The sequence below is a fragment of the Erpetoichthys calabaricus genome, chromosome 9 (genome assembly GCF_900747795.2).
Source record: "Erpetoichthys calabaricus chromosome 9, fErpCal1.3, whole genome shotgun sequence".
Taxonomy (NCBI): Eukaryota; Metazoa; Chordata; class Cladistia; order Polypteriformes; family Polypteridae; genus Erpetoichthys; species Erpetoichthys calabaricus.
In genome coordinates this window covers 174,953,378-175,071,231 of record NC_041402.2, presented here as the reverse complement: position 1 = coordinate 175,071,231, position 117,854 = coordinate 174,953,378, and the positions used below count along the sequence as shown (strand labels likewise).

At 42.1% G+C, this 117,854-nt stretch overlaps 6 protein-coding genes and 1 long non-coding RNA gene across 8 annotated transcripts; all 7 read left to right on the top strand.

Moving 5' to 3' along the window:
- The first annotated feature begins 5,822 nt into the window (after positions 1 to 5,822).
- On the top strand, positions 5,823 to 7,078 carry LOC114657684 (signal peptide, CUB and EGF-like domain-containing protein 1). Its single transcript, XM_028809559.2, has 3 exons — positions 5,823 to 5,961; positions 6,044 to 6,196; positions 6,840 to 7,078. The coding sequence occupies exons 1-3, from the start codon at positions 5,823 to 5,825 to the stop codon at positions 7,076 to 7,078; spliced, it is 531 nt and encodes a 176-aa protein (XP_028665392.2).
- Positions 7,079 to 22,196: 15,118 nt separating this feature from the next.
- On the top strand, positions 22,197 to 32,906 carry LOC114657269 (signal peptide, CUB and EGF-like domain-containing protein 1). The gene is made up of 9 exons (XM_051932249.1): positions 22,197 to 22,402; positions 25,082 to 25,188; positions 25,267 to 25,420; positions 25,571 to 25,670; positions 27,888 to 28,054; positions 28,231 to 28,464; positions 32,188 to 32,375; positions 32,455 to 32,542; positions 32,752 to 32,906. The coding sequence occupies exons 5-9, from the start codon at positions 28,009 to 28,011 to the stop codon at positions 32,904 to 32,906; spliced, it is 711 nt and encodes a 236-aa protein (XP_051788209.1). The 5' UTR covers positions 22,197 to 22,402; positions 25,082 to 25,188; positions 25,267 to 25,420; positions 25,571 to 25,670; positions 27,888 to 28,008.
- Positions 32,907 to 37,912: 5,006 nt separating this feature from the next.
- On the top strand, positions 37,913 to 40,811 carry LOC114657683 (sushi, von Willebrand factor type A, EGF and pentraxin domain-containing protein 1-like). Its single transcript, XM_051932248.1, has 4 exons — positions 37,913 to 37,952; positions 38,073 to 38,222; positions 38,398 to 38,604; positions 40,040 to 40,811. Exons 1-4 carry the CDS (start codon positions 37,913 to 37,915, stop codon positions 40,351 to 40,353), a joined length of 711 nt encoding a protein of 236 aa, XP_051788208.1. The 3' UTR covers positions 40,354 to 40,811.
- A 1,701-nt stretch (positions 40,812 to 42,512) lies between these two features.
- Positions 42,513 to 59,541, top strand: LOC114643426 (platelet endothelial aggregation receptor 1-like). Its single transcript, XM_051932247.1, has 9 exons — positions 42,513 to 42,758; positions 42,844 to 43,671; positions 44,413 to 44,559; positions 53,150 to 53,314; positions 53,777 to 53,928; positions 55,623 to 55,791; positions 58,109 to 58,217; positions 58,832 to 58,965; positions 59,393 to 59,541. The coding sequence occupies exons 2-9, from the start codon at positions 43,416 to 43,418 to the stop codon at positions 59,539 to 59,541; spliced, it is 1,281 nt and encodes a 426-aa protein (XP_051788207.1). The 5' UTR covers positions 42,513 to 42,758; positions 42,844 to 43,415.
- Positions 59,542 to 59,820: 279 nt separating this feature from the next.
- Positions 59,821 to 83,194, top strand: LOC127529153 (platelet endothelial aggregation receptor 1-like). Of its 2 annotated transcripts, XM_051931911.1 has the most exons (10): positions 59,821 to 60,081; positions 64,358 to 64,582; positions 69,945 to 70,071; positions 74,111 to 74,310; positions 74,489 to 74,701; positions 76,776 to 76,921; positions 78,224 to 78,351; positions 82,293 to 82,440; positions 82,525 to 82,657; positions 82,745 to 83,194. In XM_051931911.1, exons 2-10 carry the CDS (start codon positions 64,444 to 64,446, stop codon positions 82,924 to 82,926), a joined length of 1,416 nt encoding a protein of 471 aa, XP_051787871.1. In that variant the 5' UTR covers positions 59,821 to 60,081; positions 64,358 to 64,443; the 3' UTR covers positions 82,927 to 83,194. The 2 variants fall into 2 exon arrangements, with proteins under 2 accessions (XP_051787871.1, XP_051787870.1); XM_051931910.1 differs by lacking the exon at positions 59,821 to 60,081 and having other exon boundaries at positions 64,087 to 64,582.
- A 3,505-nt stretch (positions 83,195 to 86,699) lies between these two features.
- Positions 86,700 to 88,516, top strand: LOC127529158 (uncharacterized). The gene is made up of 3 exons (XR_007935842.1): positions 86,700 to 87,216; positions 87,465 to 87,670; positions 88,301 to 88,516. It is a non-coding gene; the product is annotated as an uncharacterized LOC127529158 (long non-coding RNA).
- A 1,532-nt stretch (positions 88,517 to 90,048) lies between these two features.
- On the top strand, positions 90,049 to 101,427 carry LOC127529232 (uncharacterized). Its single transcript, XM_051932246.1, has 3 exons — positions 90,049 to 90,420; positions 92,281 to 92,422; positions 101,243 to 101,427. Exons 1-3 carry the CDS (start codon positions 90,049 to 90,051, stop codon positions 101,425 to 101,427), a joined length of 699 nt encoding a protein of 232 aa, XP_051788206.1.
- Positions 101,428 to 117,854: the final 16,427 nt, after the last annotated feature.

The following is a 117,854-nucleotide window of genomic DNA, read 5'->3' as shown; positions in this document are numbered from 1 at the left end:
TATCAGCCATTTGCGGATTTTCCGAGTTTGCAGAGAGACCTCAGATCTTTGCCAGTGCATTCAACCTTCTATTTAGTCTGTAGGGTTAATGAATTAATCCTTCAAAGTTTTGACTGCAGTTTTGATTGATATTTAGGCTCTAACGTCAAATAGTATATACTAGATGTTCTGACTGACATTTGTTATTGACTACATCTTATCTTCTGGTCCTTAAACAAATGAACTGCCTTCTGTGTCTGTGGTATAATAGATGGGGACTACAGTAGAATAGAGAGATGGAGGTCTTGTTTAGACAAGTGGTGGACCTCTTCTGGCAAGGAGTAAAGAGTGCAGACTGGACCTCAGTAAAGAGATGGACGTCACCGCCTCTGCAGACCTCACAAAATGGGTGACATGCCTCAAAGTATATATTGCAAAGCTGTATATTGGGCCTTAGATGGCAAGGCAGCTCAAGTTAGACTAGTAGTGTGGACATCAGAGCCATAGAAAGGGTAACAGAATTACATGGACCTCAGAAAGTACAATAAGTGGCACACCTCATATGGCAAATGCTAAGTAAATACAGTGGCATCAACAGGTTGTAGCATCCCCAAAACTCCACCCCCATCCTCCCCCCCCCCCCCCCCCCCACCTATAGTGTGTGCGGAGGATGTTACCAGATTTATGTAGCAAGAAGGCTGCTACGCTTTTAAAATGAAGGGCGGATAAAATCAGGCCAACACCTAAGCACTACCGAATTTCCACCCTGCCATCCGAATATTAACAACACCCAGGAAAAAGCCCCTTAAGATTAAATACACCAAACACACAAATATATAAAATGATCCTTATTTGCTATTATAACTATTTACAAATACAAAAAATACCAAACACATCCCACAAAAAAACCCCCACATGACGATGATTACAGTCTTGAAAAAAAAACTCCCTACTGTAAATGATGGAGGTGATTCTGGAAATGGAAACTAGGGTTAAATGATGGAAAGAAGTGCGGAACACTCCTATTTATTAAACTGAATATGGATAGTGAAATTCTGTCCTACCAACGGAGTCCAGAAGAATAGTCTTCAGAGGTGCGCCTCTTATCCAAGAGCATCGAAGGACTGGATTGGGAGGAAAAGAACCCACCACCATCCTTACATCTGGTGGCCAAGCACCATCCTTCTCCACTACGAATGTCCGGTAACTGAAAATGTTTAGGAGCTGCTGCAGATGATGTTGAATAGAAAACGGTCCACTCGAAAAGTCCCGCCACATTCTTCTCTTCCAGTTTTATTGGTAAAGTGCATACAAACCACAAACTACAAATCCCACAAGCCCCTCTGCATCAGTGCAAACCTGTTTAAAGACACCGACCCCAATTTAGAAACAGAAATCGGTGCCCCCAGTGTTGTCATTCACATTTAACAAACACTCAACAGGACATACAGTACTTACACAGAAACAAAGATAGATAAATAGATAGATAGATACTTTATTAATGCCAATGGGAAATTCACATTCTCCAGCAGCAGCATACTGATACAATAAATAATATTAAATTAAAGAATGATAATAATGCAGGTGAAAAACAGACAATAACTTTGTATAATGTTAAATGTTAATGTTTCCCCCCCCGGTTGGAATTGAAGAGTCGCATAGTTTGGGGGAGGAACGATCTCCTCAGTCTGTCAGTGGAGCAGGACAGTGACAGCAGACAAAAACCTCCTATGTGGCCCCACTACAAGGTAAGTGGCTTGGTTCACATGCTGTAGAGTTAATTAAGACATCAGTGAGAAGGTGGTACAGCCTGCACCAGTAAGAATAAAAAATGTCACAGTGACATGGACCGCCTCAGTATTTAGGTGTCAAGCCTCACATGGCACAGAGCAAGTAAACACAGTGACATTGGCATCATTGAGTAAGTGACAAGCCTAATGTGGCACAGTGGAAGTAAAAACAGTGGCTTGAACTTCAGTTTGTTTGCGGTATGCTTCTTATGATTTGCTGGAAGTAAATACAGTGGCATCCACATCATTATGTGGGCAGCACCCCTCACATGGCACTAACTAAGTGAAAACAGTGGCCTGGATCTTAATAGGGATGTGGCAGAATTCTCATCATGCAACCAACAACAACATTTATTTCTATAGCATACCAAAGTGATAGTTACAAGAAAAGAAAAACATATTAAGTTAGGTAAGAATTAAAATGAATAAATAACAAAAATAAATCCATACAAGCTTACATAACATGGATACATAATTAGTAGAAAAGTAGTGTCCTCAGATACAGTATCATATTATAAGTCTCTACAAATCAGTCTGATGGGAAGGTCAGAGGACTGGCAGGACAGAAGAAGCAAACAAACAAACAAACAATCAAAAAATACTCCAATTAAGCTCAGGCTGACTTGGGCCTACTCATGAAAATGTCCAAAAATAATCAGAACACCTCACAAGGGAAGGGGTAACCGTCAACCCCTGGCTTGTAAAAAAAGGGCGAACAAAAAAAATCTTTATATAAGAAAAGTTTATTTCGTAACTGTAATTAAAAAACTCAAATGACCAAAAAGAGGCAAAAAGCAGTTGTAAGCAATTCAGTCCCAAATACACCAAAAACCAGAGCAGAAGAAAATAGAACAATAACAAGAGTATCAAACTTACAACATCTTCGCCTGAGTGCATTCAAATGAACCACGTGGGACCACATTACCCATAAGCCCTTCTAAGGCTGGGATGGTCCCTCCGCAGAGATAAACAGGTGGCTCCACCTCTTGGGGAACCACTCACAAAATACAGGAGACATATGAGAACAGCAAAACACACCCTGATACTAAACAATAACTAAACAATATATAGGTAATCAAATACTGTAATAAATGAACAGAACAATATTACATAAAACAATGGAAAATAATAAAAGATCATGAAAAAAAAGCACAAAAGACAGAAAAAAGAAAATTAAATATAAGCCGAGAGGATTCCTAGCTTAACTATATAACAAGGAGTTGTTCACCAGAAGATATTTACATTCTGCGGTGGGTTGGCACCCTGCCCAGGATTGGTTCCTGCCTTGTGCCCTGTGTTGGCTGGGATTGGCTCCAGCAGACCCCCGTGACCCTGTGTTCGGATTCAGCGGGTTGAAAAATGGATGGATGGAAGATATTTACATTTTAGATAATATGAAAGACTTTTAAAAACAAAAGCAATCCTTAATGCTAAGCGACATGGGGTCCAGCTCTGAAAGTGTTGTGCTAGTGACGTCATGGCCATGACTTAATAACGGGAGCTCATGTCCTATCAACCAGTCTCCAAAATGCCAACATATCACTACAACACAATATAATAAGCAAACAAAAGCCAATACTGTGCCAGAGAAAATATGTACAGCAAATACCACTATCAGAAAACTCTCTGGACTAAGTAGCGTTCAAAAGAACACCTCCTAGAATCCAAGGAAAAAAGTCCTAGCACAAGAAACACATTTCTAAAGTTTCCTGACTTGTTGCAAAATGACCTTTCATTGTCTTTGTTGTTTCAGGCACACGTTATGCCACGGAGTATCCATGCCCCCGAGGGTACTACAATCCTGAAGCTATGACCCAGAGCCTTGACAGCTGTCTGCCATGTCCACCGGGCTACTACTGTGAGAAAGAGAGGCTGACTGCCGTGTCTGGAAAGTGCAAAGAAGGTTAGGAGCACAAGAGAACAGCAGGACTCCATGCAGAGCAGGTCCAGGCCAAGATATGAATTGAGGGCTCAGGCACCAGCAACACAGTGCTATGGAGAGAACAAGAAATAAATCAAAGTTAAAAAATAATCTTTGCAATTTGGAATAATTGTGATGATAGGCAACTTCAATCAAAATGAAAAACAAACATTCATTTAAGCTTTTAATTAAAAAAAATAGGATGGCAGAATCTCTCCTGGCAGCATAGGATAAAGAGCAGGGTGAAGTCAAGCCCCGCTCACTAGATTCTAAAAAAAACACGTTTGTTGAGAACCCATTGGAGGCCATGAGGAGAACATGAAGACCCTACACATATTGTGATCAGGCCAGAGATAAGTGATCAGTGATCTTTATTGTCACATACACCGTGAAAATATTGGTGCCACAGTTTGCACTGGGGTGTATGTCGCAGGGAATAATATACAATTAATAAGGCAATAAGATGATGATGCATAAATAAATACCCTAAATAAGAGTAGCAGAAGAATGACATAACGTACATAGTGCAAAACAGAACTGTGCAGACATGCAGACTGTATTAAACAGTAGTGACAAAAAACATGTGTGCAGATGGCAGTCCACAGTGTAACAGCAGAATTAAATGTAAACCAGCAGGTGGGTACAGTGCAGGGCAAGTAAAACCAGGTTAGTGAGAGATCAGTGATCTTATGGGCTTGGAGAAGTAGCTGTCCCTGAAGTGGGTAGAATGTGTGGTGGGACTCCAGTAACAGAAGTGTAAACAGAAGGTGAGTTTAGATTGCCTTCATCGGAGATGATGAATTCAACTCTCCTTGGACATCTGGTAGAATAGACAGTATGAATCTGTTGAAGGTCAGAAGCTGTACAGATAGTCCATTGTAGGACTTTGTGATCCTGGTAAGTCACGTTACCAAACCACATTGTGATGCATCCGGTCAGGATACTTCAATAGGGCAGTGGCAGAAGTTCACTAGAATGTTGTTTCCCATCCTAAAGCTCTTTAGCTTCCTCAAGAAAAAGAGCGTTTGCCACACCTTTTTGAGAATGCAGGGTGTGTTGATAAACCACAAAAAGGAAATCGGTGATCTGGATACCCAGGAACTTGAAGCTGCTAACTATATGAACAGGCAGAAGGGAAGTAATCATAGGGTCAACATAATGCAGCAGGCATAATAAAAATTAGCATTTAAATTTAAACAATAAAATTATTTAAAAATATAAAATTGATACACATAGTTCTGGTAAATGTGAACTTCGAATGTAAACCAAAAACCCACATGTAGAAATCCAGATGTGTTCACACTATTTGTGTTTAAATTTTGTGAAATTAGCCAAAGTGATCAATTAGGAATTAAGGGCAAAAATGTTGTCTATTGTGAGCAGACCATGGTTTTCATTTCGTCTGTCTGTCTGTCTGTCTGTCTGTCTGTCTGTCTGTCTGTCTGTCTGTCTGTCTGTCTGTCTGTCTGTCTCCTTCCTTCCTTCTATCCTATTGGATTTCATTTCTGCAGGCTGGTTCTGCGTGTCAGCTGCGTGGAACGCCCAGCCCTTTGACCTGGACAATTACACCAATGCTAACTGCCTGTGCCCTGCCACTGCCACCGGGGGAAAGTGTCAGGAGGGCTACTACTGTCCAGAAGGCAGTTCAGAACCCATCGCCTGTCCCCCCGGAGCTTACTGCAATGGGTCAGGTATGTACACCAAGGTCAGTCAGTGGGTGTATGACGGAAGTTTTCTTGGCTACTGAGCGCAAAGCTGGCACCAGGAGATACACGTTTCTGTGTTGAAATGAATGCATTGTGTGTGACCCATAGGGCTGGCCAAGCCAAGTGGACCCTGTGCTGCTGGCTACTATTGCTTAGGTCGAGCTGCTCATCCTAAGCCCACAAACCACATTACAGGAAACATCTGCTCAGCTGGAACCTACTGTGGTAAGTTTATTCCTCCTACTAGATCGACAGTGAAGTTGGCAGTGTTTGCCCAACTGCTGAACAACAACAGAAACTCCTCTGCTTGTATCTGAGCTGGTGTTCAGCATTGAATGACAAAAATGGAACCTCTCCAAATGTACACATACATTTAGCGGCTCATATTCCATTATCTTCACCTTCTTGTCTGTAGGTTCTGGCTCCATGGAACCAATTCTATGTCCAGCTGGAACCTTTTCCAACGTGCGGGGTTTAACAGCTGTCAATGAATGCCAAGCTTGCCCTGCAGGTTTCTACTGTGTGGTGGCAGGCCTAGTCATGCCCAGTGGTCCATGCCATGCAGGTATGTCAGAAATCCTGGGCTTGGCTCATTTGATGAGATTCTGTCCATCACTCACACACTTCTTCTCCTTTCATCATTTCAGGGTACTACTGCCCACCTGGCCAGCAGCTAAGTACAGCTTATATCTGCCCGACTGGACATTACTGCCCAGAGAAGAGTCCAAAGCCACTCATCTGTGCGTCAGGATCTTATCAACCACTACAGGCTCAGGCTTCATGCACACCGTGTGATGCAGGTAACCGAGGGGGCCATCTAAGACATAACTTACTGTGTGGATCTGTCTGGCCATGTCTGACTGAATGAACAATTTCCCCGGGTGGTCCTCTGGCTGGTTCAGTCTCTGATGGCTTATCAAATGGCTAACTTCAGACGCATCCATTTCCACTCATTTTGGTCCCTAATTTAAGACCCCACTTAATGACTTTAGCCCCTCTTCACAAATCGGTTTCTGTCATTCACCATAGCCTGAAGTGGTGTCTGTCTTCACCACCATCATGTACCTCTCTATGTGACACATTCAAACTCCCAGGCCACTATCAGCTGATGCCACCCCTGCAGAGAGTCATTTGATATGTAGGGACTCTCAGACCTCCCTGGATCTGTCATGGTGTCCCAGTTTTCTTTACGGACCCACCCCACCATGACTTGGGCCTGTCTTGGTTCAAACTCTTCACAGCTAATGTGAGTTGCCCACTCCTTCACACCTCAGTTTGACCCTGCAGATCCCCCTGACTGAAATGAGCTCTTCCTTTCTTGACTGACTGATTTCCTAGCCCTGGCATGGAGTTCAGATGCACTACTACTCACAAGTCCTAACATTCCAGGTTTTAAATCCAAGGGGTACATTTTTTGTTTTAAATCTTGATTGTCTTTTTTAGGTTACTACTGTGACAACAGGCAAGGCCCAGTCAGTGATATCACCTTGTACCCATGCCCTCGGGGATACTTTTGTTTAGCAGGAACTCAGTTTGCCACCCAATTTGGATGTCCTCTGGGGACGTTCAGTCCTCAGAAAGGGTTGCAGGATTCAAGTGGCTGCCTCCCCTGTGCTGCCGGAATGTTCTGCTCAGAAGTGGGTCTAGCGGCACCTACAGGTGAGGAGGATTTTGAGTCCTAGGGTACATCCTGCACTGTTTTAAAGCACGCTCGCTCTCTGAGTGTGGCTCTCCTGCATTCACACCTCTGTCTCACAGGTTTCCCTGTGGGATTACCTCCTCCTTTTTTCTTTTTTAATTCCAGGCAACTGCTGGACAGGATTCTGGTGCAAAAAAGGATCTCAGACAGCAAACCCTGAAGAAGGCCCATCAGGTGGACCCTGCCTTCCAGGGCACTACTGCCCAGCAGGTGAGTAGTGTGTCCATATCACAGAAGTACACTAGAGATGTGGGACAATTCATAAAGTAGTGCCATTCACATGGGTAAAATTGGGCATCAATAAGGTGCTTTAAGAAAGAGGAAAATGTATGAGCTAAGCAGTGAGGTATAGTGATTTAGAAAAAAATCACTAATTTGGGACACTCTGGGGGTCCCAGATATATTTGGAGTCTCGTGGGACAAACTGGGGGTTAGAGGCTGAAGTGGGAGGTGACAAGGAGACAAACTATGTGTCTAGTCTGACTTGGAAGCATCTTCAGGGTCACGTTTGTTTTTATAATGTTATAGAGGTGGGCAGCATTGGAATGCTGTGGGTAGTACTGCAGCATCACAGCTCCACAATTCAGGATTCAAATCTGAGCCCACTTTGAATGTTCTCCCTGTGTTCCTTGACATGTCACAAAGCCAATAGCATTCAGCATTCCTATTATACAATAAGTTAGTTCCTATCCAAGTTCTTGCCTTTTTATATGATTTTATTAAATTACTTTGCTTTAACCAAGATTAGTGGCCAAATGGAGAATTTCAGTTGCTGTTTGACTTTCATAGATTAATATTGATGGTGATTTTATGCTAATATTGCTCGTTTTGTATTTTTACTTTTCTACTGGTAAATTTTGGGTACTGCTCTATTAGGTATACTTCTAAAATTGTTAGTCACAGTACCTCCACCATGAACTCACATCAATGGATGCCATTTTTCCATCTCTTCGTTTGGAATCTGCTGTCCCTGAACAGGGGCGGCCTTAGGCATGTGCAAACTGTGCACCTGCACAGGGCCGCCAAATCCCAGGGGCCGCCACACCAATATATATTGAATATAAAACAGAAAGAGAAAATAACTACACAGCTGACTGCAATGTGGCCGAAAAACATTGTGTTTCTTGTTAATTAGTATGCTGTATTTACTAATGTCGCTAGAGTTGGAGCAGTAAGCTATATGTAGTATTATAATGTTCTGCCATAATGAGAATATCATGGGCCGCCACTTGGTTTTCAAGTTACGGACACGCGCATATAGAAGCGAAACTAGTTCAAGTGGGCGAGTCGTCTTACAAGTTAGTAAGATACCGTGTATAACATACCATATTGACATTGGCGGGCGAAAGGGATTGGCCACCGATTCTTTCTCTGCCCAGGGCCACCACGAGCCTAGAGCTGCCCCTGCCCTGAAAGTTGTTGAGTCACAACAAGCCTGTTTGACATTCATTTTTAACTACAAGATATTGTAAAGTGCTGTTAAAAGTCAGACATTTAACATAGTCTACTGACAAATGTATAGTAATGGCATTCTGTTATCACTGTTATTATTGAATATGACTCATTGTTATAAAAATAGTTCCTGAGCAAAATGTGAAAACCCCCATGACCCTCTAGTTGGGATATAGCGGGTTGGATTATGGATGGATGGATGGATGGATGGATGGATGGAAATGTGAAAATGTGAAAACTGACTCTTTGATAAAGCATTAAATTCTCCAACTTTCATATCAATTATCTTAGTCACTGATCGCACCTGAGTGTTACACCATATGTACAGTTTCTAACTCTGTTATCATATAAACCACAATACAGTAAAGCTGAATTTTTATGGTTGCAAAGAGTCTGTAATGATTTTTAAACACACACTGCTCGCGCTAACACCCAGACATCATCTTGGTCATTCATAGTACACCTTGTTGATGTTATGTTCCAGCCAGGGCATTTTCTCTGAATCAAGGATGTCATTGGTTTAATTATTCTTTATGTAATTTTAAACTATCCTTCATATTATGTTATTAACTCTGTTTTTGTTTGGTCTAAGTTATATATATGAATTATTTTATATTTTGTGTTATATTAAGACTATATACAGACTATACAGTCAACTGATGTTTTCAAACGGAATCTAAAAACTCATCTTTTCTGACAGACATTTTGTTAAAGTATAAATAGATTTTCTTGTTTTATTATTTTATTTTTACTCTGTAGCACTTTGAGATTGCTAAAATATAAAGCGCATTATAAATAAAATTTATTATTATTATTATTATTATTGTGTTTTTTGTATCTGCCCTGCCTCCTTTATATGGAGCCCATGGGGGCAGGGTCACCCAATGACACAGCTGAGGTGACTGTCCCAGCTCTATAAAAGGCAAAGCTAATGATCAGGTAGCAGCTTCATGTGACTGAATTTGTTGTGACCACAGGGCACACTGCTAGAACTGGGACAAGACAGTGATGGTGGCAAAACTGAAACCTCCACAGAGAGACTTTTCAATGCAGCCTTTTCGTTTCTTTTTTGGCTTTTCAGGGACACCCTATCCTCTGCCTTGCCCAGATGGCACCATGTCTAACAGCACAGGTCTGAAAAGCTCAGAGGAATGTCTTCCCTGTCCAGGTGGATCTTTTTGTGGCAGATCAGGCCTCACCAGTCCATCGGGTCCTTGTTTTCCAGGGCATGTACTCTCAGACTTCTATTGGTTTTCTTTGTGGGTGTTTTCATTTAAGCGGTAGATCCATCATAAAGCAGAAGTTCCATAAAAATGCTTTACACTTCTTTAAAGATTTGCTATTTTGGTTTCTGATGATCTCTCATTGTCTTCTGGTATCAAAGATGGCTGCAATGTAGGGACGTTTTCATGATGACTGACGCCATATGCTTGCATGCATGAACATTGCACAGGCTATTTTCCCTGTTGAAGAAGACATGTGGATAAAGTAAATTCATCAGCTCTCCTGATGTATACAGGAAAAGCCTCATTTGTCATGAAGTTCGTTGCAATTTGTATGTGTTTGCCTGTGTACTTTGACTGTTTTAGGGATACCTTTAATCCTTTAATGCTGCACCTTATTCACTTTTTCTAACATTTTGGTATTTATGTTATACTCAGTTGGAGGTACTTGGTTTATGGAGGCACTCGTTTATGGTCAAGTAGTAAATGGAGCAAGTCCTTGTGGAAAGTTCCATTGAGCTTAATTTTAGGGTCACTCTGGGAAGCAGCCCAGACACAGACAGGCTGGCACCGATGGTTCAGTCACCAACATACGTTTATTCATTTTTCACTATTTACAATTACAACGCACACAACCCAGTGCCCCTGCACCAATCACCCTCAAGTCCAGGCCTTGCCAATGCCTCTCTCTCTTCTGACTGCCTCCATTCCTCTCCACCGAGCTCTGTCCTCTTCCACCCGACTCCAGCTATCGAATGGAGAGGGGCGGCCCCTTTTATGTTCACCCGGACGTGCTCCAGGTGCCTCCCGATGAACTTCCGCTGGCACTTCCTGGTGTGGCGGAAGTGCCGGCTGAGCACCCGGAAGCACTCCGGGTGTCCCTGGTGTTCCTTCCGCCAGCACCTCCAAGTGTGGTGAAAGTGTTGACGTCCAGAGCTCCTCAGGCATTCGGGTGTTCCCTAGCAGTTCAGAGAAGGCGTGATCCCTCTTCCGGTCCTTCCGGGCGTCCCGGCTGGATACCGCCCCCTTCCGCTCGCCACATGACTCACACCCATTTCTTAGTACAACCCAGCTAAGAGTATGAAGAAGCATGAGGGCCTTGAAATAGGTATAATACTTAAGCTGCCAAAAGGCCTCCAAACCGCTCAGGATATGATCTTTTCCTGTTGTGGTTCCCGATTTTTTTGTTTCATGTTGCATGAAAACTCACAGAGAATAGCAGATGCTCTTTAGGCAAAATATGCTTTACAATTTATGTGGATATCCCTTAGTCTTTTATTTTTCAATATGCATTGTTATGGGGGATTTGAAGACTAAGGAACAATAATTTTTCATTTTGAATTATTTTTAAGTAATCATGTTCTTCTGTAGCACAGTGAGTTGCGGTTGCTAAACTATGTCACCTGAACATCATGTCATGTGACATCACTAGCACGTTGCATTGGGCTGTTTGTTGAGGGTTTTGCATTCACTTTAAACATTTGCTGTTCTGTTATGTGCTGTTTTTGAAAGTCCAGTTAATGAATTCATTTTTGACTTTATTTTAAGTCTAATGTTTTGGCACTGGTTACATTTTATTTCTCTGTTTCTTGAATTACTGTTCTATTACTTGACTTGCATTTTAGCTTTTTAACTTCCTGGGTGAGGACTTTTGGTTGCCATTTTGACTATAATACATCTCTCAGTTCTAATCTCTCCTATGCAGTCAGCACCCTCTTTTTGCTTTGCAGGGCTCTCTTTAATAGCTGCAACTATGACAGTGCTTTGTTGTGGTAGGGTCCTAAGGAGACCTGAGTCTCACTCTTAATATTGTTTATTATCCAGACCATAAGAGAAAGCCTCAAATCCTATACACTTACCACACTGTCAGTGTGTGCCGCAGTGGGGTGTAGTGGTTAAGGCTTTGGACCTCAAACCCTGAGGATGTGGGTTCAAATCCTGCTACTGTGACCATGAGACAGTCACTTGATCCAATTAGAAAACCAAAGGAAATGAAACCAATTGTGTCATCAACAGAGGTGGGTAGAGTAGCCAAAAATTGTACTTATGTAAGAGTAGCGTTACTTCAAAATAATATTACTCAAGTAGAAGTAAAAAGTAGTAAGAGTAAAAAAGTATTTGGTGAAAAGACTACTCAAGTTCTAAGTAACTGTTTGATCATAATAAATGATTTATTTTTTGGAAATGTTGTAATAAGACAGAAAAATATAAAATAATGTGCAAATTCTGCTATTTCCAAATAATAAAATAAAAAATGAGTAAAAATAAATAACATCTTTACAAAATAAAGATTCAAAAAAAGCATAAAGTTCCAAATCTCAGTTTTTCACAACAAAGCTTTTGAAACCAATACCTACAGTAGGTAACATGTATGTTTGAACAGTGCAAACTACTTACAGTGACAAGATATGCTGTACATTGACAGTTTCAAATCCATAAAGCCGTGTCACTCTCCGTAAGCGCAATGAGGTAGTTGGAGTGAGTCACACCTGCACGTGCGGGTGCGATCGTTCTCAATTGCTTCATTGGCTTTCTGTGGCGTGTGATTAAGGCCCACAGAGACAGACGGGAGTGTATATATACGGGTCGGCACAAAAAAAGAAGGGGGAATCAAAGAAAAGGAGAAAAGAGAAGAGTCTGTAGGGGACCGGCATCATCACCCACATGCCTTCCAAATAGCACAGCTGATAGAAAATAACATTAGAACAAGGCAGCTTGCGGACGTACATCAAGTTTCACTTTAGCTTGACTGTCTGTGTCTGCTCATGTTTGGTTAAAACCTGCTTGTTCTTCACTCAGTGAAGTGATGGTTAATCTTCAGCAGGAGTTGGCTCTCATTTTTCATGTATTCTTTCTTTACCTGTCCACTGTCTGTGAGGAGTTTGTGCTGCTATGCCGCCATAGTTTGTGTGTGGTCATGTGACTGCATGGCTACTTCTGATTTGTGAAACGGAGCCATGTGATTATTGTTGCTACATCTGATTGGTGAAACAGAGCCTTGTGATTATTGTTGCTACGTCTGATTGGTGAAACAGCCATGCAGTAGATTCTCTCTGGCAAAAATATAGCGTATATAATGGGAAAAAAAGTAACGATTCGAGTGTTGCCCAATGTAGTGGAGCAAGAGTAGCGTTTCTAATTCACAAATGTACTCAAGTAAAAGTAAAAAGTATGGTACAGTAAAACTACTCTTAGAAGTACAAATTTTTTAAAAAGTTACTCAAGTAAATGTAACGGAGTAAATGTAACTCGTTACTACCCACCTCTGGTCATAAATCTTGTACAACGTAAGTTGCCTTGGATAAAGGTAATCATCTAAATATGTAAATGTAGTTCAACACTTACCCCTTCTTTTTGCAGGCAATTCAATAGAGTACCAGAACAGACAGGAGAACAAGTTACACATTTATACTTTATTATAGATAGTAAGCTTTAATCTTAAAATATAATATATCTAGTGCCCTAAACCAATCCAAATAGACTTTGGCTTTGCAAAGCATACGACCTGATGGTGCTAGATGAGCCGTTTCAGGTGGAGCATAAACGTATTGTAGTTACACTTGATTCTCTTTGGTCAGCTCATCTTTGATCATTCAGATCCTATTATGTGATATTATCTACTGTTAAATTCTGCTCTGTACTTGTAACATTTTTATTTTACTATTATATTGTATTGAGGATTACTTGCGTCCTCTTCTGTGTATTGTGTTGTATTGACCCCCTTCTCTTTGACACCCACTGCACGTCCAACTTACCTGGAAAGGGGTCTCTCTTTGAACTTCCTTTCTCAAGGTTTCTTCAATTGTTCCCAAAAAGGGTTTTTTTTTTGGGAGTTTTTCCTTGTCTTCTTAGAGAGTCAAGGCTGGGGGGCTGTCAAGAGGCAGGGCCTGTTAAAGCCCATTGCGGCACTTCTTGTATGATTTTTGGGCTATACAAAAATAAATTGTATTGTATTGTATTTCTCTTCAGATCATCATCTGGACTGTTCTCTTTAGGTCCTTATCTAGTCTGTCCTCTTCTTAACCTGCTCATCATCTGACTTTTTATACAACTTTCTTCTTTAGTGGCATGTTCCACTCACATTTGCTGGAATCATAAACCTAAAACCTGTCTCTCCTCCTCCAAAATGTCTTCCTGGAGGAGGAAGCAGTATTTCAAGGTTATAGCAAAACTGTTTTCAGGTGGACCAGTGAATGCCTTTCCAGTCCCAGTGCTCTTCTTATCAAAAATCACATTCCTAAAAGTCTGGTTGTTTAGTGAGAATAATTAGAGTGGCCTACTTCTGTGTTTCTTGCAATTTGAAATTATATTACAGAAACATTTGCAGTATATTGTTAGACATTAATAATAAAAAATATTATTAATCTTTATTTATATTATTAACCTCTATACTAGATAATTTATTCACTGTTACACAAATCCAAAAAAAGCCATATCTAATTTGAACTCTTTTCTCTAACATTTTGATAGTGTTGGTTTTCCTCATTTCAGGTTTTACTGCACTCGTAACTCTCAAACTCCTACACCAATGGATGAGCACACTGGTGGCCCTTGTCCTGCTGGCCATTTCTGTCCCCTGGGCAGCAGTAAGCCAGTTAGCTGTCCTCCAGGTACCTATACATCTGAGAGACAAGCTTCTGAGTGCCAGATGTGTCCTGCTGGGAGATACTGCATTGACGGGATGAGGCCTTTGTGGTGTCCAAAAGGTTTGAAAACGTCTTAATCTTGACAGTTAGTTGTTGAGGCCTGAATGAATGACAAGAATTGTGGGAGTTCATATTAGTGGTGTTGGATTCTCCTGAAACAACACACAATTGCAATGAACCAGTGACAGAAAGCTGCCTTACGCAATGAAATTGACTATAAAGTCTTGATCTTGTTTTAATGGAAAATCAAGTGCCATTATGGCATCTTGAAATAATGTATTTACCTTCCGTCATTAACCAAAGGCAGCCAAACTAACAGATTACATATCTCTGCCGGCCAGGGGTTCAGGTATAGTAAGTTTCTATTCAAATGTTCCTCCTGTAACCAAAGGCAGGGTTAAAGACTAAAAATGATCATCTGTATGCCCCTATTAAAAGATATCTTCTTGGCACATTTTTCATTATATTGCTGACCTATCAAGGCACCCCCCGATATCCCCCAATAACGACAGACAACCCTCCTGGATTACTTTTTAATAGCTTTACCAACACTTACATTTTCATCTCATCTGCAGCTAGCAAAAATACAGTCATATGAAAAAGTTTGGGAACCCCTCTTAATTCTTTGGATTTTTGTTTATCATTGGCTGAGCTTTCAAAGTAGCAACTTCCTTTTAATATATGACATGCCTTATGGCACTGTCGGGCAACTGGTGCGCCGCGCCGTGGAAGTTTGTAGGGGCATCGCGAAAACTTTTGTAAAATATTTAAAATTGCTAGTGTTTTTGAACTTTTGGTTGATTAAAAAGATAATGTTTAAAAAAATTATGTTGGAAAAACAGATAACGGTTAATCAGATTGTTGAATAAACGAATGTATTTATTTTGAATGCAAGTTAAAATTTTCGCTGTTCACCATTCATCATAATATCAACACCAGCGGTGTCAAAAACACATCTCGTGAGACTTAAAAAGTCTCGTTGTTAGAAGATCTCGCTCACTGTATGGATATGGAAATGAAGTCTAAGAAACGCGAGAGACTTCAAATGATCGACAAGGAAATGTGCGTCTGTCTTTCGAAAATTGATCCTCGCATCAATCTCATATGTGCTGAAAAACAATCTCAACGTTCACATTAATTAAATTTAAGATTTATCCTTTGATTCCTTTATTAATAAAATGTCTTTCAAACTTGTAAAATTAACTGTTTTTATTGGTGATTGTCCATAGATTGTGTCGTAACAACTTTATTTATGGGCAGTCCCTCAGGTGCGCCGCAAAAGAAAATTATTGGGCTTAGTGCGCCGCAACTCGAAAAAGGTTGCCTTTGAATGCCTTATGGACACAGTAGTATTTCAGCAGTGACATTAAGTTTATTGGATTAATAGAAAATATGCAATATGCATCATAACAAAATTAGACAGGTGCATAAATTTGGGCCCCCCAACAGAGATATTCCATCAATACTTAGTTGAGCCTCCTTTTACAAATATAACAGCCCCTAGACGCCTCCTATAGCCTTGTTGCTGCATTGTATGCATTGTACTTCCAGATGAACATTCATTGGTGGTCTGCTCTCATGCACACAGAGCCCACCCCTAAAGGTTGGGAAGAGTTGTGAAGAAGTTGGACCGAGTCACTAAGTATGTCACATTAGGTGACAGGCCTTTACAGGAGCACATGGCCAACTGCCTTTGACTCTCTAAGATCATGTAAATGAAGGTCATGACTGTAAATTGCAGTAAAGCTCATCAAATGTGCCATGGTCTTTAGAGGCAATTTTGCTGAACTGCATGTAAAATGAAACTCTTTTGCTTCACTCATCGCTAGTTAGTGTAGAAAAGTAAATTGGAAGAAGGGAGAATAAATTTTATATTTGATTCAAGGAGAAATTTTCAATTAAAATAACAATTGCAAATGTAATCCAGGTAGCAAATATGACCCCAGTGTTCAAAAATGGACACAGATTTGATCCTGGTAATTACAGATGAATAAGTCTGTAGCAGATAAGGCTTTTGTCCACCTCTTGAACCCTCGGGTACCACTCGCAACACCAGGTAAAAGTACTATTATTCTTTATCTTACAATAATAACGTGCACCAAGCACTCTACACTCCTCACTACACATATACTCGATTCTCCAAATACAATACTCTCTCCTCCTCGCCCAGACACTTCGCCACCCTACCTCCCAGCTCAGCTCAATGTCTGGGCTTTCCCACAGTCCTTTTATACACCCTGACTCGGAGGTGTTCCTGCCCAACAGTCCACAGTTCCTTATTCCTTCCGGGTCAGGGTAAACAGTCCTTTTCTTCACCCCGGGAGCACGTCGTTTCTTCCTGTCATGTGACCATGACGTACTCCCGGGTTATAGGGCCCACGAGCCCCCCTACAGCGACTCCCGGTGGCACCCAAGGTATCCAGCAGGGCTGTGTGTAGAAACTACAAAGTCCATGAGGCCCTGCTGGAACTCGGGGCACGTTCGTGCTGTCCGGAGAGCTCCTCCTGGAGGCCTGGGGGTGGCAGCCGGAATCTGCGGCCGGCCATCCATCACAAGTCTTACTTCTGTGCCATGCAAACATTATGAAAACTACTTTATAATAAGAAATCATTTATGAATTAATTAAAATAAAATACTATATAGCAGGCAACATGGGTTGTTGAGAGGAAGATCTTGCCAAACCAGTCTTTTAGATTTTTTTGAACAGGCACCTGCAATAATTGACAAAAGCAAACAATACAACATAATTGACTGTGCCTTTCAAAAAGCCTTTGACTCAGTCCCACACCTAACTAGCAGCTGTAGGCATCAGAGGAAACCTACAAAACTGGATGTCAAGGTGGTTAACCAGCAGGAGACAAAGAGTATAGATAAGAGGAGAATGCAGTGTAGTCATCAGTTGAGTCCCTCAGGGGTCTGTCTGTGGACTGTTACTTTTCCTGATTTATATTATTTACACTGATTCTGGTATACGTAGTAAGCTTGTCAAATTTTCAGATAACACTAAAATTGGAGGGATGACAGACACTGTGGTGGCAGCAAAAAAAGAATTCAAAAAGACAAGCTTCGGAACTCGGGGAACACTTGAAAGATGCAGTATAATGTAGAAAAGTGCAAAGTACTTCATTTGGGCAAAAGGAACATGACGTATAAATGCAAGGTGAGAGACACTGTCACACAGCTAGCATCCTCTGAATAGGATTTAGGGGTTTATGTTGACATAACATTTTCATTGACTAAGCAATGCACAGAAGCAATTAAAAAGGCAAATAAAATGTTAGGTTATATCATACAAAACTGTTGAATTTAAGTCAAGGGGTGTTATGCTCAAGCTACATAATGCACTAGTAAGACCACATCTGGAGTCCTGTGTGCAGTTCTGGTCATCACGCTACAAGAAAGACATAGCAGCACTTGAAGCTGTGCAGAGGAGAGCAACCAGGAATATCTCAGGACTTAAGGACATGTCCTACTATGACAGACTTAGAGAGTTATGGTGATTGTCCATAGATTGTGTTGTCACGACGTTATTTATGGGCAGTCCCTCAGGTGCGCCGCAAAAGAAAATTTTTGGACTTAGTGCGCCGCAACTCGAAAAAGGTTGCCTTTCATAGTATAGTATAGTTTCGAGCAGTGGAGACTAAGTAAGGACCTCATCCAGGTCTTTAGAATTCTCAAAGGCATTGGTAAAGAGGACTGAAGCCAGGAAACACTTCTTCATGGAGAGGTGTATGTGGTGAAGCGGGTCCACAGCTCATGTCAAGAAGGCCACTTTTTAAATAAATAATCGCCGCCTTCGCGGCTTAGAAAGGGGGCATAGTAGTGCAGCGGATCAGTTCCTGGGGAATTAGTGACGCGAGCGATCCTCTCTTAAGTGCACAGATGGGGATTCGTCCGCATCCGTAATTGTTCTTGGGAGCTAATTGCCACATCTAATCCATGTCCCCGTGATAAATAGAAGAGCGAGGCGGCTAGGAGAAAAAAGAAAAGGAAAAAAGAAACAGAGGTTGCAGGAGAAGAAGGCAGGAAGCAGGGAGAGAAAACCCGGTGGAGGAGAGAGAAGCAGCTGGACAGTGAGCCCTCATGGGGTGTTTTGGCCGGCACCCCGGGAGCAGTTGATAGTGGTCACTCCCGCTGAGCATTTTGAGGAGCGGGAGTGACCGGAAGAAGGATGGCCAAGAAGGCAGCGGGAGTTGGGACTTGGGACGTGAAAGCCCCAGCGTGAGCGCCCTGGTCGCTGGGGAGCCCAAGTCGCAGTTTAGTGAAGCCTATAGGAACCAGGGATCGATGAGGCGAATGGAGCAGCAGGAGAAGGTCAGCTGCAGGTAGGGTGGCTCACCTGGCGCATAGCCTGGACGGGAGAAGCAGGGGAGTCACCAGTAGAAAGGCACTGGACTTTGTTTTAAAGGGACAGCTTCCAGCCATTGTTTTAACCTCGTTGTTTTTTTAAAGATTTTTTTTCTAATGGATTTTAACCTCTACAGATTCACCTCTGTTTTATTGGATTATTTACGTAAAGATGTGAAGCACTGCACTATTTATTTGAACACTGTTTTGTTGGTTTTGTTTTAATAAAAGCACTTTGCATGTTTGCACCATCCCCTTGCTTAGTTGTGCCTCACTGCCCAGCTCATTGGTGACATTACCGACGGTGTTGGGTTCAAGGGCTCCCAGAAGCTGAATGGGAGCATGGAGCGAATCTGCATCGTCACAGTTTAGGAATGCAGAACAAACTATGGAGTCATGTAGTTGCAGCAGAATCCTCAACAAACATTAAGAGGTAGCTAAATGAGATACTAGGACATCTTAGCTATTAGCTAAACAAACAAGCCTGATAGACTGAATGGTCTGTTCTTGTTAGTCAAATTTCTTATGTTCTTAAGTTGAAATTTTTGTTTTCCCATATAAATTGTGAGACCACTCCTTCTAGTAAGTTAATGTTAAAATAAAAGCCGTTTGTCTGCCGCGCCTTCAGCAGCACCCAGAGATCAGCTACAAGGTCATCAACACAGAGCCCACCACTCTTCTGTGCTCCAGTAACAGGGACATCTCCCCGACACTCAATCTAGTTGCGTTTTCCTCAGTTAAGGCATCGGGCACAAAGTGACTTGCTTACCTGGAGTTACCTCCTAACTTTGATACTCCATTATGCTCGACAAGCTGTGAGTGTCAACTTGTGGATGGTTGATCCAGAGGAAAAGGAAGATTTAGATGAGCCATCATGAAATAGTATAGAAATAAAAAAAAATAATTAAGATTTGCAGATGCCAGGCACAAAAGTTATCCAAAGTCACTGTATTATCGTAGTATTTCCCTCTACTTACCCTTTACCTGTTTTCTCAAGGGTAAATGTTTTCATCAAGTTCGTTATCGGGTTGGTCTACTGTTGCACTTTAAAATGAACACACACACAAACCCTAACCACAACAGTGCCCCATGAATGACACACACACGCTGATTAACCCTTAGCACTTTAAATCACACATCAGCCTGTCACTCGGCACTTCAAAAGACTTACTTATTATCGGCACAAACAACATACAATGTTTTAGTGATATCTCAGACCTAAATATTACTTTTGGTCTACAAGAATACATTTAAACATACAAAGACTCAGCACTCTTGACTATATGCCATTTATCAGTCAAGAATAACTTCTTTTTATCGTACTGTCCCTTCTATTGAGTGGCGCCCTCACTCTCAGCCTTATAAACCTCGCAGCACAGAAATAATGGCAAAAAATCTGGCTACACCGGGTGCTCAAAGAAATCTAACTTATTACTTCAATTACTCTAGACAATAAGACAAAGCATAGAAAGTTAAAAGCAGCATGGTATTTATTACGAGAATAATAATAATATCACTGGAACAAAGAATAATAGAAAATAGGTACTGACAGGAAAGTCTGAATATATATAGTCTTTAGGAAAAGCTTATGAAAAAGTTACAGATGACAAGGATGAATGTCCCAGGGCGGCGTTTGATTTAGCAATCGATGTTCATGATGCCTTTCTGACGACCAGTGACGTCTTCGTCTGTTCCTCTTCTTCTAATGCTGTTTCTTTCTTCTTCTCCTCCTCTGCTTTCCAAACCAAGGCATATTTATTATAAAGTTTCATGCCATGGTTTCACAGCACATGAATGTTCCATGCACCTGATTGGCTGGCTGTCAATATGATTGATGAATTTTGCTCAAATTCTTTCCCAGATAATAAAGTTCTTTGATATTGCCTCAGTTTCCCTTTCCCAGGCCATAAACCCCAAATGTTCTCCCAGATGTCCATCCATAAAGTAATCAATAGATAGATAGATAGATAGATAGATAGATAGATAGATAGATAGATAGATAGATACTTTATTAATCCCAATGGGAAATTCATATAGCCTGAGGTGTCAGTTTAGCATCCTTTCCCGGGCTGTAAAATAATTGAGCCATCAGAACGTCTTCCTTTCAATGTTGGAAACAGCTGTTTTAAAAGTGAGGTGTAAGAAAACCTGCTTTGATTTGTCTTAATTGTAGTTCATCTGTTGTTTTATTTGACCAAAATGTAATGGAAAATTAAACGAAAATGTACAGATTTTATACACCATAACAGTCACTAAACAAAAACAAAACTCAAATAACAAACAAATCTGACAAAACACAATAAACGTGAGCACTGGGCACTTGACCAACAGATTTCATAAGGACAAATTGCACAGTGTTAAAGCAAATGACTCTTTTCACCTTTTTATTTCCTTTGCCTAGTCCATCATGTGACTATAGCATGATAAGTTGCTAGGCAACAGATGGGCGGGGCCAGATGAAAACTACATGTGAATGGTTGGGCCGGTGGTGGAGTCTGAACTCCATACTGAGCTAAGAGGTTTTTTGACTCTCACATTCCACCTCTTCTCTCCATTTTTCTGCCCACTCCATTGAACCCTTTACTGTTACTCCCTCTTACATCCTTCACAGTAAAGTTTGGAGAAAATCAAGGGGACTGAATACTTTCTACTTGTAATCCATTATAGACATGTCCATTTTAAGGGTCTCCCCACACCTTCTCAGCAGTTTGCAATTTTTAAACATGAGCTCCTTCCTTCACATAGTCCTGCCCATCTCTTGCCATTGCATGGCAACACCTTCCGTGGAACTATGTGACGAAAGTCATGAGATCTAAAAAGGGGGCACCTATATTTAGTGTTTTGTTCTACTGGTGTGTCATATTGCCTTTGTGAAAGGCATTATAATTATCCATCAATCCATTTCCTAAACCACTTATCCAGAGCAGGGTTGCAGGGAAGCTGAAGCTTATCCCAGCAAGAATCAACTGTAAGCCATCATATTACAATTCAAGTCATGTTTAATTATAGGCACCAAATTCATTTTGAAATACATGAAATATTAATAACCCTAACAGTGAGTATGCAACACCACTGGTAAGTACTCCACTCTGCCTTTTCCAAATCTCACAATAGAAGAAAGTGACTTCTAGCAAGCTCTCCAAAGCTCTTCTTTCTTCCTCTGCATGTGTTCACTTTCCATAATTCTTTTTTTTTTTTATTTGAGGAGGGTGTTGTACTCTTTGGTCACTTATGTATTAACATTCCTCCAACAAATGTGGTCACTGCTGGCCAGAAGAGTAAACTGGCCGGCCCTGCCTGCTGCTTAGAAGATTTCAGCCCTTTCTCCTCTTACTTCCCCTCTTTGTTAAATGGACTGGAGCTCAGCTTTGTATGAAATCCTTTCTAAGAGCTAAATGTTTTATTTTATCATCTTGCCAGGATTTTACTGCCCACCAGGAACTGGATTTGACTGGAAACCCTGTTTGGTGGGGACATACAGTCCTGAACCTGGGCTGTCAGAAGGTTCACAGTGTCGCAAGTGTGATAGGGGAAAGTACTGCGCCCTGTGGAATGCCTCTCGGGTCACTGGAGAATGTAGCCAGGGGTTCTACTGCATACTGGGATCCACTACCCCTCACCCTGACCGAGATGTCCCAGGTAGTAACAAAACTCTTTAGTTGGTAGTTTAAAACTGCAAATGGCAAAATTAAAGACTTGTGATCTTGTACCCCACCTAGTCCACAGGAGACTACCCAGTATTGACTGAGAACTTCATTCAGTAATGAAATCGGTAATCCTTTAGAATGAATGGCTTTAGGAGCAATAAAGCATCAGTTATTTACTTACTGTTATGAAAGAACAACAAAGACATTGTTAAGGACCTGGACATACTGTATTGGCAAGTCTAGTCAAGTTTAATGTCAGGTGTACTCAGCATAAGGAAATTCTTACTTGCATGTCTCCTCAGAACAACCGACAGAAATACAACACAAAAAATAAGTGAATAAAAATGATAAACAGCGTGCAACATATCAGCCACAACATTAAAACCACCTGCCTAATATTGTGTAGGTCACCAAAGCAGCTGTGACCCATTAAGGCATGGACTTCACAAGACCTCTGAAGGTGTTCTGTGGTATCTGGCACCAAGACGTTATCAGCAGATCTTTTGAGTCCTGTAAGTTGCGAGGTGGGGCCTCCATGAATCGGATTTGTTTTTCCAGCCGTCTCCCATACATGCTTGACTGGACTCAGATCTAAGGAATTTAAGGCTGAGGCAACACCTTGCACTGTGTGGCATGTCTCAATTATTCCATCAGGGAATACTGTTGCCATGAAGGGGTCTGTAACAATCTTTAGGTAGGGGGTACACATCAAAGTAACCTCCAGATGAATGCCAGGACCCAAGGTTTCCCATCAGAACATTGCCTAGGGGGGCGTGATGTAACAAAAATGGGGGCGCAAATGTTGCCATATGTGGCATAATTTCGCTATTCGTAGGGAAATTTTAAACTTGTAGCGGTGTATTGGCAGCAAAAAATATAGGAATAAATTTTATTAGGGTTTCAAAAAAACGTTAGGGGGGCGCGATTAAAACTGTTATGAAAACTCGGGTCGCAAATACTTAAAGGTTCAGAAACGCTGGCCTAGAGCATCATACTGTCTCTGCTAGCTTGCCTTCTCCCTATAACATTCTGCTGCCATCTCTTCCCAAGATAAATGACGACACACACACCCGGCTGTCCACATGAACTAAAAGAAAGCTTGTTTCATCAGACCAAGCCACCTTCTTCCATTGCTTCATGGTCCAGTTCTGATGCTCATGAACCCACTGTAGGTGCTTTTAGTGGTGGACAGGGGTCAGCAAGGGTGTTCTGACTGGTCTACAGCCCCATTATCTGTGACACACTGCTTGATATGAAACTTTTCACTCATGGCCAGCTCCAAGTGTTTCAGTGATTTGTGTGCTACAGTAGCTCTCCTGTGGCATTGGATCACATGGGCTTGCCTTCGCTTGTCACATAGCAGTGACTGACTAACTGATTCACTAGAGGTGACCATTAGTTAGTCTAAAGTGTGGTCATCTGTGCTTTCTAAGACTCATAAAAACCAAGCTAAGCATAGGCCTAATTTCTACTGACATTGTAATAAATGACACAATGACTGTCATGGCGGCTTTGTAAACCTTGGTACAGATTTATTTACCCAACACTGGCTGACTAACAGAATCCAGGAATCCTCTAGGGTTGTGTTTCCCTACCTTTTTTCTGTGGTGGCACACTTTTTGTAAACAAAAGCATCCCAAGGCACACCATTATTCTACTAACTACAGAAGCATTGAATCTCATAGATGTGCTCAACTGACGGAAAGGACGGGACTACCAGAGAAGCCAATAAAAAAGCAGCTCTGAGATCAGCGTTCACAGATACAACACTTTCTAAGCACTTTAGTGGCATCTCCCCGCTGCTTCATCCCTCTCTGCTTCAGAGGCAACATGTATGCCCACTATCCACCGGCCCTATGAGACTTGCTGGCGACCACATGCCCAGGCAGATGAATTGTACCAGTCAAAGAGCTCAAAGTGCTGTGTCTGCAACATAGCGATCGTGGAGCTGCTTTTATGCCAGCTTCTCCAGGTAGTCCTGTCCTACTCAGACAGGTCTTGCCTATATAGCTTCTCCCTCTCAGATTCAGACCCAGGTGCACTACACTATTATTTCCACTGCATACCTTGATAGCTGTCATGGTGTACCACTGTGCCGCAGCACACTGGTTGTAAAATGCTGCTATAGGGTTACGTCACTGGCAGCTTATTAAGACCAAACAAAGCACTGCTTCAGTTCTAGTTCTGTCCTAACAGATCTAATAGTTGTCTTCAAGTTGATCCTCATTCTGAATTGTCTTTGGTTTTTTTAAATGTCTTAAGACCAAACTTGCTGCTGGTTAAGGTCGTGATACATGACACTAACTGACTAATACTGTATGTTGGTGGCGCTTTCCCTACCTACTCGTTTACCCTAACATTTTCATCAAATGTTTCTTCCCTAATAGCCTGAGCCTCTCATCCACACTGAGACAACAACCTACTCCAAAGTTTCTCATGTCATGAGGACAAAGCCTCTCTGCATTCATTAATAAGAGCCTTCCGCCTCACTAAACCAGATTAGTATGGCAAGCCGAGGGCTTACTCAATAAGTCACGTGCTGCCCTTTCTGAATATTCCTGAGCAGGGAGCCCACTTTGGTGTTTCCCGAAGTGCACTGCATTTACCTCAGCAAGCCTGGATGTCTCAAAGAAAAAGGCACTCTACAAAACATAGGTTTGTTCTGTTTTAGGGGAGGCTGGACCCTGTCCTGCTGGTCACTTCTGTCCACCAGGCACTGCAACTCCAATCCCTTGTCCGCTGGGGACATTCAATGGCAATTTAAGGAGTATTTCCAAGGTGGGAAGATTTCATCCATTCACGATATTACTAGATGTAAGCAAACCCCTATGGATGACTAAATGTCTCTTTTTGCAGGACGCTTGCTCCCTTTGCCTGCCTGGTTACTTTTGTGATTCAGTTGGCCTGTCCATTCCAACAGGGAAATGCCAGGAAGGATTCTTCTGCTCCTCAGGAGCAATAGCTCCCAATAGTCAAAACACAGATGAACGAGGTGGGCTGTGTCCGAAAGGTGAGTAAAAGTCAATAGTTTTAGGGGGATGAATGGGGAAAGCTGCAGCATCCATCTCCCTGAGTGCACCTCTCATTTTCAGGAGCTGACGTGACCGTGTGCTCTCAGTTATGAGACCTTGTCAAGACTCTGTGTTTCTTTCCTGCACAGGTCACTTCTGCCCACAGGGCACATCAGTCCCCCAACCATGTCCAGAGGGAACCAGCAGTACACAGAAAGGTCTAGCAAGATGCACAGCATGTGACAAAGGGTACCTCATTTAAATCTCTAAACATCACTGGAACGTGATCAGTTATTAAATATGAGGGTGGTCTGCCCTACTGGCACTTAGTCTAGAATTGACTCTGGCAGCCTGCAGCTAGAATTAGTAGGTTCAGATAAAGGATGGATGGCATATAAGTCCTCGTTTTAGACATTTTACACTTTGAGTTTAGGGGGATGCCACAGGGGATCATCCTTGTCTGCATATTGATTTGCCAAAATTTTACACCAGATGCCCTTCCTGACGTAGCCCTCCCCATTTATCCGGGCTTGGGACCAGCAGGAAGAAACACACTGGTTCCAATTGAAAAAACAAAGGCAATGTAACAAATTGTATCTCAGATGTGGTAAGGCATCTTAGATAAAAGTGTCAGCCAAAATATTGAATTAACATTATACATTTTATTTATATAGCACCTTTGCCATGTTCAAAACGCTAAGTATACACGAACACACCTAAAGATGATAATGAAAAATCTAAATAACTGAAGTAAAAGTTTAAAAACAAAAAAAATTTGAAAAAATTAACAGTTAAAAATTAATTTTTAGGGAATTTATTCATAAAGTTGGAGACTTTATTTCTAATTCCCTACCATCGGGTCCTGTTCAGCCTATATACATCGGACTTCCAATACAACTCGGAGCCCTGCCACGTGCAAAAGTTCGCTGACTGAACTGCTATCGTGGGCTGCATCAGGTGTGGGCAGGAGAAGGAGTACAGGAACCTCATCAAGGACTTTGTTAAATGGTGCGACTCAAACCACCTACACCTGAACACCAGCAAAACCAAGGAGCTGGTGGTGGATTTTAGGAGGCCCAGACCCCTCCTGGACCCCGTGATCATCAGAGGCGACTGTGTGCAGATGGTGCAGACCTATAAATACCTGGGAGTGCAGCTGGATGATAAATTAGACTGGACTGCCAATACTGATGCTCTGTGCAAGAAAGGACAGAGCCGACTATACTTCCTTAGAAGGCTGGTGTCCTTCAACATCTGCAATAAGATGCTGCAGATGTTCTATAAGACGGTTGTGGCGAGCGCCCTCTTCAATGCGGTGGTGTGCTGGGGAGGCAGCATAAAGAACAGGGACGCCTCACGCCTGGACAAACTGGTGAGGAAGGCAGGCTCTATTGTAGGCACGGAGCTGGACAGTTTACCCGGGGGGGTAAACGTTAACATCATACAAAGTTATTGTTTGTCTGTATACCTGCATTGTTATCACTCTTTAATTTAATATTTTCTTTATCAGTATGCTGCTGCTGGAGTATGTGAATTTCCCCTTCGGATTAATAAAGTATCTATCTATCTATCTATCTATCTATCTATCTATCTATCTATCTATCTATCTATCTATCTATCTATCTATCTATCTATCTATCTATCTATCTATCTATCTATATATATATATATATATATATATATATAGGGAAATGGCCATGACATCATGAAGATGCTACTTCCTGTCAAGAAATAAAAGGTATTCCTGCAATAACATCATGAAGTCTAGAAGGCTCCATAACTGCCTCTGGAGTGGCGGTGCAAAGATTAACCAGAAGAAGATCATGAGGAGAAATATCATCTATGGGAAGAAACCTCAATAGGTGCTTTTCATAAGCCAACATGGCTTACCACCAACAAAACCCTGTCAAATATGGAGATCAAAATGTCCTTACATGGGATTGCTTATTGTACTCTGGTCATTACCAAGCTGAGAGCATTGAGGTAATCATGAATTCTGAGAAATAGCAATGAATTCTTGAAGGCCATTAGTTTGGGATTTTAAAGTGGATTTTTCAACACGATACTGTGACCTTCATGTGAGGCGTAAAAACTGAGATCCTGACTCTTGGTGGTCATAAAAGATCCCTTGGCATTTTTTGGAAAGATCAGGGTGTCCCCCAACGTCCTGGATAAGTTACTCGCCATGGCTTGTTCATTCTGGCCCCCTAATCATCTCCAGTCCTTCATTAGCTAACTATCTTTCTCACTCCTTCACCACTTAATAACTAAAGTGTGCTGAGTGGATTGGTGCAAGAATAGCTACCTGTCACATCATCCAGGTGGAAATTGCACATTGATGGTGGTTGAAGGAGCACTCCATGATCTATGTAAAGCGCTTTGAGGTTCAGATGAAATCTCCAATGATAACCACCTTGAATGGCTCACCAACTCTCGGGACTGACTGCGTTTTATTTTTTTAAACAGGTATTTCTGCCCCCAGAACACCTCACATTATGAAGATAAAGAGTGCCTGGCAGGCCACTATTGTCCTACAGGGACTAAATTTGGGAGTGAGTTCCCATGTCCCATAGGCACCTACAACCCGATGCGCAGGAGAAGCAGTGTGCAGGAGTGCCTCTCGTGTGACCCAGGTGAGTAGAATTCTCTTTACCCATTCAGAGAGAAGAACTTTGACTTTCTGGGTGCAGCGTCCTTCTAGTGTGGTCAAATGGAGCTAACTTGGTACCACCTGACATACGTCTCATGAGTTGGAGTGACGATGAACAATTACTGATGTCCATTTTTCATCTTCTTTTTTTTCTTGTAGGGTTCTACTGTGCCACACCAGGGTCATCGGAGGCCACTGGCTACTGCTCCGCCGGGTACTACTGCCTGGGAGGAGCTGTGATGCCCTTTCCTACTGATGACATTACTGGAAATGAGTGTCCCCGAGGTCATTATTGCCCAGAGGGCTCCAGGATTCCACGCCTGTGTCACCCTGGCCACTATAGCAACAAAACCAAAAACACAGCTCAGTCTGACTGTCTCCCATGTCCCTCAGGTCTGTGGCCAACAAAGGAACGCTCCTCTGGGGAGAGTGGTGGGTGTTGGTGTTGTCCAGTGGAGTCTGTGGCTGGGGGGAGTTTAAGAAACTTTTTTATAAACTGACCATAGGTGGCACATTGGTAGATTACACAACAGTTCTTTATAGGAAATTAATACATGACTGATCAAGGCGGAGACGTCCATCAACTCAAGGAATGCATTTCTGAAGGTGCCATGTGCTCCTGATTTGTAACTTTTGCATTTTGAATTCAAAGAGGGCATAACTGATTATTGAATTATCAATAATTTGAACCCATCCTCAATGAGGCCCTGTGCAGAAAAGGTAGTAGAAGTTCACCCCATAATTCAGCTATCCAGAAGTGGCAGGCAGTGTGATATAGTGGTTAAGGCTGGGGGCTTCAGATCTCGCTACTGACACTGTGTGACCCTGAACAAGTCATTTCACCTGCCTGTGATCCAATTAGAAAATCAAAAGAAATGGAACCAACTGCATCTTAAATGTTGTAAGCCCCTTCGATCAACAATAACAACAACAAAATTTATTTATATGGCACATTTTCATACAAATGATGGAGCTCAAAGTGCTTTACAGGATGAAGAAAGAGAAAAAAGACAAAATATAAAAATAAAATTAGGCAATAAAAATTAGCATAGAATAAAAGTAAGGTCCAATGGCCAGGGAGGACAGAAAAAAACAAAAACAAAATTCCATGTGGCTGGAGAAAAAAAAAACAAAATCTGCTGGGGTTCCGAGGCCACGAGACCACCCAGCCCCTTCTAGGCATTCTACCTAACATCAATGATCTCAATCAGTCCTCATGGTTTTCAGGTTTCACATGGACGAATTTGAATGCCTTCAATCCAACAATATAGGGACAGCACGGTCTTCCGCTGTGGCATCCGAAAGAAGATCATCTTCTTCCATATCTTTCTGTCCTCTCCATTTTGTTCTGTTACACCCATCACCTGCATGTCCTCTCTCAGCACATCCATAAACCTTCTCTTAGGCCTTCCTCTTTTCCTCTTCCCTAGCAGCTCTATTCTTAGCATCCTTCTCCCAATGTACTCAGCATCTCTCCTCTGCACATGTCCAAACCAGCGCAATCTCACCTCTCTGACTTTGTCTCCCAACCGTCCAACCTGAGCTGACTCTCTAATGTCCTCATTTCTAATCCTGTCCATCCTCATCACACCCAATGCAAATCTTAACATCTTTAACTCTGCCACCTCCAACTCTGTCTCCTGCTTTCTGGTCAGTGCCACCGTCTCCAACCCATATAACACAGCTGGTCTCACTACTGTCCTGTAGACCTTCCCTTTCACTCTTGCTGATACTCGTCTGTTACAAATCACTCCTGACACTCTTCTCCACCCATTCCACCCTGCCTGCACTCTCTTTTTCACCTCTCTTCCACAATCCCCATTACTCTGTACTGTTGATCCCTAGTATTTAAACTCATCCACCGTTACCAGCTCTACTCCCTCATCCTCACCATTCCACTGACCTCCCTCTCATTTACACACATGTATTCTGTCTTGTTCCTACTGACCTTCATTCCTCTCCTCTCTAGAGCATATCTACACCTCTCCAGGGTCTCCTCAACCTGCTCCCTACTATCACTACAGATCACAATGTCATCAGCAAACATCATAGTCCACAGGGACTCCTGTCTAATCTCGTCTGTCAACCTGTCCATCACCATTGCAAATAAGAAAGGGCTAAGAGCCGATCCCTGATGTAATCCAATAGGGACAGCATGGTGCTTAAATAAAATATAAAAATACTAGCTGATTACCCAGTGGCTTCGCTCACTGAGTGCAAGGGAAAAAAAAATGTAGTGTATAAGTTATTAAACAGTAAAACTTTAACATTTTAAGAAGTAACGATACATTGAGCACTACTGGAGTGGTTTCTGGTAAACTACATTTTAAAGGTGGTATAACACAACAGGTAAGTAGTACTAACAGCAGCTAAAATGTTTTTGGATCATCTGTCGGTAGTAGATCCCTTTTGAAAGGCAATACACGACCGCTGTGGTATAGCAATTACATTTTCTATGTGATCGTCCAAATTTCTGCCTGACAACCTTGCACTATGTGCCTGTGATTTAAGAGAAAAATAATTCTGATAAATGTGGATGCTGCCCTTCCGTGCTTAATGGGCAGAAGGTCTAAACAATTCCCAAGTCCAACACTTTACATGAAGAGGTCTGTACATCTTCTTAGATGTAAACTCTCCATCTTCTTAAAATAATCGATCACAAAAGCAGCCTTGAATGTTGCAGGGTTTTAGTGACTCGAACTCACCTTAAGGGACAGTAAGTAGTCATGCAGGGCAATTTACAAACAGAGTCCTGCTTCAATGGCGCCGATTACACTCATTCGCAAAGATTTCCACTCTCCCAGGAGCCGATGGGGCACTTGAAGTGTCACAAACAGTGCGAGAAGAAAGGACGCTGCCCGAAACTGCGAAGCTCTCGACTCGGCGGAGCAGCCCGACATTCCACACCCCCCAGGGTCCACTTTGTTCTCACGACCCCTCGCCGCTGAAGGCGGTCTCGTCTTCACATTGTTTACAGCTCGGCGCAGTTAAAAAGTAGAAAGACGCAAAGCTGTTTTCCTCATCTCTTCTACTATCAAGTAATTTCCATATCGCGTGGTCATACGTAATTTCCGTTTCAAATGCGAAAAGAATTTTATATATATAGATGATAATAATATTATTAATATAATAATCATAATAGCAATATGATAAAGGTGTCAGCCAATAAAGTAAATAATAATAAATACTCATAATAATAATAGATAGATAGATAGATAGATACTTTATTAATCCCAATGGGAAATTCACATTCTTCAGCAGCAGCATACTGATACAATAAATAATATTAAATTAAAGAATGATAATAATGCAGGTGAAAAACAGACAATAACTATGTATAATGTTAAATATTAACGTTTACCCCCCCTGGTGGAATTAAAGAGTCGCATAGTTTGGGGGAGGAACGATCTCCTCAATCTGTCTGTGGAGCAGGACAGTGACAGCAGTCTGTCGCTGAAGCTGCTCTTCTGTCTGGAGATGACATTATTTAGTGGATGCAGTGGATTCTCCATAATTGATAGGAGCCTGCTGAGCGCCCTTCGCTCTGCCACAGATGTTAAACTGTCCAGCTCCATGCCAACAATAGAGCCTGCCTTCCTCACCAGTTTGTCCAGGCGTGAGGCGTCTTTCCTCTTAATGCTGCCTCCCCAGCACACCACTGCGTAGAAGAGGGCGCTCGCCACAACTGTTTGATAGAACATCTGCAGCATCTTATTGCAGATGTTGAAGGAAGCCAGCCTTCTAAGGAAGTATAACCGGCTTTGTCCTTTCTTGCACAGTGCATCAGTATTGGCAGTCCAGTCTAATTTATCAATACCAATCCACTGGGGAATCCCCCCTCTACAACAAGCCATAGTGCTCAACAAGCATGCTCACTGCAAGAGTCAAAGCTTAAAAGCCATCAGCAGTTGCAGTTCACTGACTGACCTCTTAGGCGCAGTATTGACAAAGATTCTCAGGGTGACTTCTGGGCTTTGACTTGTATATTAGTATCATTACCTGACAATTGGCAGAATAAAACTAGAGTGATTTGTGGATGACTGGTGCTATATTTGCCCTCTATGTTCTTCCCCTTTTCCTGGTACAGCTAACTGGATAAATCTTCCTTTCTTACAGGCTTTGCTTGCGCTGCTCCTGGTCTAACTAGCCCTTCTCACACCTGTGAAGCTGGTTTCTTTTGCCCACTTGGCCAGGAGTCTAGCAGGCCAGATGTGTTCCTTTGCCCAATGGGGCATATGTGCTCAGAGGGAAGTGCAGTGCCAGTAGCTTGCCCTCAGGGGGCCTACCAAGATCAACGAGGACAGGTGAGAAGATGACAGTCTGCTCACGGGTTAAGGGCTATAATGACCACCATCATGTGCTTATCTGTTTTTGTACCGACAGGAAAACTGCAAGCTTTGCCCATCTGGATTCTACTGCACAGGTGGCATGCCAGCACTTCAGTGTCCTAAAGGTCATTACTGCCCCCCAGGTGTGTGAGACTCAGAAGTTATGTGTATGGCAGATATATTGAATCAGCTGGAGTTTGGAGGAGGTGGTAATTCACCATACAGAAGTGACAGGCCTGGCACATGCACGTTGCTACTGCTATGCTCCCCACTTTCCTTACTACCAGCTTGATGTGTGAATTAGTGTTTTCTTCATGATAGACTGGCTGGCATTTTGTGTGAATTGTTGTAGGTACCAAGTCAGCCGTGCAATTTCCTTGTCCTCCTGGCACCTTCAGCAATAGGACTCAGCTCTCCGACCCTGCGGAGTGTGCACCCTGCGCCCCTGGGAAATACTGCAGTTCGGCAGGCTTGGCTGAGCCCACAGGAGACTGCATACCAGGGTGAGCACTTGTAGTGTACTTTTAATGCCAGTGCTGCTATGATTTGGAGTCAGGACCAGAGCAAATGAGGGGTGAGGTCCCCATTGTGGAACATGACCCGGACACAGACAGGCGGACACCGTAGGTACAAAACCCAACACACGTTTATTCATAATTTACATAAATAAACAGCACACAACCCAGTGCCCCAGCACCAATCACCCACAAGTCCAGGCCTTTCCAATGCCTCTCTCTCTCTCCTCCGAGCTCCGTCCTCTTCTACCCGACTCCAGCCATCGAATGGAGGAAGGCAGCCCCTTTTATCTTCACCCGGACGTGCTCCAGGTGGCTCACAATGATCTTCTGCCAGCACTCCCTGGTGTGGTGGAAGTGCCAGCTGTGCACCCGGAAGCACTCCGGGTGTCCCTGGTCTTCTTCCCCCCAACACTTCCAAGTGCTGAGGACCTTGGCTCTCCTGGCATCTGGGCGCCCCCTGGTGGTGACCACGGGCCCCTATAGGGTTGAGCTTCTAAGCTCTGTTCCCATGGTCCCCAAAGCCACCAGGATGGTCGCCCCTTCGTGGTCTGGAGGAGGCGTAATCCCTCATCCTGTCCTTCCGGGCGTCCCAGCTGGGTACCACCCCCAGCCGCTTGCCACACCAGATAGCATAAATCCTAACTCTGCGGGCCTTATTTGGCCTACAAAAGTAGTCAGAGCTGTAAAAATTCTTGAATTGTCCTAAAATCTGAAAGTGCCTCTCAAGGTTAAGAAAAAAAAATGAAAAAAAACCTTTGGCTTGAGAAAACAACCCTCAAAATAATCTTCAGCAATCTAAAGAAATCTAACAAAAATGGTCTAAGATCAAAAAAGAGGCAAAAGGAGTTGCCTGAAAGTCAGTCCAATAAGAAATTAATTCCTTTATTCTAAACTAGCCGTCCCCCGCGACTCCGCCCGCATAGTAGTGAAACGGGACATCCATCCATCCATCCATTATCCAACCCGCTGAATCCGAACACAGGGTCACAGGGGTCTGCTGGAGCCAATCCCAGCCAACACAGGGCACAAGGCAGGAACCAATCCCGGGCAGGGTGCCAACCCACCGCAGAGTGAAACGGGACAAACTTTAAAAATCAATATAAAACAAAAAGGTATCGCTAGCAAAGCGGAGGCAAGTTACACTCCAGAGGTAGGCCGACCCCCCACTCCTGACGTCACACTTCACCCTCCCCTTGGCCCGCAGCCTTTGTCTCAGATTAGATAGATAGATAGATAGATAGATAGATAGATAGATAGATAGATAGATAGATAGATAGATAGATAGATACTTTATTAATCCCAAGGGGAAATTCACAAGTATCACTCCAGCAAGTGAAGAGAGAAGTCACAAAATCAACTGGAATGTTCAAGCAAATTCTAGAAAAAAGGCCGATCTAAATCCGTTAAGTAGTTCTCTCATTCGCTAAGGCTGACGTATGAGTGAGAAGGGCCCCGCCCCCCTGTCCTCAGCCCGCAGTCTCTGTCTCGGATTCGCGCAAATCAATCGGTACCTTAAGTGAACTATGATACTTAGCGCGATGAGAGAAGTTGCAAAATCATCCGGAATGTTCAAGCAAATTATAATGCGCCAGTCCTGAGCTCTCCACTGCATTGGCTTAAATAGCTGGAAGGGAGCAGCGATGTCAGGTGGCCCCACCTCTTGGGGTACCACCCACAAAACATAAGCATCATAGGAGAACACTATATAACGCAGCGGTCCTCAAACTGTGGGACGTGCACCCCCTGGGGGGGGGGGGGGCGCTGAAGCTGTACAAGGGGGGCGTCGAATAAATGAACGACATCAAATTTTGAAAGACATCAAAATGAATTTTTTACATTTTTATTTCAAACTTAAATTTGCAAGCATATAATCACAACGAATGCATTATAACTAAAATTAAAATAAAACATTTCTAAGGCATAGATCTAATGACTAATATGTGTCTGCCTTAAAGTTCAAGCGTATCGGTATCTGTCGCGAACATTCGGGTAACAGTAGATCAGGTGATAATGCGGCGCGACTGCACCACATTGGCAGCGTAGCCAATATTGACAAATTGAGTTAAGTAATTTACTGCGTATTGGGTTATTTTCATGATACAACTAACAGCGGTATAATATTTGTCGGACGAAAATACGTTCGTCTCGCGCAGATTGACTTCATCGGTGTCCTCGTTTATGAGATTTTTAAAAATTAAAACATATTTAATCGTTTCTTTACATAAAAAAATAATTAAGTAAGAATAAATAATTTATTCTTTGTTTTTGGGATTAGAATTACTAACAAAAGCCACACAAGGCATTTTAACAGTTATTAAAGCACTTTTAAAAATAATAAATTGCAAATATTTCATTGAAGTTAGCCGAACACATGCAAATCTTATGGAAGTAAAAATGATAAGATACCACGACACAGCACGAGTATCATACCTTTGTTAGTTGTATCATGGGTTATTCTCATCTATTTTATATTTTGCAGGGGCTGCAGAATTATTGCAGGTAGGAAAGGGGGGGCGCGAAATACAAAGTTTGAGAACCGCTGACCTAACGCTTTGAAACAAATTTAAGTCAGTATAATAATCCCAAAGAGCCATACCAAGTGCTAGAACGTGTTCACTGGACACCACCTGTCTGGGGTAATTTAAAGCATGGATGCTGACTCACTAGGCAGAGTTTCTATGCTTCTAGGTGGAGACATTAAGGGTTTGCCAGTTTTCACTTTGAACGTATGCCCAGCTGACAGAACAGCACAACCTGCACTCACCATTATCAGGGGTGTGGTGTGCCAATGGGCTCACCCTATAGTCCTGTGGTTTTCAGTACAGTTGGCTTCAATATTGTTTTCATTTTAAATATCATTGGGCTGCTCTGGCACAGCCCTATCTTGGCACCAGTATGTAGCTGAACTTGCTTGAGTGCCAACTTTTGTTAGGCAGATTTCACTCCCTTCCGTCCTTGTCCTTCCACAGATATGTTTGTTTCCTGGGTTCACTTACCACTCACCCGCTGGATGGACTCAGTGGGAGAAAGTGTGCGGCTGGCTTCTACTGTCTGAAGGGTGCCCATCGTATGATGCCTTGCCCAGCGGGAACATTTGGCCCTCAGGAAGGTGAGGCTGTGTCCAGCTTTTAGAACAAGTCTTTTGGTCCTCTACCCTCTGTACTCTGGTACTTATGTCAGACAACCTTCTATACCATATGGGTTATCACTCCCTACATTTTGTCCCCATGTGGATTCCCATTTACTTATCTTATGAACTTCTTTGTGTCCCATGTAGGTAAGTTACCACATCCTAATCTTATGGACACACTTTAGTGCCATCTGAATTTACCCTCCATTAGCTGGTACACTTGGTCCCATGTGGGTTGCCTTGCACCATCTCCCACACCAACCTCTTTTATCTGGGAGTACTACCCACCAGCTGTGAAAGGACGTCACATACAGGGAGAAAACATTTTAAGTCTACTAAATGTCCCACAAAAGTGGGCCAGGCCCTTACCCTACGGTGCCAGACTCCAACTTCTACCTACAGGCTTTGGCCTACACAGGCTCAAAATGGTGAGCTGGCTTCAAACGTTTAAATTATCACAAATATTTCAAAAATATGCAAACAAATGCCCTTAAAGGGAGAGGGTGGTCATTAAACCTTTGATTTGTTGAGACATCCCAAAAAAGCAACATATTTATAAATTTAAAAGTTTATTAAAAAAATAAATAATAATAAAATATGCTAAACAGCACATGGGAAACAAAGATTTTTGCATAAAAAGCAATCCAAAGCAAACAAGTCGCAAACGAATTATAAACTAATTCAAATAACAGAAGAGAAACATCCACAAAATTAAAAATATTAAAGAAAAGTGATACTCACAAATGAACTTCTGCCTCACTCAAAGACAAGTGTAGGGAAGCCATCTCAGCCGCCAGAATATAAAGGTGGAGGGCGGTCTCTCAGGTGAGACATCATGGTGGCCCCGCCTCTTGTGGCCCCACCCACAGAACACAAGGCACGCATACAGTAAAAAGTTATGACACGGTATGTAAATACTAAACATTAAACAAACATGGCAGAAATGACATGAAAATGTGAAAAATAATTCAAATTAACACAAACAACTATAAATCAGAAAATGCACATAATCCTGGTTTAAACACAACACCCATCCACTTGATTCACCCACTTCAGTTTCCTGTCATCCACTCGTGCCAGCCCCATTTACACCAACTTAAAGAATCCCACGGGTTTCTGCTCACCACCCAATCCCACTCTATCACTGGTGTCTCACACTAACATCACTTACAGCAGCTTCGGTCTTTATGTCACCCACTCTTCTACTCCACTGTCTCCTTAATGTCCTTTGTGTATCATTCTTACTTTTGTGGTAGCCTGGCATTAGCTTTACTTACCAAGCATGTCCTTCTAGGTGCTGTGTCTGTTGCTGACTGCTTGATATGCCTTCCTGGCCATTACTGTCCACGCCTGTCCAAGTATTTTTCTCTTAGCTCCTCAGGAATCAGTGCGGCAGCAGGCACTCTCAACGCTACAGGTAATCTTTGGTTTTGAGATTCTACAACATGGTGGGTAGAGGAGCGTGAGTGGGCAAATACAACTCGGTCACCTCAGATGCCCTTTTATTGAGTGTCCCTTAATCCATGTCTATGTCCCAACATGTCAATGTTGTTCGTTTTTCATTTAGTTTTCATCCGGCTTTCTGATCTCTACAGATTTTGATGTCTTTGAGTCCTAAGTACCCTACTTATTTTTGTATGTTGTTTATTGGACTGTGGAAACAGCTTGTGACAACCATGTTACATCTTCACTCTGCAGTGTAGGCTGAGATTTGTCTCACACAAAGAGCATTGCTTGAGAACTCGTTAACATTCTCTGTATCATAATCGGGCAAGATGTTCACGGGTGGCACACTGGCTAGGATTACAGTCTTATTTTTTCAGGATTCTGGGTTCAATTCAGGTTTTTGGCCTTTGGACTTGTCTATGTATTCCTCCAATACGCCAAGTGACTGCTTGGAGCCCAGTGACTAGCAGGAACCCCTAGTCCACACAGTGAAAATAGATGACAGTCCTAAAATGGGCACAAGGGATTAGGGAAGCACACTTTCCATGCAGTCTTAATGAACAGCTGTTACTCTTTCAGCTTCCTCGCAGACCTCCAGTCCATCATGTGAAGAAGCAGATGAGCACACCTGTACCACAGTTAGTGTGTTCCCACTTCCCTGTCCGGTTGGTACATATCGCCCAGAAAGTGGGGCAATCGATGAAACTGACTGCACACCCTGTCCAGCTGGTAGGTTGTTGCCCACTTTATCTCTCTTCTTCACCCTCCTCGATTTACTCACTGATTGCTCAGGTGCTGCTCTTCTTTGCTTGTTGTTGAGCTCTTCAGAGTGCAGAAGGCAGGTGCCATGGCTTGTTTCCTGGTGTCTATAACATCTCCTTCTTGCTTTGTGCTATCTGCTCAGGGTTTTATCAGGATCTTCAGGGGCAGAGTGGGTGTAAAAGCTGTCCACCTGGATTTTTCTGTGGTATTCAGACCCTGGCACCTGTGGGAGCTGTAAAGCCTCAGCTTTGCCTGTTTGGTTACTTCTGCCCTGGTAAGACAGAGTTCAGCACCAAGTACCCCTGCCCCAAGGGAACACTCGGCCAGCACCAAGGACTGACCTCTGCAGGTAAAGTACTGTGTGATCTCAGGCACACTTAAGTCATTAAAAGATGGCTTGGTGGAAGGCACTGAGGCCTAAAGGGAACATGGAGTCTCATGAAAGATTTGACCTTCATCTACCTTTTGACAGGTAATTAAGAGGCATCACCCTCTTCCTATGAAGTCAGTAGATGGATTGGGAGAGCATAGGGGTCATGAGGTCATGATATCTATGTAAAGGACAAAGGTCCAAGTCTTTAGAGTCCTGGTGCTTCCTGCCTTGCTATATAATTGCGAGACATGGACGCTATCCAGTGCCTTGAGATGAAGACTGGACTCCTTCTGTACTGTGTCTCTTCTGAGAATCCTTAGCACCACTGGTTTGACTTTGTGTCCAACGAGAGGTTTCTCATAGTGTCCCGAATGAGGCACATCACCTCCATTGTGAGGGAGTGTCAATTATGGCACTATGGCCACGTGGCGCGATTCCCCAAGGGTGATCATTGCTGAAGACCTGAGTGGCTGGACAAGGCCAAGGGGATGCCCATGTAGCACCTGGCTGTGGCAGATAGAGGGTCATTTCCAGAGGGTGGGACTGGACCACATGTCTTCCTGGGGGTGGTGCCAACCTGGATCCCGAGCTGTTTCATCTTGTGGTGGGTGCGGCAACGCATTGTACCAGTGCATACTCCCTGACCTGATCTAACCTGATCTGTTCCTGCTTAGAAAAGTCTACAAAGGTTTTGTCAATTTACCAAGCAGAGTAAGAATTTTTGGAAGGTACCAAGACCCATAAAATTCAAACCTTAACATAGAAAACCATATGGGATGACCAACACCATGGAAGTCCATTTTGAAGTCCATCTAATTTTTCCAGCAACAAAAGACATCATACTGGGTAGAAAAGCAGCCCCAGCTTTTGTCAATTTATTAAGCAAAATTCAAATTTTTGGAAGGTGCTAAGATCTGTACAGAAACTCAAGTGGGATGGACAATGCCATGGAAGACTTGAAGTGTATCTAGTGTTTACCAAGTGCTGAAAGGCATCATCCTGGGTAAAAACAGCCTAACTACTATTGTCCTTTAAGGTCACAAAAAATATAGGTAGAAGATGCTGGAGCCTAACAGAACACCCGTCATGAAAGACTTGACGTCCATCTTGTTTCTACCAAAACTGGGGGATATGTTTAAGCGCAAAGTCTACAAATGTTTTGTTTAATTATTATTGTTTAATTATTTTTTTAAATTTATTTTCTGAAGGAAGGACTGGTAGAAAATCAAAAATGAATTTATGGAAGACCAGACACCATGTAGTCTTTAATAAAAAAAACCATAGACATCATCATGGGTTGCTATTGTCCATTGGGTCACCACTGCAATGGATGCCAAAAGAAATCCAGCTTTACTGTTTTCCCTCTCTTAATATTTCTACAGAGTTCTCAGTTTACTTTTCTTTTCCACAGCGGGATGCTCACCGTGCCCAGCTGGTCACTTCTGTGCCTCTGAAGGGCTGATTCAGCCTAGTGGAGTTTGCTCACTCGGTTTTGTCTGCTGGATGGGAGCCCAGGAGCCGAGGCCCAGTGATAACATCACAGGTGCTGTCTGCACGAGGGGAAGCTACTGCCAGGATGGGCTCATCAAAGGTGAGTTCTGGAGACGATTAAGAGTTAGCATCCAACGGCTTCAAGTGAACTGGTGGATACCTTGCCAGGCCACTTTACAGGTGGGTGTTTTGCTATTACAGGGGTGTGCTATGCCGGTTACTACTGCGACGTAGGATCTAGCCGGCCTGACCAGGGTATCTGCCCAGCTGGGTTTTACTGCCCCAGTGGGACTGAATCTCCCATCCCTTGTGACATAAGCACTTATAGCCCAACTTCAGGAAGCACACAGAAGGAAGGACTGCAGACTGTGCCCAAAGGGGCATTTTTGTCAAGGTTGGCATTGCAGACTCCAGAGTGCTACAAACGGTTGTTTTCTTCATACCTGTGAAATAACGTGACTGTTGTCCCTTCTTAGCTCCTGGACGTACCAATCCAGATGGCCTCTGCTCAGCGGGGTTTTACTGCCCTCCAGGTCAGACCTCACCAAAGCCCGTTGCTCACCGCTGTCCTCCTGGACATTACTGTCCAGCCGGTTCTGCATCCCCAAAGACTTGTGAGAGGGGGACATTCCAGCATGAAGCAGAGCAGGAATTCTGCACCACCTGTCTGGAGGGTTACTACTGTCAACCGTCTAATGGTAAGATGGCTTCTCTCGGGAATTTAAAGCTGATGGTTTGTTTTATTGTGGAAAGATTTCCTAACTTTGTTATTTAGACCCACAAATACGTTCGTCATTCCAACTCGTGTTCTCTAATCCTGTCCTGGAAGGAAGTACGGCCTGCAGCCGCAATACACTTGCACATGGGACTAATGGATCTCATGCAAACCCGACTGCTCTAGTGCCCTTCACTTCTTCTATCAAAGGGCATCTCCTCTTTATTCATTTAGCCCCCAGGTGGCAGCAGAGATCAATTATTAAATGAAATAAACTTTTATTCGGTCAGTATAGTCTTTCCCATTCTTAAATAGTCTTAAAGTGTCAGAGGAAGCAAATAAAAAGGTAATGGATGTGGTAAATCGCTATACGACCTGGCGATTTGAAGAGCTGCTATAGACCAGCGTTTCTCAACCTTTAAGTATTTGCGACCCGAGTTTTCATAACAGTTTTAATTGCGCCCCCCTAACGTTTTTTTGAAAGGAGCCCACTAATACCAATTTGTTCTTTTTTAATTAATGATATATCATAGATGCATATTTTATTATACCTATTTAACTTTTATCGACATTTATCTAACTCTATATTTATTTTTCTAGTATCAGAATGTAGTTTAAGTTCATTTGTTTTGGTTACTATAGATATATTTTTCATATGTTCGATTCTTGTTTTCTTTTTTTCACATCTTCGCGCCCCCCTTTTTGTTACTTCACGCACCCCTAGGCGGGCCCACCCCACAGATTGAGAACCACTGCCACAGATGATGCTGGCCGACACACCCAATGTGTGTGGTGTTAAAAGTCTCTGAAGTTTGCATTGTTGTGTCCTCTTGGTTCTTTACCCTTCTCCTCCCTGGTGCATTTCCCCCTAGCGGCTGCTCCGAGTGCATTGCATTTCGATTCAGGACCACGCGTTAATCGTGACAAACCTGAAGGCAATCAGATGACCAATCAGCCTCAGAAGGTGGGGCAAGGGGTGTCAACAGTTGAACAGTTTGTGTGGCGCACAAAGGGCCATGAACAGAGAGGACAGAGCAGAACTCCAGCTTGTGGTTAGCTGTGTAACGTTTCACAAAGAGTTGGGGTTACTGTGTGACCTTCAGTGTGTTTTGAAATACTGAAATTAAAATCTTTAAGATTGGTATTATTCCAGGTTCTTAATTATTTAGGTTATTTTGTGTTTAAACGAATATTAATAACTGGAAAGGGAACTTATTTCAGGTGCTTTTCATGTTTCACGGAGTAATACGAGGGTTAATTTGAAAATTACGTGGTAACTGCAATGGATAGCAGCGGACGCAATACAACACGTTCGCAATGGCTTATGGGTGGTTCAAACACGCACAATGCAGCGCTCTGCTGTTAGTCCAGGTGAAGCCGAGGTCAAATGAACATGGACGCTCCACTGTGGGGGTTGCACCATTGTTGCACAATGCGCCATGGTGAGATTTCTTGGGGCCGAAGGGGGACAACCCACTGAAATTCACTATAACTGACTCTGAAGTAAGTAAAAAATGTAAAATGCACAGACTTTCATCTCTGTTTACTAAGACCCCAAATGCACCTGAGTGTGAACATTTACTGGCTTGTAGAGATTTTTGGAAAGCCAGGATTGAAGGTGGGCACTGTCTGCAGGCTGATCTTTCCTTTTATTATGACTCTAAAACTTTGTCTTTTCTACAAAAACCTGCCCTTGTTATTATGATTTATTAGTTTGTTTTTGGCTGAAGTGCAGTTTTTACCTACTAAGCCTTTCTCCTTTTCTCTTCTATAGACTCTGGAGTGGTGCACCCCATACTGTGCCCTGCTGGCTACTTCTGCCCCCCTGGCACAGGCCTGGCAAATGATTGGCCTTGCCCAAGGGGGACCATCAACTCTCAAATGGGGAGAGTGAGCATCTCAGACTGCCAGCTTTGTCCTGCAGGTGAGCTCAGTGGGTGTTACAAACTGACCTGCTGAACCCACCCCACCAATACCCTAAACTGACCTATGCCCCCGTCTCCATGCAGGGATGTACTGTTCAGCTCCAGGCTTGTCTGCCCCATCAGGTCCCTGCCAGGCTGGCTTCTACTGTACGGCCGGTGCCATCAGCCCAAATTCGACTCAGTACAGGGTAACACTGAATTTACATTCTGACACACCACTTATGATTTGGGTGGTCTTCTTCAATGTCACCTTACTGTATTTTTTTTCCAGGTTAAATCTGAAGCTGGGGCCATCCTGGGTAGTTACATGTGCCCTGAGGGTCACTATTGCCCCTTGGGATCCAGCCACCCCGTTCCTTGTCCCTCTGGATCCCTCTCCAGCTCTCAGGGCCTGCAGGAGGTGTCCGAATGTTTGCAGTGTCCACCGGGGCACTACTGTGACCGACTTGGCCTGACTGATTTACGAGAGGCAGGACTTTGCAGCGCTGGGTACCACTCCTATCCCTCACATTCTGTCTGCTTGAGAGTAGAAGAAGCACCTAATGCAGCCAATTAAACATAACAAGCACAGCGAAACTCCATAACAGAAAGTCTAAATGTGCACATGCGAGTGTGTGGGGAAGCGTTAGACAGAACACTCCCAGCATGGCATCTGAATGCCCACTCGTTTTCATTCTGCCTTTATCCACAGATTTGTCTGCATTGGTGGAAGTGAGAGTGACCGTCCTATTGATGGCCTTAAAGGTTATCTGTGTCCCAAAGGATTCTATTGTCCTGCTGGATCTGCCATTGAAGTGCCCTGTGAACCTGGTACCTACAGTCCGATGCCAGGGGCTAGCTTCTGTCTTCCGTGCCCCCCTGGCACCATGTGTAACACTCCTGGCACGAAAGAACCCATCATTTGCTCCGCAGGTGAGGATTTAATTTTGGGATTAGTACTTTGGAGCTCAGACCTCCAAACCAGGAATCTTATATTGGCATGTGCATTCTTTGACTAGACTAGTGTTGCAAAAAGGTGGCATGGTCCTCAGCGTGAGTTACCTCTGGTGAAGGTGTTAGAGGTATGGTGACAAACAGTGACATTGCCTGAGTGTATGTGCTAGAGGAGAATTGGAGATTGTGTCTCATTGTACTTTGCTCAGACATTCTGAGAAGTGAAGCAAAATGACCCCCTTTATTGGTTAACTAAAAAGATTACACTATGCAAGCTTTCAAGGCAACTCAGACCCCTTCTTCGGGCAAGATGTCTCCAAAGCTTGCATAATGACACCAATAACAGGTGTCATTTTGCTTAACTTCTCATTACATCCAAATAACTAACACGGTACAACACTCTAGTACTCAGACATTCTGAAATAAGTAAGGCAGACTAGAAAGGAAGCTGACAATTGTAAATGAACTAGGCTCATTGCAGTGAGCACTGGCAACCACTAGAGGCTGCTATGACCTAAGAAACAGCACCAAAGCCCCATTTGCTCATGGTGGCTGTAATGCAGGCTTACAAAAGCCCCATCAGCTACTGGAAGCTGTCCCATCACCTTCCTTGGCCTTCTACAAGCCACAGATCGTGCCAGTCTCTTGTCACCAGCTGGCACACTCAGACAGCATGGATAATGGATTTGTAAATCTGAATGCATTTGCTTCCCATTGTAGGTCACTATTGTCCAGTGCAGACAGCTTATCCATTACCATGTCCAGCAGGCACAATGAACATGATGGAGGGTGCCCTGTCGGCCACAGCATGCGTGGCATGCCCAGCTGGATCATTCTGCAGAGGGGAGGCTAATGATCAACCAGATGGTAAGGCTAACGGTCTATCTGTCTAGCTGATGTACTGAACAGAATAACTGTGGAAGGCACTGAATATCTGTCTGACTTGTATGACAGCCTGTCTATCTATTTAATATATAATGCCTTTTGTATGTGTCTAACATGTAGTGACTTTCATATCTCTTCTTGTAAAATGACTTTTCTTTCTTTCTCTATGTACTAGCCAATCCGCAGCGTAGAATACGCCGCATAATTATTTATTGATGGGTGAACACTTCCTGAAAGACACAGTTGACCAAATGGGGGGTGGGTTTGAGGATACGACTGTGAGCGACTGAAACGATGAAACTCTGGAGAGAGCAACATACAATTGTCCGTGACTGAAAACTGGTTTTGGCAGATACAGGCATATCTTTTTGAAAGTTTGGCCCTGTGCCTTATTAATTGTCATCGCAAAGGCCAATCTAACAGGAAATTGCCTGCATGTAAAAGTAAAAGGCAAATTTGAATCTGATGGGGTCAGGGATATCTCGGAAGTGAATGGTGATAGTAGCTGGAAGCATTTGGGACATTGCCACAATTTCTGCCTCGCCACCATAAACTCCGGAAGTAGTCATGTAGTCAGCGTATTGTTGAGCAGACTGTGTGACTATGCTTCCGTGACTAAGAACAACGCTCTGTCGTGCGTATCCCATAGTCTTAGAGTTGGCGGGCGGGGCTTTGTGAGTTGGTGGGCGTGGCTCTGTATTGCGTGCGTCTTGCTTGCCATGGACTTAGTGAATTATATATATAGATTATATAGTGCCTTTTAAAAACTATCTATCTATCTATCTATCTATCTATCTATCTATCTATCTATCTATCTATCTATCTATCTATCTATCTATCTATCTATCTATCTATCTTTATCTGTTATATAGTGCCTTTCATATCTATCTATCTATCTATCTATCTATCTATCTATCTATCTATCTATCTATCTATCTATCTATCTATCTATCTATCTATCTATCTTTATCTGTTATATAGTGCCTTTCATATCTATCTATCTATCTATCTATCTATCTATCTATCTATCTATCTATCTATCTATCTATCTATCTATCTATCTATATCTGTTATATGGTGCCTTTCATATCTATCTATCTATCTATCTATCTATCTATCTATCTATCTATCTATCTATCTATCTATCTATCTATCTATCTATCTATCTATCTATCTTTATCTGTTATATAGTGCCTTTCATTATCTATCTATCTATCTATCTATCTATCTATCTATCTATCTATCTATCTATCTATCTATCTATCTATCTATCTATCTATCTATCTTTATCTGTTATATAGTGCCTTTCATATCTATCTATCTATCTATCTATCTATCTATCTATCTATCTATCTATCTATCTATCTATCTATCTATCTATCTATCTATCTATCTATCTATCTATCTATCTATCTTTATCTGTTATATAGTGCCTTTCATATCTATCTATCTATCTATCTATCTATCTATCTATCTATCTATCTATCTATCTATCTATCTATCTATCTATATCTGTTATATGGTGCCTTTCATATCTATCTATCTATCTATCTATCTATCTATCTATCTATCTATCTATCTATCTATCTATCTATCTATATCTGTTATATGGTGCCTTTCATATCTATCTATCTATCTATCTATCTATCTATCTATCTATCTATCTATCTATCTATCTATCTATCTATCTATCTATCTATCTATCTATCTATCTATCTTTATCTGTTATATAGTGCCTTTCATATCTATCTATCTATCTATCTATCTATCTATCTATCTATCTATCTATCTATCTATCTATCTATCTATCTATCTATCTATCTATCTTTATCTGTTATATAGTGCCTTTCATATCTATCTATCTATCTATCTATCTATCTATCTATCTATCTATCTATCTATCTATCTATCTATCTATCTATCTATCTTTATCTGTTATATAGTGCCTTTCATATCTATCTATCTATCTATCTATCTATCTATCTATCTATCTATCTATCTATCTATCTATCTATCTATCTATCTATCTATCTATCTATCTATCTATATCTGTTATATGGTGCCTTTCATATCTATCTATCTATCTATCTATCTATCTATCTATCTATCTATCTATCTATCTATCTATCTATCTATCTATCTTTATCTGTTATATAGTGCCTTTCATATCTATCTATCTATCTATCTATCTATCTATCTATCTATCTATCTATCTATCTATCTATCTATCTATCTATCTATCTATATCTGTTATATGGTGCCTTTCATATATCTATCTATCTATCTATCTATCTATCTATCTATCTATCTATCTATCTATCTATCTATCTATCTATCTATCTATCTATCTATCTATCTTTATCTGTTATATAGTGCCTTTCATATCTATCTATCTATCTATCTATCTATCTATCTATCTATCTATCTATCTATCTATCTATCTATCTATCTATCTATCTATCTTTATCTGTTATATAGTGCCTTTCATATCTATCTATCTATCTATCTATCTATCTATCTATCTATCTATCTATCTATCTATCTATCTATCTATCTATCTATCTATCTATCTATCTATCTATCTTTATCTGTTATATAGTGCCTTTCATATCTATCTATCTATCTATCTATCTATCTATCTATCTATCTATCTATCTATCTATCTATCTATCTATATCTGTTATATGGTGCCTTTCATATCTATCTATCTATCTATCTATCTATCTATCTATCTATCTATCTATCTATCTATCTATCTATCTATCTATCTATCTATATCTGTTATATGGTGCCTTTCATATCTATCTATCTATCTATCTATCTATCTATCTATCTATCTATCTATCTTTATCTGTTATATAGTGCCTTTCATATCTATCTATCTATCTATCTATCTATCTATCTATCTATCTATCTATCTATCTATCTATCTATCTATCTATCTTTATCTGTTATATAGTGCCTTTCATATCTATCTATCTATCTATCTATCTATCTATCTATCTATCTATCTATCTATCTATCTATCTATCTATCTATCTATCTATCTATCTATCTATATCTGTTATATGGTGCCTTTCATATCTATCTATCTATCTATCTATCTATCTATCTATCTATCTATCTATCTATCTATCTATCTATCTATCTATCTATCTATCTTTATCTGTTATATAGTGCCTTTCATATCTATCTATCTATCTATCTATCTATCTATCTATCTATCTATCTATCTATCTATCTATCTTTATCTGTTATATAGTGCCTTTCATATCTATCTATCTATCTATCTATCTATCTATCTATCTATCTATCTATCTATCTATCTATCTATCTATCTATCTATCTATATCTGTTATATGGTGCCTTTCATATCTATCTATCTATCTATCTATCTATCTATCTATCTATCTATCTATCTATCTATCTATCTATCTATCTTTATCTGTTATATAGTGCCTTTCATATCTATCTATCTATCTATCTATCTATCTATCTATCTATCTATCTATCTATCTATCTATCTATCTATCTATCTATCTATCTTTATCTGTTATATAGTGCCTTTCATATCTATCTATCTATCTATCTATCTATCTATCTATCTATCTATCTATCTATCTATCTATCTATCTATCTATCTATCTATCTATCTATCTATATCTGTTATATGGTGCCTTTCATATCTATCTATCTATCTATCTATCTATCTATCTATCTATCTATCTATCTATCTATCTATCTATCTATCTATCTATCTATATCTGTTATATGGTGCCTTTCATATCTATCTATCTATCTATCTATCTATCTATCTATCTATCTATCTATCTATCTATCTATCTATCTATCTATCTATCTATCTATCTATCTATATCTGTTATATGGTGCCTTTCATATCTATCTATCTATCTATCTATCTATCTATCTATCTATCTATCTATCTATCTATCTATCTATCTATCTATCTATCTATCTATCTATCTATCTTTATCTGTTATATAGTGCCTTTCATATCTATCTATCTATCTATCTATCTATCTATCTATCTATCTATCTATCTATCTATCTATCTATCTATCTATCTATCTATCTATCTATCTATCTATCTTTATCTGTTATATAGTGCCTTTCATATCTATCTATCTATCTATCTATCTATCTATCTATCTATCTATCTATCTATCTATCTATCTATCTATATCTGTTATATGGTGCCTTTCATATCTATCTATCTATCTATCTATCTATCTATCTATCTATCTATCTATCTATCTATCTATCTATCTTTATCTGTTATATAGTGCCTTTCATATCTATCTATCTATCTATCTATCTATCTATCTATCTATCTATCTATCTATCTATCTATCTATCTATCTATCTATCTATCTTTATCTGTTATATAGTGCCTTTCATATCTATCTATCTATCTATCTATCTATCTATCTATCTATCTATCTATCTATCTATCTATCTATCTATCTATCTATATCTGTTATATGGTGCCTTTCATATCTATCTATCTATCTATCTATCTATCTATCTATCTATCTATCTATCTATCTATCTATCTATCTATCTATCTATCTATATCTGTTATATGGTGCCTTTCATATCTATCTATCTATCTATCTATCTATCTATCTATCTATCTATCTATCTATCTATCTATCTATCTATCTATCTATCTTTATCTGTTATATAGTGCCTTTCATATCTATCTATCTATCTATCTATCTATCTATCTATCTATCTATCTATCTATCTATCTATCTATCTATCTATCTATCTATCTATCTATCTTTATCTGTTATATAGTGCCTTTCATATCTATCTATCTATCTATCTATCTATCTATCTATCTATCTATCTATCTATCTATCTATCTATCTATCTATCTATCTATCTATCTATCTTTATCTGTTATATAGTGCCTTTCATATCTATCTATCTATCTATCTATCTATCTATCTATCTATCTATCTATCTATCTATCTATCTATCTATCTATCTATCTATCTATCTATATCTGTTATATGGTGCCTTTCATATCTATCTATCTATCTATCTATCTATCTATCTATCTATCTATCTATCTATCTATCTATCTATCTATCTATCTATCTATCTATCTATCTATTTATATCTGTTATATGGTGCCTTTCATATCTATCTATCTATCTATCTATCTATCTATCTATCTATCTATCTATCTATCTATCTATCTATCTATCTATCTTTATCTGTTATATAGTGCCTTTCATATCTATCTATCTATCTATCTATCTATCTATCTATCTATCTATCTATCTATCTATCTATCTATCTATCTATCTATCTATCTATCTATCTATCTTTATCTGTTATATAGTGCCTTTCATATCTATCTATCTATCTATCTATCTATCTATCTATCTATCTATCTATCTATCTATCTATCTATCTATCTATATCTGTTATATGGTGCCTTTCATATCTATCTATCTATCTATCTATCTATCTATCTATCTATCTATCTATCTATCTATCTATCTATCTATCTATCTATCTATCTATCTATCTTTATCTGTTATATAGTGCCTTTCATATCTATCTATCTATCTATCTATCTATCTATCTATCTATCTATCTATCTATCTATCTATCTATCTATCTTTATCTGTTATATAGTGCCTTTCATATCTATCTATCTATCTATCTATCTATCTATCTATCTATCTATCTATCTATCTATCTATCTATCTATCTATCTATCTATCTATCTATCTATCTATATCTGTTATATGGTGCCTTTCATATCTATCTATCTATCTATCTATCTATCTATCTATCTATCTATCTATCTATCTATCTATCTATCTATCTATCTATCTATCTATCTATCTATCTTTATCTGTTATATAGTGCCTTTCATATCTATCTATCTATCTATCTATCTATCTATCTATCTATCTATCTATCTATCTATCTATCTATCTATCTATCTATCTATCTTTCTTTATCTGTTATATAGTGCCTTTCATATCTATCTATCTATCTATCTATCTATCTATCTATCTATCTATCTATCTATCTATCTATCTATCTATCTATCTATCTATCTATCTATCTATATCTGTTATATGGTGCCTTTCATATCTATCTATCTATCTATCTATCTATCTATCTATCTATCTATCTATCTATCTATCTATCTATCTATCTATCTTTATCTGTTATATAGTGCCTTTCATATCTATCTATCTATCTATCTATCTATCTATCTATCTATCTATCTATCTATCTATCTATCTATCTATCTTTATCTGTTATATAGTGCCTTTCATATCTATCTATCTATCTATCTATCTATCTATCTATCTATCTATCTATCTATCTATCTATCTATCTATCTATCTATCTTTATCTGTTATATAGTGCCTTTCATATCTATCTATCTATCTATCTATCTATCTATCTATCTATCTATCTATCTATCTATCTATCTATCTATCTATCTATCTATCTATCTATCTATCTATATCTGTTATATGGTGCCTTTCATATCTATCTATCTATCTATCTATCTATCTATCTATCTATCTATCTATCTATCTATCTATCTATCTATCTATCTATCTATCTATCTTTATCTGTTATATAGTGCCTTTCATATCTATCTATCTATCTATCTATCTATCTATCTATCTATCTATCTATCTATCTATCTATCTATCTATCTATCTATCTATCTATCTATCTATCTATCTATCTATCTATCTTTATCTGTTATATAGTGCCTTTCATATCTATCTATCTATCTATCTATCTATCTATCTATCTATCTATCTATCTATCTATCTATCTATCTATCTATCTATCTATCTATCTATCTATCTATCTATCTATCTATCTATATCTGTTATATGGTGCCTTTCATATCTATCTCTCTATCTATCTATCTATCTATCTATCTATCTATCTATCTATCTATCTATCTATCTATCTATCTATCTATCTATCTATCTATCTATCTATCTATCTATCTATCTATCTATCTTTATCTGTTATATAGTGCCTTTCATATCTATCTATCTATCTATCTATCTATCTATCTATCTATCTATCTATCTATCTATCTATCTATCTATCTATCTATCTATCTATCTATCTATCTATATCTGTTATATGGTGCCTTTCATATCTATCTATCTATCTATCTATCTATCTATCTATCTATCTATCTATCTATCTATCTATCTATCTATCTATCTATCTATCTATCTATATCTGTTATATGGTGCCTTTCATATCTATCTATCTATCTATCTATCTATCTATCTATCTATCTATCTATCTATCTATCTATCTATCTATCTATCTATCTATCTATATCTGTTATATGGTGCCTTTCATATCTATCTATCTATCTATCTATCTATCTATCTATCTATCTATCTATCTATCTATCTATCTATCTATCTATCTATCTATCTATCTATCTTTATCTGTTATATAGTGCCTTTCATATCTATCTATCTATCTATCTATCTATCTATCTATCTATCTATCTATCTATCTATCTATCTATCTATCTATCTATCTATCTTTATCTGTTATATAGTGCCTTTCATATCTATCTATCTATCTATCTATCTATCTATCTATCTATCTATCTATCTATCTATCTATCTATCTATCTATCTATCTATCTATCTATATCTGTTATATGGTGCCTTTCATATCTATCTATCTATCTATCTATCTATCTATCTATCTATCTATCTATCTATCTATCTATCTATCTATCTATCTATCTATCTATCTTTATCTGTTATATAGTGCCTTTCATATCTATCTATCTATCTATCTATCTATCTATCTATCTATCTATCTATCTATCTATCTATCTATCTATCTATCTATCTATCTATCTATCTATCTTTATCTGTTATATAGTGCCTTTCATATCTATCTATCTATCTATCTATCTATCTATCTATCTATCTATCTATCTATCTATCTATCTATCTATCTATCTATCTATCTATCTATCTATCTATCTATCTATATCTGTTATATGGTGCCTTTCATATCTATCTATCTATCTATCTATCTATCTATCTATCTATCTATCTATCTATCTATCTATCTATCTATCTATCTATCTATCTATCTATCTATCATATAATTTCTGTATTATATTGACCCTTCATTATCTACCTATTGCTGTTTAATGTGCCCTCCTCTTAAAGCTAGTCATGCCAGTTTTTATATTTTCATCCCCTGTGATGAAGGTGAATTTGACAACATTTAGTTGAGGGTGAGAAATCTTTATTTTATGACAATAGGGGGCCTGTGTGTTTATCAGTGGTTGTTCTGACTCAATGCTTAATTCACATATCAGAGCAAAGACTGTGAGTGGCTTCATAATTTGGATGCAGCTCCTCTTGGTGTCCCCTAATTTTTGTATCCAGATCCTTCAAATGTGTAGCTCTTTGAAAATGTTGAACTTTTGCTGGTATCAGATTCATATTTTCCAAGAAGAGGACACCACTCTAAAAATCGTTGTTTTGCTCTCTGATCCCAGGTCCCTGTCTTCAAGGATATTTTTGCCAGGGAGGAGCGACTGATGCTGTTCCTTTGGTCAGTGAGATGTTCCCTAGGAATGGCTTTTGTCCATCAGGTCACTACTGTCCAGAGGGGGCACTCACCCCAATGCCGTGCCCCCTGGGAAGTATCCGAAACAACACCGGTAAGATTGAATACAATGCAAGCACCCTAATCGGGGAGGGGGGGGTATGGGGGGGGGGGGGGGGGGGGGTGTGTGTGTGTGTGGCGTCAAACATTTAATCAACCAGTGTTCATTTTAAAGCACCTTTCACTGAGCAGACCATCACAAATGCTTTACAGTCTGAGTAAAAATTGAATTCATGTTAAGTAGATAAAAATCAATTATTAAAATTCAAATTATGGCTTATATGTAGGAGGCTTTTACAAGAGACTGTACAATTATGTTTTGCCATGAGGGAAAATGTCATCTGAAACCAACAGCCAGGCTGGCATGTACCAGGGTTCTTCCTTTTTGATCCTGCAAGCTCATTAAATCCCCCCCACCCAATTCATGTTGAATTCTGGAGCCAGCAGGTGGTGCTATGACCAAGTGACCCCCATTCGCCCACCCTGTCACTCTGAGCGGTTGTTTTCTTTACACTAGGTGGCACCTCATTGGAGAGCTGTTTGCCCTGCCCGGCAGGCCATTATTGTGCCAGTGAAGGTCTCCAGATGCCAAGTGGTTCCTGTCTTCCAGGCTTCTATTGTCCAGCGGGTTTTTCTGCTCTGAGCCCTAATGCCTTCTTATGCCCTAAGGTGAGCACACTCAGACAGCATGGATAATAGATTTGTAATTCTGAATGCATTTGCTTCCCATTGTAGGTCACTATTGTCCAGTGCAGACAGCTTATCCGTTACCATGTCTGGCAGGCACAATGAACACGACGGAGGGTGCCCTATCGATCACGTCTCGAGTCAGCTGCCAGTTATCCATTCTGTCTGGCATTCCTTCTATCAGTTCAGTTTTGTGATGGGGGAGAAAGTAGGAACTGTATGTGATAAAAGTGAAAGATCTGTTTTCAACAGGAGGCACTACACCCCAGATCTGTGCACCGTGTTTCAGAAGACAGCTCTCCCAAAGCGTTACTGGGTTATCTGTCCCTTCTGTTTATTAAGAGGTTCCCACCAGAGGGGGGCTATGTTCCTTCTAAGCTGAGCACCTGTGAGGCCGCGCACCTTTTTTCCGGGTGCCGTGCAGTGGTTTTGAATTGCCACACAGGCGCTCACCGCTCCTCCCACGCAGTACTTTGTAAGTGCCAGGCAGCTACGACTCTTGAAACTGCAAAGGGGAAACTCCCCCCTCCGCCATTTGTCATTTGTGTGTTGGTGAGTCCCAATGACAAGCGCATTACTTGGACAGCCGGTCACCCTTGCTCTTCAAACCTTCAACTATATTCCTAACCAGCTTAGCTAGAGTTTTGCGTAATATCTAGGTGCACCAGCACAGGTGCCATTCCATCCCAGGGCAAACACACACTACTCATACACTTACACACATTTGGGCCAATATAGCATTGCTATTTCACCTAACGTGCATGTCTTGGACTGTGGGAGGATCATGCAGGGGACACCTGTCCTGCCACAATTGGTAATACCTCACCACACTTGTGTAGTCTGACGATTGTCAGGCCAAAAGGTGCCCTAATACAGGGCACCCTGTTCCCCACTGTATTGGGAGAGTGAACTGGGGCTGTTGCATTAACAACCGGGGCCACTAGGGGGAGGTCTAGTGTGTTACAGAAAACATAACTGACCTCCCTGGCTGGTGCTTAAAAGCCACTGCTGCCCAAACCATCGATGGCAGACTCAGAGTCCGGTGACGTGCTGGACAGGGGGTCCAGTGTGAGGAAAGTGATGAAGGTGTTCTCGAGGAGAGGCTAATTGAGCTGGGTCACTCCTCTAGGCACCGTACCCAACAGACAGGGTGCAGGGCCCATCCTGTCTGGTTTGGTGGGGGCAGCTGGGCTTTCGTTTTCCTCTTTTTGTATTTAAGACTTTATTCCTTGCATTTTACTTTCTTGTTTTGCTTATCATTGTTAATAAAATAAAATTCTTTTAAAAAAACAAAGGCAAACAACCAAATGAAAAAATGTAACAGCAAAAGCAGAAGAAAGTAAAAATAAATATATATTTATTTCCTTTGGCTTTCTTGTTGGTATTATAGGTGTTTAGTGACTCAATAGCACCCCCTATCTCCCACACTAAATTGCACCTTTCACAATTTTAGACAATATTGTACAAATATCAGGGGCAATGGTCTACAGGAGCAGTTGTATTGAATCTTTCTTTCTTTCTTTCTTTCTTTCTTTCTTTCTTTCTTTCTTTCTTTCTTTCTTTCTTTCTTTCTTTCTCATTCCCAGTGTCAGCCTACTGCATTATCTGTGCCATCTACTCCAAGGCACCACATTCCCAATTTAACTTGCATGCTACTTGACCTCTTTCCTTCTCAGGGCCATCATTGTCCACCTGGATCAGCAAGCCCACTGCCCTGCCCTGCTGGAGAGTACCAGCCTAACCGGGGCTCAGAGGTGTGTGTCCCCTGCCAACCCGGATACTACTGTGAGGAGACAATCGCTGGAGATCCTCAACCCTGCCCACCACACACTTACTGCCCACCCGGTAAGCCAGTTCATTTGTTCTTCACTCCAAAAGGCTGTGTGGTATAGTAGGTAAGGCTTTGGACATGTGGGATGAAATCCCACTGCTGACACCATGTCACCTTGACCAAATGGAAAAACAATGGAAAAACAAAATAAATGTAACCGATTGTATCTCAAATGTTGTAAGTCACCTTGGATAAAGACATCAGGGGAAAAATGATAATAATAAAAGTACAGCAGATGAAAGCCTGCAAGGTCCCGTGGACACGTCAGAAGAATAGTAATCTGGCAAGCAGGGGGTACCTTTTAGTCTCTTCTTAGCCTTTTTTCATTTAAAGTGGACTTGGGGGGTCTTTTAGTGCCTGCTCAGCCTTTTTTTGGGGGGTTATGACAAATACATGGAACACTCCTGCTTCATGGATCTGTGCACCATCAGTAGAGTAAGTTAGATTATCCCAGCAATACCATTCTTTACAGACAGGTGGCGCCTGCATAATAAGATTGTAGTATTAGTGGGATTTAAGGATGAGTATAGGGGCTACCCAGTAGTGTTTAAATGTAGCCTAACAGCTTGGGCTCTACTTTCTGCATCTCCATGGGGTGCAGTGGTGTGGCATTTATTTTGCATACTTTTAGCCAAATGTACACTATATGAAAAAGTTTGGGAACCCCTCTTAATTCTTTGGATTTTTGTTTATCATTGGCTGAGCTTTCAAAGTAGCAACTTCCTTTTAATATATGACATGCCTTATGGAAACAGTAGTATTTCAGCAGTGACATTAAGTTTATTGGATTAAAAGAAAATATGCAATATGCATCATAATAAAATTAGGCAGGTGCATAAATTTGGGCACCCCAACAGGGATATGACATCAATACTTAGCTGAGCCTCCTTTACAAATATAACAGCCTCTAGACGCCTCCTATAGCCTTTTATTGAGTGTCTGGATTCTGGATGGAGGTATTTTTGACCATTCTTCATACAAAATCTCTCCAGTTCAGTTCAATTTGATGGACAGCCTTCTTCAAATCATCCCATAGATTTTCGATGATATTCAAGTCAGGGGACTGTGACGGCCATTCCAGAACATTGTACTTCTCCCTCTGCATGAATGCCTTTGTAGATTTCGAACTGTGTTTTGGGTCATTGTCTTGTTGGAATATCCAACCCCTGTGTAACTTCAACTTTGTGACTGATGCTTGAACATTATCCTGAAGAATTTGTTGATATTGGGTTGAATTCATCCAACCCTCGACTTTAACAAGGGCCCCAGTCCTTGAACTAGCCACACAGCCCCACAGCATGATGGAACCTCCGCCAAATTTGACAGTAGGTAGCAGGTGTTTATCTTGGAATGCGGTGTTCTTCTTCCGCCATGCAAAGCGCTTTTTGTTATGACCAAATAACTCAATTTGTGTCTCATCAGTCCAAAGCACTTTGTTACAAAATGAATCTGGCTTGTCTAAATGAGCATTTGCATACAACAAGTGACTCTGTTTATGGAGTGAGTGCAGAGAGGGCTTCTTTCTCATCACCCTGCCATACAGATGTTCTTTGTGCAAATTGTGCTGAATTGTAGAATGATGTACAGATACACCATCTGCAGCAAGATGTTCTTGCAGGTCTTTGGAGGTGATCTGTGGATTGTCTGTAACCATTCTCACAATCTTGTTCATATGCTGCTCCTGTATTTTTCTTGGCCTGCCAGACCTGCTGGGTTTAACAGCAACTGTGCCTGTGGCCTTCCATTTCCTGATGACATTCCTTACAGTTGAAACTGACAGTTTAAACCTCTGAGATAGCTTTGTGTAGCCTTCCCCTAAACCATGAGACTCAACAATCTTTGTTTTCAGATCTTTGGAGAGCTGCTTTGAGGATCCCATGCTGTCCCTCTTTAGAGGAGAGTCAAAGGGAAGCCCAACTTGTAATTGACCACCTTAAATATCTTTATATTTCATGACTGGACACACCTGTCTATGAAGTTCAAGACTTAACGAGCTCATCCAACCAATTTGGTGTTGTAAGTAATCAGCATTGAGCAGTGACAGGCATTCAAATCAGCACAATGACAAGGGGACCCACATTTGTGCACAGCCAGTTTTTCACATTTGATTTAATTTCATACAACTAAATACTGCTTCACTAAAAATTTTTGATCGGAAAACACCGCAGTACTCAGATGTTCAAATGAATGACATACCACTGTTGTCTTTTTTGTTGAAAGTAAATTATTATGCAGGCTGAGAGGGGTTCCCAGACTTTTTCATATAACTAAAAGTTCAGCAGCTTACAGAAGGCCATGTGCCACACTGACTGTTTGCCTACCTGTGTACAGCCACTAAAGTCCCTCAGCTCTGCCACAATGGCACCTTCACTCCTGCCCACACGTCAGGTCTGCAAGAGCCGAACGATTGCCTGCCGTGTCCTCCAGGGAAGTTCTGCAGGTGAGAAGCTTTGCTCTTTCTTCTCTTTTATTGTTTTTGTTTTTTTCAGGGAAATGCACATTACATGCACATGTGTTGTTGTCACCCGTGGTCAACGGCACAGAAGGTCTGGCCCAATGGAATGTGCTCTGTTATAGAAATATGCTGTCCAGCAAAAACAATGCCTACAGGATATCGAGGGCAGAATTTCAGTTATGTGCCGTGTGAAAGGACTCGAGATTTGGGGGCAGCGACCGGTGTACTTGAAATGGGCTGTCAGAATGAGAAGTTGGGTTTGAAGTCTTTACAGAAAACTGGTAGGCTGATAAAAACATGGTGGTTTTAAAGCCGGGCAGGGGAAATGACGTCATCCGGGCAAGAGCTGGAAGAGATGTCATCGGGCCCAGGCAGAGTTTCCTGCATTCGATCTGGAGAGGAGAAAGAGAAAGGATCAGTGCACTCTGCCATCCCCTGGTCCGGTGTGGAATTATCCATTTTTGAACCCTTTAGCTGCCTCCCATGTGCACATGTGTGACAGCAGTCAATGACGTACATGCTGTGGGGGACCAAGGCAGGGCTTTGGGTGGGAGTGCAGCTCTTGACTTGTTTTCATGTCTTTTTTCTTTTCTATTCAGACGAGGACAGATACAAGGGAGCTGCGCCGCCGGCTTTTTCTGTCTGTCCGGGAGCTATGAGTTTACTCCACATGGCCCTTCTGTGGCCGCAGCCTGCCCACCTGGAGTCATCTGTGCGGGCCTCTGTCCTGCAGGTACCTATCTCTGCAGGGGCCCGACTGACGGTCAGTTCTCTTGTCCATTGTGATCCCAGCGTATGAAGAATATCAGGGTGTGTGGAGAATATATTCCAGCTCCCATTCCTTTACAGTGGCAAGGCTGATGGAAGCACATGGTGCCCACATCCTAAATTTGGTTAACTGGTGACTCCTAGTGATTGTGCTAGCATCTCATCCAGGGTTGGTTTGTGCCATGTGCCCAATGCTCCAGCTCCTAGGCGCCTTGAAAAATAAGGCAGATTCAGAAAATGGTTGGAGGAATGAATGGACAAATTAGTTTGGCTGGCCAGAGGGGACATTCAGCTGCCCGATGCTTTGCCATATGGCCTCCTGGGTTTTCATCTCCTGTGTTTTGTTTGCTGTTGTTCCACACTTGAAATGTCTTCCCTTTTCTCCTCCTCAGGATTCTACTGTCCTGAGGGAACTGATGAGCCACTGGCATGTCCCCCCAACACTCTTCGCTCTTTGCCCGGTGCCAGACACAAGGCTGACTGCCTTCCCTGCCCTTCCGGCTACTGGTGCCATCAAGGCAAGTGTGGAGACATTCTTTAGCACCGTTCGTATCTGACCTTATGTGCCCACATAGAAATGCCAGACAGAGAACACTGATGGAGGATCGTTCCCTCCATCTCTCATATTGGTTGTTGTCATCTTTCAGCAAGCTAAAAAGGTGCTCTGGCATTTTAGGGTAAAAAGTAGGGTGAAAATAACAAAAGGTCACTAAGACTCCTTAAGGATTTTTTCAATTGCTTTATGACTGGATGCTGTGACTGTTTTAAAATATGGGCAAACCTGAAGGGTAAGGGTCATTTGAGATATCATACCCCTCATCATGTTTATAACCAGCACTGGTCACTTACTCTTTAACACTCTCATGAATTACTGAATTTACTCTTCTTTGTTCTTTTACAGGAGACCCTGAGCTTTACCTGTGCCCGCCTGGACACTATTGTGATGGCTTGAATGAGACAAATCCTCAGTGGCCAGCCAGTCCTCAAGAATGCCCACTTCACACCTACCGCTCTGAGCCGGGCGCTGAAAGCAAGGGAGCCTGCAGACCCTGTCCTCCTGGATTCTACTGCAATACCACAGGTCACTGGGTGCGCTCTGGGGACAGTTAGGGTCGGCAGCGCTGTGGTGAACGCTCAACCCATGTCATCCTAAAGGGCTTTCAGTTCAGTTTGGCTTTACATTACATTTGTTTAAAGCAGCGTTTCTCAAACTTTGAGTATTTGCGACCCGAGTTTTCATAACAGTTTTAATCACACCCCCCTAACGTTTTTTTAAAGGTGCCCACTAATACCAATTTGTTCTTTTTTAATTAATGATATATCATAGATGCATATTTTATTATACCTACTTAACTTTTATCGACATTTATCTAACTCTATATTTATTTTTCTAGTATCAGAATGTAGTTTAAGTTAATTAGTTTTGGTTTCAATACATGTATTTTTCATATTTTCGATTCTTGTTTTCTTTTTTTCACATCTTTGCGCCCCCCTTTTTGTTACTTCATGCCCCCCTAGGGGGGCCCGCCCCACAGTTTGAGAACCCCTGGTTTAAAGTAATGCATAGGTGCCCTGTCTTTACACCTGCGGTTCGTTTTATACACACTGCTTGTCAAGAACAGAGATGGGAATGAGGACTGGGATTGGGAATTCTCGTGTGCATGATGTCAGCCTGATATTAGGGTCTACATCTTACAGTGCCAATGAAATGCATTGGTCAAGACACATAAATAGATAGACAGGAAAGGCACTATAGGATAGATAGATAGATAGATAGATATGAAAGGCACTATATGATAGATAGATAGATAGATAGATAGATAGATAGATAGATAGATAGATAGATAGATAGATAGATAGATAGATAGATAGATAGATATGAAAGGCACTATATAATAGATAGAGAGATAGGTAGATACATATGAAAGGCACTATATAATAGATAGCTAGATATGAAAGGCACTATATAATAAATAGATAGATAGATAGATAGATAGATATGAAAGGCACTACTGTATATAATAGATAGATAGATAGATAGATAGATAGATAGATAGATAGATATGAAAGGCACTATATGATAGATAGATAGATAGATATGAAAGGCACTATATAATAGATAGAGAGATAGGTAGATACATATGAAAGGCACTATATAATAGATAGATAGATATGAAAGGCACTATATAATAAATAGATAGATAGATAGATAGATAGATATGAAAGGCACTACTGTATATAATAGATAGATAGATAGATAGATAGATAGATAGATAGATAGATAGATAGATAGATAGATAGATAGATATGAAAGGGACTATATAATAGATAGATAGATAGATAGATAGATAGATAGATAGATAGATAGATAGATAGATTTGAAAGGCACTACATAATAGATAGATAGATAGATAGATAGATAGATAGATAGATAGATAGATAGATAGATAGATTTGAAAGGCACTATATAATAGATAGATAAATAGATATGAAAGGCACTATATAATAGATAGAGAGATAGGTAGATAGATATGAAAGGCACTATATAATAGATAGAAAGATAGGTAGATGGATATGAAAGGCACTGTATAATAGATAGATAGATAGATAGATATGAAAGGCACTATATAATAGATAGATAGATAGATAGATATGAAAGGCACTATATAATAGATAGATAGATAGATAGATAGATATGAAAGGCACTATATAATAAATAGATAGATAGATAGGTAGATAGATATGAAAGGCACTATATAATAGATAGATAGATAGATATGAAAGGGACTATATAATAGATAGATAGATAGATAGATATGAAAGGCACTACATAATAGATAGATAGATAGATAGATTTGAAAGGCACTACATAATAGATAGATAGATAGATAGATTTGAAAGGCACTATATAATAGATAGATAAATAGATTTGAAAGGCACTATATAATAGATAGATAGATATGAAAGGCACTATATAATAGATAGATAGATTTGAAAGGCACTACATAGATAGATAGATACATATGAAAGGCACTATATAATAGGTAGATAGATCGTGTGGACACTAGATGGCACTGCCGCTCCTCAAACCCAACAGACAGACAAGTTAAAAGCCCCAGGACTTGTTTGATTCTTTGTTTAAATTCTTCACAGTGCTCTTCATCAGCACAGCCACACATAACTAAGAAGCACTGCCCACAATTATTCTTTCTCTCTCTCTCTTTTCTCCTCCACATCTCCCAGCAAGCTTTGTCCACCTTAGTTCCGACCCATCGACTGGGTTTAAGGAGGTCCTTTTTATATGATCCAACCCTGAAGTATTTCTGTTTTTTCGCCCACATGACCTGCCAGCACTTTTGGGTCAGGTGGATACCTTATGTCCCATGGTTTGTTCACAGAACCCCCTGGCAGCACCCACAGCACCCAACTGGGCTGAGATACAGAACTCCAAGTCCCATGGTGTCCTGCGGGAATCCAGGGCACCACTGCAAATCAGGGGAGCTGCCCTCTAGTGTCTTGGGGAGCAGTGCCCTAAAGAAGCTGCTTTTTCCAATCCTTCCATATCGTGGGCATCCTGGTGGGTTTGAGTTGCCATCTCTTACAATAGATAGATATGATAACTAATTCTGTGACTTCCACCAATGATGGTTTAAGGGTGTCATAATAATAAATGAATTCTTATCTGATCAGATATTTTGTTTTATATTTTTAATTATTTTAGACCATTTGGCAGAGATCTATTTTTACTTTGACATCAAAGAGTCTATTGCTCTGTGTGAAAAACCTAAATGACTGATCACCAAATACCTGGTTGGAGAAGCCTGTCATGCATATTATGACTGAAATTTAGGGTCATCTCTTACATTTCTGGAAAGGGGCAGCACCCTGGCATACTGTACAAGGCCAAGTTTGAAATTTACAGGGAACAATAACTCTGTCTGAATATACTGGGTGGGAGAAGGCTGGCATGTACAGTGCCACTCAGTAAAATAAAATCATCTGTCATATATGTGGATTGTGGCTGGAGCCTGGTGCATTGCACAAAGTTTGACAATTTGCATCTGGATAAGGGTGCCCTGAGATCAGGGATGGAGAACACAGAATGGAAACCAGCCTGCTGCTCCTGAAGCACACGCTCACCCAACCATGTAATATCATAGGCACACCAGAAGGAGGCAGAATGCACAAAACTAAAATCCAACCCTTAAGTGTTTTGTAGTGGTATTCTTTGGCGCCCTCTTGTGTTTCACCAGTTACACATTCTGAATGGGTAGACGGGCTGGGTGTTCGGGTGAACAATGGGCTCATCATTGGCACAATTATCTTAATGGAGAAATTGCCATTGAATTAGCTGCAGGTGAACATTAAGGAAATTGAATGAAATGTCAAACGTGCTCGTGAAAACAAAGGCTACAGCTGAATCATGAAGTTAAAATGTACTCTCCCGGCGTGCTGTCTTCTTCTTTTCTTTTCAGCTCAGTCTCACTTAGCTAGGATTCTTTCATGGCATAGATTCTCAAGTTCAGATTGTTAATTAAATAATTGTAATGTTTGCATTAGCTGTAAGGCGGCAGGGTAGCACAGTGGTTAGCCCTACTGCTGCTTCACAGTTCCTGGGTTCAAATCCTGCGTCCATATGGAGTTAGCATGTTCTCCCCTTGGTACTCCAGTTTTGTTCTAACATCCACAAAGATGTGTGATTCCAAATTGGCCTCGGTGTGAGTGTGTATGTGTGCGTGAGAGAGTGGGCCTTACATGTTATAAACGTGGCATCACAAATAGCAGAGTACTAAGGCTTCAAAGCACACAGGCCAGATGAGTAATGGAGGACCACAAACTCTACTAGCAGCCTTTGGCCTGCCCAGGCCCCATAAATTGAGAACAGGCTTTTAAATGTCTAAAATGTATCAAAAATGAACTTAAAGGAAATATTAAAGCATAGCAAAAATTAAGACAATATCAAATAAGTCTGATCCTGAGTGAATCCGATCTGCCTTTGGTTCCGAGATGTGGGGTTTGAATCCTGATCTGGTCTTCTGTCTGTGTGGGGTCTGCATGTTCTCCCTGTGTCTGGGGGATGTTTTGCTTTCAGGTTAGCTTGAGTGGGTCTTGTGATGACAGCATACCAGGACCGTTGGTGAAGGCAGTCAGAGCCATTGATAGCTTTTAAGGTCAAACAGAGATCAGCTCTGGAGCTAAGAGGAATCTAAAATAACAATCTGAAAAGCAAGCCAGTCTTAGCTCAAGTTACGACTCTGCTGCAGCTTTTGAATCAAAGAGCCAGTCCATCAGTCTGAGAGCGAAACACCGCAGTAGTCCAATTAAGTCACTCAGTATGTCTGTTGTCTTCTCTGCAGGCATCACTGATTACCTCCACCATCCCTGCCCACCAGGGTTCTGGTGTAGTGGATCCGGAAGTCCCATTCTGTGTCCACCAGGTACCATGAGGCCTGCACCAGGAGGAGCCACCGAAAGTGACTGCACCCCTTGTGCTGCTGGATTTTATTGTCCGGATCCAACCGGAACTGGCCAGCCAAACCTATATGGGTTGCCCTGCCAAGCTTCCAAAGAGTGCCCACCAGGTAAGGGAATTGGTCATTCTGAGAGCTTGCATTTTGGAGAGCAATTGGATAATGATTTGGGGTTCGCTGACTAGCTAGCGGTCAGCATCTCATCAGATTAAAATACAGTAATCCCTCCTCCATCGCAGGGGTTGCGTTCCAGAGCCACCCGCGAAATAAGAAAATCCGCGAAGTAGAAACCATATGTTCATATGGTTATTTTTATATATTTTAAGCCCTTATAAACTCTCCCACACTATTATAAACTTTTCACGCACAATTATACAGCATAAACCCTTTGTATTCTCTTAGATATTAGGTAAGATTCGTTGAAATTATGTATGTAAACACAGTTTACATACAGTAAAACCTAAATATTATTTTAAAGATATCGAGCGTCTCCGATATCACATATGTTACAGCCATTACGACAGACAGGCCACCAGCAATAAATATGTACAATGCAAGAAAAATTGTATACAGTAAAATGTGTGTACAGTGACACTAAACTATGTACATGTAATAAGTACTGTACATAAATAATTAATTATGGTTACTCACCAACAATGATACGACGACTTGTCCGATAACGATGAGTTTAATTTTACTGCACAACAAAGGATAGCGTTACAGCTCTTCTAAAGGAGCCTCTTCAGGCGACTGTTTAGCACTACCGTTGTTCTTCTTCCATCACTCTTCAATCCAAATCCCTAAAGCAGATTCCATCCAGTCTACTGCCTTAAAACGTCCACTTGCAACTCATTTTGCGCCCTGGTTAAAAGACACTGCGGCCGTAGATCTTATATGCTTTTCCTCCTTTTTAAATAAAAAGAATCGTGGACTCATTTATGCTGTAATGGTGTCCTGCAGTGGTGTAGCTGTTTCCTTCCTTCAACATATCCAAAACTTTTACCTTTTCTGCAATCATTTGCATCTTCTGTTGGCGCTTGTGCACGTTAATGCAAAATGAGTAAGATTAGACTTCCTGGTTAATGCAGCACTCTGTCGCTGAGCCAATCAGCAGCACACAGGAACTTAACCGCGTGCTCTGATTGGGTAGCTTCTCAGCCATCCGCCAATAGCGTCCCTTGTTTCAATTCAAATGCGTCCCTTGTTTGAATTCAAATGGGCAAATCAACTGAGGAAGCACACGTACTGTAGACCGCAGACATCCGCGAAGCAGTAAAAAATCCGCTATATATATTCACATATGCTTACATTTAAAATCCGCGATGGAGTGAAGCCGCGAAAGACGAAGCGCGATATAGCGAGGGATCACTGTACTACTTTATGTTGAGAGTAGAACATCAGAACAATTGTTAGACTGAATGAAGTTCCATTTGTCTAAAATAAAATCAAGCTGAGTTTTTAAAGTTCTTAAAGTCCTAATGTCCATCACACTACTCAGTCAGTTAATACATGTGTCCGAGGTTCTTTGTGTGAAGGAAACATTCTAACATCTGTGCCAAATCTGCCCTTCAACCATGTCTCCATGTTCAGTGACACTTGAGATGAGCACCTCTTAGTGTACACCACACAGGTCCTGATAACCACCCTAAAGATCTCCTAATACCATGGAGCAGTGGTCCCCAACCTTTTTGACAGCAAGGACCACTTTATTAGATGCAAATTTTTCCACGGACCGGTCGGGGGGGGGGGGGGGGGGGGGGGCAGTTTTATACACAATTTACATAACATTTCTATTATTATTAAGCAGTTCGCATACGTTTGCAACCCGAGATTTTTCTTCTTTTTTTGCATATAACAAAGACATATGATTTGCATTTGCCATTCCAACAGATTGCACATCACAAACATTAACACTGCTATCTTTTTCTCGCGTCTGCCATTTCTATAGGAGGGTGACAATGAGTTAAATTCCAATGGATGTTTTTCAAATGTTGACAAGCAATAAACAAAAGGTATCACTGAAAACCACAGAAAACAAAAACATCAAAAAAAAAAAACAGTACGAGGAAAGTTCGAAGAAAGAATTTTTTTTACAATGTTTCTGTTTGGGGATCGTTGTGCAAACGTGCACATCTGAGCTGCGACCACAGATCTAACTGCTCTGTGGATGATTCGTTCAAGCATTTCAAGGTCACTTCGTTGTAATGAAAGCATCTGCTGAATGTACTTCGTAGTAACGTGATTTCTATAGACTCGTGTCATATGGGGAAACTGTCGGGACCATAAAAATACTTTGTTGTAATACTCTCTCCTCTCTCTGCGCCACTGCAAAGCCCCGTCCGCCAAGCGTTCTGAAAAGTCTGAGTGAGTCTCCATTGCCGGCAGTTCTCTCGCGGCCTGGCTGTCAGACGGCTGCGGCCCGGTAGTGGGTCGCGGACCGGTGGTTGGGGACCCCTGCCATAGAGCACAGTGACCACTTGGCACTGCCATGATTGAGATTATCAAGATCACGATTTCATGGCTCATACAATTCTTCCATTGGGGTAATAAAGTCAACCTAACCCTAACCTAACCTAACCTGATCCTTTAACCAGATCAAATAACAATAAAGAGAGACATTTAAACCCTAATTAAATCCAGCAATTCCAGTAATACCAATGCAGAATTTCAGTTGGTGAATTCAGCATTCCACTCTATACACCAAAGTCCATGTAATTGTTCTTGTGGGTACCCTTCCACTATCAGAAAATTATAAAAAGTTCAAAATTGTCATCTACATATTTATTGAATATATTATTTTATATTATATACCCTGGCTCAGTGGTAACACTGCTGCCTCACAACAAAGAGACCCGATTTACAACCTGGATTCTAACTGCACTGATTTTGAAAGTCCTCCTCCCTGTGTGCGCAGGGGTTTCCTCTCACAGTCCAAAGACAGACAAGTGAGCTGGATTGGAGATGCTAAATTGTGCCATAGTGTTATGAGTGCGTGTTCACCTTGTGGGGGGCTGGCGCCCTGTTCCTGAGATTGTTCCTGCCTTGTGCCCATTGCTTACAAAGAAGATGGAGCTCATCACTGCTTCTTTGCTCAAGAAATCCATTAAAATGGTTCACAGGGGGTACTCCTCTCACATCCACAAAGATGGGCAGGTTGGGTTAACAGGCAGTTTCAAACTGACCCCTGAGTGAGTGCGGGTTTGTGGGGTGAGTGGGCCCTGTGATGGCCCACTCTCAGTGCTCTCAGTGCTTCCAGGATAGGCTGTACACCTTCTGGATCCCTAAACTGGGTGTGAAAATAGTTTAAGGATTCTCTAGAAACAGCTGCCCCACCACCCCATCCAGTGAAGTGGTGCACACATCAAAGCTGTGTTCAGTCTTTCACCCAAATACTACCAGGACAAACAATGGCTCCCACAATTCCTAGACTGGAGGGACATGCTAGAAGATGGATGGAGTGATGGATGGATGGAGTAGGTTCTATCCAAGACTAGTTTCTGCCTTTTTTGCATGTGATGATTAAGTATATTCTATAATAGTTGGACATAATAATAATTTAATTTATTTAATTAAGTTGTGTTCTTTTGTAAAGACTAGGGTGCTTCACCCACTCCGTGCTTCACTTGCCAACCCCCCTGCCTGCACCACGTGCCAGTAACTTCACGTCTCTGCCACTCGCATATGTAGATTTCATTTTCACCCAACAACCAATCCTTTAATTCTCGTGGATACGCCTCTTCATTGGGAAGAAACACAACTTTTCCCTGATGGCAACACGAATAAGATGATCTACAAGTCTACGACTTAAAGTTTAAAGCCAATCAATACCTACATACTTTTGTCACATCGCCTACCTGTATGTCCATATATTCGATTTCTTTTCACTTTTACCTTTTCATCAATATTGCACTGAATACTGATTCCATGTTTAGATTTACATTGTGGCAACGCAACCTGCCCGTGAGTGAATATCATTTCTTTCTCTCTACAAAAATTGTGTCTGACAACAGCATTCACACAAATGAGAAATGATTGAACTGTGCGCCTGGTTATGTGGGCAGGACTTTTCCAAATCTCTTTGTATAAGCTCTTATCTCACGGGGCTTGAAATTTTCTCTCGTGGGATTTCACTATCACCAAACAACAAATCTTTTCATTCTCGTGGATACGCCTCTTCATTGGGAAGAAACACGACTTTTCCCTTATGGCAACACGAATTCAATGATCTACAAGTCTCCGACTTAAAGTTTAAATCCCAACAATATATTCGATCTCTTTTCACTGTCCCGTTATTTCACAGAGTAATAATGTCGATTTGTTTACACTAATGCGATCTTTACTTTCATTTTTTTGAGACTTTCGAATTTTCGTACTTCCATTATCTCTAACCTGCTCTGCATGTATATCACGCCAACGTTTTTGAATTCTTGACGACGTTCTACTTTGTCATCTACTCTTTGTCTTTTATTTCCAGCCCCGGATGTGGTTAAATCTCTTGGCATAAAGACTCGTCTCGCAGGACGTGAAAGTGTCTCTCTGAAAAAGTCACGTCTCGTCTCCTTCCAAGATTTTTTTTTTTATAATAGAGAGATGTTTCCAATTGAATAGTGGAAAATGCATAATTTTCTCAGTAGTGTGGCAAAGTAGATCCATGGAACTTGTGAGAGATAATGAATGGACTGATGGCTACACTAAATACATAGGACAAATGTTTGTAGCCATAACTGTATTGATCACAGTGGTATGGATTTGGGGTAGCATGGTGGCACAGTGGTAATACTGATATCTCACAATAAGGAGACCAGGGTCAACATCCTCGATGCTCCTTGAATGGTTTCATGTGGGTTCATGTGGGTTTCCTTCCACAGTTCAAATACATGCAGATTTGTTGAACTGACCTTGCTATATTATCCCTGATGTTTGTGTGAGTGTGTTCAACCTGCGAGGGGTTGGTGCCCAATTTCCAGAGAGTTTTGCTGCCTTACGACTGATGATTGACCTAACTTCCCTGCAACGCTACATTGGACAAGTGGGTCAGGAAAATGGATGGATGTACGGATAATGTAGTATACAGTACATCTTTCTTTACATGGGCTTTCTTTTTTCACTCGGGTACCTCCTACCAGTTTCTTGTCTAATCCAAGGTTCTGTTGTTTCTCACTTGGCCTCTTTTTAAAGATGGCCCTTGATCTCTACCCATAATGTCATCAGTAGTCACCACACTGCCTCCTAGTGGCTCTGCCTCTTATTTTAAACCTCAGACAAATTTTGCACTTGACTTACTTTGTCCTGAGCACACATCCTCTTCTTCCACCCCATGTCCAGCTTTCTTAAGCACTTTGCCCAAACAGCATCTTTTCTGTCATTTCTTTATCCCATCCTCCATTTGATCACTTTGTTCAGGGAGTTGAATTGCCCACAATAAAGTGTCCTAATACTAAATGAGTGGCTGAAGCTTGTGGTCTCTTTTCAGGTTCGGTCTCTGAAGTAACTTGCAGGGCTGGATTTTACTGCGGCCCTCAGACTGGATATCCAGAGCCTTGTCCAGCTGGCTACTTCTGTCCAGCAGGATCGGAATCCTATGACAGTGGGCCCCAAAGGTAAGTATTGGTCATCTCCATAAAGCACTGCTCAAGACAGAATGTACATACAGCTTAATGTGGAGGGAGATGTGGTTTTTAATGATTGATACATGGAACTCTCAAGCTTTTTATTTTATTTTGAACGCCTACTTTTGTATCAGGTAGTACAGTGATAATACTGCTGCCTTGCAGTCACACAGTAGGGTTCTTGCCCTGAGTCCTCCCTGCATGGAGTTTGAATGTTCTCCCCATGTCTGTGAGGCTTTCCTCCGGGTGCTCCATTTTCCTCCCACAGTCCAAAGTCATACAGGTTTGGAGAATTTCTGATACCAAATTGACCCTAGTGTGTGATTGCAGTGTGAGTGTGTGTGTGTTCACTCTGCTAAGGACTGTCATCCTGTTCAGAGTTTGTTCCTGCCTTGTGCCATATGCTAGATAGAATAGGCTCCAGCACACATCACAGCCCTGTTCGGGACTAAGTGGGTTAGAAAGTGACTGACTGACATTTATATCTGAAAGGCTTACAGTGCATCCGGAAAGTATTCACAGCGCATCACTTTTTCCACATTTTGTTATGTTACAGCCTTATTCCAAAATGGATTAAATTCATTTTTTTCCTCAGAATTCTACACACAACACCCCATAATGACAACGTGAAAAAAGTTTACTTGAGATTTTTGCAAATTTATTAAAAATAAAAAAATTGAGAAAGCACATGTACAGCAGCTCAGTCACCCTCCTTCCTCCCAACTCGGCTCGATCTGCTGGGGTTACCCATAGTCCTTTTATACTTCTTGACCCGGAAGTGTTTCTGTCCCTCAGTCCAGGTGACTCTTAACACTTCTGGGTCAGGTGAAAACTTCTTTTCTTCATCCCGGAAGTACGTCATTTCTTCTGTCCCTGTGACTAGGACGTACTTCGAGGTTATAGTACAAATAGAAGTCCCTGGGCCTCCCTGCAGTGTCCCCTCGAGGCCCCCATGGTATCCAGCAGGGTTGTGCATTAAAACTCCAATGTCCATGAGGCCCTGTTGGAATTCGGGGCACCTCCACGTTGCAGGGAGGGCTCCATCTGGCGGCTTGGGGGTATTGGCCGGGTTGAATAGCCGGCCATATCCCACATAGTATAGTGGCTGTTTCAACTAACCTGATTTTTCACATTTAGCTTTAACTCACTTTGATTCAACAGATGTTGGTTGTCATGTACATGTGTATTGGGGTCGTCAGGATTGGTCTGGTAAGTTCACCTATAGCACCTTGGGACGAGAAGTGGCACGGTTGCTGATGCTGTGTCCTGTTTTCTCCACAGCTCTGAGCCGATGCCAGGAGAGGAGGCATAGCCCCTCCCCCAGTGGGCTTTATTAGCCACGCCCCCTAGGTTCACGCCTCATAAAGACTGAAAGATGAAGCAAAGAGAAGGAGCTCTCAGGTGTTGCATTTGGTTTAATGTTAAAAAGCACATCGCCATCAGAGCAAGGACTAATTTGTATCTTGTGCTGGACTTTTCCATTTCAAAACTGCCAAATAAATGGGGAACTACTGGCTTGGTACCCCAACCATTGCACGTTTATCACACAGTAAGGCCGTAAGGCAGGTCGGATTCACTCAGGATCAGACTTGTTTGATATTGTCTTAATTTTTGATATGTTTTAATATTTCCTTTAAGTTAATTTCTGATACATTTTGAACATTTAAAAGCCTCTTCTCAAGTTTATCACACAGTATATCCATATTACTAACCGAAGGTTGTAAACCGGATGTACGGACGCAGGGCACACGGTTGCAGGCTCACGGACGCAGGACGCATCGAAGCGCACGCGCACTGTGACTCAGCGCCCTAGAGTTCAGTAGGTAGCGCCCAAGCAACACAACACAACCTGTAAACTAAACGTCACGTCACAAAACAAACCGCTGCCCGAGAGGAAGACGAGACAGGCTATAAGTAATAAACTTTAACAGGTCCTTTACTAAGATCATTCTCCAGAGTACACATTACACAGCTCACCAATACCCATAATTCCGTATTACTACGGAGTCCCCAAAGGTCCAGATTACAATATACTACAGCATATTCAAATCACATTACAGTAATTCAGTATTAACAGTACAGCCACAGAAAACACAAAAACGAGACCAGATGGATAAAAACAATAAATGAAGGCTCCTACAATGCGCTTTAGAAACACCAAAAGCAAAGAAGTCACGGCTCCAAAAAGAAAGACCTCAACTAACGGAAATAATGAACGAAGGCACCTACAACACGCTTTTGAAACACCAGAAGCAAAGGAGGCACGGCTCCAAAAAGAAACAGCTCAGGTATCTTATAGGCGGGATGACGTATCGTGTCTACTGGGAAACACAGTGAATGTGGTGTCTATCTATATATGTGTATGTATTTAAACTTGAGGTGGTGGTGACTACTGACAGTGCCAGCAGTCAGCTACTCCACAGTACCTGCGGTCAGCGGTTCAATTATAATTCCTAACAGCAAACGACGTCTAGCTAACAACACACCCATAGAAAAACAAAGACGAGACTGCATGGATAACAACAATGAACGAAGGCGCCTACAACGTGCTTCTGAAACACCAGGACCAAACGAGTCATGGCTACAGAACAAAACCGCTGTACTGCAAATATATTTCTTTCATTAAATGAAATCTTTCCCTCCATGATCTTACATCCCTACTAATATTGGAGAGAACAGAAAGTAATTGCCATTCTTGGATTTGCGATTCTTTTGAGAATCACGGGTTTACTGGTTGTAATATAAAACAAATGGGGTGATTTAGCTGTAAATAATCATATTTGATCTGTTTACCTTGCAATGATTTATCTTTGAATCGTTTTAAAAGTTTTTTTAATTTTTATTGTACTTTAAATGAATTACGAAGTTCCTTCCATGAAATACATAGACATACAATATTTAAACTTAATATTCATATTGATAGTCAGAAAAAAACAATATAATTGAATCACATTGAAGTTAATGTTAAGTTGTGCATACTGACCAGGAGCAGGTGCCATTGCTTCTATTGAGAAGGGACCTGCTGCACTGTTTTCTGTCTGCCTTTATAAAGCTGATCCCTGTGTCAGTACAACAACAAAGTTGCCCCAATTAAAAAAGCCACAGCATCTGTCTTAAGGTGTCATGTAAACTTTATGTACTCACCTGATTTAAATTGCTGGCTAAAACATAAGGGCTGCTGTTACATATCAAAATTTTGGTCCTTCATCCCTTTTGATTGCTTGGATCTATGCTCTTCATGATGCTTCATTAGTGGGAAAGCTGAATCTGAACATAGAGGGACACTATAAAAGCTCTTCTTTTGTCATTCTGCCATTGTCTAGGATAACAACAAGAGTGTTTACCCACCCAAAAGAATAAATATGGGGGTTCGAAAAGGGCTGATGGGACCAGACAAAGCAGATATACTTATAAAGCAGCAATCGGGTGACTGTGGTCCAGGTTATTTTGAGGATGTTCTGTCTGAATGAGGAGACATCCCATTATTGAGATGAACATGTGGGCGGAGCTACTGACAGGATTTCAGTTCCCAGCATTCAGCTGGAGAATGCAGGGCTCGACGGGAGGAAGCAATGTGCTTTAAAGGAGTCTGCATTCAGCAGAAGGAAATGATTCTAGAGGAACTGCTGGGGCCTTTCACATACAACATCTCAATGTACTTGTGGTGAGCAGTAATGGGACGTCCTAGTTACCATTGGGTATTATGCATCGAAATTCCATAATAAGGGAAATCATATTGGGATGACTGACTATGCCACCCTTCCATGAGGGGAAACCACCTCACGCCACTGAATGTTTGATTAATTGCTCCAGCACATTGCCAGGATGATGACGAGCGCTGGATTAACATAACCTTGTAGATCATTTCAGAGACTGTTACCTCTCCAGTTCTTAGAATTAATGTCCCCTTAGCCCGTGTGTAATACTTTTTACCCTTCAACATTAAACTGTTCACCCAGTGACTTCCTAAAGTTTAAGTTCATTCTAATCCCATTTTCCACTGACGGGCCACTCCTTCTTTTATTCCCAGGTGTGTTTTCCCATTCTACTGTCCTTCCAACAGTACACAGATGTCTCCTTGTCCTGGGGGGTTCCACCCGGTCAATGTAAGTGGTTTACGTGACTCAGTAGAGAAGAGCTGCATGATATGTGATTTTGGGACCTATCGGCTGGGTTTACCAGAAGAAACTGAGTGCCAGGCATGCCCAACTCGTTACTTCTGCCCATCAGGTAAGTCAGGTTTCTATTTCTGACATCTTTGACCCCATTGCTAAACAGTGGAATTGGCAAATTGATGCCCATAAACTGCATAAAAAACAGGTGAAGCCTGAACACCACTCATGTCATGTTCACCCTCTCCACTGCACCCCTACAAGTGAGGCCTTCTGAACCTTCTCCTTATTTTCAGGTACACAGAACTATCTTCTGAATCCATGCCCCAATGGACATTACTGCCCCCTTAGTTCTGGTGTGCCAGTGCCATGTCTACCTGGTTCCTATGGCAACAGCACAAGAGCCAGCAGTCAAGAGGACTGCAATCCATGCCCTGCTGATACCTTTAACCACCTGTTTGCTCAGGAGGCCTGCTTCCAGTGTGGCAGCTTCTCCTTTTCACTTCCTGGTGAGTCTTTTTAAAGTTCAGTTTGAGTAGGTTGTTGTAATTTGCCCTTGGATTATTTTTTATAAATCAGGAGGCCTGTAATGGTAAGTATTCCTCTTTTATTTATTTTTTTTTCTTCTTCGTCCCCAAAACAATAACAACTCTCACTTTTGAACAAGTCTCCCCATCATCTCCCAACATCTGTCATTTTAAACAGCACCATCTACTGGAGCTTCCAGTGTAGCACGTAATTCACAACACAACATACAAAGGGAATCCAGCATCCACTAAAGAAATTGGAGACCCCCTCCAGTGTGGCAAAAAGACAAATCTGTTACCTGCTGATTCATTTATTGTGTATTTTCTAGCGAGTTTCTGGGACTTCTTGGTGGCTAATCTGGGGATTCTGAAATCAAGAAATCTCATTTGGACATTTATTGTGCCCTATCTTATTATTTCCCAAAGAAGTTGTCATTTTTTCACTGTCTTTTCACAATGTCATTTTGGATGTTGATGGGCAGAGCCATATTGAGATATTCATTTTGGCTGTTGCCAAGGTCAGGAATGTGCATATCAGAGTTACTCTATAAATTGACCTATAATGTGCCATTTGGACCTCTGTATTTGGATAACCAAAACGCTTTATGTGTGTCTCTCTGGGCTTTTTAATCTCAGTTTTCTGTCTTTCTTTTCATCTATGGTTCTGATTGTTGTTCATGCTTCTGGCTTGGCGAAACATCGGATTGGCTCTGCACGTACTTCTTTTAGATCACATTACATCTCCTCATCCTTTAGTTAAAATTCTCTTTGCTATGCCTGAGCAATGGCCACTACCATACATAAAGAGCAATAGACTTGAGCTGTGGACATCCAGAGCACCACTCCATTGAGGAGGTTGTCACTTTATATTATACATCAGTGATAACACCTGGTTACAACTGAGTTAAGATTAGGGTCAGGGGTGGGTCATATGACTCAAGTCAAATAAACCAAATGACAAAAACCTGCAATCCAATTGGCTCTCCAGTGGAGCTACTGAATCACGGAGCTGCAGAGGTCTGCAGCCGGGCCTATCTCAAAAAGACCCAGAATGACGGTTCCTGCTATCCAAATCATGATTCAGAACGGTGGCACAGAAACATCATAAAGATGATGATTAAAAAAAAATAATCACAAGTTCAAAATGAAAATTAAATTCCTGAGCATATGTAAAAATGGATAATGTACACTCCAAAACCCCTGAAGCAAAGCACAGCTGTTACGAAGAGGCATGGCAGCTTCTGTCGGGACCTGGCATGGCTAGAAGTTATTGAGCTGCCTCTCTGTGTCTGTGATCCTAACCACATGACAGTCACATGATAGAAGGGGAGGAGACATCTAAAAGGGGATCTTGGATGGTAGGGTTTGTCTAGCCTGGTAAACATTGTTAGCCCACTTTGGGCTCTGGTGTTGAGCTCCATTGTACCTTTTGGACTCTTTCTCCTGATTATCCTGCCTTACACAACAGTGCCGGTGAAAGGTTATTTTGTGCCCGACGTCAAGCTTATTAGTGTGCCAACTCAATGTTTGGTAGCTAACCTGTGTGGCTGCCCAAACCCAGACCCCCACCCTGATCTGCACCCTGGGCGCATGTCTTATTCACCTTAATGTTGGCACCGACCCTGAATGTCCCTTTGAAGTCAGCTCATTGTGATCTGCACGCTAATGAGGGTTTGCAATGCCAAGCACAAGTTACAACCTCCCCTCATGCCCGAGTGGGTCATTTCCCCTTCCATGTCTTCTGAGACTCTTCTTTTAAGTTTTAGAATTACATTTGAATCTGATGGGGGAAGAGACACCATTTCATCTCTTGTGCCTTTGCATCAATGCCCTGCTAAACAGTTTTTCAGTCACAGAGGACCTCCTCAGGTAACCACCTTACTCCACCACAGGATTCATTACTTCTCCAAATCAGCCCTTTCCTCTTACAGATTTAAACCCTTGACTCACTGGAAACCAAAAGTGGTTGTGTAATCCATTTATGCCTTGCCTTAAATCACACAAGTGAAGCGTCACAGCTGAGTAACCCTTCTCCATTCTTTGTGTTTCATCACAGGTGCCATTTCCTGCATGTGCAATGGTTTGAATCGTGCCTTTCAGCCATCAGATGGCACCTGTATCTGTAGGACTGGCTTCGTTTACTATGACGAGCTCGGCCAGAAGAGTTCAACAGGAAACAGCGACGCAGACTGTCAGCCAGAGGTGAGAGCAGCCATACTTGTTTAAAGCAGGCTCACCTTCTGCTCCTGTCTAACTCAGTGGCGTAGCTCGAGTTCGTGCCACTCGGAGCGGGGCGGTGCTTCAAATTGCCACCCTCCAGCATATCTGAATATGTTAACCTATTTATATAGAAAATTAAAATGACGTATAGAGACAAATTAAGATAAGATAGAGAAACAGCAATGATTTTTCACATATAATTATTTATAAGCATCAACTAGACAAGAATATAGATGCACTGGTAAGCTGTGTTCTAATTATTAGTTTAATATAATTAAGCTGCGAAAATCAGAACCAGCGTAGTGTACAAGTGATAGGTGGGGATGTTTTCTGCGCAGAGCAAGAACGCATTCGGATTGATAACGAAGCAAAATTAGAAATTAGTTGTTTATCTTCCTGGAAATTATTATCGGTGTAATGTTTCTGTTTATTTTTGTTATTGCCTCATAAATTTCAACTGCTGTGTCTGATGCCGTCACAGAAGGACAATCTGAAAATTATTTTTGATGCATTTGTGGTTAAAAATCAGAGAATTTTACTTTTTTCATTCATGAGTGATATTTTTTTCTGAACCCTGCTGCTTACACACAAATTGTACTGAGCCTTTTGGCCAATAACGCCACCCCCAATAATGTGCCTCCCGAGGCATAGAAATCAAATGCAGAGCCATAAAATGCATCAGTTAATAAAAAACAACCAGCCTACAGCCTTGGGTACTGCTGGTTTGGAGTCCCGAATGAGGCACCTCACCGGCATTGTGAGGCAGTGTCCGTTATGGCACTACAGCCATATGGCGCGATTCCCCGAGGGTGATCATTGTTGAGGACCCGAGCAGCTGGACCAGGCCAAGGGGATGCCCACATAACAGCTGGCTGCGGCAGATAGATGGTCATTTTAGAGGGTGGGACTGGACCACGTGTCTGCCTGGGGGGTTGCCAACCAGGATCCCAAGTTGTTTCATCATGTGGTGGGTGTGGCAAAGCGTTGTACCAGTGCATGCTCGCCAACCTGACCTGACCTGACCTACAGCTCCAAACAATGAGGAGGAATTTCCTGCATGCACAAAAAACAAGCAAACAAACACAATGTAGACACCAGGTCAGAGCTCTGATCCAAATGCTTCTACTCAAGCCACACAGAGGACTGCCATGTTTTTTCTTTCTTTTGATTGAATGGTGTTTTCTTATTGCATTTTGTTATTTAAACGTAACAGAGTCACTAGAAATGTCTTCACGTGTGACCCTGTCTTCTTCTCTGTCACCCTCCCCTGTTGTTTGCCTTCAGCTGAGTGAGCGATGTGCATCTGGAGAAGTGAGGCTGGCCCACTCCAGGAGGTGCGTTCTTCCTGCAGTCCACCAGTGTGCATCTGCCTGTGGTGGCCGAGGTGGAAGGCTTGATGCAGACCTGGGCATGTAAGTCACCTTTTCCTGCTCAGTCAATTACTAAGGTGTGTAGGGTTTGTAACAAAACACACAAAAACAAAAGGTTGGGGACGTTTAGTCCCCGTTTAGTGTCATAGGCTGACGCAATGAATAGGACTTTACAGACTTGAGTCCAGAATAGAACTGACTAATACAGAAATGATTAACATATATATAAAATGAAACAACAGGAAATGATGTAACAAGAAAGTGGCTTTCTGGGATCAGAGTGACATCATATGGAGGTGGGATCTTGAGGGGTGGAACCAGAAGTAACATCATAAGGTGTGATTATTGAACTGGTTCTTCAGTTGTTCTGTGGGTAAAAGAGTAGAAAGAGTTAGAGTACAGCGCCATCCCCTGGTCTGGCAGGAACATACAATTAGTTGAGCCCGTGAACTGTCTCCCAATCACACATGTGTGACAGGTTAAAGCGAAAAATCTGCAGATTTAGCCCATTAGTGTATAAAAAAGCAAAATAATTCTTTACGAGAGCAACCAGTGCTTATATTAGGCCAGAACTATCCTTTCAGTAGAAGCCGTGAGGTCATTTTTAAAGGAAGAGGAACCAGAAGATGAGACTTCAAGTCAAAAAAACGGGCTGATATTTGTCACCATTAAATTCAATACATCTAAACCAAAACCTAAAACCAAAGTGTAGTCATAATTCAGAAGCTTAAGATCATCCATCCCGCTATTTCCTAACTACACAAGGGTCTGCTGGAGGCAATCCCAGCCAACATAGGGCACAAGGCAGGAAACAAACCCTGGGCAGGGCGCCAGCCCACCACAGGGCACACACACCCACACACTAGGGACAGTTTAGGATCGCCAATGCACCTAACCTGCATGTCTTTGGACTGTGGGAGGAAACCCACGCAGACACGGGAAGAACATGCAAACTCCACACAGGGAGGACCTGGGAAGCGAACCCGGGTCTCCTTATTGCGAGGCAGCAGCGCTACCCACTGCGCCACCGTGCCGCCCATAGCTTAAGATCATAAAACATTAATATAAGTGTTCTGAATTGGTTTCATTTTTGAATTGTTTGAAGCATTTCCTGTGGCCTTCTTTGTGGTTTTGTACATTGCAGAACACAAATCCAGCACTTGCTTGTAGACTCTGAATGTTTCTCATAAAGTTAAAAATCGGTAACATCCATCAGCATTGTCATTAATGTGTATCTATGAGTGTAGCTATTTGGTGACTCTGCTTGTTTATGGTTGTCATGGTGTTGCCAGGGGAGTGTGACATGTGACATCAGATGGGCGGTGGCATAAAGGTCGCATCCTACACTTCTTCCTTACCTGAGTTTTGTGGCTGTGCACAAAGCCTCTCACTAGTGAAGACTTTCCTTCTCACTTTTGTTAAAGAACCTTTTTGCAACACAAACATCTACTGTATGTTGATTACTTGGATTTCAACCCATTGTAAATGGGTAGCACAGCTAGTAGTTAACACAATATAACAAAATATCTTTACTCAAAGTCCAGAAAAATGCCCAAGAAAATAAAGCAACTATATATTCGATATCACAATATATCAAAAACAGAAAGAAATTAATAATATTCAACCTCATGAAAAACACATCAGGTGCAAAACAAATGTTACCACGAGACTCATTGAACTTCAATATCCTCATGAAGATGTCCGAATGATTTTGACTGACCAAAGAAATATTCTGTAAATAATAATAATCTCTCCATTATAAAAAAAAATCTTGCGTCGAGACAAGACTATTGGCAAGCGATTTTTTCCAAGTCCAGCCCTCCTCTCAACCATTTACGGTTAACGGCCCACAGCCACGGTCCTCTCACCTCTCATTCGTGTGAATATTTTTGACAGTCACAATTCCTGCGCTCTCAGATATTATAAATTTTCCTCACTTTAAATTCCCAATAAAAGAAGACTTATTATGTCCAAATTTTAATGAAGAATTTCATCCTGAAGGGTTATCAACAGAAGAAATGAGTACATGGGCAATCCTAGCACCAAGAAATGATGTGATGAAGCAAAATGAATTAACACAAAAAATTGTCGATCGGTTACACGGCAAATTAGTTAAATGCGTATCAATAGACTATACTGAGACAGTTGGTGGTGATAGTGCGGAAGATGAAAACATCAACTTACAATATCCCGTAGAATATCTGCAACCGATAGCACCGTCCAGTCTTCCACCATCTGAATTACTGTTCAAAGAAGGATGTATCGTAATGTTATTGCATAATTTATGTCTGAATGATGGGCTATGCAATAGGACCAGATCAGTTGTATTCAAAATTGGTGGAACAATTCTGACATGTAAAATTTTAACAGGCGACAAGAAAGATAAAGTAGTACCGTGGATAACATTAGACACCAAAGGAGATCTTGATATGCCATTTGTATTAAAACGTTTACAGTTTCCCATTAGAATAGCTTTTGCTTTGACAATTAACAAAGCACAGGGACAAACATTCGAAGAACTGTTTATTTATTAGAGAGAAAGAAACGATATTTACTCACGGGCAGTTATACGTTGTGTTGTCACGATGCAACTCCAAACACGGAATCAAAATTCAAAGCGAAATTGACGAAAAGTTAATTCCAAATATTGTTTTTACTGACGTTTTACAGTTAAAGTGTAAGTTTCAAAAGTATTTGCATGTTAATTTCAAAGCTAAACAGAACAAAAATGTATAATGCAATGAATAACTCTAACACAACATGAAATATAATTTTCTTTCAATTTATTATGCTTTACTATTTTTTAATATGGTTAATTACTCGCTGGAATGTAAAATAGTTAGGTCTATTATGCATATGTAACAATTCCCATTAAAATAACAATCTGTTTAAATTGTACATCCGCATCCACATACATGAGTGGCAGAGCCATGAAGCAGTGCATGGCCTCCTAGTAATAATAATAATCCATATTACTAACCGAGAATAGTAAACCGGATGGCATGGACGCACGTACACGGTGATGGGACCATGAGACGTACTGCGCAGGCGCGTACAGCGCACGTCTCATACACCGCAATCGAAGTCGTATCCACCGCGAACGAAGGACTCATGGCCCAAAAACGAAACAGCTCAACTGACGTGAATGAGAAATGAAGCAACAAGGCGCCCATAGCTAACGACTACCGACACAGCCACGCCAAAAAGAGGATTCTGCGCTGCAGCCCGGATTCAAACAGAAGAGGCTACGGCGGCCCCACAGGTCCACAAAGATAGTACGAAGGGCGCAGGCGTCTCCGCCATATTGTGAGTGGCACTACTGCGGGGTGAAGTTAGGAGTAATGTACTGCTTTGGGATTGTACAAACCACTGAACGCTTTACACCGAATTCAAACACAATACAGCTCAACGATACAAACACGAGTCCTCCTAGATAAGATCAATGAACGCAGACGCCTACAACGCGCGTCTGAAACTGCGGAAGCAAAGCAGGCACGGTTTCAAAACGAACGAGCTCGACTGACGGATATACAAACACGAGCCCGGCTGGATAAAATCAATGAACGCAGGCGCCTACAACGCGCGTCTGAAATACCGCAAGCAGAGCGGGCACGGCTCCAAGACGAATGAGCTCGACTAATATATTTCAGGATACCCAACGCCGAGGGTAGGCGAGCGAAGCAAGCAGGGGGTGCAGCCCCCCTTGTAATAATAATAATCCCCATCATGACACCAGTGATCTTATCTCGCTTCCTAGAACTATGAATAGACCTACAGTTAAACAGTTTCAAAGTTAAACTACAGAACATTTGACTCGAGATGAAGTCCAACAAAGCTATATTAACAGTGTGCTGATGCCCCCTTCTGCAGCTGCAATGTCTCTATAGCTGTTTCTTTAGATTGTTCTACCCATGGACCATCTGAAAGATCTGGACAGGGTTTACACATCTCCTCTGCTCACACTTCCTTGTCTTACTCTGCAGTTGCCATTGCCAAGAGTACACCTCATCTGAAGAGGTCTGTGGCACCACTTGTCAAGCACAGATGCCCAAGATCATTGCCAGTGTCACTCCCGATGGACCACTTCAAGTGAGCCTCATGGACCAAGAGTCAGGAATTATTAAGAAATTGGTGAGTAATGATCGGAAGCCTTGTTTGGAAGTCTTGATGGGATATGAGGAACATATAACAACAAGTGTCCATCTTTAATCACAGCGTATTGCTGACGTCTTGGGCCCTGAAGGACCTTCCGAGAACCCCAGAGAAGCCCACTTCATTCTGTTTCAGCCAGCAGGGGTCTATGGGCTGATCCTTCTAGCCAACAGGGAGATTGAAGATGTCCTGTCAGGTGTGTGGTGTGGCTTATTACACTTTGGGCAGGGTGGTGGAGTGTGCAGGGCTTTCCAACTCACTAACCTCGGGATGTTTCTTTCAGAGATGGACCCTGCTTTGAATATTGAAAGGGGACGTAGCTCCTACAAAGATACCCTTCCTGTCATTTCTAACCCCGTGATATGTGTGAGGCCGCAGACCATGCTTATCTTTCACATTAGCATTGACCCCATGAGTGAGTATTGTTGGCCTCTCCACCTTTATCTGCTGTGCAAGACTACCTGAATATCCAGAGAAGACGCATTCAGCTCTGCCTGGGCTCTTATGTAACTTTGATGTTATTGAACTGTAAACCACAAGGCAGCAGTGGTAGGCAGTACATCCTCGGATTTGATTAAAGGAGTTTGGTCTTCACCACTGATTCCTTGTGTGATCCCGAGCGAGGGGCTCCAGTATTAGGAATATAAAGACGATTACAATATTGAAGTTTTGAGGCTGTACAAATACGCAATGGGCTTCCTTAATGGCAAGAACGGAGTTTGGGGGTGGCAAGTGGGACAACTGCCCCAGGCCCCGTGCCTAAGGGGGCCCTGCTTTTGAGGTCCACAGGTCTTGTTTGAGCGGATTTGTCAAGTTATATTCTCCAGTATTTGGAGATGCTTCTAAGAGGAACCCTTATCACATATTGAGACTTAAGAGTATACTTGCAATTTGGGTACTTTTCAAGAAGAGACCCTGCTAATTTCTGCCTGACACCACATCACATTTCGCACTGTCGTGGTATTGTCATGCACTTTTTTAATAGATTATATTGTTTTATTTTCAATAAAGTCTGCATGTTATCATGCAAAAATTAAACTGAACACGGTAATGAGAAAATCCGGTGTATGTTAACATTATTTGTATTAAATTTGTGTGCATGTTTGTACAGTCCACACATACCGGTAAAAGTGTTTGATGTCACTGGCCCCAGCCCAAGGCCCCACACACCCCTAAAACCACCTCTGCTTAATGGATAAGGTGTGTAACTGTAAACCATAAGACTGTAGGCACATGTTACACTACTCACTCCATCTGTAACTCTGAGTAAGCCACTTCATGCTGGAGTATGTGAATTTCCCCTTGGGATTAATAAATTACCTATCTATCTATCTATCTATCTATCTATCTATCTATCTATCTATCTATCTATCTATCTATCTATCTATCTATCTATCTATCTATCTATCTATCTATCTATCTATCTATCTATCTATCTATCTATCTATCTATCTATCTATCTTCACTTCAAGGTTCCAGTATTAGAAATATAAAGACGATTATGCTATGGAAGTATGTAAGCTACTAGTCAGTGTGCTTCCAAAATGGCTGTGGTGTTTGTTTGTAAGACCTTAATGCTGCAGGGTCAGTTCCACCACTGATTCCATAGATGACCCTGAGCGACTAACTTCACCTGACGGGGCTCCAGTATTATGACTATTGTGGCACGCGGCTGGGGGTGGCTTCCAGCCGGGACACCCAGGAAGACCGGAGGAGGACTCACACCTCCTTCAGACCATGAGGGGACGACCGCCCTGGTTCCTTTAGGGGCCATGGGTACAGAGCTGGGAAGCTCAACCCTGTAGGGGCCCGTGGTCACCACCAGGGGGCGCCCCCATGCCTGGAGAACCCTGGACCCCAGCACTTCCGCCACACCAGGAAGTGCTGGGGGGAAGATGAGTGGGGACACCCGGAGTGCTTCCGGGTACGCAGCTGGCACTTCCGCCACACTGGGGAGTGTCAGAAGGAGATTGCCGGGACACACCTGGAGCACATCCGGGTGCTTATAAAAGGGGCCGCCTCCCTCCGCAAGAGGACTGGAGTCGGGTGGAAGTGGACGAGAGTTGTGTTGGAGAGGAGTGGAGGTGGCCTGAAGGAAGCAGGCACTGGATGAAGAGGCCTGGACTTTGGGGGATTGGTGCTGGAGGCACTGGGTTTGTGCGTACTGGACCTTTTAAATAGTGTAAATAAACGGGTGTTGGGAGACAATATGATGTCCATCTGTCTGTGTCCGGGCTGCCTCTCACACTATATAGTCAGTTATATCATTGAAGATTCAAAGCTGAAAAAGTAGACAATGCACTCCCTTAGCGGCTAAAGTGTTTGACTGTAAACCATAAGGCTGCAGGCTCAGATTCCCCACTGACTTCATGCATGACCCCTTAGTGAGTCACTTAACTTGCCAGGAGTTCTGCAGAACTATAACTATAAAGTTTATAATAACACTGTATATTATAACTTTCAATACCTGATAGTGCGGCACCCTAGTGGCTAAAGTTTTGAATTGTAACCCACATGGCTGCAGGTTCATTGTTCACCAGCGACACTTTATGTGACATCGAGGGGGTCAGTTCACCTGCCAAGGCTCTAGCAATAGAAATATCAAGTCCATTATACTACTGTGGGTCCTGCCAAATTGCAGTAGCTGACTGTGTGGCCCTCTAGTGGCTAAGTACTGGACTTGAAAGATGCCATAGGTTCATCTTTGAGTGACCCCGAGTGAGTCTCTTTGCTTAGCAATACTCACGCAGTATTAAAATATAGTCCACTGTACCACTTGTTGCCCTGTACTGGATAAGGGGCTTGACTGTAAACCATTTGACTTCCGGTTCAGTGTCCTCTACTGGTGCCTTGTGTGACCCAGAACAAGTCACTTCACTTGCCAATAGTCATTCAGAATTAAAATATACTCCATTGTGCCACTGTAAGATGTGGCCCTCTACTAGGCAATGGGCTCGACTGAAGACAATATTGGCTTCATTTTAAATTTGCACTACTGGCACCTTGTGTGACCACGAGCAAGTCACTTAGCTTGCCAATACCTACCGTATATACTCACGTATAAGTCGAAAAATCGATCATAAAATCAGACCCCGACTTATATGTCCGTTCAAATATGCGACACTTAATTTTTTTTTCATCTTCTTGTCTCCTCTAACCTCGCACCAGTTTCTCAGACGGATTGAATTTTGTCACAGCAGCGCAGTTACCAATTTCTTTCTCTACTTCAACGACGTTTAATTTCAAACCAGCTTCATATTCTCTTCTGATCGAACGCTCAATTGTAGAAAAAGGATGCTCTTACACTAAAGGTGTATGAGGGTGTGAGATACAAAAAACACAAATCAGTGCAAATGTCGCTTTGGAATAGTTTGGGTATTACCTTGTGGTCACATGAGCACAATAGAGAGAGAGAGGTTAGGAGCATGCGCCGCCATACCCACTTAGAAAAAAAGGCCATGTGCTCCGTGGTTACTCTATCAGGTGGGCGCTAGCATATCATAATCCCTTGTACCAATAGCGTGAGTTTTCCGCATTCGACTTATACAACCGACATTATAAAGCACCAGAAATTATACGGTAAAATCAAGTCCCGACTTATCCGTGGGAGAGCTTATCCACGAATATATACGGTATTCAATGTTAAAATACACCCCATTGTGCCACTGTAAGTTGTGGCCCTCTACTAGGCAATGGGCTCGACTGAAGACAATATTGGCTTTATTTTACATTTACACTACAGGCACCTTGTGTGACCATGAGTAAGTCACTTAGCTTGCCAATACTTATTTAATATTAAAATATACCCCAATTGTGTCACTGTAAGTTGTGGCCCTCTACTAGGTAATGAGCTCGACTCCAAACCATATTTGCTTCATTTGCAATGTCCACTGCTGGCACCTTGTGAGACCATGAGCAAGTCACTTCACTTGTCAGGATTATACAAACAGAAATATCAAATCCATTTCACCTGCCAAGACTCTAATAACTGGAATCTAAAGTCAATCATTCCATTATAGACTTGTTCTTGCACTTTTAAGCAGAGTGGTTCCATTCTGGTTAAGGGGGCCATGCTGTAAATTCTAAGGCTGCATGTTAAACGACAACAACTGACGTCATCCTTGTGTGACATTGAGGAGGTGTCTTCACCTCCTAGGGCTCCATTTCTAGAAACATGAAGTCAGCCTTTAGTAGCTTAGTGCACAATAGTATAGTCGTCACATTAGACGACTTTTCCAGTGATTTTCAGTCATAGCCTTCATTCAGTCATAGCCATATGGTCACCAGTAGAGGTTAGGAACTGTGCACGCTCTGCTGGCCCTCAGTCATTTTGTCATCGCTGCTCTGTTTAGATACATTTGAAAACTCACCAAAAAGGGGAGGGAGCTGCCATTCAAGAGAGCCCCTGATTGGTGCATTTCAAGTCCACAGCCTGCTAGATGCTATGTGAAATACTCATGGGGATAAGGCCCAGGTTCTTCATGGCACTTGACCTGATTTGGCTGGGAGGACTCACTGAGCCTCAGAATGCCGAGAGTTTGATAAACACAACTGTTTGTCAGATCAGGCTTCCTTTCTTTAAGTAGAAGAATGTAAGGCAGCAGGCTGACCTTGCCTCTCATTTCCAGATCGCACTCTGAGTCATTTCCCAGTGTACGAGAAGGACCATCTATTCAGCAGCAATCCCAGCTGGGACTTTGGCTCATTCCGAAGGCTGGGCCACCTGATCCTGGAGACACATTTCAACCTTTTCTGGTGAGGAGATTTGTTGTGGCTTTTGGACAGAGATTCTTGTAGTTCTGGGCAGCAACAGGTTATAGTCGGTCACTTTTAGAAGAGAGGTAGAGTCGGAAAATGAGCAGTATCTGTAGTCATCTTGATCATCTTGTCATCAGGGTCAGACCACCAAGCACTGGGGACCGGTGGTGCACCCGCTTCTCATGGCCTGTTAAGGGGGACATCTCGTGGAGCTTATTGACACCTCTTGTTGTCCTCATCCACAGGTTTGCTCATGTGTTCACTGATGTGGGGCACTATGTGTTCCTCGATAATGCTGACCTGGACCGCAGCTGCTTTGTAGTGGTGAGCAACACCAGTGCCATGTGCCCTACTTCCGTTTTCCAGCCATCGTCTCCCAATCAGCTGGCTCGCCATGGCTTTCTCAGACAACGCCCGCTCAACCTGACCCCAGACTGGGCCATCATTACAGGTACCACCATGGCTAAGAAGGAAGAAGATCTCCAAGTTGACTACATGACTTTATCTCTTTCATTGTTATATGCTACTCACATACTTCTTCTGCTGTTGACTATGACCCCTTGTGTTTCATTATGCTTGGTGGTACTTACTGTGAAAGGCACTATATAGAACAGGCTGAGTTTTGCCAGTCACTGCTGCAGTGGGCCTTCTTAGATTGTCCCCCACATTTTTATGTCTGTCTTGGCTCTAGGTGACAGTCTTACAGTAGAGCCCAATGGTCTCCTATTTTAGCACCCCAGGTCAATCAAAGACACTGGACTTTATTCTCTAAGTCTGCTGGTTCAGTTATGCCAACCTGCCTGTGTCTTAGGTTGTTAAAACAATTCAAGTGAACAGTCATATGATGTGATGACCTTGAAAGTCACCCTGGGTAAAGGTGGCAGCCAAATATTCAATGATGATAACAGATTCCTTATTATGTTCCTCCATCTGTGTTCTGCAGGGTGTGTAATGCACACCATTGCCAGTACCACCAAGCACCCTGCATGGCCAGCTGTCTGGAGAGTCCTAATTTTGTGAGGGTCTTTAGGTGGTCAGCAGAATCATGTGACCTCTGCTCTTGTTGCATCTCCTCTTGCAGGTGTGCTTGGCTGCTTGTTGCTGGTGGCCGCTGTGCTGACCGCCTCTGCTTTGGTGCTGAGACCCCATTACACCGAGCTGTGCCCAAAGTGCTGCTGGAAACCTAGATGGCGCAGCCTGGGAGAGCCACAAACCCGCCAGGGTTGTCCCTGCAGGGAGAGGTACCTGTGAAGGGTTGGCAGTCTGTAATTTACAATGGAGGTGCAGGGGAATGAAGTGCCAACACTGCCTCCTGGGTGGAAATCGCAATAAAAGTTGTGAACGGGGGTGATGGTCTGCCATTAACACTTTGAAAGAAACAAAATTACTGCCATTTCGTTCAGTGATACTTCTTCAAGAGTTTTATATAACAGTGGATTTGTTTTAAATGATAATCTGGGTGTGCCCGCCATTCATGTCCATTTTACAGAATTCATTTTAAGGCAGGTTTGAAACCTTAAAAGCCCCTCAGAAGTCGCATCCTGATTTCCTGGGAAATGGGCCAGTGAAATAGATGAGCTCTCATTTGCCATATGGTTAGCCGTGCTGTCGGCACCTGCGGTGACTCTCTCAAGTGTAGACTAAAGAGATATCCAGTGCTGGGGTGCTCTGGTTAGTTTGATCGTTCTGGTTGTTAGGTTCAATTCCTGTTGCGGACGTGTTAGATAATTGCCACAAGGTGTCCGATCAGAAAGCGAGGATGTCCGTTGTATTCATTATTTATTAAAAATGCAAATCCAAGGCGCTTATAAATCCAGATATTCCTTTATACTGTATATTCGGGAAGTTATTTACGTAATATCCACTTTTTAAGGAGGCACAACAATTCTGATTCAGGAACATTTTTGCATGTGAAGAATGCAATATGAAGAGTGTTGCAGATGAGAAGTTGTTAGAAAAGTCTACAGGAATGGTTAATGATCAACAATAAGCTGAAATTCTGCTTGATAGGTGCCAAAATAAGCCCACCACTTTCTCTGAAGATGGCTGATGCAACATTTCTGGGGCAGGTCTCAACACGGGTTGGGGGGGACAAAACTGTTTGGGTCAATCTCTTCAGAACAATAGAAAGCTGACAGATTGTACTAGAAGATAACTGGCAACCTTTAGAGGACAAATCAGGAAGTGTTTGCTGGGGAATAGCGGATCTTATATATAATTCCTGTTCCCATCACATATCTGTGGGGTCTTCTGCTGAAGACATGCAGGTCAGCTGACTGGAGACTTTAAGAACATAATAGCTTTGACAAAGGAGAGGAGGCCATTAAGTCCTTTGAGCATACTTGCTCAGCTTACAGTGCCTATAAAGAGTCTTCACCCCCTTGGATGTTTTCACATTTTATTAATATAATAAATTAATTATAAATTAATTTTTTGATACTGATAAACAGGAAAAGGCTCTTTAGCAGATCTCCACAAAGTGGTCTAAGTTAATTACAAATGAGGCCTTACTTCCAAAAATAGGCTGCAAGGCTCATGGATCAATAGCGTGAGTTTTCCGCATTTGACTTATATGACCGACATTGTAAAACACCAGAAATTATACGGTAAAATCAAGTCCCGACTTGTCCAAGGGAAAACTTAAATGCGAGTATATTCGGTAACTGGAAGAAATGTTAGTGGACTGCTCTTGTGAAAATGTCAACTGTAGGTGTAATAAAGCAGCCTCCATGAGCAGTCAGTTTTAAGTGTACCAGTCTTGAGACCAATTCATCTGCTTACCATGGATCACAACATCTTTAATAATAACCATATGGTATTCCTGTAGCAATGTCTGTCAGTTTTGTAAAAGTCAAGAGAATTAGATTTTTGATGTTCTTCGTTCTTGTTTGCAGTTTGGACTTCCATGGAACAACAACAGAAAATGAAGGTGAAGCTGTCATTTCGGCAGGTGTGGAAAAACACTGGAAGCAGTTCCTTCTAGAAGAAGCAAAAAGAGGAGAGACAGGAAGTAATAATCCCAGTTATGTCCCTTCTCCAGGGCAGAGGGGTGGACTTCTGGACCTCGAAGATTTCAATGTACGCACCCTGTATGATAAGCTGGAAGATCAAAACCTTCATCTGGCTACACAGCTGGCCAAGCATCACACTGACACCCAGGCTTTCTATGACAGCATCACCCAGCATCTGGAGGGGCTCAAGGTGGGTATAGGAATCCCCTTTAGCTAAGTATTCAATGGTACATAAACAAGAGGAAGCCCCAGAAAAAACCTTAACATCTTCATGCCATGTCTCAGGGTGTTAGGATCATAAATGATCTCACAATGTTTAAACAAGCAGTTTCTGATTTTCTATGCTAATGGACTGCCAGGTGTCTGTGACATAGGGACCATTACTGTACCCCAAGTTATGATTAACTAGACATCAAGATGAGGAGGCTGAAAGCCAAACCAGTTTAAGACTGGTGTGTCCAGCCTCAGCACAAAAATGGCCATATAGTCACAGCTAAGTTCTTAGCTGTCATGTCTTGGGGTGGTGTCGACCAAAGGATTTGGTATGTAGATGCCCATACTCCAGGAATTATGTGTTTTATTTAATGTATTATATCTGTGTGTGTGTATTCCTGTGCTACCACTGTGACCTGGAGCTACAATATGGTCACCTCACTTTTGCATATCCTAAAAAAGGTGGACACCAGGAAGGGCATCAGGCCATAAACATTTCCTGCTCCCATACCCCCAAAAGGCCAACTTGTGAACCCAAAGAATATCTATTAAAGTGACAGGAAGACAAAGAGAGAGTGTGTATCCCTGTACCTAACCCTCATTTGTCTTACTTTATAATAAGTGTAACTAAAGCAATGAATACATTATATGCCTTTATTATTGTCTTCTTGGTGCCATTTAATGATTCTGTAGGGGCAGAAATTTTTTTGTTTTGTTTTTCTGTGGCACATGTAAAATAAACAGTGGTTTTGCCCACTTAGCTCTCTGTTCTTCACCATCTCTAAGTCTACTAAGATTTCCTGTAGGTGGCAGCAGGTGCTGTCAGACAAGGGGGGGGCATGAATTCCCTCGGGCTAAGCACTCAAAGGGTGGCCAAGTTGGGCAAGTCAAGTCTAAAATGGTAGAATCTTTGGGAATAATGTGATAATGGGAGTAATGATGGTCCTGAAGAGGAAAACAAAATCCTGTTGCCTGCTGAACTAATGAAACATGCTTTTCTGGAGTTAATATGTGCAGAAATATAAAGAATGTATGTGCCATTGTCAACATATTTTTTTTTTGGGGAGGGCAAATTTATTTGTTTATTGTTTCCCTGTCATGTGAAACTGAATCTTTCAAATAGGCCTACTCCTGTGACAGCTCACAGGCCTAAGATCTACACTTATAATTGCTTAAAGGAGAGGGAAACTGATAAAACCCCTGGCCAAAGAAATTGAGTAATCTGACTTTGATTAAGTTAAATACACATTATGTGTTTTATTAAGTTAAAGAAAGAGTTTAAAGAACAAACCCAGAACTCTGGGTGGCAGCAGGGGTGGTCACACATATCAGCCATCCTACTTATACTCTAGAAATGTACTCCAGATTCCACGTCCTTCCATTGTCTGCCTTTGAGGTATAGTGGATTTCAAAAGTATTCAGACCCGGTAGATTTAATTTTAAATGGATACATTTGTCATTTTTGCCCATCAATCCACAGTCAATTAGCCATAATGACGAAATGAAAAGGTGATCAAATTTATTAAAAAATAAAAAAGCTGAAATCTCTCATTCCCAGGAATATTCAGACTTTAGGGCCTTCAAATTTCAATATTTTGCAGAAATTAGCTGGATAGAATGTGACTTTTGATAGGTTGAATGGTATCATCTAAATGATCCCAAAGCTCTGATGGCCATGCCAATATTCGTTCTTTCTTTTTGTTTTGCAGTTTTTTTTTTCTTAGGTTAATTGGTGCTGTTTTAGGGATTAACACATTCTTTTTTAGAGTCCGACATATCATATGATCTTTAAAACTCACCCCAAGCTACCTCCTCTCACTCCTCTTCCTTCCACTAGGACCTGCTCCAGAGTTTTGATCCCACCAAACAGACTGAGCTGAGACACTGGGTTTTACTGGCCAGGAACGCTTCCCAGGAGGACTCTGGATCATTGAGTGGACAGTCTAAAGGACTTGATGACCTGCAGCAGCTCAAACCTGGTAAGAGAAGAGATGAAGTTCAGATTGACCTATCTGGATGTCACGTTCGGAACGGAGCATCTTTTCATCTTTCTTTACTGATTTAAAAATCTTCCCACAGATCTTCAGTCACAATGAAATTGCAACATTAGCTCCCAGTTGAGAAAGTCATGTCATTTTCTAACCCATGTAATCCAGACCAGGAACTCGGTGGGGGTACTGTAGCCTAACCCACCCAGCATAGGGCACAAGACATGAACAAACACACACACCAGACACCCTCAAGACACACTTGGGCCAATCTGGTGTCACCAGTTCACCAGACTATCCATAGGAAACCCACGCAGACATGTGGAAAACACACAAAGTGCAGACTGAGAAGACATGAACCCTGGTCTCCTTACTGCAAGGCAGCAGCACTGCAAAAAAATGGAAGTTCTTTATTACTAATGTGGAATCTCTGTGTTCACCAGCAGATGGCGACCTTGTTAATTTCCTCGTAACCCATACCATCTGTAATGCCCGTGCCCACCATTAGATAATGAAAATAATCAATCACATTATATAGCGCTTTACGTAAACAGTGTGGAAACACCTCAACCACCACCAATGTGGAGCATCTACCTGGATGATACGACAGCAGCCATTCTTGTTCCAGTTTGCTCACCTCCACGCATTAACTATTAGGTGGTGAAGGGCTGAGAGAAAGAGTTAGCCAATTATGGACAATGGATGATTAGGCAGCTAGTATGACTAGGCTGTGTTGGGCCATTTAGCCATGACATCAGGAAACACCCTGCTCTTTTCAACAGATGCCTTGGGAGCTTTGACCACAGAGAGTCAGGACCTCAATTTTATGTCTCATCAGAAAATATGGCACCCTTTTGCCAGCCTGCACTGGGGGATTGGGATCCACAGGGTAAATGACTCATGCTGGCCTCACCAACTCCTCTTCCAAAAGCACTCTTATAGTTTAAACAACTCACTTGGGGTCACACATATTTTGTATAGCGCCCTTCCTCAGTAAACACCTTTTAAAGTCACTTACAGGTACAGTATAATAAATTTTAAAAGTCTTCATTTTGTACCCATATAATTTAAGGGTTATACATAGTGAGTGACATGTTTTATTTTATATAGTGCCTTTCCTTTGTGAACACCATTAATGGTGATTTACAGGTTCACTACAGTGGAAGCTCTCATAAGGTAAGCGTCCTGCTTGACATGATACAGTGCTTTAGTGCTGGGATTTGAAAAAGTGCAGTTTCGTAGGACTTGGTGTTTATATCCCTAATTGCATACATGAGACCTTCAGCTTAGATTCTGTGGAATTGTCAAACAAGTGATGGCACCTTTCTCGGTTATCAGGTGGGCGCCCCCCTTCCTCAATGTTTCGCTGATAAGCCCCACAACATCTCCAGAGGGTTCAGCAGTGAATCCTGGCATCCCGGGCTCACCCCCAAGATGCCATCTAGCCAGTTGAGGCCCAGCTGGAGTTCTTCCTCTTGAGCCAGAGCCACTGACTACCCTTTTCAGCAGCTCTGGAGAGGTCCTTCAATGCTTGCCGGTGAGCCTATCTGCGCACTCCCAACTCCCAGGGTAGCCATGATGTTGATAAACCCGCTGCAGCCTACCTTGACAAGTCCGACCTTAGCTTTCCAGCCGCGTTGTTGCACATCAGTTACGAGATCGGCGTATCTCAGCTTCTTGCGTTCGTAGACCTCCTCCACTGCATTCTCCTATGGTACAGTAAGTTCAATGATGTAGACGAGCTGGAGTGATTATATATACAGTATATACAGTGCATCCGGAAAGTATTCACAGCGCATCACTTTTTCCACATTTTGTTATGTTACAGCCTTATTCCAAAATGGATTAAATTCATTTTTTTCCTCAGAATTCTACACACAACACCCCATAATGACAACATGAAAAAAGTTTACTTGAGGTTTATGCAAATTTATTAAAAATAAAAAAATTGAGAAAGCACATGCACATAAGTATTCACAACCTTTGCCATGAAGCTCGAAATTGAGCTCAGGTGCATCCTGTTTCCCCTGATCATCCTTGAGATGTTTCTGCAGCTTCATTGGAGTCCACCTGTGGTAAATTCAGTTGATTGGACATGATTTGGAAAGGCACACACCTGTCTATATAAGCTCCCACAGTTGATAGTTCATGTCAGAGCACAAACCAAGCATGAAGTCAAAGGAATTGTCTGTAGACCTCCGAGACAGGATTGTCTCGAGGCACAAATCTGGGGAAAGTTACAGAAAAATTTCTGCTGCTTTGAAGGTCCCAATGAGTACAGTGGCCTCCATCATCTGTAAGTGGAAGAAGTTCAAAACCACCAGGACTCTTCCTAGAGCTGGCCGACCATCTAAACTGAGCGATCAGGGGAAAAGGGCCTTAGTCAGGGAGGTGACCAAGAACCCGATGGTCACTGTCAGAGCTCCAGAGGTCCTCTGTGGAGAGAGGAGAACCTTCCAGAAGGACAACCATCTCTGCAGCAATCCACCAATCAGGCCTGTATGGTAGAGTGGCCAGACGGAAGCCACTCCTTAGTAAAGGCACATGGCAGCCCGCCTGCAGTTTGCCAAAAGGCACCTGAAGGACTCTCAGACCATGAGAAAGAAAATTCTCTGGTCTGATGAGACAAAGATTGAACTCTTTGGTGTGAATGCCAGGCGTCACGTTTGGAGGAAACCGGGCACCGCTCATCACCAGGCCAATACCATCCCTACAGTGAAGCATGGTGGTGGTAGCATCATGCTGTGGGGATGTTTTTCAGAGGCAGGGACTAGGAGACTAGTCAGGATAAAGGGATAGATGACTGCAGCAATGTACAGAGACATCCTGGATGAAAACCTGCTCCAGAGCACTCTTGACCTCAGACTGGGGCGACGGTTCATCTTTCAGCAGGACAACGACCCTAAGCACACAGCCAAGATATCAAAGGAGTTGCTTCAGGACAACTCTGTGAATGTCCTTGAGTGGCCCTGCCAGAGCCCAGACTTGAATCTGATTGAACATCTCTGGAGAGATCTTAAAATGGCTGTGCACCGACGCTTCCCATCCAACCTGATGGAGCTTGAGAGGTGCTGCAAAGAGGAATGGGCGAAACTGGCCAAGGATAGGTGTGCCAAGCTTGTGGCATCATATTCAAAAAGACTTGAGGCTGGAATTGCTGCCAAAGGTGCATCGACAAAGTATTGAGCAAAGGCTGTGAATACTTATGTACATGGGATTTCTCAGTTTTTTTTTATTTTTAATAAATTTGCAAAAACCTCAAGTAAACTTTTTTCATGTTGTCATTATGGGGAGTTGTGTGTAGAATTCTGAGGAAAAAAATGAATTTAATCCATTTTGGAATAAGGGTGTAACATAACAAAATGTGGAAAAAGTGATGCGCTGTGAATACTTTCTGGATGCACTGTACTGTATATATATAGTGCCTTTCCTTTGTGAACATCATTAGTGTTGAATTACAGGTTCATTACAGTGGAAGCTCTCATAAGGTAAGCGTCCTGCTTGAGATGATACAATAGGGTTTAAATAAGTGTCATTTATTTTATATAGTGCCTGTCATCTGAAGCTATTTACAGGTGTACTGCAGTTGTTTTAATATGTATACACTGCTCCCCTAAACAGAATAAGGGATTTATTCAGATCCACAATGTTTCCGTGCAATTTATTTTATATAATGCTGGAAATAAGATCAGAGATGTGGCAACAGCACTGAAAGACAATCAAGGAAGAGGGCAGCAGTTTCAAATGTGGAAAATCCTTCAGGGAGCAATATTCCTTGTGTTCTGCCCCCACACAACTTTAAAAACAAAGTTTTAGTGACTTATGGTTTTTTAATCGCAAAATAAATTTTACGGGTAATTTCACTAAACTGTATGCAAAATAAATCTTTGCTGTTGCGCTCATTACTCGATATAACTCATTGCAAAAAGCACCCTAGCCAGAACTTGAACCAGAGTCCAATGGCTAGGAGCTGGTAAAAAAAAATCTAAAACAAACTAAAAAAGTAAAGAAATAAACTGGAAAAAATGAATCATAAAAAGACAATAGACAAGGACAATCAGTAGCAGCCCAGACCATTTGTGCCACTCCCAGCCTGCTGACTCTGACCCCTACAATGCAAGCAGTCTGTGCCCCTCGGCTGTGTGCCAATGTGAAGATGAGCCTCCATGGAGTCACCAGTCCAGTCCTGAAAGTGCTGCTGCTGCAAATTCAGGAGCCATCACTCTGCTACCCGGTCCTTCATGCAAACACGCCATGCTGGCTGAAGGTGCTGCTTTACATGCATTTCAGTTACAAGGAACATCGCAGGGTCAAAGTGAGACACACTGTGTGCTGCATTAGCCATGGACAGCAACTAATGGGGCCAGGCTGATTGTGACTGTCTTGGACGTAGTGCCTTGTTAGAAACACAGACCCCACTGTCTAGGGGTGACAGTTATGTAGGCTTAGAACATTACTACATTATGTGGTAAAGTGCCACTAGCTGCAGTGATGCTATATGTAGTATTATTTGAAGATGACTGTCCTTTCCACAAATTCAGACAAGGTTTTTCATGTGACTCATGTGCTCAACCTCTGATTTGGGTGCAACCTCCCTCCATGACCTGGAATTTGATTAGATAAGGATGAGAAAATTACCGTATGTTATGTTGTTACCTTAATATGGACATCTAATGCATTTTATTATCATGTTGGAATATTTATTGTATTCTTGCCTCTGTTCTGAAGTGCCTAGATATCATCCTTAAAAGGCACTATATAAAATGCCACGATAGCCCCTTAGTCATAAATAAGAGGGAGTAACTAAATGTGACATCCCAATCCTACAATCATGAGGTCGCTGGTTGTGAAGTGACGAGGTAGGCTTAGTGGCTCAGGCACTGACGGGACTGCACAGGACTAGGCTGCTTGTTCAGAGCCCACCTCTGCCTCACCGTGTTAAACCAACTGGGCTGCACATTTAAATCACAGATGACAATGTGCTCTATTTCTATATATTAAAGCGCCATGGGATGGGATGCTGCTCACTGCAAGAAAATGCTGTATAAAGTACAGATGAGAGCCCTTTCTACAAATGTGGGCTGGAGGCTGCATGTGACCTCATTGCTTTACATGACAGACTGTGCTGAGCTTCTGATTTGAATAAAACACACTGTGACCTGGAACTGGACGAAGGGGCTTGAGAAAGTCATGGTGTTGACAGAACTGATGGCCTTTATGAACAACGCTGCAGCTCTTATCCTGTCTTGTGTAGCGCCTTATACATCTATCTATCTATCTATCTATCTATCTATCTATCTATCTATCTATCTATCTATCTATCTATCTATCTATCTATCTATCTATCTATCTATCTATCTATCTATCTATCTATCTATCTATTATATAGTGCCTTTCATATCTATCTATCTATCTATCTATCTATCTATCTATCTATCTATCTATCTATCTATCTATCTATCTATCTATCTATCTATCTATCTATTATATAGTGCCTTTCATATCTATCTATCTATCTATCTATCTATCTATCTATCTATCTATCTATCTATCTATCTATCTATCTATCTATCTATCTATCTATCTATCTATCTATCTATCTTCTTTTTTCTTTTTCAAGACCTCTGCAATTCTCCATGACAGGCTGTCAATCAACTTCGGGGCCCAATCCTGACTGATGGAAGAACATTCTTGCATACTCAATGCTTGGAGTTTCATAATATGCACGACAGGCTTCTCCAACCAGGTATTTGGTGATCTGTCATTTAGGTTTTTCACACAGATCAATAGACTCTTTGATGTCAAAGTTAAAATAGATCTCTGCCAAGTGGTCTAAAATAATTAAAAATGTAAAGCACAAAATATCTGATCACATAAGAATTCATTTATTTTTATGACACCCTTAAACCATCACTGGTGGAAGTCACAGAATTAGTTATCATATCTATCTATTGTAAGAGATGGCCGGCAGCTCAACCCCACCGGGATGCCCGGGATATGGAAGGATTGGGGAAAGCAGCTTCTTTAGGGCACTGCTCCCCAAGACACTAGAGGGCAGCTCCCCTGATTTGCAGGACACCATATCTATCTATCTATCTATCTATCTATCTATCTATCTATCTATCTATCTATCTATCTATCTATCTATCTATCTATCTATCTATCTATCTATCTATTATATAGTGCCTTTCATATCTATCTATCTATCTATCTATCTATCTATCTATCTATCTATCTATCTATCTATCTATCTATCTATCTATTATATAGTGCCTTTCATATCTATCTATCTATCTATCTGTCTATCTATCTATCTATCTATCTATCTATCTATCTATCTATCTATCTATCTATCTATCTATCTATCTATTATATAGTGCCTTTCATATCTATCTATCTATCTATCTATCTATCTATCTATCTATCTATCTATCTATCTATCTATCTATCTATCTATCTATCTATCTATCTATTATATAGTGCCTTTCATATCTATCTATCTATCTATCTATCTATCTATCTATCTATCTATCTATCTATCTATCTATCTATCTATCTATCTATCTATCTATCTATCTATCTATCTATCTATCTTCTTTTTTCTTTTTCAAGACCTCTGCAATTCTCCATGACAGGCTGTCAATCAACTTCGGGGCCCAATCCTGACTGATGGAAGAACATTCTTGCATACTCAATGCTTGGAGTTTCATAATATGCACGACAGGCTTCTCCAACCAGGTATTTGGTGATCTGTCATTTAGGTTTTTCACACAGATCAATAGACTCTTTGATGTCAAAGTAAAAATAGATCTCTGCCAAGTGGTCTAAAATAATTAAAAATGTAAAGCACAAAATATCTGATCACATAAGAATTCATTTATTTTTATGACACCCTTAAACCATCACTGGTGGAAGTCACAGAATTAGTTATCATATCTATCTATTGTAAGAGATGGCCGGCAGCTCAACCCCACCGGGATGCCCGGGATATGGAAGGATTGGGGAAAGCAGCTTCTTTAGGGCACTGCTCCCCAAGACACTAGAGGGCAGCTCCCCTGATTTGCAGGACACCATATCTATCTATCTATCTATCTATCTATCTATCTATCTATCTATCTATCTATCTATCTATCTATCTATCTATCTATCTATCTATCTATCTATCTATCTATCTATCTTATGACATGTTATGCATTTTAATTAACAAGTTTTAATAATATTGTATTCTTGCACCCTTTGTAAGATGCCTTGGAGTAGCAATCACCATAATGAGATGCTAAATAAAACACAGTTTAGCAGTGAGTCCCACTCACCTACAAATAAGAGTGAGTAGCCACAATGCATCACCCCATTCCTACAAACCCGGGGGCACAAGACCACCTGTGACGTGCACGTGTGACTCCTGAGAGTCCTGTGGATATACAGTATAACATACAGTTTGTAAGTCAGAACCTTTCCCACAAACACAGTCTTGATTCCTGTGTTGCATTAGTCATACTGTATTGAAGCGTTTACATTTGTGTAGTGTTTTGTTCTTATTGCACTTTATTGTGTGTGCATTTTATAAAGTGGTGTAGTGGTTATGGCTTTGGACTTCAAATCCTGAGGTTGTGGGTTCAAATCCCTCTGCTGACACTGTGTGACCCTGAGCAAGTCACTTGACCTGCCTGTGCTCCAACTGGAAATCCAAAAAGAAATGTAACCAATTGTATCATAAATGTTGTAAATCGCCTTAGCTAAAGGCATCAGCCAAATAACTAAACGGTTTATATCTGTATTTTATTAGGTCAGCATTTCTCATCCTTTATGTATTTGTGTCCCGAGTTTTCATAGCACTTTTATTGGCACCCCCCTAACGTTTTTTTGAAAGGAGTCGACTAATACCAATTTGTTCTTTTTTAATAATGATATATCATAGATGCATATTTTATTATACCTACTTAATTTTTATCGACATTTATCTAACTCTATATTTATTTTTCTAGTATCAGAATGTAGTTTAAGTTAACTTGTTTTGGTTACAATAGATGTATTTTTCATATTTTCGATTCTTGTTTTCTTTTTTCACATCTTCGCGCCCCCCTTTTTGTTACTTCGCGACCCCCACAGATTGAGAACCACTGTATTAGGTTGATTGTATTCCTGTATGTTTTTAAGGCACTTTGCCATGCTGACTACACCATACTGATTTGAACCCCCAAATCCGAGAGGGTTGTTTATAACATCCAACAAAGAGGGCACAGCACCAGACGTGGGGTGATCAGGGAGTGATGTGCACTCCTGAGACCCTTATATGAAATACACACAAATATGTAAAAAACATCTTGCTTAACGCTGACGCCTGTGCTCGCACACATACATGCACATGCACATGCACAGCTGATTTTGGGATATGATCCCACTCAGCTCCAGGTTCTGGGTTCAAATCCTTGTTCCGGGCTCTGCCTGAGAGGAGCTTATATATTCTCCATGTGTCTGTGTCGATTTCCTCTGGGCTCTCCAGCTCTTCTCCCATACCCATAAACCATATTTAGGTCAGGTTTCTACTTTGGTGAGAAAGGAGCACCCTGCAGGAACCCTAAACAGGAAAAATGGCTAAGAAAACTGATGGACAGATGGACTTGTAAACTTATAGGGAGCCATTCTCTCTGATGCCATTCCCATGGGCTTTATACACGTTGTGCCCTGTTTTCACACCATTTTGAGGTGACAATTAATTTTATGGTTGTCCTCCCTGGCAAGGTGATGTCCTCCCCATGTATGCTATGGATGAATTTGTGGCCCCCTAACTTAACACCCCTTTGTTTCCAGCAGGAGACTCGCTTGCCCACTTGCTGGATACACTCCTCATAAATGTGGCAGGACTTTACACCAGGATGAGCTCTGAAGTCAGTGCCATCACTCCAGAGATTCCCCGGATGGGTCAGAGGAACTCCAGTAGATCAGCCCACTCCTGGGTAGGCACCACCAGTCTGGCCAGCCAGCTCTGCCAATAGGAAGTTACAACATTCTGCTTGTGATTTCAGGAGCTGTCGGGCACGTCTCCAGAGCCAAGTCAAAGTCCACTGCACAGAAGGCCTCAGGCTTCAGGTGGGTTTGTCATCTGGCATGAGGGGGGAATTGGGTATTCATATCAGGTAGCGAGTAATGGGACTACAGTCGTCACCAAAAGTTTGGAGAACGACGCAAGTGTTGGTTTTGTCATCGTTTTCTGCTTCAGTGTTTTTAGATCTTTTTGTCAGATGTTTCTATGGTCTACTGAAGTAGAATTGCAAGCATTTCATAACAGTCAAAGTCTTTTATTGACAATTACATGAAGTTTATGCGCAGAGTCCATATTTGCAGTGTTGGCCCTTCGTTCTTTTTCAAGACCCCTGCAATTCGCTCTGGCAGGCTGTCAATCAACTTCTGGGCCCAATCCTGACTGATGGCAGCTGCCCATTCTTGCATAATCAATGCTTGGAGTTTATCAGAATTGGTGGGTTTTGGTTTGTCCACCCGCCTCTTGAGGATTGACCACAAGTTCTCAATGGGGAGTTTCCTGGCCATGGAGCCCAAATTTCGATGTTTTGTTCTCTGCGCCACTTAAGTTGTTACCTTTGCCTTATGGCCCGGTGCTCCGTCATGATGGAAAAGGCATTGGGGGGGGTGCATCAAACTGTTCTTGGATGGTTGAGAGAAATTGAATGTGTGAAACTGCTGGTGTTCTCTTGTTGCTGACAGCCTAAAGTGGTCTCATTTTCTGCATCTGCACCTGGGACCCTGATCACTTTTTCATCTCTTTTCAGGAGAGAAGCAGCGCCAGCAAAGCCCGCGTGATGAGAAGCTGGCCAGCACCATCATATCTACGCCCCTCTTCAGGACTCTGATTGAAATCCACGAAGCTCTGAAGGCCAAGAAAGGGCTCGCCCATCCTGCCAGTTCCACCATTGGCGCTACAGGGACTCCTGGTCAGTACTGAGGGAGAATCCTTGTTGTGTACTAAGAATGTCTACAAATGAGCGTCGGGAAGCAATAATATTTTAAATTTTAATTCTGAGACTAAACAAAGTGCACCCAAAGTGTACCCGTTATATTTAGGGTGTTCATGTTTGAAGCTGGTTGGCATGATGGCTCCATGGCTACCATTGCTACATCACATTTTCTGGCTTGTGGGTTCAGGTGTTCTGTTTTTTTTTTTGTTTTTTTTCCCCACATCCCAAAGTGTGTGTGTGTGAGTGTGGCCCTTGGTAGACTGGTCTGATTGGATAAGTAACAGCTCCCCATGATCCAAGTTAAGAAAAAAGTGGATGGTTCAATATATACACACACCTAGTGACATATGGCAATGTACTTAAGTGCACAAGTCCTAAACAGTTCCAAACATGTCCACTAGAGGGGGAAAGACCATCAAAAGACCCTTGCTAGTAACACAGAGAGCAGCATAGCATTGTTATAAATAAAAAAGATTTAGTAACAAAAGGAAGCTCCATGGAGCACAAAAGGCAAAAGGAATTTCTTGAATGTGAAAGAGCAATCTAAGGAAAACCAGTTGTCACAAGAATGACCATTAGACATTGTGAAGGTTTGGGGCAGCCACCCGTATAATTGTTTATGGCTGCAAAACAAATTAATTTGCAAAGACATGTGCATTCAGGGCGGCACGGTGGCGCAGTGGGTAGCGCTGCTGCCTCGCAGTTGGGTGACCTGGGGACCCAGGTTTGCTTCCTGGGTCCTCCCTGCGTGGAGTTTGCATGTTCTCCCCGTGTCTGTGTGGGTTTCCTCTGGGTGCTCCGGTTTCCTCTCACAGTCCAAAGACATGCTGGTTAGGTGGATTGGCGATTCTAAATTGGCCCTAGTGTGTGCTTGGTGTGTGTTTGTGTGTGTCCTGCGGTGGGTTGGCACCCTGCCCGGGATTGGTTCCTGCCTTGTGCCCTGTGTTGGCTGGGATTGGCTCCAGCAGACCCCCGTGACCCTGTGTTCGGATTCAGCGGGTTGGGAAATGGATGGATGGATGGATGTGCATTCAACTGAGTCCAAAACAGAACTGATTCTCTTCAGGCAATATGGTGGCTTTAAAGGCCAGCGAAGGAAGTGATGTCATCAGCACCGGAACCGGAAGGGACGTCATTGGTTGCCCCAGAGCCGGGCGGGATTTCCCTAGACTGGTCTGCAAAAGATTGAGAGGGAAAATTAGTGCACTTCGCCACCCCCTGGTCTGGCATGGAATTACATGTATTCAAGCCCTTTAGTTGTCTCCAAAACACACGTGTGTTACACAGTCTAAATCACAAATCTAACAAATAGTCCAAATACAGAGCAGAGAGGTCCAGTAAATTCACAATAAACACATGCAAAAGACACAGTAAACACTCACCGCCACCCTAGTGCATTTAATTGAACTGCCAGGAACTGTGGGAAACCCCCAACATTTATAGCCCCGCCCCTTGGGGAACCACCCACAAAACACAAGGCACATAACAAAGGCACAGAGTCAAAATCAGAAACAAAGAGTAATGTAAATAATTAACAAAAGAAACATTAACATAAAAAACAATGAAAAATGAACAGACATAAGACAAGAATTTAAACTCCAGCGGTTGGGGAAGACCTGGCTGTATCACCACAGGCACCTCACGACTCCACCAAAAGACACAGTGCAATGTCCCAAATACACAGGCACTGTATGTGCCGCTGTAAAAACCTACAAAGAGATTCCAAAATATTTCACAGTCAAATGAAAACAAAAATGGAAGCAGCAGAGCACCACTGAGGAATTAACAACACTGCAAAGAAGCAGCAGCCACAGGTTCTTTAAATAACAACCGAGCCCCAAAACTCAAGAAGCAGGCTTTGGCCTCAACAGGCCAAAAATGGAGGACTGGCTATTAAAGTTCAAAAATATACTTTAAATGTTCCAGTTACACAAAACTGCACAAACATGCCCTTCAAGGAAGAGAATGGCTGTAAACCTCTGACTTGATAAGACAAGATGAACCGAGAAGTGCCTCTGGATTGGCAGACTGGGGTGGTGGTCGCCCTCTTTAAGAAAGGGGACCGGAGGGTGTGTTCCAACTACAGAGGGATCACACTCCTCAGCCTCCCTGGAAAAGTCTATTCGGGGGTTCTGGAGAGGAGGCTCCCTCAGATAGTCGAACCTCGGATTCAGGAGGAACAGTGTGGTTTTCGTCCTGGTCGTGAAACAGTGGACCAGCTCTACACCCTTAGCAGGGTCCTGGAGGGTGCATGGGAGTTCTCCCAACCAGTCTACATGTGTTTTGTGGACTTGGAAAAGGCGTTCGACCGTGTCCCTCGGGGAATCCTGTGGGGGGTTCTCCGAGAGTATGGGGTACCGGACCCCCTGATAAGGGCTGTTCGGTCCCTGTACGATCGGTGTCAGAGCTTGGTTCGCATTGCCGGCAGTAAGTCGAACCCGTTTCCAGTGAGAGTTGGACTCCGCCAGTGCTGCTCTTTGTCACCGATTCTGTTCATAACTTTTATGGACAGAATTTCTAGGCGCAGCCAGGGTGTTGAGGGGGTCCGGCTTGGTGGACTCAGGATTGGGTCACTGCTTTTTGCAGATGATGTTGTCCTGTTTGCTTCATCAGGCCATGATCTTCAGCTCTCTCTGGATCGGTTCGCAGCTGAGTGTGAAGCGGCTGGGATGGGAATCAGCACCTCCAAATCCGAGACCATGGTCCTCAGCCGGAAAAGGGTGGAGTGCCCTCTCAGGGTTGGGAGCGAGATCCTGCCTGGAGGAGTTCAAGTATCTCGGGGTCTTGTTCACGAGTGAGGGAAGAATGGAGAGTGAGATCGACAGGTGGACTGGTGCAGCGTCCGCAGTGATGTGGGCTCTGCATCGGTCTGTCGTGGTGAAAAAGGAGCTGAGCCATAAGGCAAAGCTCTCAATTTACCAGTCGATCTACGTTCCTACCCTCACCTATGGTCATGAGCTATGGGTAGTGACCGAAAGAACGAGATCGCGAATACAAGCGGCTGAAATGAGTTTTCTCTGCAGGGTGTCTGGGCTCTCCCTTAAAGACAGGGTGAGAAGCTCAGTCATCCGGGAGGGGCTCAGAGTAGAGCCGCTGCTCCTCCACATCGAGAGGAGTCAGATGAGGTGGCTCGGGCATCTGATCAGGATGCCTCCTGGACGCCTCCCTGGTGAGTTGTTCCGGGCACGTCTAACCGGGAGGAGGCCCCGGGGAAGACCCAGGACACGCTGGAGGGACTATGTCTCCCAGCTGGCCTGGGAACGCCTTGGGATTCCCCCAGAAGAGCTAGAAGAAGTGGCCGGGGAGAGGGAAGTCTGGGCATCTCTGCTCAAGCTGCTGCCTCCGCGACCCAACCTCGGATAAGCTGAACAGGATGGATGGATGAACCGAGAATCTTTATAAATAAGAAATTTATCTAAATGCTAAAAAGAAACATTAACTGGTAAAAATGGCAAAATAAGGCACAATAAATCTTCTAAAAAAACAATTCAAGGCAAATATGTCCAAATTACTAACCAAACACATAAACCACAAACCAGGAGCAAAATTTAGTAAGACAAGAATATCCAAAGGAAAATAAAAGTCACAATCAATGAAGCACTGAGGGACCAACACCCCCCAGAAAAGGGCTGGGGGTGGGGCGGCTGTGGGTGGTCAATCAGCTCTTACGTCATGTTGTCCCACCTCTAGGGAACAGAAGGAGAACAGGTGGAAAACATTACAACACCACACATAGATTTTAAGTAATACTTAAAAAAGTATCAAAAGAAATGACACTGAAACAAAAATAGTAAGAAAAATACAAATTAAAAAAAGTAATATGTTAGGGAGGCAGCACGGTGGCACAGTGGGTAGTGTTGCTGCCTCGTAGTTAGTTCACTTCCCGGGTCCTCCCTGGGTGGAGTTTACATGTTGTCCCCGTGTCTGCGTGGGTTTCCTCCGGGCGCTCTGGTTTCCTCCCACAGTCCAAAGACATGCAGGTTAGGTGCATTGGCGATTCTATTCTGTGTGTGTGTGTGTGCCCTGTGGTGGGCTGGGGCCCTGCCCGGGGTTTGTTTCCTGCCTTGCACCCTGTGTTGGCTGAGATTGGCTCCAGCAGACCCCCGTGACCCTGTGTTAGGATATAGTGGGTTGGATAATGGATGGATAGAATATGTTAGGGAACAAACCCTGGCTGTAACAAAACAGAAATCTTGTGAAATTCTCACACTGGTCAGAAGAGGGCAGCATTTGTCTTTCAAATGAAAGAAGAAAACCCCCAGTGCTGCACCCAAAGACCAGGCTGGCACATTCTCTGGAAAATAGCAGCGAGGATTTGAGCTTGTGAGGTGTACTCTGTGAAAAGAAAAGTGAGCCACCTTTACGAGATGTGCCCAAAAGTGGTACCACTGAAGACAGGAGGTGCTAGGGACTTAATGGTCAAGTGTTATTTGTGTTAAAGGTGTCGGAGAGGTCTTTGTAGAACCCCTGCTCACTTTACTCAGTCGCTTATCCAGTTTATTGTATCGCCCCCAATGCGTCCAAGGGGCACCAGAAACTTAAGAGGTGCCCAAGCAGTGTACTGTGAGGTGGTATATAGGCTGAATGTACTTGTGTCTCATTTTTCTTCACATCAAGTGAACTTTGTATTCATGTTTTTGTACCCACCATGCCACCCCTGGCTCTAAGAGGTGCCTTGGCACCGTATTGTCAAGTGGTATTTAGGTTCATCTATGTCATCCTTCTCATCTCACATGGTCTCTGTAAAGTATATTCATTACCAATGTATTTGTCCCTAATTGTAAGCAGAACCAGGCCTACCCATTGCCCCCTGTCCTAAGGGGTGACATGACAACTTACTATTAAGTAGTATGGGTTTTAAGGTCACACAGATAACTGGGCACCTTTTATCCTATTTTGTGACCTCACTTTTTTAACTTTAGTTTTACCCTGGCACCAGGTACACAACACAGTGTCATCCAGGTCACCTTACTACCAGGCTGATTTTGGTGTGCCCATGTGTCTACTTTTCCATATGCATTATTTCACATTTTGCCCATACACTCAATCATTAAATTGGATGGGTCAATCAGGGTCACTCATCTGCCTTACCAACAAGCATTACTGAGTTTCAATAGGCCTGAGGGTCAAGTAGCAGAGACCCCCCAAGTGTTCAGTGTGGTCCTTTGCGATGTGGATTAGTAATTAAAGGACACCCAATGAAAAGCCCTTCCTATCATCCATTCCTGATGTTCTAGTGTTGGGATATCCATTGAGTCCATCTGATGACCATACCGTCTCTGCTCTGTTTTGCATTCTTCTCATGGACAAGGGGGCTGTTTGTTCATATTCCTGTTCTTCACAAAGGTGCTGCTTTCAATCCCAAGGTGACAAAGATGACTCCAGCTGTGACATGCTTGGTTTATGTTGACCAACCCTTTCTAATTCTGAATTCTAGGTCCAGATTTCAAAGACAAGCCCAAGGCCCAGACAGTGGGCGACGTGATCCCGGCAGACCTCGGCGAGCTGAGCCCTCGCCACTGTGTAGTCTACCTGTTTGGCCGCCACGTCGTTCGCTTGCTTTGCAGTTCCTATAACTTTTCCCCGGTGACTCTGCTATTGGCACAGACTCTTCCCACCGAGTTGGACGCCCGTCCTAGGACCCCGGAAGATTACCGCTCCTATTTCTCTACTTCTGGAGTTTGCTATTATGACAGAAGAAACAGGATCTTGTATGTACACAATTCCAAACTTGACAGCGCTGGGGAGTTCACTGTCATCTTGCTGCATTCCCTGGCAGCAATGGGCCCCGGTAAGTGTTAACACCCTGAGATGGCTGCCAGACGCATACCCTTGCAATGACAGCCACTCTCCTTGTTCTTGTGTTCCTACATAATTGTTTACCAGAAAGAGGCTGCTATCAGTTTGAAAACATGGGACGGTGCAGCTTTGCTTGGAGTGCTCAGATCTTTATCATTTGACAAAAAGAACAAAACGCCTCTTCACTTTGGGTGCATTTCTAAAAAAAGTCATTCATACCGCAGAGAATGCAACATGAGACGATGTGGTTTACTACACTTAATGAGCTCAACCCAGGATTCGGGCAAAATAAGCTTTTTTTCGCAGAATACTTTAAAAACATGTAATATGACACTTACAATAGAAAAGGAAAAGAAGCGCCCTTGAACTAGGACACTGCAAGCAGGTCCAACAGGGTGCTTGTTTTGAAAGTGATAAACCATAAATGCATTTAGGGTGATGGCTAGTGAGGAGCACAAAGCAAAACTATTGTGCAAGATTTTCAAAATCGCTTATAGTTTTTAAAGTTGTTTGGGGGTGGAGAGCAATGAATATTTGTCCCTAAGGGAGATTCCACAGCCCGACCCACTGTCCCTGTTGTTTGACCGTCCCCCAGTGCTGTTAGCTCCTCGTCTTCCACATGGCTCCACAGACTCTCCTCAGCCTCATGCACTGCCTGCACATTCACACCGCTGCTTGTGCCAGATTCCAGTCATTGGGGGTTCACAGCAACAACATCTGTGCTCACTTTTCCCAAATCTGTAAACCCTCTCCACATTCATCAGTCCATCTGTATGTCCGGGTATCCATCGGTACAAAGAAACGTGTGATGTTTGTGGCACATGTGCTTCTAAGCCTGCACTTGGTGTGGTGCCATGCTTCAGGTTCTCTCATTCAAATGCAGACTTTTAGTCATGTTGCTGATGATAACAAAGTTATTAACAGTTGTGATGGACAGCCGGCTACAGACTCCGGTCACCACCCCGAGGTCGCCAGGAGGAGCCCTCCTGACAGCAGGAACGTGCCCCGAGTTCCAGCAGGGCCTCATGGACTTTGTAGTTTTTATACACAGCCCTGCTGGATACCTTGGAGTCTCTGTAGGGGGGCTCGTGGGCTCTTATGTGCCCTATAACCTGGGAGTACCTCATGCTCACGTGACAGGAAGAAGTGACGTGCTCCCAGGGTGAAGAAAAGGACTGTTTACCCTGACCCGGAAGGAATAAGGACTTGTGGGTTTGGACAGGAACCACTTCCGGGTCAGGGGGTATAAAGGACTCCGGGGAAGCCCAGTACACTGAGCTGAGCTGGGAGGTAGGAGGGCGAAGTGTCTGGGCGAGGAGGATTGGTTATTGAGAGAGAATTGTTAATTGTATGAATAGTGTGGAGTGGAGGGTGCTTTGTGCACGTGATAACTGTAAAATAAATAGTTATTGTGCTTTTACATCGTGTTTGGAGTGGTACCTGCGGGTACGAGAGGTGGACAAAGGGCATATCTGCTACACAGTTCTTTACATTTTTCATTGGAAAATGTGTTTTCTTGCAACACAAGGAGGTCCAAACATAAAGCTAAAGCTATACAGGAATGGTCTTCAAAACAAAAATGAGAATGTCCTGGATTGGCTGAGTCAGAGTCCAGATCTCAATCCAACTGTGAACTGATAGCTGGACCTGAAAAAAACTTGTCCACTCATGATCAACATGCAACCTGACAGAGGCTGAGCAGTTTTGAGAAGAAGAAGAAGAAGAAGAAGAAGAAGAAGAAGAAGAAGAAGAAGAAGAAGAAGAAGAAGAAGAAGAAGAAGAAGAAGAAGAAGAAGAAGAAGAAGAAGAAGAAGAAGAAGAAGAAGAAGAAGAAATAATAATAATTATAATGAGCACAGTGATAGAGTGAGAGACCTGAGCACCAGGACTCCTGGCTGTCATCTACTCAATATTGACCCAAAGGGGGTGAATACTTATGCCATCAGTCATTTTGTGTTTTACGGTTCTGATTAATGTAGGCCCACTTTGCAAAGATCCATTGTCACTCTGAAATCAAAGGGTCTTGTTTTGCTGATCACCGTCAAAAACGTCAATCTACACCCACTGGGACACAATGTTATGAAACAATAAAATGTGAAGACTTCCAAGAGGGTGAAGAGATTCACTGTATAAATGTTGATGCTGGGCTGAGCTCTCAAAGACTTTGCCTTTGGATTTCTGTCATTCTTATTAAACTTGACCCATTGGGTTGCCACCCCCTTCCCCATGATGCCCACCATATTCCTATCTGTCTGCTTTTCTGTAGACTAAGAAGACTTAAAAGAACTCACCAGACATTAGTCAAATCTGTCCATCACTTGGCAAGAAATGCTTAACAGTTTTTGGTGTCTCTTTTAACTCAAGTTTAATGGTGATGGCACAGGGATTACTGCCAGCGCTCCACAAATCCTACTCCTGGTTGTAGTCTGTTAGGAATCTGCATATCCTGTCCTGCTTCTCCACTAGTTGCTTTGAGTTTTCTTCTACATCTCCCATTCTCAAGGTTCCAGAATGATCTGTGAGGTCAGAGCACTGCCCCTTAGCCAGGCTAGTCCCACGTCTTGTGTCGGTTGTCACCAGACTCCATGTGAAAATTAATAAGATCAAGCAGGTATGGGAATGTAGTGCACGCACATAGGAAGCTTTACATTTGTATTTCTTTATAAACCTCATGTTACGTGTTGTGAATGTTATTCTTGCTTGCTTTATAAAGCACCTTGTGATAGTAGTGCACTATATCAAATTGTGGCAGGCAGAAGGAATGTCCAGCAGCATACGACTTACCACTTGCAAAGTCAGAAGGCATCTTGGAAGCTGACGTAGAGGGGTCTGTCTTTACTTCAGCTTCTTAAAACAGAGATCCGTGTTCAAATCCCACTGCAGGTTTGTCTTGGTGTGGACGTGTAGTAGCTGACAGAGAAACTGGCCGACACGCCGTCAGCAAATTTCTCGTCAGTGGCACAAATAAAGATGGATGGTTAGGCCCTTTGCTATCCTCACAATCTTCTTTGTTTGAAATCTCCTCAGATGGACTCACACGTTCTTCACAATCTCTGATCAAAAAGTTACAAAGCAGTTTTAAAGGATTTTGATAGAGGTGCGCCTCCAATGTTACACTAGTAAAAGTGTTTACTGCAAAAGGCACTATACAATTCAATGCAATACAATACCAATTATTTTGACATAGCCCAAAAATCACACAAGAAGTGCAGCAATGGGCTTTAACAGGCCCTGCCTCTTGACAGCCCCCCAGCCTTGAGTCTCTAAGAAGACAAAGAAAAACTCCCCAAAAAAAGAACCCTTGTAGGGAAAAATTGAAGAAACCTTGGGAAGGGCAATTCAAAGAGAGAACCCTTTCCAGGCAGGTTGGTCATGCAGTGGGTGTCAAAGAAGGGGTGTAAAAACAATAAAATACACAGAACAGAACACAGGTAATCCTCAATACAATTCAATAGTACAATAGAAATACTGTATTACAAGTACAGAGCAGAATTTAACAGTAGATGATATCACATAATAGGATTTGGATTTGTTTAAAGTCCTGGAGACCTCAGCCATCAAGCTGCCTCCCCCAATTGGCCATTCCAGAGGTGAGACAGCCAATCCGATGAAAGAACCCCTCTACCCGATGATTCCTGAGATCCTCCATCAGGGATGACTTTACCTTAGGCAGGCAAAACAACTTGGCAGGTGGGCCATGGCACCAAATGCCACATGTGAGTACCAAGAAGAGAAACAGAATAGGTGAGGGTTAGTAACAAATTCTAACGATCATGTTACTTATGTTTTAGTGCTAATGACTAGCAACAGAGAGGCAGTCTGTACAGTTAATCAGCAGCTCTAGTCAGGGTGTGCTAAACTGAAGTAGTGAGTCTTCAGCCGGGATTTGAAAGCTGAGACCGAAGGAGCATCTCTTATAGTAGCAGGCAGACCATTCCACAGTTTAGGGGTCCTGTAACTAAAAACTCGACCTCCCACTGTTATTTTATTAATCCTTGGAATCATAAGCAGACCAGCATCTTGAGATCTTAATGTGCGCTCAGGTTTGTAAATCATAAGTTCAGACAAGATATATAACAGAAAGTGACTGATTCATTTGACTTTCTTTCTTTCTTTCTTTCTTTCTTTCTTTCTTTCTTTCTTTCTTTCTTTCTTTCTTTCTTTCTTTCTTTCTTTCTTTCTTTCTTTCTTTCTTTCTTTCTTTCTGCTGACCTCTTCTTTTTCCCCACAGATGGTTTTTATTCACAAAGCCTCGGCACATTTCTTCAGAATTTCCACCGAGCTGTGTCGGCTGTTTGTCAGGAGCTCTTTCATGCAGGTTTCCACAGTACTGCCCCCAGTGGTGACACTCAGGTACAGTTGCAATGAACAAAACAACCTAACATACCGTTTGGTAAGACCATGTAGTATGGTGGACTGGTGTGACACCCTGTCTGTAATTAAATGGGCAGGACTTAGAGGTTGGTGAGTGTGAACTTCACAAAGCCCCATCTACGTTCTAATCCACTGACTACTCGCTCTTCTTTTATCTCCTGCCCAGGCGATTAAAGCGGCCTGCCAGGCCCAGTCTGCTTTTAAAGACTTCATCAATGTTCGGATTCCACCGGAGCGCAGCTACACTGGTAGCCAGCTGAGTGAAAGGTAAGCAGAACGAATGTTCCCAATTGACTTGAGAGTGAGTCATGACACTACCAACCAAGTCCATAGTGAGGTGGAGGAAGAGGAGGAGGAACATGACAATGATTGCCACATAGACTGTGTCTGCAAGTGGAGAACCCCCTAAAAATGAGGATGCATGCTCAAAGAAATCTGAGGCTAATTTGTCATTTCAGTTCAACTAGTAGGTGACACAAGGGTGTGGTGTACAGATGCCCCACCTCACAGAGCTCAGACCCACTGAAGTACCTTCTGAATGATGGCTTGTGGTTTCTACAAGTCAAAGCACACTCATTTATTAAATTGGCCTGCGATGAGTGTGTGAGAGAGTCAGCTCTGCATGGCATTAGTGTCCTCTCCAGGATGTCATCCTGAAGTCCTGACAGCTCTGATTTACTCATGAGAATGTAGATGTAGAACACAAATCAACAGAACGGCAGATAGATGGATGGGTGGATGGATAACCAGCTGTATGAAAGAACAAACTGAAGGATGGAGTCACTGGCATTGAGGATGTACAGGTGGATGGATAACAGGTTTGCTGTTTAAATGTGATGGGTGCACTGATGGACAGATTGACAACCAGATGGAAAAATGGATGGACTGATGGATGCATGGACAGATGGAACTGAATGGGTAGAAAGAAAGATGACCACATCTTTTCTCCACATCCTTATCTTCATTATTTGCTATTTTTCCTTTCTTAGCATAACTTGATGGATGGATGGGTGGACGGATGGATAGCTGGATGGACGGATGGGTGACTGACTAACTGAATGGGTGCATACCTGGACATACAGATGAACTGATGAATGTGCAGGACAGATGGATGGACAGATTAATGGGTGGCAACATGGATAGCTGGTTCAATAGACCGCCACAGGGGACTGTACTTTCTCGGGTCCTGTTCAGCCTATATACATCAGACTTCCAATACAAATCGGAGTCCTGCCATGTGCAAAAGTTCGCTGATGACACTGCTATCGTGGGCTGCATCAGGAATGGGCAGGAGGAGGAGTATAGGGACCTAATCAATGACTTTGTTAAATGGTGCGACTCAAACCACCTACACCTGAACACCAGCAAAACCAAGGAGCTGGTGGTGGATTTTAGGAGGACCAGACCCCTCATAGACCCCGTGATCATCAAAGGTGACTGTGTGCAGATGGTGCAGACCTATAAATATCTGGGAGTGCAGCTGGATGATAAATTAGACTGGACTGCCAATACTGATGCGCTGTGCAAGAAAGGACAGAGCCGACTATACTTCCTCAGAAGGCTGGTGTCCTTCAACATCTGCAATAAGATGCTGCAGATGTTCTATCAGACGGTTGTGGCGAGTGCCCTCTTCTACGCGGTGGTGTGCTGGGGAGGCAGCATTAAGAGGAAAGACGCCTCACGTCTGGACAAACTGGTGAGGAAGGCAGTCTCTATTGTTGGCATGGAGCTGAACAGTTTAACATCTGTGGCAGAGCGAAGGGAGCTCAGCAGGCTCCTATCAATTATGGAGAATCCACTGCATCCACTTAATAGTATCATCTCCAGACAGAAGAGCAGCTTCAGCGACAGACTGCTGTCACTGTCCTGCTCCACTGACAGATTGAGGAGATTGTTCCTCCCCCAAACTATGTGACTCTTCAATTCCACCCGGGGGGGGTAAATGTTAACATTTAACATTATACAAAGTTATTGTCTGTTTTTCACCTGCATTATTATCATTCTTTAATTTAATATTACTTATTGTATCAGTCTGCGGTGGGTTGGCACCCTGCCCGGGATTGGTTCCTGCCTTGTGCCCTGTGTTGGCTGGGATTGGCTCCAGCAGACCCCCGTGACCCTGTGTTCGGATTCAGCGGGTTGGAAAATGGATGGATGGATATTGTATCAGTATGCTGCTGCTGGAGAATGTGAATTTCCCATTGGGATTAATAAAGTATCTATCTATCTATCTATCTATCTATCTATCTATCTATCTATCTATCTATCTATCTATCTATCTATCTATCTATCTATCTATCTATCTATCTATCTATCTATCTATCTATCTATCTATCTAATAGACAGATGGGTGAGTGGACAGATGGATGACAAGCTTGTTTGAAATTTGCCCTTAAATGTCCAGCTGTGTCCCCGTATTCATGTTGAACTCACTTCAAAGTAGTGGTCTCAATCCACTGAACTAATTCTCTTTAATTTTCAAACACTTGAACCACGTCATCTCTTAGGGTGTACTCACACTAGGCACTTTTGTTCTGGGCCGTGCCTAAGCGCAATTGTCACCCCCCCTTCCTACTGCCCCGCTGGCCTGCACTCATACTGAGCTTGATGATCTGGGCCCGGGCAAACTTTCGTCACAACCACACAACTTTGTGTAAAGCCAAAATAAGATCTGAACACAGTGTGACAGCATGCATGTCAAAATGATTTTCCTTATTTTGTGGTTGCTTTGGAGTCATGTAGGCCAGGATAACACTCTGCCCTCTTACACATTTATTGAGTGTGCAGCGCAGCGTTTTGCTATTAATCGTGCTGCACATACAAGATTTTTACCAAGACAAATGATGTTAAGGAAGGAATGTGCAGCTTTTCTTGCCAGCTACAATTCATGTTCATGTGTAAGGTGAGAATAAAAACCTGTTTTTAACTGAAATGGTATTGAATGAAATGAAACTGTTTTCTGCGCTCAGGCACGTTTAGCCATCACACTGCTCCTGAATTCTACTAAACTGTGCTCGGCCCTCCTCTTCCAAGTGGGCCAGGGAATAGTACATTTGGCCTGGGAGGGATCAATCGCACTAGTCGAACAAACTAGACTTTATGGGGGGGGTTAAATGCGAATAAACATATTCTCGGCACCAAATGAACTGCCAGTGTGAGTACGCCTCCACTTGTTTAAGCTGAGCCCCTTAATTTTCACTTCATACCTCTTAGTCTTAGTTGCTCTCCTTTGGACTTTCTCTAGTGCTGCTATGTCTTTTTCGTAATTTGGAGAGCAAAACTGAACACGATAGTCCAGGTAAGGCCTCACTAGTGTGTTATAAAGCTTAATCATAACCTCCCTTGACTTGTACTCCACACGTCAAAGGGCGTTATATAACTTCAACTCCTCTTAGCCTGTTTAATTGCTTCTGCCCACTATCTTGATATAGACAGTCACCAGTCCATGACGACTCCCAGTTCCTCCTCATAAGGGGTGATGTCAAGTCTTAGGCCGGGGTTATACTTCACACGACGCGACGCATGCTGCAGTGGACGCTCCTGCTATGCAAGCGTTGTATTGTTTATACTTGCGCGCATACTTTACGTAAATCTGGAGGAATCCACTAGGTGGCAGTGCGAGATATTATCACGGGGAGAACAGGTTCGGCTTCGCTGTGTTGTGAATTGCCTGGAACACCCATTAAATTCCGATGACACCTTGCCGTAATATCTCTGAAAATGTTTAATGATTAAATCCATCAGTCAAGGGATTTGTCCATTTCAGCTAGCATTGGGCACGAGGCAGAAACAATCCCTGGAAGGGGCATCAGCTCATCGCAAGGTGAATAAAAGGCACTCACATACACTGGAGTCATTTTAGTGTCACCAAATCTGCATATCTTTGGAAGTAAACCGGAGCACAATGTGGAAACCCAGCAGGAAATACCAGCGACGTGACTCCCTGCGAGACAGCAGCGCTACCGCTCCGCCATCGTGTCACCCCCATGTGTGTAATTATTAACAGTATTCATTATTTAAATGAAATTACTGATTTATATGTAAAATGTAACATACATACTTTAATGCATTTCATCATGAAAGTGATATCAAGTATAAATCTAAGGATTCTAAATGTGCAGAGAGTTGGAATATCATACATTTAACGTGCGCAGTGTGGCGATCTATTGCTGGCGATCCGCTGCTGTCGGGACTGGAGGAAGCCCTAGAAAAAAAGACGGCACAGAAGACGGTATGTGAGACTTTTCAAATGTATTGTGTCTTAACGATGGGGATATGCGACTCTTGAATATAAAAGCACCACGAATACATCTGTATGTTGGCATTTTGCTTCACCACATAGAGCCATACATCAAACATCGAAGCGCGCACATCAATCCCCGTAGGATCTGCAAAGCGGCTTACTGTCACATGTAGACAGTAACCAGAGACTCTGATGTCACATTCCAACTTTTAGCAACTTTGTGCCCCCCGATTTTTTGCTGGTACTGCAACTCACGCATGCATCGCATTTAATTTCTGAGGACCTGCTCAGAGGACGCATCAAATGAATGCTGGGAACGCGTGGCAGCCGTGATGCGGGCGCGTACGCGTTCTGAGCATGAAGTATACACGAGCCCTTAGCCCTCCCACTGCGTATTCAAATCTAACATTTCTACTTCCTAAGTGTAAGTCTTTACTTTTGCCTACAATAAGTTGCTGTCTTCTGTTCAGGTCCATGTAAAGATTCAGCTGAATCGACATTATCTGCCCTTCCTCCTAGCCTGGTATCATCTGCACATTCAAGCAGCTCTTTATTTATATTCTTATCAGGTCACTTATGTTTATTAAAAAGATCATCAGCCCCTGCCCTGACCCCTCAGGAACACCACCAGATTCTGATAAGGGTCCTCTCACCATCACCCTTTGCTTCCCTTGGATGAATCACCAGCTGACTGCTTGGATGAATGGGCATATAGAAGGAAAAGTAGATGAACAAATGATGAAGGCAAACCTGGAAGACTGCTTGGCTGAAGGGTCAGGTTGATGGACTGAGTGATCGATGTTTGCATGATGGCCTAACTGGATGGACAGAAGTATCTTCAGATGGATGAACAGCTCGCTGGATTGATGCCTTGGTGGACATGAACATGCAGATCAAAGGACTGATGGACTTGTCTCACCTTAATAAGCCATAATGTACACATAGTTGCTAAAGGGGGACATTGTAGAATAGAGAAGGACAACAAGAACTTCCATGGCTAATGACACACTGGGCACAGGGCCACTTATTTCCT

Excerpts from the sequence above, each read along its gene's own strand:
- LOC127529153 (XM_051931910.1), top strand. The coding sequence starts at position 64,336 with ATGTCTGTTGTCTTCTCTGCAGGCATCACTGATTACCTCCACCATCCC. Across the intron at positions 64,583-69,944 it reads TTCCAAAGAGTGCCCACCAG|GTTCGGTCTCTGAAGTAACT; the intron begins GTAAGGGAATTG and ends GTCTCTTTTCAG. Across the intron at positions 76,922-78,223 it reads ACGCAGACTGTCAGCCAGAG|CTGAGTGAGCGATGTGCATC; the intron begins GTGAGAGCAGCC and ends GTTTGCCTTCAG.
- LOC114657683 (XM_051932248.1), top strand. The coding sequence starts at position 37,913 with ATGTATTCCTCCAATACGCCAAGTGACTGCTTGGAGCCCA. Across the intron at positions 37,953-38,072 it reads AAGTGACTGCTTGGAGCCCA|CTTCCTCGCAGACCTCCAGT; the intron begins GTGACTAGCAGG and ends TTACTCTTTCAG. Across the intron at positions 38,605-40,039 it reads CCAAGGACTGACCTCTGCAG|CGGGATGCTCACCGTGCCCA; the intron begins GTAAAGTACTGT and ends TCTTTTCCACAG.
- LOC114657269 (XM_051932249.1), top strand. The coding sequence starts at position 28,009 with ATGCGCAGGAGAAGCAGTGTGCAGGAGTGCCTCTCGTGTGACCCAG. Across the intron at positions 28,055-28,230 it reads GTGCCTCTCGTGTGACCCAG|GGTTCTACTGTGCCACACCA; the intron begins GTGAGTAGAATT and ends TTTTTCTTGTAG. Across the intron at positions 32,543-32,751 it reads AGGTCATTACTGCCCCCCAG|GTACCAAGTCAGCCGTGCAA; the intron begins GTGTGTGAGACT and ends GAATTGTTGTAG.
- LOC114657684 (XM_028809559.2), top strand. The coding sequence starts at position 5,823 with ATGGAACCAATTCTATGTCCAGCTGGAACCTTTTCCAACGTGCGGGGT. Across the intron at positions 5,962-6,043 it reads CAGTGGTCCATGCCATGCAG|GGTACTACTGCCCACCTGGC; the intron begins GTATGTCAGAAA and ends TCATCATTTCAG. Across the intron at positions 6,197-6,839 it reads ATGCACACCGTGTGATGCAG|GTTACTACTGTGACAACAGG; the intron begins GTAACCGAGGGG and ends TGTCTTTTTTAG.
- LOC127529232 (XM_051932246.1), top strand. The coding sequence starts at position 90,049 with ATGTCTGTCAGTTTTGTAAAAGTCAAGAGAATTAGATTTTTGATGTTC. Across the intron at positions 90,421-92,280 it reads AGCATCTGGAGGGGCTCAAG|GACCTGCTCCAGAGTTTTGA; the intron begins GTGGGTATAGGA and ends TCCTTCCACTAG. Across the intron at positions 92,423-101,242 it reads CCTGCAGCAGCTCAAACCTG|CAGGAGACTCGCTTGCCCAC; the intron begins GTAAGAGAAGAG and ends CTTTGTTTCCAG.
- LOC114643426 (XM_051932247.1), top strand. The coding sequence starts at position 43,416 with ATGCCCACTCGTTTTCATTCTGCCTTTATCCACAGATTTGTCTGCATT. Across the intron at positions 44,560-53,149 it reads GGCTAATGATCAACCAGATG|GTCCCTGTCTTCAAGGATAT; the intron begins GTAAGGCTAACG and ends CTCTGATCCCAG. Across the intron at positions 55,792-58,108 it reads ACACACTTACTGCCCACCCG|CCACTAAAGTCCCTCAGCTC; the intron begins GTAAGCCAGTTC and ends ACCTGTGTACAG.